The following is a 122,854-nucleotide window of genomic DNA, read 5'->3' as shown; positions in this document are numbered from 1 at the left end:
GAAATTCCTCTAGAGAAAAACTGACACCCTCTAAGCCAAAAACCACTGCTGGTTTCAGCTGCAACCCATCGATGCAACTGGCTCTGTTGAAGATTGCAGCATCACAGAATCACAAAAGGGCTGAGGTTGGGAGAGACCTTTGGAGGCCATTTGCTCTAACCTCTGCTTCAGCAGGGACACCGAGAGCAGATGAGATCCCCCTGAGGAGCCTCCTCTTCTCCAAGCTGAGCAGGCCCGGCTCTCTCCGCTTCTCCTCACAGCAGAAGTGTTCCAGTACCTGCAGCATCTCAGAGGCCCTACATTGGACTGTCTCCAGTATGTCCAGCTCTCTCTCTTACTGGGGGACCAAGACCTGGGCACAGTCAAAACTCTCTCACATTGTTCCTTTCTCTTTCCTGCCAAACCTTTGGCTGTTGAAATTCTCAACTTTTACACCACGGAAAGTGTAAAATAATATAAGGGAAGTCTGCACTTCTGTCTGTACCAGGTGTATTGCCCACACATGTTTAGAAAGACGGGTAAGTACAAAATGTTTCATCTGTGTGGGCACCCCAGCACATTTACACCTATAGTATTGCCAACAAAAACCCCAACAGATAATTTGGGTTTAACCTCCGAGAAACAAAAAGATGCAGTTTGATCCACCTTTCCCAGTAGCTTTGCTACACAAGTTACCTCTTCCATACCCATTCCACTCCAAAAACTCTGAGGAATAAGAGTTGAACTGTCCAGTTCAACACAAAGACCAGTCCAAATCATTGTGGGAGAGAAACAACGCACAGGATCAGGGCCACTCCATGGAAGAGGTGAAGCTCCATGCTGGATTAAATCCATGACTGCCATGAGCTCTCCCAGCTCCACTGGCTATTTAAGCAAAACAGTTTTCACAGACCCAGCATGCCACTCATCAGCACTCTGATTTGGGGGCTGCAAACAGAAATGGCAGCACAGACCACGGACCAGCTTGCAGACCAGGCTGCAGACAAGGCCACTCCACTGCACGCGGCGGTAGGGTGGGAAAGGTTCACGTGCCAAGCTCCTGTGGCAAAAGCAACAAAATAGGTTTTATGTGTGCATGTGTTGCATAATTCAGGATCCAAACTTAATCCAAAATATTTGGACGGCCTCCTGCCCCACGCTTGCTCAGTGGAGCTGGAGACGCGTGCCAAGTGCAGCACCAAGCAGCTGTGGAGCCCGCAACAGCCTGGCTCCCAGGCTTCAGGCCCTGCACCTGCACAGAGGCACAATCCAGGGCCTGTGCGAGTCAAAGGGACCCTGTTTTTTCCACCAGCTCTGGAGGCAGCTGAGGCTTGCCTTGGTGAAAGCAAAGCAGGGGACGGCTTTCAGCCCATGTGCCGGTTCCAGGGCTCCTTGCCCACTCCGCTCGCCTCTCCCAACACAGCTCTCCAGGTCATTCATTTCTCACAGCATTTCTTCCATTGGCCACTGGGAAGCGTTTGGCAAATAGCTGCTGTTTCAAGGATAAGAAGTCACCGTAACCACCCTAGCAGTGAAATGGGTACACATGCAGTCTTTGTACACAACTGTAAATGTTCATTTGCCTTTCAGTACTGTTTACAGCCCAAGACTTCATTTTACCTGCATCATTAACAATTACCAGTCATTGTTCCATTCGGATTAACTTCTCTCTGACAATCTGTATGGTCCATAAACCCAACTCCGAAAGGAGTACCTACCCACAGAGAACAAACTGGAATATGAATAATCAGTTTAATAACTGCAATTGACTTAGCTTCTCAACACCAGCACGTTCACTGAAAGGCTGCCAGGGTTCCTGGTGGGACAACCTGCTCTGCCCCAGGTTGCTCTCATGAGAGGCGTGGAGCCCTCCTGGCTCTTGTTTCCAAACCTGCAAATGCTGTACTGATCTTACACAACCTCTCTAGGCCTCCACTTCTCATGCTTGTGGTTAGCATGGGCATTCATCTCTTTCTTATTTGCTCCTTTCTCGTACTCTCCTTTCCCTCTCTCCTCTCTCATTATAAAGGCAGCAGTGACAGAGACAGCACTAGTTCCTAGGGAAGCCAAAGAAATTCAGAAAGATAAAAGACGACTCCTCAGCCAGTGGTCCTAAGCATCTTCCTTTGCACAGCTGAGTATTTGGGTAGCCAGCCAGGGCTGAAAGCCATTTCTTAGCAACTATCTGGGTCTTATCCTATGGCCTCAGCCACAGCCCCCCTCAACAAACAGCCTCACAGCCTCAGGCTGTAGTTGCCTCATGTCCAGCTCTGCTCCTACCTGTTTGCTTAGGCTTAAGCTGAGGACCTCCTGCAAATTCCCTTTTCCACCGCCCATGCAGAAGAACAAAACAAACTTTGGCATGGCAGCAGCCAGTGCCTTCCCATGTCCTCCTGCAAAGGGATCTCAGCTCTTCCCTGCAGCTCTACTCTGCAGCCGCATGTTACTGATGCATCTTTCCCGAAGGAGGGGTGGGAAGGGAGGGGTGAGGATATATGTTGGCACTAATACTTCCTCACTTCAACTGGGAATAGATGCAACATAAGGAACAAGCTGGCAACGCACAATTGTTTTGTGACCATTAAATGCTGATTTTTCTTTCTCCACAGTTATTTTCTCAACTGATTCACTCCCTGTTAATAGCAATAGCCGCCTTTGATACCAGTTCTCACCTGTGTGACTTTTTGTCTTTTACTTGAATGTCAGCCTCCTTTTATTGCGGCTGCTCTCAAGGTGCCCTGCTCATCCTGCCTGGCCTCCAGTCCACCCCTGTGCCCACCACACGTCACAGCCCTGTGCTGGCACAATTCATCAGCACGATGCTCACATGGGTCAGAAGCACACCACTAATGAAAATGCTAAAACAAAATTGGTCCCAGACCTCCTCTTTGGAGAACTCTGCCACGTACCTTCTAGCCTGGCATTTCCACTCTCAGCTCTATTGTCTCCTCTTACCAAGAACGTAATCCTCTGCTCATGTGTTTTGTCTCTGGCAACATCAATTGTTTCACAATTGACATCATAGCAAATACATTAAAGTAGCCTAGATAAAGGAAATCTGGCAGATATCACCTGTCTGGAAAAGTAATTGTTTTATCAAAGAGAACGATCGAGTGAGTCTGGTATGATGTACCTTACGTTGCATTTATCCCATTTTTTATGCGCCTTTGCATTTTTAATTAACCTGCCAGGCTTGTTCCAAAGCTTTGCATGCCAGTGAGGTCAGAGGTACAAGGACTACAGCTGGCTGGATTATTTTTTAACCCCGTGCAACCTAACACGTTGTTATGGATTTCCCACCACCACACAGTGCCTCCTTGGCTCAAAGGATTTAAAGAAATTGTTGCCATCAAATGGCAACAACACCTCTGATGCTGGTCTTCGCATAGCCTGCACCTTCCCAGCAGACTCAGAGCTGTGCTGGGAGCTCTGCTTCCCCCATGGTAGCAATTCCATTTCCATATTCTTGTTCACATCAACTAGTCTGCTTTTGCCCCTAGGATTTGTCTTCCTAAAATGAGAGCAGAGGTAAAATACTCCTTTGATTTTAGGCCATGCCTAGATTATCTTTAATCTCATTTACTGCACAGCAGTCTGACTCTGTTTTTCTCTTACAGTTATGTTTGAAGTTTTCCCAGTTTTCTTTGGAACACTTCAAAATTTCCAGCTCAGGTTTACTTTTGACTGTCTCCGCTCTACACTTGTATTTCATGACTTTCAGTTGATCAAATTCTTTGCTGCTTGGCATTCAGTGTTGTGCCTTGCAGAGGGCACATGTAGGATTCTTCCCTGCCTGCTCTAAGCTCAAACTTCTGCTTTCTCCACCTGAGCCAGCTTTGCCAGCCACCATCACCTCACTCCAACAGTTTGCCCACTGGAAAACTCTCTGATACATACTCACTTGTGTTTACTCCCCTGTTTGCTTCAGACAGTGAGATGCATTCAGTTCAAAGCTCTTGACTACGACTAGATCCACAGTAACTTCACTGCACCTCAGAACAGCACCATCTTCTACCGGCTCACTGATGAACACCATTCCAATGATGAAGCATCATCGAAACAGGCAGCCTGCCCAGATTGGAAAGGCATTGAATATTTTCCAAAAGCGTTTTTATTTCAGCCAAAACCATTGAACAGCACCCAAAGGAGCAGAGTCAAAGCTCATTTCTGACTACTCAGCTTTGTTTCTATTGAATTCACAAAGTGCAAATGTTTCTCAAAGAAATACTGCCAGAAGCTTTCAGGCTGGGCAGCCCATGGCTGCTGTGGTGGTGCACAAGGACAGGGTGTCAGGAGAATGGGCTGGAGACAAACATCTCTGTCCTCTCCAAGCAGGTCCCAGCATTCCGGCTTCCTGTCAGTTAGGGCTGCTGGCTTTTCTTCTTCTGAATCAATCCCTCTTCTGCAATTCTGATATCAAACCATGTGTCAGAGGACCATGTAGTAGTTTCAGCCCAAAAGAGCTGCAGGTGCACCTTGAAAACACCTGAGAGCTGAAGGAGCTCTGGAGTCAGACTGTGCATGGTACTGCGTGGCCTATCAGATGCTATAGGATAGCAACAAAAAAAAGTGTGAGAGGTTGCAGTGCCGAACCCTGGCCTCAGCAGATGAGCTTTAGTAGACCCAGATGCGTGTGTCTTGTTTTACATTTGGCGGCTGGATGTGAAACAACAACATTGTGAAATATCGTGGATCTACCAAGTATCGGTGTAGCCTTCTGGTCGGATCAAGTCATGCTGATTTTGCTTGACTGCATGTCTGGATGAAAGACAAAAACAAACAGACGGGACCAGGACTTGTCTGCCAACTACTTTATCTTCCTGCGTTTCCACTGTGCACATTGCAGCAATGTCTGGGCCATAGGTACGACTCTTTGCAAAACAGGAAGGCCATGGTTCATCAGCTCAACAGATGAGCTCTAAATTAAGTAGCATGGCCTTCCCAGGCAGCCTACCTGAGCTGTAGGCTAGGTCGGGGAAGCACTCATGGAGGTTGCTGGAGCAGTCAATGGTAGGGCAATGCCACAGATTGCACTGGGGGAGACTAGCTGGGACCTGAGACCTGGAGGGAGAAAGGCTGCTGGGGAATAGAACACCAAAGACATTGGTAGCAGCATACACACAAAGAAGGCCAGTGCATAAATAGCCTGATCTTTTTGTTCCAGTGAAACTTGTAAGAATTAAGAGTCAAGAAGAAACTTGAAATGCATGACTACACCTGGCAGAGCCAAGCAGATCTGTTGACATCTATGGGGCCTGAAGGAGTTTCTGCTTTGTGATCCTTCATGTCACCTGAGAGAGCAGCCTCTGCAGGGGTCCTGCTGCCAGCACTGTTCACGTGCAGAGGTCAGTCATTGCAGGTAAATGAGTGAAAGCATCCCATTGTTAGTGGGACTTTTCAAGCACACCCACAGCATAGTGAAGCACTCTTCCTTGGCTGAGAATCTTGCAGCTGAAGAGAGAAACCTCAGGAAAATCAGTAATCTGATTGTAGTTAGTTGAAAACAAAAAGCTGACATGTAAAGCCCAATAGTAGACAAGGTGTCAGAGCATAACTCTTGCAAATGTAGCCCAGAAATTTGTCAGTAAAAGAAAAGCAAAAGAAAACAGAATGAGAGAGATGAGCCAGCGGCAGGGCAGTTCACCTCCAGGTCAGCTTCCCTCTACACATGTATCAGCATTCACCTTGGCAGAAACCCTACCCAAAGTTGTGCTTGTTCAAAGGAAAAGGTTTGCCATCAGCCCCTGGGGGCTTTGCACCCTCCAGCCTTGGCAGCCTTGATAAAGCATCGCTTCCTGTGAAGAAGTGAAATGTTTGATGGTCGCCTGAGGCGTGGGGTAGCACCATTTATTAATTTTTTTCTAGCTCTTCATCTTGGAGACTTACAAAAATTATATCTGAATATTATTTGTAACATAAGTAGACCATAAACCCTCCCTAATGTTTACTTCTCATCTCTGTGGTAAAGATCTGGTTTTCTCATGCTGGAGATGTGGACTAAGCCTGGAGGAGGTCTGGGACTGCCCCAGCATTGCCCAACCTACAGCCAGCCTGTGCTCCCCTGTGTCTGGGATCCACAGCTGATACACACGTCCCAGGGCAGACATAAACAGGATGGGTTTTTAAGGACGATTTGTTGCTGTGGGGATTAGTAATGCAATTTGGTAGGCAACTTTGAGTTCAGTGGGTTGTGTAGTACAGGGTTGACAGCAGGCTACAGAGAGCTGGAAAAGCAGTGATCCAGCAGGCTTCTTCTCAGATGAGGAATGAATCAATAGCATGCAACTTTATCTGTAACTCCCTCTCCTTTGTCTTGGAAATCCCTGGAAAATGAGGAGCTCAAGGCACATGCCTGAATCTTTAGTCTCTGTTTTCAGGTGTCCAGGGACACCAAGGGTGAGTAAAGAGGCACATTCATCCCATACAACTACTTATCCCAATTCATAGCACTCTTCCACATCAGCATTCCTCCCCATGCCTTGCACGTATCTGTAGCCCCTAAAGCAAGTCTGGAAGCATAATCCAAGTTAGCATTATAACCCTTCCTATGCAGCTTAGTTATTAGCTACCACGGAGCAATTAAGAGCTAACAAGTCTATCAGAGACAACTGGCGTCATCTGGTTACTTTCTCCAGGCTCCCAGGGACATTTGGTTGGACTCCTGGATGGCTATTAGCCTCTCCCTGTCACAGAGTATTCTATGGTGGGAACTCTATGGACAACTGCTCTGCAGTCCCACGTTCAGTGCTTCCCATGCTTGTATTTCTTAAAGCTGGGAGCCATGATGTTATAAGCCGTGCCACTGCCCAAGCATATCTTTAGTGTCCTAAAGAGCTGTGAGCCTGCAGAAGAAGCCAAAAATATCCATCTTTTTATTCTGAGGTAGCACAGTGCCTGGCACAGCTATTTTTGGTCCGTGACTCAGGACACAACCGTGTTAGAGATAAATAAAATGAAGAAGTAGAACTTCTTTGGGCTCTTCGACACTTGTATTCCGACATCATTTAACATTACATAAAGCTTAAGCATTAGTATGGTTGTTGTTTTGACTCATCTGTTTGTCAATCGTTTCATTTTAATCAATATTTATTTAACTTACCACCTAGACAAAAGCTCTCTAATTTCTTCATCTGATTAAATTGATGTTTCCAGACTGAATGAGACTGGACTGAATAAGACAGTACAAATTGGACAGGCGTTCTTCATCTTCAGGTTGCATCTCTTCCAACAGGCTCTGTAAGTATCACACGGCCACGGCACATCTTGCGCATCACAGACGAGCCGAGGCTGCTCCTAGCTGCATGCCTCAGGACAAGGAGCCAACAAACACAGCAAAACAGTGTTGACACAACAATTAGCATATTGATTCTAAATGCAAATTACCTCTCGATACATTGTGAAACACTTCACAGCTTCAGAGGACTTCAGAGGAGCCTGAAGAGTCTTACAGACACCACGAGGATTAAATGCACATTTTCAGTTGTGATACTAAAATACAATTCTGAGTGAAGGATTGTAGGAAGAGACGGGCAGGTTGAGTAGACAAAAATGTGCATCTGATACTCTCCTCCTGCCCAAACACCATATTACATTCCTGAAGATTTCGAGCTATACATATTTCAGGCCTTCTTGGAAGAACTTTTTGCTTTTTCTTTGGAGGAAATGGTCTCTATGTTGTCAGGCACTAATGCTACCATAGTCTTTTGATGGAAAACAGCAGCTTGCAAGCATATTCAGGTACTTCAGATAAGTACTTTTGGGAAGACCAGAAAGAAAAGGCTATGTAAGAACTCAGCCACTTCTAAAGAGCTCCAGGGAAAAGGGACAAGGAAGAAATGTCATCTTCTGCAAAGGCACTCAGGTCAACTCAGGGCTTGTTTAAGCTTGGTTTTCTATGGAAGCAAACTATACAAGGTCAGATACAGCCCATACAGAAGCTCTTGAAACTGTGGGCTGGTTTCAGTCAAGCATGACAAGAAATGACAATCTCTGCCATAGCCCAATTCCTGTGAGTTTTTCATGAAAATGTTACCCTTGCATGCATAGGGAAGAGAGGTCTTCTATATGCACTCTTTCACTAGGCAGCAGGAGAATGAATGAGAGCAGAAAATGGCCTTACAAATGTCTCCAGCACCAAGCTTTGTCCAAAAGGTTCAGCCTGCACTGGAGCAGGAGGACATGGTTCCCTGATGCTTGTTCCCAATGGCAGAGAGACAGGCAGCTGCAGACTGAATGATGGGTACACCTGCTCAAAGGCCCAGAGCTTGGCCTTCCAGGACACACATCCCAGACCAAGGGTCCTTGCCCCAGCTTGTCCACACGTTGGCTTTGGGATCAGCCTCTTTATCCCCTGACTTGAGTGGCACCAGCTGAAATGGCATTTGTTCCCATCAAAGAGCAACTCAGCTCTGCACTCCGCACCCCAGTAACTCAGGATGTTCATGAGAGCAGCGAGCCTTGGAAGCTGCCCAGAATTGCAGGCTTCCTGCACACAAAAAAAAGAAAATTGAAAAAAAAATAGGGTCTTTGAAACTCAAGGTGTCTGAGTAGGTTCAATAGCTTTTCATAGACTTAATAAAAGGTTAATCAAATCGTCTGAAATGAAAGCACACTTGGCATTCCTGTTCCTGGGTTGGCAGGAATGTGGAATCCCGATGCACTTTCCTACAATTCATGTTATTATTTGGTAGAAACCTTGAGTAAAATCCTATGGGGGTCATAAAAAAAACACCTGAAGCCCAAAAGGCTGCATGGCAAGAACTGAGATAGAAAATTGCCCTTTTCCTACCTGTGAACATCATTCATGCAATTAGTCCTTTACCAAAAGTAATTTACCCACGTTTCTCATACAAACTAAAGGCAAGTTCAAGTAGGTTCCTTTAATATGAAGGCATCTTTTACCCCAGCTTTTGCTCCTGTGCTCATGCCCCGCTTCCAGCATGCATGTTTTGGGGAAAGATCTACCTGTATACATACGACACACTATGCTGCTAAATACACACTGCTCCAGGAAGTAATGGTGTAGCTTTGCCTTAATCCTATACTGCATTGTTGGGAGACATGATAGAATAAAATGCTGGTAAAGCATTCCTTGGCAGCTGCAGGACTTCTGTAGGAAAAAAAAAACCTGGAGAGACACTCCCATGGTGCCTGCTGCAAAAAGGAAAGCTTTGGGATTCAGTCTGCTGAGGAGCTGGGAGATGGACATCCATCTGACTTCTGAACAAAGGATACCTGTCTCCAGCAGATACATCCCCACCAGTTGTTGGTGCAGCTACACATGCCTTTTCAGTCTTCATTGCATGCATCAGCAATCCCTTCAATGGCTTTCATTGGGTTATTTTGAATTCACAGGTTGCTGTACTTGCTCTAGGATTCCCAAAAAGTTAAAAAACAATGTAAACAAGTGTTTTCAAAACTGTTTGCATCTTTCTTTGTCCCCACTCCTCTGAGGAGTAGACATGGGACCAGGCTGTCCTTCACCCGCTGCTCCTGGTCATGGCCAAAGGACGGAGAAATAGCGTCGGCAAAAACAGATGGATGAAGAATATTGCAGAACGCTGATGAAATCCTCCCCCTTGGGATTTTGGATTTAGGAACTAGGCAGATGGTAGGGCAGACATGTGGCATTGCTCTACATGAAGGCAGGCTTGCCCCAGGGAAGAAGTCTGTGTTGTACAAATGCCTCTCAGGCATACTTTACACTGGGTGAGCAAGGTTGCAAGCAGTTTTCATGGCACTTGTGGAAACTGTAGGCTCTTCTGCTTCTGTTCTGCTTAGCACAACCCTTGTGGGGTTTGTTCAGGTGTTGCTTTATCAAGGCCACTTCAGGAATGTGACAAGGAACGGACAATGAAGCTTGTCTGCAGAGAGGGAATCCATTCCCAGGGGCCTCCAGCCCATGCAAGTCCCACTGTCATTCTTCCATCTCCCCAGTCTCCATTCCACCTCAGCAGCCCCATTTCAATGCCCTTCACAGTGGCTGCTGGGATACAGGGCAGGCAAGGAGATTCCTGCAGGAGTCCCCAGGGGCTGGGCTTTGGTGGCACTGCATTGCAAGGCTGAGAGGTCAGGCAGGAAGATGAAATCTCTGCGTATAGCTTCTGTTGCAAGACAGAAACTGTGCAAGGCATGCTTGCTACCTATGAAAAATTATCCAGAGAGAAGGTTTCTCTCTTGTGAAAGGCACCTCTTGATCATCCCACAGGAACAGCCCTCACCCTCACAGTGCTGCCACTGCACAGATTCCCATTTCTGCCTTTGATATGCTTAGACATTTTTAGAAACCTCTCCAGGCTGCTCTCAAGCCATATTTCCTGGATGCTTTTCCTAAAATGCACAATTTCTATTAGAGGAAAAGGAGCCCCCAAAGCGAACCCCAGCTTCATGGCATTGATAGAAATTACTAAGGTTTGATTGGGGCTTATCATATATAGTTTTAGCTAATCTAGAGTCCATCTTTATGCTCAGAGTATGTATATATGCATTATTATTCTTTAATGTACTGCTCAGAGGCATTACTGACACATGCAATGCTGAAACTTACCTTTAAATCTTACCTTTAAATATTTAATCTCCATGTGCACAAAAGCAGAGCAGTTAATGCTTACCTGGCCACGTCGCTTCCCTATTTCCAACATCATTCACCAGTGCCTGCAGAATTACTACAGATAAGGATCATCCCTCAGTTAAATAAACATACATACGCTTCTTGTAGGAAAGGAGGGAAGATGTATTTTCCTACTGCCCTTAAGAACTTTGCCATGAGTGCAAGAGCAGGCTAGGTTTGGTCCAGTGTGCCGAACAACCTTTACTAGAGAACTGATTCCCCACGTTGTAGACTCTAGCTTGCATCCAGTTGAACATGAAAGCAATTTCTTGACATAAAGCCTTTTCACGCCCTTTACACAGCCATAATTTGAAAGGTGTAAATTGCTGAACAAGTCAGCGTGGAGACATTTACATAGATATGACTGCAGGTCACCACGTGCCCTCAGCACAGAACTGCCCTGTTCCTTGCTGCATTGGGGCGCTTAGCGGCCATAGACCCGATTGGTCAGCTTGGCATTCTCCCCTTTCAAAACCTCTGTCTTGGATTTATGCAAACCACCACAGCAGTCCACAAAAACCCACATTTCTTTCCGGCGAATGTCTTTTTACTGGGGAAAAGGAGCAGATCCCCGCAGCCAGCCAACCTATTGGACTCTTACTGTTCTTCCTGGGGAGTGACCTCAGCGTGACTGGAGAACCGGCTCGTCAGAAGCCGCACACATCACTGGTTACACAAGGCCTATGAAGCACGACAGTGTCATCACCACACCTCTATCCTTTAAAAAGACACTTCCTTCTGCTCTTAGGTTGGGTCCAGTTATTCACGGGGAGCCCTCTGCCCTGGATGAGGAAACAGCCGATCCTTCTCCTCCTTTAAAGCTGTAACAAAGTTTTCCTCAGCGATTTCCCACCGAACTGATATCTTCCCAGTAAAACACGACATCTCTTTTATACCTTCAGCTATGAACGGAAGGCAGTGTATGTGCATAATGGTGAAGTCACACTGCCTCCACTGAGACCAGAATCACAAAATCATCACAGGATGACTGAGGTTGGCACAGGCCCCTGGGACCTCTGCCCCAGCAGGAACACCCCCTGCAGGGTGCCCAGGGCCACGTCAGGTGGTTTTGAAGATCCCCAAGGAGGAGACACCGCAGCCTCTGGGCAGCCTGTGCCAGCGCTCTGCCATCTGCACAGCACAGCTCAGTGCTCTGAGAGAGCCTCCTGTGCTTCAGTTTGTGCCCGTGGCCTCTGATCCTGTTGTCTGCTCTGTTTTCCTCCTGAGATTTGGGATACAATCATTCAAAATACCAGTGGGAGCACAAGGGAGTAAGAAACCAATTTATCGCGGTTTGGAAGAAACTGCTCTAATTTAAGGGACACATCAGGAAAGTTGTAGACAAAACAGCAACAGCGACAGTGAGACTCCTTTTTCAGGTCCTTTTTCCAAGCACGTGCTCTGGGCAGAGCAGCCAGATAGGATCTGCAGCACCATAAATCAATTCGCTGCAAAGCGAGAAGAGAAACGGATTGTGAAACGAACTGTAAAATAAACATCTAATGTAAACATGGAAAATGCGGTGGTTTGTTTTTTCTGTCTGGGAGCCCAACTCCAGCCCCAGTTATTGGCTGGCTGTGCTGCGTCCTCCTACAGCCTTGGGTTTTCTGATAAGAAATTGCTCACCCAAAAGCTGCCCCATCACGATTTCTCATCCCAGCCCAACCCATGGAGCTTTCCACTCATGGCATCTCCTGATCCAGCCCATCCTCCTGCTGGGAGGGCTGACATGTCCTCAGCAGAAGAAGCTGGCCTGCGCCAGAACAGTCCTGACCTTTATCTTCTGTGTTTCTGCTTTTGACCACAAAGAAGAAAGCTGCAGGGCAGGGGCTCTCCTCAGAGTTTGCTCTCTACCCAGAAAAAGGAGAACGTGACTTCTGCTTGAGATTTGCCCGGGGAATGAGTGAGGTCAACACGCAGTTTCTCAGGGGCAAAGGGAAAGGCTGGAAGGCAGGAGGAAACTGAACTCCTCCAGCTGCTCAGCAGGCAGCTGGGTCCCATGGGTACCTCTCTGTGGTGTGGGGCACACCCTGGCTCCTGTGTCAGTGCACCGAGACAACGTTGCTCAATGCTTGCTGAACTCAGCCCAGGTGGAGAGATAATGATTTTGTACATAGAGACCTGTGCCTCAGGCAGGAAAGGGCAGAAGCCTCTTCACTTTTTTTTTCTTCTTCTTGTTGTTTTGTTTTGTTTCTAAAGAGGTTTTAGGTCTATGAGGGAAGTTATAGCAGCACAAGGTTGGGAGAGACTGTCGGATCCAGTGTGTCTCAGCTCTGAGGCAGGAGCAACAGAAATCCAGGCAGACATTTTTCTCCCCAAAACACCCTTAAAAAGAAGAGTCCACACCTCTAGGAAATGTTTCAATCACCCACCTAGCTAGGAGAAATAGCCAACTTTTAGTGCAAATGAAACACAGCGTTATGACCTCTCCTTAATGGGAAGGATGGTTTTAGCAGCCTGTGACACAAAGGGAAGTTTGTGTCTCCTCTCCATCTGTTCTGACATACAATCAGCCTTTTCCTGTAGGTTCCCATTCTGTCTTTGAATTTATCTCCTATTCCACCAGCCAAAGCCACCACTGAAAATTGCTGAATAGAAATGGGACCTGGACAGATGTCCCTTGATATGGCTATGATGCACAGAGGGGAACACCTGTGGCTCCTCAGAGAGGCAATCTTGTGCAATGACCGTATGCCCGCTTCTCTAACTGCAAGACAGATTCAGGTTAGATGTTAGGCAGAACTCTTTACTCAGAGGGTGGTGAGGTGCTGGCACAGCTGCCCAGAGAAGCTGTGGTGCCCCATCCCTGGAAGTGCTCAAGGCCAGGTTGGATGGGGCCCTGAGCAGCTGAGCTGAGGGGTGACAGCCCTGCCCACAGCAGAGATTGGAACTGGGTGGGCTTTGAGGCCCTCCAACCCAAACTCTTCTGTGACTCTCCAAATCTGTGGAAAAAAACCTTCTCTCTCTGTTTGAGGGCCCTGCGTGTCCCACGGCTGCTGGGCTCATGACGCAGCCACAGGCAGAAACTGCTGACAACTACTGGCCCCACAGCCATGGGCACGCAGCCAGTGCTGGGCTGGGCAGGCTGCATGGAGACCACGGGGTGAATGTGGCAGGAGATTAGGCTGAGGGCAGGAGGATGGGACAGGTGGGAGCAGAGATAGCGTGCGGGGCCCTGCTTTGGAAGCATGTGAGAGCTGATAGCTGCTCATGTGTCTTGGTTGACGGAGGACTGGTCCCCACCTCCAAGTTCACCTCCTGTGGTTCTATCAGGAGGAGGGCAAAGGCTGAGTGGTGACACGTCCCAAACCCCTGTGGCAGAAAGCAGGGAAATCCCCATGGGATAGGGACTTAGAGCTGATTCCAGAGGCATAACACAACACACTGCTGACTGGTGCAGCACAGCCCTGCCCTTGGACATGCCGAGTTTGGGAGTATAGTGCTTAAATGCAAACAAGGCACTTTGGCAGCTTATCATAATGGAGATTTCAGATAAGGGCAGTCGGAAGAATGAAATTCTACCCTACTCATTGCTGAATAAATCTTCATGCAGACTTCCATCCAAGTGCCATATTCAACCCACTTTTACTCCTTGAACAGCTGAGACCCCTGGCTTACAGGTGATGTCCAAGGCAAGGGCATCAAGACCAAAGAGAAGTTTGTGTTTGTACAGAGGTGTTAGAAAGTCACCTCTGCCTGGTCTTTCCTCAACCATGGGCTCACCCAACCTTCCTGCGTGATAAATCTGACCTCCAAGTTAGTCCTGGAATGCTGAACACGCATCTATAGTAGGCTGCCAATTATAGAGGAAAAGAAACAGATAAGAGTTTTGTTTGCCTCCAAAGGAGGTGATCAGGATGAAATGTTCAAATTCTCTTAACCTTCAAGAGAAGTTATCAGATTTTTGACTCGCTGAAATCAAGATAAACGGAGGTTGCCAATTTTATTTGATGTATTATGGAACAGGGTCGCAAATGCTAGTGTTGCCCACGAGCAGATGTAGATGGTTGCTGTGAATCGAGTCTGCACAGAGCTACATCTCAACATCCATTTCTCGCAGAGAGGCTCAGCAGAGCACCAACAGAGACACTTCCAGCAGGAGAGAGGCGCTCCTTTTTCCCATTCCTTTGGCTGCAAGGTTTGCTCTGAAGTGCTGCGCTCTGTCACTTTGTGCAGCCCTACCTGCTGAGTGCCGCAGCTCACGCTCAGCTCCACATCTCCCAACTTCAGCAGACCCTTAAGTACCGCCGAGTTTACACCGGACCTGCAGCATACTGTGTGAAATAATAACACTTAAGGTTTGCCCAAATGAAAGAAGTCGCTGATGTAGCCAGACCAGCAAACTCTGCCTTCACACGGAGACGTATTTTTTTAGCAGTGAAAAAAGGATTGCTTCGTGCCAGCAGTGCTGGAATGCAGGGATTGTGCTGGCAAGCAGCTCCTGCCAGACAACTGTGTCTGCACTGGGATTCTCGCTTCTATAAAAACACCATTAAAATTAATCATACCCACAACCGGTATCACTGTCCCCACAAACACTGTATTATTTGGCATTCGAGAAGCAGGGAATGTAATGAAAGCAGAGAGTTTTTTAAAAAAGTAAATCTTTTCAAAGAGAGTCTTCTGGAGATCAGAAATGAGGAAGCCCATTTTCATGTATTGCCATATTTGCCATTCCTGTATGCTCACGTGGAATCATAGAATCATGGGATCATTTGAGTTGGAGGAGACTCTTGAAGGCCGTATAGTCCAACTGCCCTGCAATGAACAAGGACACTTACAGCTACATCAGGGTGCCCCATCCTGCCTGACCTTGAATGACTCCAAGGAAGAGCATCCACCGCATCTATGGGCAGCCTGTTCCAGTGCCTCACCACCCTTATTGAAAAAATAATCTAAATCTCCCTTCAGTTTGTCTGAAGCCATTTCCCCTTGTCCTATCACAACAGACTCTGCTGAAAAGCCCGTCCCCTTTCTTCTTAAAGCTTTCCTTTACATACTGAAACATCTCTTTCAATTTCACTGCACGCACAGAAAAACCCCCTCTCAAGTGCACTCCACGAGGGAGCTCCCACTGCATGCATTGGTGAGGGTGGGCCAAACTGCACAGTGACAGCACTCTGTGCCCCACACCTGGTTCTCCCCAGCCACCCCACTCCTGCAGCTGGAGCCCCAGAAGCAGAGGCAGCAGAGCAGAGCAGGTAACTGTCTGCCCAGGAGGACAGCTGGGCTCCGAAAGCCACTGTTGTTCATAAACTCCTCAGGCATAGTGGAGTTTTGAAAAGATTTTTAAGGGATGAAATTCTTCTTTTACTGTTTTCCCCCAACTTTATTCGAGCACGAGATGCAGGTTTCTTTAAACTCACACATCATTTAGGCCAACTGCTATTGCCGAGTTGAGATGTTTTATCTCGGTTTCCAGATTCAATCTTTTCCTTGATATGTCATCAAAGCATCAACTATTACAAACAGGAGGCGCTTTTGTTCTGAAAAGCAAATGTTGTGGCACATGGAAAGCTACGAGTGTTGTCATTCTGAAAAGAAAATCCAAGCAGAAAATGAAAAGAAAAAAAACAACCCAGAATGAAGTTTCAGAATTTTATCAGAAAACTGTGAAGTTTTCTAAAGATTAAAAACTACAGCAAAAAAAACAACAATTTTTTGTTGTTGTTGTTCTAATGGAATTTTCTGTGCTTCACTTTTATATGATAATAAAAGCAGAAGCAAAATCTCCCTGGCTCTGCTGGGCACAGAAGCAATGAGGTAGCACTGGGATGACTCTGGTCTATCTGCTACATCTGCCCTGGGCTCCACTTCGCCCAAGACAGCCTCCCTTTGGAAAGCAAGGCATCAGGCACCACGACTCCAGCAGAAAAAGAGGCATCCAGCAGAAAAAGAGGCAGACTCCCAGATGTGCTTATCTCAAGCTTCTTGAAAGCACCCCTCGCTTCCTTGGCAGCAGTAGCCAAACACCAGCTGCAAAACGTTGTGTTCCCTGGTCTGGTTTAACCAGCAACTCAGCACATGCGGTGGGAGCTCCCAAAATAGCTCCGGGTTGCCTCATTAGTCTCGGCAGCAGCTCAAAAGACCTTTGGTTTTCTGGGACTTGGAGCAGTTCAAGACGTTGGAGCTTATTTTGAAAGTATTTTGTAAGATAAGGATGAAATATTCCACGGCCGGGTGAACCGCAGGTCAGCGTCAAGGCGTTGCACAACGCAACCAAGGAGGCTCAGCACAAAACTTGCACAGGATTTGATCTGCTTGCTGCTGCCCTGACCTAAATTCGGATCAAAGCGGAGGCCCTCCCATGTTGGCAGCTCTCTGGGCTGAAGGCTTTCATCGAGTGTCCTAAATGCCATGGGAGTCACGCCAAGGAGGAGGACAACACAGGTCCTTCACTGCCAGCAAAATAGGTCCATTTCCCAGGAGCTAGAGCACAGTTCATCCCAGTAAATGGCTATTTTCTGGCTGCATCTCCCTGCTGCACAAAAAACCTATTCTTTCTTGGAATCATCATTTGCTTTTGACAAACGACTTCCAAAACCATACACATCTGTGGCTTCCCATCAGGGCAGGGGAGCAGTGCTTGCTGATGTGTCTCATGTTTCTCATCACGCTCTCCTGCGCCTTGGCCAGCACTGTCAATACGGCTTTCTGCTGAGTCAGGCTGCTGGTTTTCTTATCCCAAATCGCAAACGGATGGTTTCAAGTATTCCAGACATATTTCAAACACAGTTTGAAACCCAGCCAAGCCCAGGGGGACACAACTCTTCTGGCTGTCTTGCAGCTGGGCTGGTTTTCTCCTGGGAAGAGTGAGCTGGGCTGCAAGAGAGAAATGCAATATCATCCCAGGGGACACCCACCAGTGACAGGCTGACCCAGGCAAGATGTCAGAAGGACTTTCTCTATCAGGCAGGGTTTGGTCTCACCTTCCTCACCTGGCACCTTTGCTGCTCTGCTGCTCCACACTCACCTCTTTGCCGAGGGATCCCACCCCCACTTGCTCCCCTATCTCCCTCATCTGCCCATTGCTCACACACCAGGTCCCATTGTGCAACGTTCTCCACCTCGGCAGCTGCTCTAGAATGGATGGTTTTGTTAACTCCATGTAGCACGCTGTCTGCAGTGGAAGGGATGCTAAGTCACTGGCAACCCTCTTGGAAATGCCTCTGCAGAGCCACAGGACCTCATGCGTGCCTTATGGATGCATGCCACCCAGGGGTCCCCTCCCAGCCCCTTTTCCAGGTCCTGCATTTAGATGTCCGTCACACAACAAAACAGCAAAGGCAAATCTGCAACGTAGAGATCCATTATGCTTTATTTACATGCGTCACCATCTCTTTTACAAACTAGATTACAATTTAAAATGGAATACACAAGGCAATATCTACTAACACCAAGTGGAGTAAGCACTGCGTCTCTACTTCATTTGGAAAGGGGCAGGTTTTGCTCCAAAACAAATTTCCTTCCAATCTCTGTGTAGTAAGGTAATATATCCATCCAGGGCAGCATCTTTTTTTTTTTTTTTTTTTTTAATTTTTTAAAATTATTTTATAAAATCCTCAGTAAGACTGCAACATGAGAGTGTCTGCTTTCAAATGAAAGTACAAGATAGCCCAAATGAAAAGTATAAACTGTTCAGCTCTTCGGTATGTAAAGACGGCCATGCGCGCTAAGGCTGTGGATTTAATATTCTTCCAATTTACATGGCTTGAAACAAAAACAGATAAAACAGTTTTACAGATACTGTATACATATTTTTTCCAATCATGCAACTTTTTTTAAAAAAAGTTAAACATGTGAAGCCAAATGTACAATCCATTTTTCCAACCCATAGGAACAAAATGTATCTGGTCCCCCTTCGCATCTGTTGGCAACTCCTAATGAATATTGTGTACGGAAAACAATTACAGGACACTGATTGCCAAGCAATGACGTCATTTGAGAGAAATACATGATCTAAAAGGTTGTATTTTTGAATCAGTGGCACAGAAATTTCTGGAGTTAGGTGGTGGCCAACCATCCAATTATTCTCATGAGAAAAAAATTACCCAGTTGTTAAATAAACCCAAAAAACTGTGACTAAGAACTGCATCAATGCCACCTTTTTAGACCTTTTGTAAAGCGTTTGTTTAAACGACACCGGTGTAATTGTTCTGGGCCTTCATCTGCTTTACGTGCTTTCAGAAGGAAAACTATGCAGAAGAACGTTCAAAAACTCAAAGGCCAAAGTTTTCAAAAGGTGGCTTCCCCCAGGTAACTATTATTTTAAGCCTTACTTTGACACCTACACAAGTGACCCTTGAGTTCAACAAGACGCAGTTATTTTTCAGCACCTCTGGACACGAGAGCAATTTTTAGGCACCTCAGCGTGCGGACGAGGTGGCCCTGGGGGGCAGCAGGCACCTCTGCTGATTTGAGAAGCGCCAGCCCCATGACACCACATCCACGTCCCAGACTTTCGATGCCTGACGTGAGGCACTTCAGTTTGAAAGTTTTGGCCGCAAAAACGAGCAACAGAAACCAAACCGAACTGAAGAGGTTGTCCAAGTCCATCCCTCTTCAGCTGGTGCTCAGATAGTCTCCAGCATAGGGGCCCAACGTGGCCTAGATACGCCAATGGAAATGCTCTCCTTGACATTGCTGGGAGGTAGATTAAGCCTTTCAGTTGCTAATGCTTTTAATTAAAAAAAAAAAGCAAACCTTCTCTGCCATTGACTGGCTGTCTCTGAATCAATTGTCTCCATTTTCTGAACAGAGCGCACTATGTTTTTCTCTCTATTTATGCCAGTGTGAGCTAGCTCTGAGTTCACTGTTACAAGGCTGCCCTGGCAGAGCACAAATTGCCGCAGGCTGTTTTGGACTAAGGGGCCTTCCCTTGCACTGGACAACAACTGCATCCACGCAAAGGAACAAAACTGAACAAGGGGTTTTTGTCATCTCAGCCATCCACCACCACATCAATACCGGTGCTGCCCACACGTACCAGACACCTGGCAGGTGGCATTTGGAAAGGCCCTGGGCCTCACTGCGGACATCACCTGTTCATGGAGCTCTGCTGGTGGCCAAATCCTCAGGGTACGGGGACAGCCACCACAGAGGTGCCTGGGGAAGGAGCATCAGAGGACAGGCCTTTGCTGTGCACTCACGTTTTGGGGTCCGCCAGGAGGCCTGCAGGGAAGCCCTTGACTGATTTTGTTAAGAAGCGTCTGCAGTTGGACTGATAAGCAAAGTGACACCTAGGCCTGGCGTCCTGTGGCATGCCAGTGTCTGCTAACAACCAGCCTCCTTGAATACGGAGATGGGCAGCGAGTGTCAGCTGCCTCCCGGGGATTTAATCGCCTAGTCCCTATGCTGGCAAACAGACCAAGTGAGTGTGAAAATAAAAGTCTCCTTCTTTTTAGAAACGAGAATGATAAACCCTTGGCTACTTGGAAAAGTTGATATGCTACAGGGCAACAACAACCACAGCTGCACAGAGTTTACACAGTCATAAGTGCGGGGTGAAACCAAGAGGTGCGTCTTTACGAGAACACTGTGAGCATGAGGGGGTTACGTTACGAAACAAAACTTCCATCACACGGGGAGCTGTTATTTCACCAATATCACCTTGGGGACCCAGAAAGTGAGGAGCGAGGGAGGACCCACGAGCGCTCGCATGGGTGTGCATGACTGTGCGTGTGCGGTGCCAGTGGCGAGAGGGAGTCACTCCACACTGCATGGTACACGGACCGGTGGCAACTCATGCACTGAAACTTTGGGTTAAAATGCTAGTTGGTTTTCCTAACATCCATGCATAATGATCCATTTCTGTACATAATAAAATATATTTATATATTTATATGCATAATGCCTTTATGCAAAGAAAAAAGCTTCATATATCACTTTGGAGAATTATGTATACACTGTCCTATTCAGAACGTCTTCATACCAAGTTCTTATGTACCACTGGTGTTTTCCCCTCTTTTTTTGTATCCCTCCCCCCAAGATACTAATAAAAAGTAATCAAACTTTCCAGATTATAGAGAGGATCTATACAGCACCATACCTTTTATTCATTATTATTATTATTCATTTTACAAAAGAAAATCTTAAGAAGCAAAATATATAAAACTGCCTTGTCTTTCAGTGTCATTAATCCTGTTACAATCTATGCTCATATGAAAAGCCATTTGCATGACATTGTCACCTTACCATTCCCTCTCTTGCTGCTTTTTCTGCAATGGATTATATACAATGAGAAGGAAAAAAATCATCAAGGATATGTCTAAAAAAAAAAAGAAAAGAAAAAGGAAAAAAAAAAAAGGATCACTGATGCAATTACACACACTGCAATAATCTGCGCCTGGACACCCAGTGCTGCCACTGCAATCGACTTGCTGATGCACACAGCCCGTTCACTCACCTTTCCTGCAAAGGACAGTGTTTCCCTTTATGTTTGCTTCTCAGACAGCTCTTTACAGGTGGTTATATGCTCAGCATGTCTGGCAGCAGAGGGGCAGCTCAGCCTAAAAGTTCTCACCATGCTGTTTGCAGCAGCCCTGCTAACATAAGGCAGGAGGTGAGCCCGCTCCAGTGGGCAGCAAGCAGGATCCAATGGCAGCGAAGGCAGCAGCACCTGTGGTCAGTCCATCCTCACCAGCACCAGCCGGGAGGTCTGCCTCGCTGGTTTCCCTGGCTTTGCAATCAACTCTGGCTTGATGCTTACAGAAAACGGGGCCGTACCATTAAGTTTAAGGAAAGAATGAGAAAGAAACAAACGAACCAACCCAACAAGCAAAAGGACCAAACGAATCACCTCTCTCTGGAATTTGGTAGGTTGGTTGGTATCATGAACGGTGTCTATCTGGAGAGCCCTGACATCTGAGCAACGTTGGGTTATGATCACTTCCTTGCATGTATGCAGTGTTTCAGATTCCCCACTGAGAGAAAGCAAAAATGGTCAAAAATCTACGGAAATCAAACTGGAGGTTGCAGGGAGGAGGCTGGGCAGACAGGGAGAACCTCCAAAACGAAAAGCCAACTTAAAACATCCCATAAACCATTAATATATTGAAACACCACATACTCATTGACAAGTAACTACTGTAAAGGCTACACAGTGTGTTCTCAACAGGATGGTGCTGAACATTGTCTCCACAGCAGGTGCTTGGCCATCCCAGAAAAGGAAGATTTTGCATACTTCAAAATGAGTTCAATTCCAAAGAAAAAGAAGAAAAAAAAAAAGGAGGATCTTCACTCAGATAAGGGGCCTTTTAACAGTCTGCTTTGATAGGAAAATAATGCAGGGTTCACAAACGTCATAAGCTGTAAACAGTATCACTGTCCACTTGCTGACAGCAGATTTGGCAAAGGGTTCTCTCTCTACATCTCGTGTCAGTTTGAGGGCCTGGAAAGAAAGGAGAAAAAGAAGAAAAGACAGTGAGATTGCTACATGAAGGGAAAAAAAACCTACAAAACAACAACAAAAAGCCAACTGAGCAAAGCTCCAAACCCAGTTTACACTGACAAGCAATTTTAATTTGTTTTCATCCGGAAGCTTCAAGTGCATAGCAAAGGATAAGTTTACACCAATATCCCTCACGAAAACGTTTATCTCTTGCCACAGTCTGTGTGTCTTTTCTTTTCTGGCTAATGGCAATGTCTAATTAAGGAAGCATCGTCTACTTGCCATGCATATTTCCAGGTGAAGCATGGAAGGATCCTTCACCTTCTGGAGATTTTTCATGATCACCCTCTCCATCACCTTGAGCTCTCACCATCACCAAGAGGCTGGACAAATCTGTCAGTATGTGACAAACGCCAGCCCTGAATGACAGCCAAAGAATGCTGCTCAAAAGCAGCAGCAAGGAGCCACCAATTTTGGATTGGACTGTTCTCCATGAAACGTGAACATTTCAACACGTCAAAGGTCAGGTTTTTAAAGGTGGGCAGAGGCTTAAGGATACAGGTAGGCACCTCAAAGTGTTTTTGAAAAATATGTGCATTTAAACATTCCCATGAAATCCTTTCATATCTTTAGGAATCTCATATGGTAGCCATCTGTACTGCTTAGCATGTGACTCCTCAAAGAGCCAGCTTCTGAACCCTGGGCTCAGCCCCCATCACCTGAAGCCTTTTGAGGACTTTCCCTGAGATGAACGACTCGTTTTTTTCTACTGTGCAAGAAGCAGAGGACCCTTGCTGAAACCACAGAGTAATCTGAGTCAATTACAGGAATGTTTTTTCTCTCTGGAAAGCCTGGTATCAGCCACCCTCAGGAAAAACCATGGATTTAGGGGGACTGCTGGATTAATCTGGGAGAGCAGCTCCTGCGAGGGAAATCTCCCAGCGTTACAAAGAGGCTCTTGTGAGATGACTCCATTACTGCACAGACTATTCTGAGGCTTCTCCTTTTTAAGGTTCCAGACACTGATCCTATGATAACATTTTATTAAAATGATCTATTCTGATAATGCTAAATGATTGATGGAAATTTAATCATTTTGTCTGATGGTTATTAGAGCAACAGTGTGACAGCTGCTCCCTGCGCCATTAGGGGAGAACTTCATTCAGAGTGGCTTAGGGAACAGACAGATTGCGTTTTTCACCCAAACAAAATTTGGCTTTAGCCTTAATTACGTGCAGGGTTTTGGGGTAGACTGTTTTATGAATAAAGGGATTTCCGACTGGATCAACATATTGATTTCTTCGTTTCCAAAGAGTAAATTAATGCTAGCCCTTTGCTAATGTGACTGCCTGGCAACAATTCCATTTGGTGTGTGTGTCTCCATGGCCACAACAAGGTCACCAGGAGATCCCCGGTTACCAGACAGGCCTGGTAACTCCCAGTGTAAGCCAGCAGTGGATTTTTTTGTGGAACAAATAAACAGCTGCCCTTCGCAGGGCCGTGCTCCCCTACTTCTCACTGCAGCCACGGCACTGAGGCTGGAAACTGGTGGCTTCCCAACGTGCCAGCTAACTGAGCTCATCGGAAGGATGGGTTCAGCACCGTGCACTGCAGCAGCAAGCTGGGCAGGTCCTACAGGGCAGCCAGCTAAGCTAAGCATGGGCTGAACTTGAGTCCTGCTGACTTCAGATGGAGCTTATAATTAAAAGGAAAGGAGTACAGGAACTCCGAAATACCAGAGTAGCGCTTACTATTTGAATTAAAAATGTACGTAGGATATTGTCCTATGAAATATGTGACAAAATATTCCTGTGTGATGAGAAATAAAAGTGAAGGACAGATGTTCACAAGCATAACCTGTGTAAGTGGCACTGCCTGATGTTACCTTCTGAGGACACCAGTCCCTCAGACTGCACAAACATCCAGGAGACTGAGGCTTAACCCAGGGAAATGCACAGCAGAGGTGGAACTCATAGCAGAACCGAAACACGTTCAGTTCTCACTGTTCTGTTTACACAGACTTTGCAAAGGGATTTAAAAATGGAAAGAAGCAGATCAAAGTCTTAACCACTGTACCTTTAAATTACCCCATTGCAGCCAGTAATAGACCCACACACTCTCACTTTCTGTTTCACCACAAAAAGCATCTGTCAACCTGGTGATATTCGCCCGCTATTACGCAGCAATGAAAGCCACATCAGGCAGGGAAGTGAAAATTCCAGCTACATTCCGTACGAGTGGTCCTCCACCACAACCACCCAGTTCTCTCCCACCCAGCTCCAGCATCTCCAGCCACCACTAGGATTTCTCCTGCTCCCAATGGCTGCTGGAGAAGCTCAGTGTCCACAACGTCACCCCCAGTCTGCAGAGAGCAGCGCTCAAAAGCAGAGTGATGGCAACAGCTGGAGGCTGTGCAGCTCTCATAACAGAGTTTGGGCTCTGTGGCTCACAGGCATGCACTGGAAGTAGGGGCAATTCCACTGCTTTGATCCCTTGGGTACTGAACACTGGACATCACAAGAAGCACATCTGCTGGACATCACAAGAAGCCAAAGGTCTTTATGAAACTACAGCTTATGGAACCACACATGCATGTGGTTGGTGAAAATGAACACTTTAAAAGAGAAACAGAAAAAGCATTAAATTAGGAGTAGCTCAAGATGAACTCTTGCTTTATCACTTCCCACAGACATTCTGAGCTTTAGATGCTAAATCTGCTTATCCTATTCTGTGGAAGAGCATAAAACAAAACCCAAAGATTTCTGTATTACTCAGTTCTTCAGTTTGTAAGCAGTTATGTGGGAGATAAGATGTTCACATTCTGTCCCTTCCTACACCCTCCTATCCTCTACTTTGCTACCGACCTGCTACAAATGCTACCCTTGCTTTACTCTGTTCTGTTAGTTGTGTCTTCCCTCTCCACCATCACATTTCCTAAGCTCTGTTTCACACCACATCTCCACCACCTAAGGGGAAAGTATTCTCCCAAGCCCTACAGCATTTAGTGGACCATTACAGAAGCTCTGAAGGATCATCTGCTCCATTTTGTTTTCTCCCTTTGATTTCTACCTGTGCCAATTACACAGCATTGGAAATTTCTTCAGGTTGCAAAGGCGATGGATGCAGTGATGCTCCTCAAGGGCAAGGTACAGATGATGTACACTGCTGGTATGTTTATCAGTAAGCCACATAACAAAGCTCTGCAAAAAGAAAAGTGATGTGCTCCTTCACATTATCATAGTTCTAGGAACTGCACCATCAACACAGCGCTCCTCCATAAAGAAGCCTACTGAGTACCTCCTCATTTGGCTGGGAGGCTTGATGAATGGACTGCATCTTGAAAAACACTACCAAAGCCTGTAAAACAAGCATTTTTTCTGGGTACCACTCAGCAGGGACAGGAAATCCCAATAATGCCTTTCACAAGTAGCAGGCAAGAGACTCAGGATGGAAACGTTGTGAAGGAAATACGTGTCCTTCAGTGACAAATGTGCATTTGATTTGGTGCCTCTGACCCCTGTTTCTGTCATCACCCCAGCAGTACAGCTTCTCCTCTAAAATGGAGTAGGCTCAAAAAGTACCACTGCAGGAATGATTTCAGCTTTTTCCTTAAGTGAATATTCAGCCATAGGTTTTCACAGCTCAACACTGAAGAAAATATTTGCTAGAATTGAACGAGGAAAATAACTGCTGTGGCTTTTTATAATGACAAAGTTGCAGAGCAACGTTTTTCATAAATCACAGAATGGTTTGGGTTGGAAGGGACCCTAAAGATCATCCAGTTCCACACGGGCAATGCTGCCACCCACTAGACCAGGCTGTACCATGCCCCATCCAGACTGACCTTGAATACTTCCCAAGACCTCCACAACTTCTCTGGACAAGAGAAGAACGAAAAATAGGAATGCTGACTCTGTGGTGGTACCTTTTAGGCTTAGCATGTGCTGCACAGGAGTGGCACTGTGCCAAAATGCAGAGCCGAAGTCAGGATGTGAAGTTGAAGGAAAAGAAAAGAGCTGGCATCCTCACGCAATTTCTTCCGAAGGTCTGAACTTCCAGTCATGTTGCAACTTCACTTTTTCTCTTTGAATTGTGCTCATAAAAAAAAAAAATCCTGGTTCAGACTGGTGGGCAGAGAGCAAGAGCAGAAAAATGGAAAGACTGAAAAAGCAGCACAGAACTAGGGCATATGGGAGCTAAAAATTTGCTGCACTGGTATTGTACAGGCATGTAAAGCACAAAAGTGTATCTTTTCCTTCTGTTGCTGCCTTCTCACTCCAGAACACATTGCAAACCATAGCAGACAACCAAATAATTTGGAAGTAAATGTAACTGAAGATGTCAGATCATTCTTTCTCCCTGTGTCAGCTCTGCAATAAAAGGCTTGCTAAGGACTGTAGTGAGGTGCCATAACTCAGATTGGGTATTAGGAAAAAATTCTTCTCAGAAAGCGCAGTGAGGCAGTGGCACAGGCTGCCCAAGGAGGTGGTGGAGTCAGCATCCCTGGAGGTATTCAAGATACATGGAAATGTGGCACTAACAGATGTGGTTAGTGGGCATGGTGGGGATGGGCTGCTGGTTGGATTAGGTGGTCCTAGTGGTCTTTCTCAACCTTAATGATCCTGTGAATCTACAACTAATGATGTGTTATCCTGATGGACCTTCCTCTACCTTGTCTTCCTTTGCAGAGGCCAATGCTGTTTGTCACGTCTGCAATGCCACTGCTGTTTGCTCCTGAACAATAAGCAACTTGCAGCACCACAAAAATTCACAACTTTGCCAGATGCCAAAGCCTGTCTTTTCATTTCATACAGAGTAAGCCTCTGTGAAGATTTAAACCAGACTGCACAGCATAAATGACCATCTCTATATAACTCACCACTCAAGTCATCTAAATCTACATTTACCTTGCCATGCACTTCATAATTTGTCTGTTTGACAATGCGGTAAAACAGAAGAAACAGAAGAAATCTTATTCTTTCCTTGTTCTGTTTTTTCTGTAGAACACAGATCAAATGTAATCAAATCATTACAAGATTATCATCTTTTTATGCATGTGAACAGGTTAAAAAAAAAGCTGAATTTTCACAAGCGTTGATAAAGCTTTAGAAAAACTTCTCACAGAAACACAGAAAAACCTAGCCTGTGAGGGGAACTTTTGAACATCATTTGGACCAATCTTCTGTTGAACCTTAGGTTCGGTTACTCAGGACCCTGTCAGGGCACACCTGGGCTATTTCCAGTAACAGAGTCCACCACTCCTCTGGTCAGTTCACTTCACCTTGTAGGTGGGCAAGGTCCCTTCTACCCATTTTACAAGACGGGTACAAAAAGAGACATCCAGAGAGAAACTGGTTCACCCACATTCACACACTTGAAAAGAAAAACAGATTGGGGTTTTCCTTACGTACTGGGACCTGATACTAAACAACCTAATTCACAGGAAATTCTGCACTTGCTTGCAAGAGGAGCAGGCTCATACAGACGACACTACATATGCCACTGTGTTGTTGCCCATACAAAAAGACCATATGCTGCGACACTTGTTTTTACACCTCCAGATATGTCACTGTGCAGTGATGCTGGCTTTCCTGCACAAGCACTGCTGATAGCCAATTGGCTTTGAGAACCATTGCATCAGGCTGGATTCAAACCTCTGCCCTAGCCAATGAAGAAGAGATTAGATACAAGGCATCATCTCCTAAGGTGTCCCCATGCTTCCTACCAGTATTTCATGGTAAATTTTATCCTGTCTTCCCTTCACGTTTCTGAGGAGGTCTCCTGAAGGACCTATGCTCAACACAGCACATTTAAGCAAGATGCTGCTGGACTAGTGAAAGTTAACTATATGGACAATGAAGGCAAAAAATGCTTGCTAAATTGCCTGAATAACAATGCTTTCTATGGGTACTTGAGAACACTGATAAAGATACCTCTACTGTTCAAAGAAAAAGATGGAGTGTACAGGAGTGTACAACACAAAAATGGAGGAGGTATTTGCTCATGCTTTTGCATCTGGAGAACAAGTGTCAGTCTCGGAACTGGAGAGTAAAGGATACCTACCTGCCAGGAAACATCCTGAATTGCAGGTTCACAGCACCCTGGGTTCCTGCTATCTACTCTTTTTCTGAGTGTCCTCATGGAGTGCTATTTTTCTCTGCCAACTACAGGCCAATAATGCTCATATGGATCATTCATAAGGATTGTCACCAAACTGTCATAAGAAAGAACCTCCTCTATCATAACTTAGGAGAGTCAGAATAAGGCAAGAGAGGGAAGGCATTTCCTCAAAACCAGATCTCTATGTTTGTACAAAACAGTTATCTATGGAAGCTAGAAGAAGCCGTTTGCAAAAGGAATCAGCGCAGGGAAAAACAAGAGGCAAGATCTCTAAAACAGCTGAACAAGTGCATGATCACATGCTGTTCTCCACAGCATCCTCCAGGAAACTGTCCTTTTTCCCCCTCAGCAATCGCAGACAACCATTGCCATAGCAGCCTCCTTTAGCTGAGCCACACCTCCGTCCTCTTACTGCTCAACAGATGTCTGCTCTGCCAGGCTCCAGCAACGGCTGCCCCGTGTGGTAATCTGAGCGGAAAAGCTGATTAAATGGCCCCACAAACCAGACTACGGCAGAGCGGTCTCAACACCCAACTGCTGGTACCTGATTTAATGGGGCCAGTGTCCCCATGTGCCTCACAGAGGCTCGATCGGGGGCAACTTTGATGCGACGCCCTGCTGGAGACGCGCTCTTCACCACCAGCACGGAGCCTCAGGGAGGCTGTGAGCATCCATCCTTCCCCTATGGACCAGGCAATAAAGGCTGGCTATTAACCCACTGCACCATGCAGCTACGTGCTTTCCCTGTGCCCACATCGTACCTGCGCTCTCTGCCTGTCAGGAACATAAGACTCAAGGCTCTCTGGTTGTCAGTTCATCACTGCAGCTGAGCACTGAGCACTATGAAAAAAAGATCCTGACCTTTCCTCAGCTGCATGACGCTATGCTTCTAAAAAGAACCCCTTAGGATGTGCTTATTCAAGAAAATATGCTTTTTAGGGGGCCATCCATCAAAAGACAGATGGGAAAAAACAAACCACCTGTAAGCATTCCAGCTATCAGGCAACAGCACAATATGGCACCAATGCTGATCCACAGCTCTGAACAATCACAACAGCTCATTCACATGAAAAAGACAATTTGCAGAGACTCGTTCTGTAATAAAACCCGAGTGCTGCTGATGCAGGGAGGAAAGCACTGGGGAGACCAGTTGATGCGGGCTGTTCTAAAAATATCAGTTTGTGCTGTCATCTGGTGAGAGTATGTCATCCTGTAATCTTGGCATCTGCAGGGACAGCAAGTTTCTGCCTAATTATTGCTGCTGAATCACATGACAAAGCATGAGGCACTGAAATATATATATATATCTGTCACAAAAACAGAAGAACACCCAAACCACACGACCAGACCAATATCTTGGCTTCAGCCATCCTTCGCTCACAACACAAGTCTGTGGACAGAATTCTGTCCGTTTATAGACCTTTTCCCTCAGCTAATAAAACCCTATGCCAAGAGTTTAGCAAAGCACTTCCAGAGAAGCAAAGGACTCACAGCATCCATACTTTGGCTCCCACTTCCTTCACTCCAGCTGAGCACAGGCTCAGTAGGCATCATCCTGACTCACCTGGCCAGGCCTGGGAATCCTGCTACACAGGGCTGCCACAGGTGACACAGAGCTTCTAAAGCCGAGCTGGGAGCTGCAGGGACTGAAGCCCAGCCGTGTGTGAGGTGGCAGCAGCAGAGGCAGCTTTCTGTGCAAGGGAAAGCTGAAGCATCCTCGCAAGCCTGCTTGGGGCAAGTCTTCCTTGGAGATAATGAGACCCCTGTTCTCAGTGCAACACAGAGTTTTCCACACAGATATTTTTGTTTAAAGGCTGAGCTTGGTGTGAGTGATGTTTGACCAGTCACAGAACCACCTTTCAAAACCTAGGCTGGCTGAAACAACACTGAAACGCTAAAACATGCCGCCTCCTTAACCACTAACCTGTTACAAATGGAGCAGAAGAATTTGCTCCTCTTGAATTTCCTTCCTTCAAGGTTAAAGCCCCATCTTGACTCCACACAGGAAACCTGCCAGCCCTGCCCAAGACCTTATTTACTGAAGCTAAGAGAGGAGGAAGCAGGGCCATGGCCCTGAAGCCATGGGAGCTCTCAGGCAGCAGCCTCACCAGCTGCAGTCTCCATTGATCAGCTCTAACAGGGGAAATGGTTTCTGGAAAAGAATAAAAACCATCTTCCTCATGGAATGTTGTCTTGTCAGGGTGCCCTGATTCCACTGGGACAGACTGCACCCAAAGAGAGATCTCTTCATGTGGAATAACCTTTTAAGATGTACTTTTACTCAGTGTTGCTATCCTCAGAACTACGGATTTGTCTTCAGTATGAATTTCATCCAGAAACAGGCTGAATGGAAATTAATAAAACAGCAAGCCGTCCAAACAGATATGGACTAGTGAAATACAAACAGGCACTTTACTATCTTTCTTGAGAATTTGCTTTATCAGAGATGTTACCCACCAAATTCTGTGAACAAATTCAGGACATTTCTATTAGTGGCTTGGGTGCTTTACTGCCACAGTAAGATGACTTGGGACTTTAGTGATTCTTGGGTTGAATGAGTGGCTCTAAATGCTCTGTGCTGTATTTTGCTTCTATTTCCAAACAAGTCAGCGTGGCTTCACACAACTCTGGTGCAGTGCCCAGAGGGATCCAGCTAAATGGCACATTAAAACCTCTCCCAGAAGATGCAGCTCGATGAGTTTTGCAGGCAGCAAAACCAGCTCAAGAAGTTCCTGCCTTATTTGCATGGAGCCACCCTACACCCCTTCCAAGCCTTGGCAGCACAGCTGGCTGTGGGGCTCTCCTGTAAGCTGGATCACTGAAGGAACAGAGGTAAATAGAGCTTCTTTGGGGAGTTCTGACACCACAGGAGACGCTGCTAAAGTGATCGCAGATCACCAGCTCATGACATTCCAGGCAGCTGTGAAATTTCCCCATTGCCCTCCCCATCAGTTTGCTTGAGGTTACTCTTAGCAAACACCAAATCCCTTCAGCTCCACTGGCTGAGATGGACAAAGAGCTAAGCACCACGTGATGGGAACACTAGCAGAACGGGATGTAAAAACACCAGGTATCCTGGAGAGAGATTAGGGAATAGCAACTAGGTGACCTCCAGTGGTCCCTTTCAAACCCTTATGATTCTGTGATTCGTGTATTGACAAGCAAGCAGAAAGAACAACCAATGATTATCTGTGTGGGTGGAGGGCAGATACAGTGCTCTTGGGAAGTAAGCGCAGGTAGGGGGATAGAGGCCTCAACTAGCTTAACGGGGGGAATTATGGCTGTGTGAATGTGGTAAGAACAAAAGTATATTGATTTCTCCTTTATTTTGTGCAAGAGGAAAAGCCAACAAACCAAATTTTGTTATGAGCACCAAGTAAGTCCTGCTGAAAGGCTGGAAATGGTGAGCCTCGCAGGCAAAGAGCCAACACAGTGAGAGCTGGTGAACATGCAAAGGTTTATGTGCAGCCAATGGCTACAGACAACCAACTCATCATGGTGGCATAGTCTGCATAGGCCTTTGCCTTCCCCAGTGAACAGAATGTAGTTGATTTTCTTTTAAAGAGGAAGACGCTGACATAGATGACTGGTCAATAATTCATCGAGGAGAGCCATCTCCTCAACAACTCCATCCCCCAAAATGAGGCTTCTCACCCACACATGTATGGGTTCCTCGACTCTAAGGCACACCCTGGGAAGGACTGGGGTGGCCATGCTCTCCCTGTGTGGCACAGGATAGAGTCAAGAGGCAGTGGGGAACTGCTGCAAGGAGGTGGCTGATACTGCACCTCCCTGCTGCTTCTGGGTCTCCCCACCACCTTCTATCTACAGCACATGACTGTACTGAAACAGGAGCTTGCCTTATTGTGTGTCATACAAAGCTGTCAATTACATCTCTTTTTTTAAGCATATTGTACTGCTGGATGCTTCACCTCGGACAAAAATGGGTTTCTAAATTCCAACAGCTCACACGCTTGGAGGAGGAGACAACAAAGGTGACCTGACGCGAGGTTCTGCTTTATGGTTCATGAATCACTTTTCTTTTTTTTTCCCTTTTCTTTCTTAAATGATCAAGCACTGGAACTGAAAAAACAGAAGAACTCAGCTGGCACCCTAGCCTTGCCACAATGCACGGACAGTGGAATGCAGCATCCTCTACAGCCCACCTCCCAACCTCATCCCACAGTGCTCTCCTTTCCAGAGTGATGTGAAAGAATGAGAAGAAATCATTTGCCTGGAAGAGAAAGTACTCCAGACACATAGGGAGATATTCAGGAGGCTCACCACTGCTGTTCACATACTGCAAAGCTTCCCCCTGAACATTTAACTATGAAACAAAGGATGAAAACTCAATTAAAGATTAAAGGGTCACCCACTAGCAACATCAAAAGACATGGATTCTTTCTTTCCATCCCTCTCTCAGAAAGTAAGAAAGTTGGAAGTAAGCTGCAAAATGAATGAATGCCTGAATGAACGATACTCTGCACACTGTTCTGAAGTTTGCAGAATACTTTCAATAATTTATAGCCAACCTTTTATCCTACTATATTTTGAAATCTACTCCCTTATACTAATAAATAAACAAAGGAGAAAGGGCACTTTGTATGGAAGTTATTCCTTGAGTCAGTGAATGTGTGTCTAAGCAGGCAGAGACGTATGGGTGGGAGCCTGCAGAATCACAAAGGATGGCAGAAGCAAAGTTTACAGGCTCAGATGCCTCCACTTGCAGATAAGTACTGACAAAAAAACACAGCAATCTGGAGAAAAATAATGTGAGGTAGGTAACATTTGAAAAGAACCTATGTCAGAACCCAAACCTAGAGATATTCTCTCGGTGAAGTCCAAAAGGAAATGATACCTACTCTGGTCCTGTGGGGGACCAACCATTTTTGCAAAGTTCCAGCACTTAAAACAGGATGCTCCTGCAACCAGGATCCCACTTTTGTTACTTCAAAATACAATTCCTCGATTTGCTACCTTCTTTTTTTTTTTTTAGCAAGAATTACATTAAAAAAAACAAACAAACAAGCAATTGCACTAGCATTACCATACACAGCAGCAAACTATTTTAGTCCAGCTCTGTGACATACACTTGGCTTAGTGTATTTCACAGTGGTGCAAGCACTGATCTTGCAAACTCTTACTTCTCCCAGCAGTATTATTTCTCCAGTGACCATAAAGCCCCTGCCTCATCCCTGTGTAACACAGCTTAGCTACGTGTGGCACTGGCTGCAGAGAGGAATCCATTTGTTGCGACTTCAAAGAAGACAAACCGGAGCTCTCTGATTCCTAAAACCCACAAATATTCCAACTTTGTTTTCCTGATTCGTCATTAACATTTCTTACGTCCAAATTAAGAGGGACACAGCATCAGATGCGTGCTGACCGTGCTACAGCTGAACATTTTATAGCTTAGCCTAATTTCCCTCCACACCTCCCAGTTTTTCTTGGAAGCGCCTGCTGCATACCAAAACATAGCAAGCCATTGCATGCCAAATTAGTATTATTAGTGTGCGCTAACAATTAAGTGGTTGGTCCAAACTCCAATAAAACCAAGCATTTTACCACATCTACAGGGCACTGACCTGTTTGCCCATTTTCCCTGTCCTCAAAGATCCTTCAGCCTGGTACCCAACTCTGTGATGAAGCCTGTTTAGCACCAGTGAAGTTCCCCACATTCAGACTGACAACGTTCTGTGCTGAGATGAGGGAATCAAAGTTAAAATCCAGCCCATCTGCATCCATGAGTTCACTGCGGATGATGGACTCCATGTCACACTCCAAGCTCCCATTGAAAATATCCAGGTCTAAGTCACTTGGGAATTTCTCGTGTCCCATGACCGGAAGGTTCATGCTAGAGGAATACAAAGAGGAGCCTGAGAGAGGGTCAGAAAGTGTTTGCATAGACTGATTGACAGGCGACTGCTGATGTTTGGATCCCAAGCTGTTGGAGTCATTCAAGCCTATGTTACTGATGGAATTGGACAAGGCACGGCTGCCGCTAAGAGGAGAGCTGTGAGACTGGTGCTGGTGATGGGGCAGGCTCTGATTGACCAGACCGCCCTGACTGGACTGCGCAGCAAACGACATCATGGGGTCATTGCGGAGCATTATGTTCCTGCGGGAGTTCTGGGCCGACACAGCTGTGCTGGCCTGGGACATGAGCGGGTCAGACTGTGTCATCATGACATCGCTGTGACTAAGTGCATCTGAGGCGAGCAGATCCTGCAGCGTCTGGTTGTTGTAATGAGAAATGGAAGAGAAGGTAGCCTGCTTGTTCTCCTGAATAGTCTGCATGGGCGACTGGCGGAGGGAATTCAGGGACGACGGCCCAAACACGGCGTTGTTGAAACTACTCGAGGGGGAGCCCAGCCCTGAACCTTTGGAACCATATGGAAAACTGGAGCTTCTCTGCATTATTCCTCCTGTGGGCGACTGCTGGGAGGAAGGGAGTGTTATATTGTCCAAGAGGTCGTCCATGAGGTTATCTGTCAGTCCATCGTTCAAATTCATTGTCCCAGCCATATCAGTCAACCTAGGCAACTCCACAGTGCATGGTTTGTTTACCGAGGGGGACAAGCTCGAAGGACTACTGTACAGCATGGGAGAAAGTGGAGCGTCATCATCTTGAACATCATCCAGCTCGGTGCTCGCCAAAATCGGCGACAAGCGGCCACTTATTGTACTGGCGTTTGAATTTGTCCGGGAGCGAAAATCTGTCCAGGCATCCAGCTCATCACTGCTGCGGGAAGTCGGGCTCCCCGGCCACTTGGAGAGCTGCGAAGGGCTGTCCTCACTCGCCTCCTGGGCAGTCTGCAGGGCTGCCTTTTTCTTCGCCGCCCGCCCTCTGCTCTTTGTGTACTTGTTGCTGTTGTCCATGGACACGGCGCGTCTCCGGGGCGCCTTACCAACTTTTCCACCATCCGGATTGATCATCCACCAGGAGCTCTTCCCAGTGCCTTCGTTCTGTACCCTGATGAATCGGCTGTGGAGTGACAAGTTGTGCCGGATTGAATTCTGCAGGAAAGGAAGAAAACAACATGTCAAGAGCAGCACTCCTTTTGCTACCCCAAATCTCAATCGCAACACCAGCATCACAGGAAAACGACATGAATCAAAGTGCTGGGCCCTCCTGGACATCACCGTGTTTTCTTGGGTAATGGAAATGGGAAGGCTGGAGAGTGAGAGCACCTTGCCAGCGTGCTGCTAGTCAGCAAGTGCCATGCCTGCACTAGCTGGGCATTCCTGCTACCTTACCCTTATACCCCAGAAGCTGCATCCTAAGGAACAGAGCTTGTAAAGGAGCTAGAAGCGACAGCTGGGAACATCAGAACAAGGGAACAGAATGTCTAGCTCCTCTTTGCCAAGAACCCCCCTTCCCTGGGATATGGATGAAACCAGAGGCTGTTGCTCATGCCCTTAAGTCAGTCAACAGTACCTGACTTGAGGGAGCTGCACTGCTCCCCTTTCAACTCAGGATAAACCTCTACATTATCAGTAATCTTACCATCAGCTCCATGAAACAAAACGTGCAAAGTCATTGCCAAAGTCTGACTCGAGCGGCAGTCATGCTCACTGCAGTCCTGGCAAATGTCTTTTTAATTCTTCATCGGCATGTGTGTTTGTGTATTTATTCTAATTCTTGAGCAAACTGCATGTGCTGCTGCTCCTCTCCCACAGGCACACTGTGCATAAGCTGTGCTTTCTCTCTGATGAGGCACATCAGAATTACGCCTGTACCACGGCAGCCAGCCAGCTGTCCCCACACTATGGTATCCTCACAGTTCTTCAAAACGTAACGTGACACAGCACACAGTGATACACTTGTCCCTGTAAGCTGCTGTATGAGGCCACACACAGTCGTACGCCCCACGCTGCACACAGGGAGGTGCATTCGCAGTCTTGCTGAAGTCAGCAACATCCCCAGTCTGAAAGCCACACCAGTGATCATCACCCCAAACCAAGTGGCAGAGAAAACCAGCCCACAGTAGCCCTAATGAAACCACACCAGATTTATACAGAATAACTGAAATGAAAATCCCACTCTGCTCAACCTACTGTTGCTGGGCTTAAAATACAGCTCAAAAAAGGACACGCAAGTAGTACTGGCTACTGAAATGCTTCCGGAGGATTGGACTTTTTTTCTCATGTGTAAGGCAAATATTCTTGGAGTGATGCCATATCCTTTTGACATAAGTGTTACGCTATTCCTGCACGTTAAAGATGATCAAGTTTAAAAAGTTGAACGAGGGTTTTTGTTTTGTTTTTCCCTTTTTAGTTTTGGCAAATATTAGCTATAGAGGATAAAATTACATTTGTTCTACCAGCATGCTTTAAAAGCATAAAGTCAACAGGATCATAGCACTGCCAATCCATCTGGCATAAGCATCCTTCATTTACAAAGCACTGAAGAAATTCCAGGTTTAAATGGACAAAGAACGTGTCAATCAACAAATCATTCGCAAGCATCTCAATGCTTGTAGCGCTGGGATAAATGGATGTTTGACATAAGTGAACTGGAGACACACTGAATGTATAAAGAAAAACAGCCCAGCTTTTTTTTTAAACAATTCTCGGTATAAGATGCCTTTTTCCCGCTAAGTGTTGTGGTTTTTGTCAGATTGTGAAATGGAAAACACGCCTGAAATTCTTCTCACACGCAGACAGCAGACGCATTTGCGATTATCACTTAATGAAAAGAGAAATCACATTGACTACAGTTCAAAATAGCAACTGCTTTGTTTTAAACAATTTGCACAGAACAGCAGACAAGGCTTCGCAGACATACTCGAGACAAGTTTGGGTTAGCGTTTCAGCTGTAAACTTGTCTACTTCCAAGAGACTATAATGTCATTATAGTATGTTGGACTGAGGTGCAGCATCATAGTTCTTCAGTCGAAGGAGAGGAAGAGCCTTTTATTGTTTAGCTGTTGACATTTTAAACGATATTTTGAGCCTGGTAGAAGTCTGCTTCTAATTTCAAACAATCAGGCACCACTGCTAACTTTCTCAGGTTCTTCCCAAGTGCCTGGAGACTGCTGACTGTTTTATTTTGTTGTTTTTAAATCTTTCCCGATATTCCAGTCTGTGCTGCTTCAATTCAGGCAGATTTTATATTCATCCACTGTGGCAACTGTATGTGAAAATATGGGGATCTCTCCCAGTGGCAGGATTACAACAACCAGAGCTAGAACACCACACCAAACACTGTGATGCACTCGACCTAAAAATCCTGGATATAAGAATAAACAGCACAATGACAGTTACAAATGAAAATACATATATATGTATCTCAAAAAACAGAGAAGAAACACCTCAGGTGGGACACAAGGCTGCCATATAGCTTCAAACATAAAAACAATCAGCCAAGCGCCATCAGCTAACTTTGCAGCTTTTGGTCCTCTCATGAATTTCTGCTGCACTGTTGTAACATCTGGTCTAAAACCAGACAAAATCCTACACGGTCAGTTGGTAAAACTGTAAAATTGAACAGCATTTCAGGATGAGGGCTCTTCTATGTGTGCATATGTATGCACATGTGTAATTTTCTTATTACAATATCTTTTCGCTCACTGTTGGTATTACAAAAATAATAGAAGAGTGTAATAATACTTTTGCACTGAAAATTGGTGGTTATGAAAAATCCAAGCAGTTTGTTTTCCTTTACATTATGCAATATGCCATTTATGCTCCAGCTTCTGTTTTTCTTTACTTTTCTCCTGTAGGAAGACTGTTATCCTAAGCATAATTATGGGCCAATTTATTTCTGTGTACCTCATCTCCACCCTCTGTTCAAACAGTGCCTTAAAACCCACTTCTTTCATACAGCCTCCCATGCTGACCTCTTCAGCAACAGTATCTCAGTTTTTGGTTTCTCCATGTGTTGGGTGTCCTGCCAAATCAAATTATGGCTGGATCCTGTTATCCTTCCACATATGAACTTTGTAGAGAAATCACTGAGACTCAGAATTCACAGGAGTGAAAGCTGTTGGGCTGGGCTACAGGGCTGCAATCTGGAAGGAAATAATTGGGCTTTCTACCTGTTTCTGAACCATCAGAGAATGTTCATGACCTGCTTAAAATATAGGATAATCCTGTGGGACAGCTTTTTCTCACAGGGATGTGCATTAGGAACTGCCCTGCGACACACCACAGAGGAACTGGGGAAGCAGAGAAAGTACAGTTTGTGATTTGGACCCCGCTGCTCAAATTAATGGGGATTTGTCTCCAGCTTACTTGGAAGAAAGATTAGGCCACAATGACTGAAACAAAACACATTTTTCCATGCCAAAATACAACAAGAAACTTTAAAAGATCTATAGAGGAATGCCCATGAATCTCTCCTGGAGATCATATGGGACAGATGCTAGCCAGGCCGCAGACACCTTGGAAAGAGCTCAGATACCAATGATGGCTACAACATGAGGACAGTACAAGAGCAGAGCAGAAAAGAAATATGATGAGCTCCTCCCTTTATTAGCGTTACTATTTATATTCGACTTGAAGTAAGCTGCATGCCCTACCAAGACTGTGATTCTTGCAGATAAGATCAAGAGCATACCATACGGTGCCCAGCTGGGTCCCAGCCCCTCTTGAAGGGGTCCTGCAGAAAGGAGTTATTGTTCCTGAAGACAAGGAACACCCAGAACAGAGGAACACATGACATGGGGCAGATGTGGCAGTAGAGGATGCTGGATGAAGGCAATGTGGCTATGCTCAGCTGCCAGCTGCTGAGAGGTTACTGCAAATTCTCATTTAAAAAAAAACATACATCTGTGCAGAGTATTAGATGCCACTAACAGATGTCAGGTGGTGTGCAAGGCTGAAAGGAAGATAGACAGGCAGGAGTGTCCCTGCTGGGGAGGAAGAAAGCTGAACATGAAGGGGGCAGAGCAGGCAGAAAGGGGAAAGGAGAAGACTAAGATGTCTGGAGAAGGGGACAGCAGTGAGGTGGAGAGGAGAACATCCAGGCACAGCAGAAGGGGAAGATGTCAGGGAAAGGCATGACGAGGCTGAGCGATGGTATCAGTAGGATGGGCAGTGGAGAAAGGGATGGCAGTGAAGGGGCAAGAGGGCAGGATGGCAGGGACCTGCCTTGGCCTCCCCCTGCCATGGGCGCTGAGAGATCACAGGGTAAGACTTCTCCCAGACAGCTTTTGGGGTGAGGAAACCAAGCCACCAAGCCCTGAGTGGAAGGCATTATGAGAAAGGGTGCTGGCATGCCCACCACCTCTCTTGGTATTCTGGTACACGTGTGAACATATAAGCTCCTGAGACGACATTCAAACACTTCCAAGGCGCCAGATACCCGGTTTGGTGCAAACTTATAAACGAGTCTCTTGGAAAAGCTTAGTCCATGCGTTATTTCAGTACACAACTGTGGCCAGGCCAAAACAGCAAATGTTCAAGCCTTCAAAACAGAGAAAATCCCCCTCGTTCCTCCTGCCCATGTCTGCTTCAGCCTCTTCCAAACTGTGTTTACCTTGTGGAGCCCGGCCATTAACTGAGACACCAGCTGCAAGTGCTTCCACTGCAACACAGAGTCTTTTTTGTCTGGGAGCAACATGTGGTATCAATTTATCATTCTCAACAACGCCACAAGGAATCTACTCACTTTAAAAATAAAAAGAGAGTTGTGTAACTTAACTCTTAAAAGCCCCTGCTTTAAGGAAAAAAAAAAAAAAAAAAGCTGAAGATTAGCAAGATGAGGTGCAGCTGCTGGCTGCTGGGTCCAAGTTACACACTGCTGTTTTCATTTTGGTATTCTGCAGTGAGTGGTTAATTTGTTATTTCAGATACAGGCTCCTAAACTGTAAGATCGCTTCTACAAATCAAGAGCAGTGGTTTATTTTAACAATGGGGATACTGCAAAATGATGAGAGAAAAACAAACTCTATCTGTAGACCCGTAACTGCTGCTAACGGTCACTTGGGAGAACTATACTTTATTTTACACTTTATAAACATATTTAACACTCTGACTTCACCATATGAAGTTGTCTGGTGACCACGCAGTAGGGCAAGGCTCAAATCTAATGCCACTGGAGAGAAGCCATGGAAATAACAACTCCAGCTTACGGCAAGCTTTCCAATGGCCCCACTTGCTTCTTTGACTTTGATTTCCAGCCTTCAGTACCATTCTAAAAACTCTGTAGCACAATTCTGTTATGGGGATGAATAACCGTCCAGAGGACCTTCACCAAAAATTAGTCATTTTCTTTAACAAAAGCAAAATGAACCAAACTACATTCTTTGTATTCAGTGGTCACTAAAACATAAGGTTGTGAATAATCAATACATTTTGCCCATCCATCCAGTCCAGCACTTATGCCTTCCCATGAAGTAACTCAACATTTGCTTCAGCTACCGTTTTTACACTTTGCTTGCTTTAAAATCCTCCATTAGGTTCAGTTGCAAGGAAAGAAGAGAACAGATACAGTGACTTCAAAATGATGAATAGTTAAAACTGACTGTTGTATGCATTCATATTGAAACTTTTGGCAAAAGGCATCCGTGAGTCTGGACAGGGAGACTTTTAGCCAGTACTCCTCTATTGGTTCTACATACTCTTTGCTACGTTGTCCTGTAAGGCTCAGCATGCTCTTCTCAAGGCACATAAACACCCCCAATCCAAAGCGGTCTCTGAACTTCTCACCATTGCCATATGTTTTTGCAAACCAGAAAAAAATATGTCACATAATGAAGTAGTGAAGGTGCTCCGTAAATGCAGAAAAATTGAGAATTAAAACATAAGGAAAGTCTGTTCATAGTATCTATCCAGCCATGCTGTACCAATGTACAACTTTTAATTGCCTCGTTTTCCACACACAGCCAAATATGAAACAAACCAAAATGTGTATTTTGGTTTGTTGTATTTTCCCTAAATTATGAAAGTTGTAGTGGAAAATAACATTAAGCAAATTACACCCAAAAAGTGGCTTCACTTCTGACACCCAAACATTGTTGATGCTCACTATCTGGTATCACCTATGAGTTTTCAGGGCAACCTGCACACATGGCAGATGTTGGGCAGAAGCAGAGTCACACAGGGGACATCCAGCAGCCCTCTGTGACTGGCTCACAGAGGTCATTGCATGGAGAGCATTGAGAGAGAAAGTGGGGATGACACCAACTCAGCCCTGACACTGCACAGCATCAGATGCTGCCAGGGACCTCTGGGCCCATTCACCCAACCCCTACTCCAGCAGGGACGCCCACAGCGGGGTGCCCAGGCCCACATCAAGGCAGCTTCTGAAGATTTTCATGAAGGAGTTTTTACAACCTCTGTGGGCACTTTTAGGAAGCTGTGTCACCAAGCATATCCTCCTACTAGAAAAGGGGAAAAAACCTGTTGGTTTAGGACCCCCAAAAAATCAGTTTGATATCTGAAGGGTGGCTTTGTGGTATTCCCTTCCTCATTCTCTCTTTGATGGAGTATTTCTGATCTTGATAGGAGTGGAACATCTATAGGAGACTCTTGCTGTAATGAGTCCTCTGTGCCCACTCCCACTTCCTAGAAGAGCTGGAAGCAGCGAGGGACATCAGAGCTTCTTGGGAGAGCACTAAGCCCAGTGAAGAGTTAGATTCTGAAAGGTATTATACTCAGATAGGCAAGCATGGCATGCATCTCCCCCTTATCCAAACTAAGAACTCTGCACTGTGCTAAATTATGACACAAGAATTCAAACAGAAGAGGGAAAAGAAACCCTGAGGATGTATGCCTCATACCTGGGGCTGTTCCCTTGCTTGAGAGCAAGCAGCATGCCCCCAAAGGAGGTGGGAGCCTTCCCTTCCAAACGAAAAGGCATCTCAACACGTGAAGCTGAGGGAACTTAGTCACAGCATTAAATGCTTTTGCTAAAAGAAAAAAAAGGAAGTCTAATTAAAACAACTGCTGCCTCACTCTTTGCAAACACTAATATTGCAAATCACTATGCTGACGTAAATACAGCTCAGCTGAAAATATCTTCTGCCTGGAAATTGTCTCAGAGCATCACACTTCCAGTTAGCAGAAAAATCTCCAGTTATTTTATAGTCAGACGTCTATAGACCACAGGAGGACTCTAATAAATAACATTTGTTTTGCTTTGAGCTGATCACACTGGTTGCAGTTTATTTTTTTCCACTGGGCACTGGGAGAAGGGAAACAAGAGAATGAGGAAAATGCTGGAAGCTGCCAAGAAAGAACAAGGTCCGAGGATGAAAAGTGTAACCAACTTCATAAAGAGCAATGGCAATAGCCATGCAGCATGTATTCGTATATTTTAATGTATTTTTATAAATTTGAAGCTGCCTGAGCAACCTCCTCCCCAGCTGTTTTTGCTCTGGGTGTGCTGGCAGAACATTCCCTTCCTACAGCCCAACCCATGTAAGCTGATATATAAGCATTTGACTCCATACACAAAGCTGATACATAAGCATTTGTCTCTGTACACAACGCGGATGCTTCTCCACATTAGAATGGGGTTTAGGGACCGAGAGCCACGCAGCAGCATCAGGAGTTGCTAAAGGCACCTTGTCAAGAGCCCTCTTTTTCATCCTCTTCCACCTGCTTTGTACCACGTCTGCACAAAATTCAGAAGCACAATTAATTTCAATCAAAGGACTGAACTTAATTAAGAGCAGGAATTTACTTTCAGGTATTATCTTGCAAGGTGCTGAATTTGTGAAAATCCCAGGGTGCATCAGTGCAGGCTTGACTGCGACACGAATACAGTCAGTGAAACTAAAAAAACCACTGCCACTGTTTTTTAAGTGACTTTAAGCTCAAGGAGTTGCATACAAAAAAGCCAGGATAAACACATACAGCCAAACCTTCGCAGAGCCAGATCGAAACAGTTAGGATCTCTGTTCATGAGCAGAGTCACCAGCAGATATCTTTCCTCCCTCTTTAATGGCAGACCGCAGAATTTCAAACATTCCCACTGTAGTGACTCCGGAAAGAGCACCACTCTGCATCTGTAGAGTACCTTCAATGGGGAATCACAGTGCTTTTCCTCTGTTCCTCCAGGAGCCCCAGGAGATGTGCAACAACACACACGCCATCAACCCAAACTGTCCAAGCAGAAACTCTCACAAAAATAGCTGCTGCTTTTACTGCACACCCAACCCAGCAGTCCTGAAGCTAGTGGCAGAGCTCTCACAGACCTGACTGGTCACTGTGTTAGATCTCAATGGAAACGATGCCATTTCGCTGTGAGGCTGGCACCCTGAAGTCTTTGGGTTTGTTTTTCTTGACTAGAAGAAGAAATTTCCCCTCCGCTTTGCATTTCTTAGATACAAAGATCCCACCAAAAGCTTCACATAGTGTTTTGGAAGCCAGAGTGTTGAAGCTTTATTTTTGCTCACTTGCAGCATATGGCCGTTACTATACATTGACTATTTAGAAACATGTACGGGTGTTCTTTCATGCCTTTATAAATACATGTGAGTGATGCTACTGATTATAATAATACACTAAAAATAGCAGCTTCCCATGGGAGATGACAAAAGCTTGTCAATGCTGATTCACCTATTCTAAGTCTGTATTTATACTAATGTAGTGGTGCTAAAAGCCACCTGGCCATGGGCCTGGACACCCTGCTTGGGCAGGGGTTGGACCCAGAGCTCCCTGCCAACTTCAATCCTTCTGTGAAGCTTTGAGAAGTTTTTGGTGGTTATGTGCTGACTTTTTTAACACTTGCTAGGCCTGGGAAATGCAACTGAATTCCCAGTAAATCCCACTGCACAGTGGCAGAGGAGCAAGGTCGAGGATTGTGCTGCAAAGCCTCTGAGGGCTCCTGCCTTACTCAAGTGCATCACCGCCCTGCACGCCGCTCCGCAAAGTGCCAGTTCTGAGGTGGCCCGACTCTGAACTGATGGATCGCTATGTGCATGGGCTGTGTTAATCATAAGTGCTGAGCTGCAGCTATTTTATTGCAAATCTGGTGACAGTTATGGCTAACATGCAACTGACAGAGGAACGTATCTGATACACTAACTGACCGAGTTTGATCAGGCCCGAGTAAGCCCTTCCAAAGCTGGCACAGGCACACAGGACCTTCTCGTAAAAACAAGCCTTCAAACTATCTCCAAAGCAGCCCTGGGCATCTCTGTTATGTGACTAATCTGAAACAGGACCTCTCTCCTCTGCTATTTTAAGCATGCAATTCGTTTATTATTGAACCAGAAGATACTATCAGATTAAAAACAAATAAGTGCATTTTAAAATACGATGCACTCCAACCAGCATGGCAAGGGACTGAGGCTCCTGCTCTACAGCCCCAGGCACTGAGCAGGTTGGGGATGCTCCTGCAGGCGATCACCCAAGGGTCTGACCCTGACCTGTAGGACACAAGTCCTTGTGAGTCATGGAGATGCCAGGCTCACAGAGCCACAGTCCCCAGATCTGGGGGCAGTTCCCTGCCACAATGCGGGGATGGGTGCAAATTAAGACCCGGGAACAGAGTGGGGGGCAAAAAAAAGTGTCTGCTCTTCCCAAGCATGGCAGTGGACAGCTATCTTGCTAGAAGTAAATATATGACCTGTGTGCTCCTCAGAGCATAATGGAAGCCATCAAACATTAATATCTTTGGAAAGTAGTAAGTAATCAGTATTCCTTTAGAGGCATTCTGACAACAGTTCTAATTTGATCCCAACTATAAGCTGGAGAACACATCGGTCCCTTCTTACCTTTTCATTTGCTGAGCTGGTGGGTGACAGCCCTGCCTGCGGTAGGGGGTTGGGTGGGCCCTCAGGTCCCTTCCAACCCAATCCATTGTATAATTCTATAATTCTATAATTCTGTATTTGAAAAATCCCACAGACTTGCCTTCTGCAAATACAAACTAAGCTCATGCCTAACATTAACTGAGTGGACAAAAACATCCATCTTCTCACTAGCTGTAGATCTGCAGAGCAACACGGGTTCCTTTCAGCACTTCCTCTTCAGCCTATTGTATCATCTCACTTCCATAGGGAAGGCATGGCATTAGGACAGCCTCAAAACAGCCCTCCCTCACAAACTCAAGCAGCGGTACAGGGTTCCAGCTTTCACACTGCAGTGTCCTGCCTGCATTCTTCCAGATGACAGCATTTTTATATTTTCCCTATGGAGAAAATCTTTTGACAACTTTAAAATTTAATTCACCTCACCCACCTTGGGCATGCTTTGGGCATGGCAGCATCTTGGGAGTTGTTCAGAGCCTGCCTTTGCTAACTCTCAGCTCTTCTTCCACCCCTCAGATGCATCTTAGCCTCACCTCGCTCCATTTATGAACAGCTTGAACCAAACCGCAGCTCGCTTGGATGACTTGCATGTTACTGGTTTTACTGGATTTCTTTAATTTATTTTCTGTTCACTGCAGGGGCAAAATACACCTCAGGAGCTGACAAAAGGAAAGATGACACCTACTATGCTGCCAATGAATCAGCCCTTTGCTACAGCAAGCAGGACATTCCTGTTTCACACGTAACTGGCAATAGCACCATCCCATCAACCTCAAAACTGAGGTAAATTCAAAGGCGTGAAAGACTTCTCTTTTTTTTTTTTTAAATACATTTACCTATTCTGAGAAAACCTCCACTGCTGCCATTGCTACAACCCCAGTCATCAGTGCTTAATATTGAGCCTAACAATAGACAGTGTCCACACTTTCCAGCACTTCCCCATGCTTTCTGAGCTCTCCACCCAATACCAGAGCCTTAACAGCAGAAGGATGAGTGCAGCTTTTCATGTTCCCAATTTGAATCTGCACTCATGAGTCATGCCTTCTGAAGTCAATGTCAGGGCCTCTGCACTGTACCATTCAGGAGGCACATGGTACCATTCTTCAGAGGCAGCTGTGGAGCCAGAAGGGCAATGGGTTTTGAGACCTCTTTTGCAAAGTTTGAGGTAACAGGACAAGAATTACCCACCCTGCAGTTTGCAGTCTGGTTGAGCTCCTGTAGTGGAAAGGGCTGGCACAAGAAGAAGATAACTGCATTGGAAACTTTGCAGGCAGACTGGGAAGTCTTAATTCAGTAAAAACACTATAGAACATAAAGTCAAATTGTTTGGGGTTATTTGCTAGAGTAAACCAGCCTTGCATCACCTATCCTTCAGGATGAGCACTGAGGTAATCTCTCAGTACCCTAAGACAGTGTCACTTCACAAACTTCCCTCGTGCTGGAAAATATTAAGTACTGACTTGTTGAATCAAATTCCATGCTTCTTGGGGTTGCAGTAGCTGCACACACTTTGAGATGTCCCCTTAATCCATGCAGACCTCTAACAGCACCAAACAGGAAGGCCAGTGTCTACTTTCCCAAAAAATTGGTCCCAGCCTTGGATGGGTGCATGTGCCACAACCAGCCTTTGGGGGAAAACAGTGAGTTAGGTTAGTGAGTTTGGTTAGGAGTTGTGTTCCTTGAAAATAAGTTCTTTTGTAACATCTACATGGCCAAGGCATGGGTGGATTTTAAAGGACAATGCTAAGAATGACAGTGCTGTTGTTCATTGGTGTTTGCTCTATGACACTATTCACACTATTCACAGCTCAAGAATGCCAGGCCTCCAAAGCATGCCAGGTACCATTTTCATAATAAGGGTACCGAAGAAAACTGTACCAGCTGAGCAGATGAGGACAGAAAGAAAAGGAGCATTAGCAAATGGTTATGAGGGATACTTGGAATCACACAACAACCTAAGATGGAAGGTACCCACAAGGACCACTGAGTCCAATTCTTGACTCCACACAGACTGCCCAAAATTCAAACCCTACGTCTGAGACCGTTGTCCAATTGCTTCTTGAACTCTGGCAGCTTTGGGCTGTGCCCACTGCCCTGGGCAGCCTGTGCAGGGCCCGACCACCCTCTGGTGAAGAACCTTTTCCTGATATCCAATCTTAACCTCTTTTTGGGAAAGGGAGATAATCTTCTACCAGGCATCTGAGCAAAGTGCATGTGTACATGTAACTACAGCTCTAGTAATACTTACTAACGTGAGCTGATATACAAAGAACAGAGCAAGCTAACACAAAATTCTGCCTTTTTCCCCCTTTTCATACACAGACTAGAACTTAGCAGAGACAGAGTATAGAGAAACATACAAATTGAGCCAGGCTGCTTTCTGGTTAGGACTAACAATGTTTACTCATTGGGGAATTACATCTTTATCAGAGCTGATGGAAACTCATTTTGCTTGTAGGATCTAACTCTGCACCCTGTTGCAAAGAGATTCTCACCTACAAAGCACATTTGCAGGTCTGTAAACATATACTCTGTAAGCTGCTTTACTGAACTGAATTGAAACACCCTCAACATGTAGTGTTAGATGTGTGTACATCTTCACTAGACTTTGCCTTACTGGAATGGGAAAACAAGAGGAGACAGACAGACAGACACACAAAGGCTTTCAATCTATTCAATAGGCAAGTTTCAAAGCTTGCAAAAGTTAATGAAAACCTTCCAGTAGTTTTGTATCAGGCTCCATTTTGAGGTGAAAATAGACCACATTAATTATTTTCAGCAGAAATGGGTTCCCAGTACCATCTAACCACAGTTGTAACCCCAGTGGTCCTTCGGAAGTGGAGTGACAGCTGAGTCACTAATGTTAAAACAGGAATGAGAAAAGGAAAATGAGAAAGAAACTAGGCTGCTTCCCCTGAGGAGCTAAATACAGTATTTAATGGCACCTTTTTATAAGGTTAACAAATCAGGTGCTTCAACTATGAATTGCCATCATCACAAGTACAATAGGATGACCCTGCACAACCCATCTCTGTCAAGGCTATTCCCTCCTGTGACACACAGTGATGGGGTGGCAGCCTCTCAGCCTGCTTGAGGACGCTCAGTGACAGCCACAGAAAGCTGCAGCAGGACAAACGGCCACGCTGCCAGCAGCAAGGGCAGGAAGCGGGAGGAACAGATGGGGGACTTGTGTTTCCCTGCACCTGCAGAAGCTTGCCCTCACCACCAGCTGCTGCCCTTGTGGCACTCTGCTGGCACGGGCTGCAGTGGTTGGGTTTCTCCTCTTTAACGAACAGTGAGCAACAACCCCCCCGCATCCCAACACCCTCACATAAGAATGTCAGAAGCAATTAAGGCAGGAGGCCACAAAACCTTTAAGCTGCGTGCAACAGGGCACACTCCCCCAACGCTGCAGAAGCGCAAGGCACCAAACACTTTTCATTTCTCAGCAGCCTGCTGCTCACAAGCTGTGTTTTAGCAGGGTGGTTTCACACAGGCACACGCTAAAAGACAGCAGGGAAGACCACCTTCTTCAGGGTTCTACAGAGGAAAATGTCTGTGGAAAGAGAACCTGAAGATAGGGCAATCCTCTTTGACCAGCCCTGCACCCAGCACTCTCTGTCCTCTTCACCGCTCTAACAGTCACTTGGGCTTCAGATCCCAAAGGGGGAATAGTAGAACTGCAAGTTCTGAGATTCAAGGGGATTGAAAAGAGGGAAAAAGGGGTAACTGTTTGTTATAGCCCCCCAGGAACAGGAATAGGTCTGTGTGCCAGGAGGCTGGAGTCCATCATTTGAATTTCAAAGGCTCTCAGGAAAGGCTACCTCAAGACGCTTTCCCAAGCTGCTTTGAATGAGCTGCAGTTTAGTACCCTTTTTTCCTTCTCCTCTTCTTTTGGCACTTTGTTGTTTTTCTTTTTCCCTCAGTGAAAGGCAAAGCCTATTTACTCCACTATTTACAAGCACTTACACATCACTTAGCTCTGGGTGGTCACTATGTATTGCACAGTGCACAAGTCCCTGCGACCTGTGGCACCCAGAGCAACTTGGTGCCACAGGTCGCAGCAGGGCTTTGGCATGCCAGGCAGCAAACAGAGCATGCTTTCTTCTGTCGTGCCCTTCTCCCTTCCCACTCCCCTTCCAGGATTACGGCCAGAACCTGATACAATGCTGTTTGCCACCAACACGCCTTTCAAAAACAAAAGGAAGCATTGTACAGAAACAGGATCGTATCTCAGGCTGCTGGCGATCCAACGCCCCAGTGCACCAAGTCGAAGCTGGCTCGTTCCGATGAGCATAACAAAGACAAAACCTGCGAGTAATCCGTCCTATGGGCACACAGCCCAGGGACAGCTGCCAAGGTGCTCCGGCATGACCCGGCGCACTGGGGACACTGAGTTTGTCCTGCTGTTGGGCCTCCAGCACAAGGCATGGGGTGGAGGTCAGCTCAGGACCAACAGCAAGAGGCAGCCCCACTCCTGCACCTCTGTCCCCACGGGGCAGGGCTGGCGGCTCCCAATGGGGCCAGGCCGTCTGCAAGTCCTCAAGAGAGACCAAGAGGGGTCTGCAGGAAAGGCCCTCGTGGAGCCTTCTGCAGGAGCAGAAGTGGTAACAGCTGTGAGGCCGACATCACACCGCTCCTTCAGAATGGTTCTGGGAGATGGCCTCAGGAACAGGGTAGCTCAGAGCCCTGTGGGACATAATCCACTGGTTCTCACAGCTGTCCCAACAAGTAAGGCAGCAAAGAAAGGCCTGGGACACACGTCAGCAGGTATCAGATGCATGACAGGCAGTGGTAAGAAGAGCTTCCCTGCCTCGGGAACGGTGGGGAGTATCGTCTTCCACTCGGTACATAGCAACAGTTGCTAGCATTGGCAGATGCATCGGCGGGATGCAGTGCAAGACATCGCTATGACATCATCTGATTATCACCTCACTTTCTTCATATTCAATTGAATTCCAATAAGGAATTATTTTTAGAATTGCTACAGACAAAAGCCATGAAAACATATATATTACAGATTGGGCTGGAGATGGCCAGGGGCTGCAATTCTAGCAGACAGAGGCTTAACAAGGCCCAATATTTGGAAGCAGAAACCCCAGCAGAAGTAACATGTATACATCATCAATGAGGGTAACCAACAGTCTGAAAAATGTGCTTAAAGGCACAGCAGATTCCTCACTGCCTAAAGTTTCTACCCTTAAGAACAGATATTTGTCTGAATGGTGGGGTGCAGCTGATGCTGAATTTGGGATTTGCTGTTGGAAGAGCTGCTGGGAGCTCCAAAGCTCTCACTCTGAAGTCCAGTCCTCAGGTCCTGCACAAGGCTGCTGCCCTGCATCGAGAGCTCTCAGCTAACTGCTCTGGCCTCCGATATCAGGCATGCTCTGGTGTTTTCTTCAATTTGCTGAGGGCTACGGGCTGGGCTGGAGACTATCAGGGAGGCCTGTTGTGGGACATCACCCATGCTTATTGCAGCCCTCCTGGTAAATAGCATTGTATCAGCAGTGCAGCAATGCCTCAGTGCTCATGCAGCCACAGGTACTGGTATTTACAAAAAACGGCTGCTTTTTACATCCCTTACTTTGAATATTTGATCTCCCCTATGAATTTTAATGGACTGTGTTACTGTCTCGTGGTTTTTTAGCTTGTCATTTAATATGCTTGTACAGTGACAGACTAATGAAGTACTGAGTGATGTAAAGAGCTGGGTGGTATGTCACAACAACACGTTTTGTAAAATAACAGAGCTAAGCTTTACCTACTTCCATAGCAAAGATGGATTCCCCACTCCGCCCACCCCAGATGACAGAAAAAAATACATATATCTGTTTTGAGCAAAAAAGAAGGGGGGGTAAAAAGCAAGACAGGAACAGAACTGCACCATCAGGTTTCCATTTTTACTGCAAACCTCACAATCAAAATGAAGACCTGAGATTAATACACCATTCCGAGTACGCAGCTCCATGCTGACACTGGCAAATGACTTTTCCTGCTGATTTGACTGCCACAACTCGCCACATCATGACATGACCGCTAAGAGCCGGCCCGCAGCTCCCACCAGTATGCTTTTGCAGAGCCTCAGCTCCACAGCAACATGCTATCAGCGGGACCACATGCGTCCACGAGAGATAGCAAAAGCCAGAGGAAGCCCCTATCCAGCCAACCAAACAGCTTGGCAGACAAGAAGTGACATGTGGTCACAGAGATCCAGGAAGAGATACAGTGAAGCGTCTGAATTTCAGAGGCTGCTGCCCCATGTACCGCAGATATGGGAGGTGAGCCAGCAGCCACAGGTTCCTCATGACACCATGCCCTGGTCTGCTGCAGAGAGGACAGTCACAAGGGAACAACCATACTCAGTGTGAAGATAGGCTTCCTTGATGCATCTGTACCAAGGGGGTTTATGCGTGAGAGGCCCGGAATAAGTACTTTGGTAAGATGAAAAGAAGGAGAAAATGGAAGGCAAAAGGCAGGCCAGCAAGTAACATGAGTATCTGAAAATATATTGGTGGGATAGGTGGGCAATAAATCACAAATCATCTGGAGATTTATTGGAGGCTGGCTGCCAGTGGGGCTCAGCAGCTCCTTTTTCTGGAGTAGGAAAGGCAAGCAAGCGCAAGGGGAAAGACTGAGCTCTTGTTTACTAGGAAAGCAGATTCCTGAAACCCTGGAATGCACAACAGACTGCACAGGAAAGTGCTCAGTATGCCCTGGCCTCACAGAACATTGGATCTTCAGCTGATGGCTGCACTGCCACCCACAGCCATAGACACTTCATACCAAAGATTCTGCATCCCTTGTCCCTCTCTGAAGATGCCTGCGAGGACACCATGGGCAACACTTAGGGTCCCTGAGGCCTGCCCGCAGCATCACAGAACATCTTCCTATAATTCATCACTAACAGAAGAGAAGCAGCAGTGTTTTCCAAACCTGATGCACAAAGGGACATACGACTCCGCTCGCCCCATTCCACACCACCACATGGTCTGGGAGCTGTTGGGAAGTGGAGATTCCTGCAGACTGGAAAGCAGGTGTCTGCTCCCAGTGAACAGCTCCCATACAACTGCCTCCTTTCTGCCTGGAGAGGTTTTCTTTAACTGTTTACAGTTCCTTTGATCTGTTCCTTCTCAGCACTAGCAAAACAAACTGGAGCTGAGGAGGTAGGATCTTCCCAGTTAATAGCTTCAGCATTGTATCTTAATCCCCCCTGAGGCACCTTCCCAGAGTCGTTTTACCAGCAGCCACTCTCTTGCCTGGTTGCTTTCAAAACGACTTTGCTATTAGACCTACTCCGCAAAGCCTCACAGCAAACAGCCCAGAAACGGGGTGGAATGCCTACCCATGCCCTATAGGAGAGGGGAACCATGCTGGGAGAGAGGATGAGTTAAAGAAGGACAGAGAACAAGAAGAGCCGTGATGTCCAATGTTGGGCACCCTGGATGCCAAAGCTGGTGGTCGAGGCTCTCCATGCCCCCCCTCAGTCGTCCTAAGTTGAGACTTGTAGCGGAGCACCCTCAAATACAATTCACCCTGCTGCTCTTGGGTAGCAGAAGTATCTGAAGTCAGATAGGGACAATTTCCTCCTCTTCTTTCCAATTATTTATTTTTCTTTGGCTTCTCCGTTTCTGTAGCTGAGACCACAAGCACTGTGGCAAGCTGTTCTCACCTCTGTACAGCCCCAGAGAAATAAACCAAATAATAACAGTGCAGAGAAAGGGGGGAACTTCACTGAATTCTATGATGTTTTTATTAAAGTGACTGGAGGCACAACACTTCTGCCTCAAATGAGGGGAAAGCAGGCAGGGGAAGAGGCACCGCATAATTCACCTGAACCCATAGAAGAGTTGCTACAGACTTTTTTTCTCACCGTTTTCAAGCAAAGGACTTGCTTCAAAGAATAAAGGTTTCTCCACCAATAAAATAGATGAAGAGTATAATAGCCACAATTTTTAGCCTTAGAGAATAAACAATTTAATCTTTTTTAATATTTTTTTTACTTCTGAAAAAAAACAATCACTAACTCCTCACTGTGGTACTTCTACAGTAATTAAACAGGCACCAGATGACAAGATAACAAGCTGATAAACCTCAATTCAATGAAGAAGCGTCTCTAGCCTAGTTTAAAGCAGAAACTTTCCTATTCTGCTCCAAGAAAAAGAAATTTTCTTTTTCTTTTCTACTTCAGCAGAAATAGATAGACCTTTCTTCCCTCTTCATTTAGGAAGAAAACCACCAGCATGTGATACAGCCTCAAGGCCACAGCTTTTAGAAGGAAAGGCCAATTGGGATAGTTGTTCCTAAGGAGTCTGCTTGACTGCAAGAAGGGGACACATCAAGTCACAGGCAGCCCACCGCCCTCCCTACAGCCACAGCTGCCTTCTGTTCCTCTGAGTGGCAGGGGGTTTCAGGGATGTGGCAAAGGGGGAAGTGGTGAAGAATTACAGAGACATTGCTGCAGTTTCTGTGCTGACTGTGTCCTGCACAGCAGTTCCTTCAGAAGGCAACACTCTCTGGCCATTGGGAAGGCCAGGCTACGGACTGAGCAAACAGAATCTCCCATTTCTCTTCTGAGAAGGTAGTAAAGCAGGCTGGAAGCAATGTACCAAGTAGAAGACTAACGGGAACAAAAAGCCAACATTTTACCACAAAATCAGAAAAACTTGAAAAAAAACCCCACAACTTTCTGTGAAAATGTTTTAATAGGTTACCTTCATGTGGACGACTCCCCAGTCTCGCCAACTGACTCACCCTGTGAACTGCCCCACAGTCCGCCTGCCTGCCAGCTCCTGGTTAAACTTGAACATCTTGTGACTGAAATGAATGCATCAAAGGGATAAACGCCGCGAGGTAATAAGGCTTTCTTTGTCTGACATCTCCAGATGCTCCACCTCTCACTCTAGCTCCTGCCTATCCTCCAAGTCTGCATCCCCATGCTCCTGACTTTCAGAACTGATACAAAATGGGTAGGCTTAGTCTTTGTTTTTGTGAAGCAGATAAAACCCACTCTCCGTTTGCAAAGCACTGCTTTTGCAGAAGCTCAATTTTGGCTGCTCCTGTGATGGTTTTCAGAGCCCTGGTCCCTGTCTTGGTGCCATCCCAGCAGAGGTGCTCCTGCCTCACAGGGTTCTGGGCTTCTAATGTCCCCCTTTCAGTCTACTTACAGCTGTAGTGAAAGGATTTTAAAAAATAGTGTATGTCTTACTTTTCCAGCTTTCCTCCCCAGAACAGGAACACCTTCTATCTAGGAGGTGACAATCTAGCTTAAATCATTTTTCCTGTGCTCACTAAAACCATTTTAAAACCAGCAGTAAGGACCAAAACAAACATCCCAGCAAATGTAATGTGTGTTACTCAGTGACGATAAACATTATACACCCACCCTGACTCTTTACTTGATGTGGCTGGAAACTGCTATGTAAGGTGGAAAAAGCAAGGCAGACTGCTTTCATTTTTGACATCTGTAGAAGAGTTAAGGCTCCCACAGCAGTGATTTAGTCTGGCTCCTCATGCTGCCACAGCTTCTGTGTGAAGGAGCCTTGAGGTCTAAATCTTGGGGGGAAGAGAGAGGCTTCATCCTCCAGCCCCTACCTGCTGCCGTGCTGCCTAAGCAGAGGGAGCTCCTTTTCCTCGCCTGCCACAGCAGAGCTCGGCAAGGCAAAGCTCTGTCTAGCCAACAAAGCTCTTTACCACCAATATCCTCATTAAACACAGCCTTATCAGAGTCCGGTTTCTGCAGTTTTAAGCAGTCAAGAATTAACTCAGTCAATATTTACAATTTCAAGCCAGGATTAGAGGCCAGAGCCAAGGGCAAGCTGCAACATGGGCACCCAGTGCCGCATTTCCAGACCGCGCGCTGTCTCCTGCCCTACCCATGGAATGGAGCAGTCCATCCCAACATGGCTGCAGGACCATGGCCTCTCTGAGCCCCCAGCAGTTGGGCACAGTGTGAGCTGCACCCCACCACCTGTCAGTCGAGGTCCTGGTGGAGACCTTGATCCTGCTGCAAACTCCTGGCGGGAGTGCTCCTTTCCACTAAAGACATACAGAAACAGTGAAAGGAAATCTCTATAAACAGGCAGAATGATATGAAATTACAGACTATGCCTTCTGTATGCTTCCACTGGTGTTCTTAGAGAGCCTAGTAAAGGGCTAGAGGAAAGGTTAGAAAGAGCCATAGGAATAAAGGAGAAGGAAGCCAATTTTGATCCTCCCTTCAGCTGTACTTTGTACAAGCTTCTTAGCCAAATTACAGCTCTGGCTCAAAAACCAAAACATGCATTATTTGTTGTACATTAATCTATGTATCAAAATCATCAATACTAATGACTGTATGAGGTTTCACTGCCAATTTCCCTGGACTTCTGTGTGCCACTCAGCAAAGCAGAAGTACACAGATTTTGGTACATGCCTAAGCTACAATGATTTTTCAACCCTCCCCTTTCTACTGAGTTTACTTTACAAAAGATATTGAGTGGGTAAACTCGTTACTGAGTCTTGTTATAAAAATGGAGGAATACTTCTATTGCTTTTGGCATAAAGTGCAAAAAGTTAGCTTTCTGCTTGAGCAAAAGCCTGAGAAATGAACAATGCACACAGCACACATTGTTCTAGAAGTGCGTGTGAGCAGGCCACATGCCAGCTGAGCGCTGTGGATGTCATGCCAAGGCAGAGGGGCACACCAGGAAGGGAGGTGGGGAGTGACCGCGCCGACTGGTGTCTCACTGATCCACATCTGGGGGGTCTGCACCTCGAGAAACAAATAACTACGGAAAAACAAATAAAAAGCACAACAGAGCCTGGGTTCTGTCCAGGATCCGTGTGTGATCGAGGCTGCCGGAAACCCAGCTACAGGGAGAGTGGAACAGAAACTCAGTTAGTTGCATGAACAATTCTAAATTATCAAATGTTTCAACTTGCCACAATTTAAACATTACAGCATCTAGGGAAAATTAGTATTTTATGGTGCTTATACTCTATTAAGAATTAGCTAGTGTAAAGACAGGAACTGGTCTCAGAGGGGACATGCAGCCAGCACTACATGAAATACTTTCAGTTTCACTGTGAAATCACACAGTGGTGTTGTAAGAGACAAACTGGAAAGGTCTGATGCTCGGAGACTGGTCAGAAGGAACAGCCATTGCGTGCAGAGCACAGGGACAGCCCAGCTCTAGGCATCCCCTCCTGCACAACCCTATGTGCACCCCATGTGTGAAGGGAGGAAGCACCAGGCAGCCAGCAGAAAGCCACAGCGTCTTGCTGCAATGTAGACACAGGACTGCAGAGCAGCCCTGGCAAACCCCCCAGCACTTCTGGCTTTATTTCATTGAGTGTGCATGCTAAGAGCTCAGACAAGACAAGGCCATCACCCCCAAAGAGCACACGCTGCTTATTCATCTTTTTCCAAATGAAAAGGAGAAGCTTTCAGCAAGCCAAAACCCGTGGGGAGATTTTCAGTCCCCAGAGGCAGTAGCAGGTGCCTTGATTCCTACTCAAGTCAGCAGAAATCAGGTGCCTAGCTCATTTGTGCCTCTGAAATCCCCTCGGTAATAGCTTAATGCAACAAAAGGGAGAAGCAAACGGGTTTTGTCTATGGGCTGCTTCTCAAACAAAGAATACAAATTGCATGTGACAGGCCGCTGCGTGAGCCGGGCTCTGTTTGTCTACGTGCAAGTGGAAGAGCGAACGGAGAAGTATGCAAACTTTAGAAGGGCATATTGCTGCCAGTCATTTTCAGTAACACAAATAAAAGCCATCTCAGGAATCCCACAGGCCCCATTATACAAGGCTCCTTGGTGGGAGCAGCCTGCAGGTTGGGAGAGCAGGAACTGCACCCCTGGGGAGTCAGTGGAACCTCTTCACTGGGAATCAATGCAACCAGGCACATCCAGTTTCACAGATTTTTAAAGATTTGGTTCATCTCTCTGAAGAGACAAAAGAATAAAATACGGAACTTGGATCCAAATCTGAATTCGCCTGTGTAGGCTGCTTGGGCAGGTCAGGCATCTGTCAACTAAAAAGCTCATCCTGACGTTGCTGGTTTCCAAATGGCTCTTTTGATCACTTCATGAGCACTGCAGTTGAATTTATTTTTTCCCCCTATTCAACTTCCCCAGATCTCAGTGGATGATAAATGCTAAAGTCAGTAAACATACTGGGATTTGATGTGGGTTTTGTTTTTTTTTGTTATTTTTTTCACTTCATAAAAATCTTTGAAGCAGCACCAGCATTGGGCAGTACTGGAGAAAGCTGTTCTCACACTAGGGAGAAACAAGCAGCGAGGTCCTGGTATGCTGCTACACCAGTCAGTAAGAGCCAGCCAGCACCTTGCTCCTATGTTAGCATTTAAAAGAGGTCGAGGCTTTCAGAGGGACCTCAGACAATTAGATGCTCCAGGCCCACTGAATTTCATTTAGCTTTGTGCACTTACTTTCTTCAGGTTCTAAAATCAGACCTATCAAGTACACCTATAATCATACTTAAGTTTGAAAATGCCTTTTTGCTTTTGTCTGTATGCAAGTCTTTATTCAGGAGCATCTTTTGTGGGTATGATTAACTTCAAACGTGCTTAAGTATTTCTTGAAGTAAACACAACTTAAGCATATTTAGATTTAAGCAGGTGCTTGCCTGCTGTTCTGAAGAAAGATGAACTTAATTACACATCTATGTGTTTTTCTAAACGGAGCCTTTTACACGGCTTGCGTCTTTTCTTCCTTGTGATTCTTTTCTTTTTCTAAATGCTAAATTCTCACTACAGAGTTTATAAACTCAGTTATTTTTAGCTCCCTGTAATACTCAGACTACGATGTGTGAGTACAGATTATACCAACTTATTTTTAACGTTTTAATTTTCATCTGAAGGAAACCATTTGCACATGCCCAGCTTCGACACAAATTTAAGCAGTCTATGATTAGCGCTAATTGCTGGATATGCCGTATCACCGTGTAATATGCTGATCTTCTGAAGCCTTTAGTGGCAATCTTTAATAATCTGTCTCTAAACCGAGGCATGAACTCGGCTTCTCTGCATGTTTTGTCTGACTGAATTTGACTTGTTAATCTTCCCGGGAGCTGCGCTCAAAGAGCAGTAACATTTAAAGATCAGCGTTAAGATAGACATACCTGGATTCATCTCAATGGAAGTCAGTAATGCCAACTCTCACATTCTAAGCAATGCTGAGATGAAAGATAGGCGTTCAGGTGCCTCCTGACAAAGAGTGGGAAGCATGAGGCCTGCTGCCAGCAGCACTGATGGTAACTGGTCCGAGGCCATCTCACTTTTTACCCCAGAGCATGTTCCAGTGGTATCACACATGCACTGACTAGCCAACACTGGGGACCGTGCCTGGCAGTGTCATAGAGGTAACAAAACCACGTTGCCCAGCAGTTATTTATGAGGCCTCCTTTGGTCCTCCCAATCTGTTCCAGAGTCTTACTGCATTTATACAGTGCATTACAGCACTCAATTCAGCCCATTCGCACCTATACAGGCCATCCTCCTCCATCACTATGAACCTGCCTTGCCTCCTGTACACGGTGCTGGCCACGCTCAACTTACTGGGTTTCTGTAAGCCAAGAGCAATTTAAGTACATGACTAGCAAACTCTATGGCCAACTGCAGGATCAGCTGAACTAGCCAAACTGTGCTCAAAATAGGTCACTTCTGTGTTATCAAATGTACTTACTCCAACTACAATCACAGAAAAACACTTTAAAGTGGAGAAAAAAAATATGGTAAGAAACAGAGAGGAGGGAAAAGACATAACGTGAATGTTATTGTCTTACTCCTTCAGAAGAGAAGGCTATACACAGGTCCTATCTTCTGGATAAGGAATAGGCTTTAAAGTGAACTTGGCTTTTATCGTGTATTAAGAGGCTGCAAGAGATTGCATTAAGTTTTCTAGTACTTTGATGAACATTTGTACTAAACATTAGGAGGAAATTCTTCACTGCCCAGAGAAGCTGTGGATGCCCCATCCCTAGAGGCTCCTTCAAGGCCAGGTTGGATAGGCAGTCCACAGCAGCAGGTTAGAACAGGATGGGCTTAAAGGTCCCTTCCAATCCATGCCATAGATTCTATGACTCTATGATCTGAAGAAAAACTACAGAGTAAAGCATTCAAACACTGCCACGGTAGCCTCTTCCAAAGCCAGCCAGGCTTGTATTAAAGATATCCCAACTTGTGTCTTGCATTAATGAAGCAGATTGGCAAAACATGAGAAAATGCCAAGAGCAGCAGAGGACATCTTTCCTTGTACAAAGCAGCCAACAGGTTGTGAATTCTTCCCAGAGTCCTACAGACAGAACTTCTTGCAGTCCACTGCAAGTTTGACTCTTTCTCTTATGTGAAAACACAAATGCAACTTAGTCCCTTTGGAAGTAATACAGGTTCACCTTGGAAGCTAAGATTCATACTACTTGGAATGAGACAACCAAGCAAAGTAGTGCCACAATGAGCAGTAGAACTCTGATGTGTAGCATGCAAACTGAAAGACAAGGCCAGGTTGGATTGGGCCCTGGGCAGCCTGGTCTAGTATTAAATGGGGAGGTTGGTGGTCCTGCATCTGGCAGGGGGGCTGGAGATTCATCATCCTTGAGGTCCCTTCCAACCCTGGCCATTCTGTTATTCTGTGATTTCATGTCAATCAAATGGCATTCACCCTTCACTCCTTTCTTAAGGCACTCTCTAAAGAAGTGATAAACGCTACTGAAGAAAACAAGACTCTCATTTTCTTCGCACCATGGTTCCTTCTGCAAGGTGTCTTCTTCGTGTAAACAGATTGGTTTTGTAAATGGAAAACACGCAAAAAAACCCTGTTCTGATTTCTTGTTTGTATTATTTCACTTGAGAAATACAAGATTCATAGACAATGGCTCTAATGCAGAAAGGGACCGTGACACCATACAAAGCCATAATGAGACTAATCCTTCCATCTCCTCCTAATCCCTTCTGAGAATGAAGGCAAGATACTTACTACTTTTACCAGCATTATCTGACCTCCCCCTCTGACTGCCAGTTACAGTAATACAGTACGTACTGTTCAGAGCTGCTGAGTCAAAGAAAAATAGCTCTGGTAATTAGAAAACAAACAAACAAAAATAGACTCTTTCTCTCCCTCCCCAAATCAAGCAACATCACACGCTGTGAATCACACCACGGCCATCATATGTCCATATCAGAAGCCCTGTACTTGCTATTTCTTCAGCTGTGCATGTGAAGAAGAGAAAAATCTTTCACCACATTAGTTATCATAAAATACCTGCTGAGTCAATCATTTATCTTAGTGAGGCAGGGTGTCTCAAGATGTTTATTTCTGATCATGAACTGCAGATTTTTGGAGGAGGAAGCATTAACCAGAGAGCAGTCACATTGTGTGTTTGATCCTAGTATTTGCTGACTTAGGAGCAGCTTGTTTTTTGTAACTTGTTCGGTTTTAAAATGTGAATGCTGATGCTGAATTTAGTTTTATTTTTACAGGACAACCGAGTAATACAACATACTGCGTAACATATACACTCTTTCTTTCTTTGTACCTTCATTTGGAATGTAAATGCTAACACAATAATAGGACTCCTAAAAGCCTCTCTTGGACAGAAACTGAAAACAAACCACATGCAAGCATGTGCACTACTGCATAGTGCTATGAGCACAGCTGCATGGTGCTACTAAAACAGACTGCACGCTCGTCAGTGACACACCTCCCCCTTGCAGCACTGCAAACAGTGGACGAAAAACTGTCACCATTTAAATAACACCAGAAAAGCTAGATTCCATTTACAGTAACTTTTCAAAACCAGCACTAAATGCAGTCAAAAAGCCTCCAAGCTACACAAGGATGCATACTTCCAGATACAGATATCCTATTGCTGTGCTGAAAAGCACTGGCAGAGTGGAAAACGCATTCACTTCCACCAAGTGCTGCCAGAGTATTTCTCTCTAAAGAAAGCAAATGGCTGAATAATCAACTGCAAATGACTTCTGGGTCACAGAAGCAGGCGGAGAGGTTGAAACCTTGAACTACTGCTGCTGATGTATAGTATCTTTATCTCCCTGCTCCCCATGGCACATAGTTGCTGGTTATCTCACAGGATGAATGACCCGCCTGCAATGAATTATGCCTGCTTATCTTCCAGACAGGGCATATACTAAGTCATTAAGTCATCTAAGAGCATAAACCCAAGGGAATTACTAAATGAATGGGAAATCCTGCCTCACTCTTAGCCATTGTGTCAGACTTCTGAGTGCTGCTGATGCAAGAGCGGTGGGCTAGGGGCTTGAAGACCTCTTACCCGCTGGCCTGCCTACCTGCTTACTGCTCTTCACTTTTTCTGTATGGTGCTGTCATCACAGGGCCCGCTTCCTTCAGAGCCAAGTCCCTCTGAGCACGGAGTCTTTAAAAACACAAAGTGACCTGCTGCTACAAACAGCCAACATGAGAGGAGCAAAGAGCTCACAGGCATTGCATTCTCTCCGGGATATAATGGGTTTTGTCTACATGAAAGAGTGCACTTCTTCTGAAGAGCAGTCCATTTTTTTTTTTAATTAAAATACATTGATTTAGTGACAGAATTTACGATAGAGTATCTGACAAGCCCACTGACCTTCACACATACACACAAACGACTGAGGCTTGATGCAGCCAGAGAAGCTGACTCTCATTCGAGACAATAAAACAGTTAAAACATTTAGCTCACCAACTCCAGCAAAAAGTGGAGAACCCTCCTAAGCAAAGCATAGCAAAAGCACAGTCAGATAAAACCCAGGGAGTCTAAGGGAATAAATAACACCTCTATATATAGCGGAAAGAGCACATCTGACAGAGGGTCACCCATGTTTTTGTTTTTTTTTTTACAGCATCACTAAGCTCCGGCTCATCATCTGCCTGAGATGCTCCATGTACTATTCCAGCTCCCACTGCTGTTTGCACTGAGCAACTCATGTAATAGTTAAATACCTCCTTCCAAATATTCTCAGCACCTACAAAGGAAAGAGGCTCAGCAGCATTTTTATCAAAAAGGAATTACACCAGCCCCTCCAGATGTTGCTATGCTGTTGGCACCCAGTCTCCAAAGCTGTTTTGCAAGGGCTGCAGCTCAGGTTTGATCACAGTTTCCACATCTGCAGCATGGCAAACATCCCAGCCAGCATTTCACCAAAGTCAGAAAGGCGAGGCATGGGGCAGCATCCTCCACACTTCACCACACCTGAACAGTGCTGAACCTGGACATCCACCTGCATGATCTCTATCAGGAAGGAAAATAAGCAGGCTCCTTCAGGAAATAAGAAGCCTGTCAGAACAGTGATTTGCTCCTTTGCAAAACTGCAAAGCAATCTCTGACCTTTGCCTGTCAGTATCCCCAGTATACCTGGGGAAACGATGCCTACTGTCATTTTAGCACTTCTCTGAAAACTAAAATAATAGCATGAAAAAAAAGAAGAAGGACAAATAAAAAAAAAGTTCAAGTCTTTTGCTTCACTTACAGGCTTTACTTAAAGAACACCCCTCTCAGCCTGGTCACCATGACAGGCTTCCCTGAATGCTACCAGATAAAAAATAAAACCTAATCCTTGCTTGAACGTTCTTGGGACGGTGCCAGGATATTTATATCTTTCCAGGGCAGAACTCAAACTAGGCCTCATGCTATCACTTGTGCCAAGAAAAGTCTTGCTAGGACATGGAAGGAGGAAATTGCTCTCGTTTCCATGTGGACATCAGAAAACTTTGTCCAAAAACAGAGGACACCACACAGAAGGTCAGGGAGAAATCAGATTTTTGTTTGGAAAGCATGGGCTTCTCACACCGCGCTGCTCACAACTTTCTGTAGGACAGTACATACTTACTGTCATTCTTCTGCTTTTTTTTTTTTTTAAGTTGAGACATTCTACATGAGTTTAAAAAAGAAAACAAAACCCTTAAGGATTCCACATTTTGTTTTCAAACAGTATTTTACACCCCAAAATGTGACAGGCATCTCCGGAAACGAGATTTTAATCTCATCTTCCTATGCACAGTGGTTTATATAAGGACTTAATTTTCCTTCTCTTATATAACACCTATTTTTTCACACTGTGCCTCCAGCCACTACTACAAACAAGGAGTTAAACTGCATGATGGTGAAAAGATTTCATTAACAGATGAGCTTCTTAGCTTGTGAGCAGCCTGCTAAAGGAAAAATAAAAGCAACAGATTTTCGGGTTTTGTAGACAAGGACAGAAAGGACTCCCTTGTTAGCTTCTATTTATGGTCCCACAGCAGATGACCTGAATCTCCTCCATACTCATCCCCTTCTACAGAGCCTATAGCTTAGATTATTCACTTCTTAATGAAAGCACCACCTGCCAGATGGACAAGAGAATAATTACATTACACTTACATTAATAAAATACATATGAGCCCCATTTGCTGCACACAGAGCAGTGCTTTATGTCTGGATCTATATACAGTAGCGAGACACACTGAAAGGGGATTTTCCTTACTGTATTTTATGATAATGAAGATCAAGATCTGATTCATGCAATTACCTGGAGCAAATACACTTGATGTGGGAAAGGCAACTCTCAGTAACACACTGCCTGCCACATCTCATAGGTGAGGCTTTAGCCATTCCACCCATAAGGCACTGCCATTCCCACCTGAAACCCTGAGCAGGAACAGAGATAACACCAGGACTTACGCAGAAGTAAGCTTCATTGGGTGTCACACAGAGGGAGGGACCTTATCTGAACTTGATAAAAACACTTTGGATTTAATTTTAGGGGTGAGCAAAAGTTCAAACCAATTAAGCCCCCATATCCCTACTATTACTGACAGCATTGACCAACCGCATGTCCTGTCCTGGTGGTGTGTCTCGGACAGCATTTCCACCTCTCTGCTAAAAGCCTCATCAGTCATGTTTCTGGGAAACAGAGATAGAGAATTAGAAAACAAAACTGAATGGGAGATGTAGCACATAATAGATTCATCATTAAAAAGATCACCACAGATTGAGCCGCTCTCTGCATGGCCAGTGCTGCTGCATTTGTGTTGAAGTACAGCAAATTGATTCCACCTCCCCTAGAACATTCTGAGCTATTCTGACTGCTTTTATCTGGGAGAGCAACAAGACCCACTTGCACCTTCTGCTGGTTGAGTCCATTTCCCACTTCTCCCAGGAGAGGTGACCTCTTCAACAAAAGAACACACTTCAGAACAACAACACTTCAGAAGTTTAACCTCCAGAAAGAAATTCTACTAAGATCAAAATGTCAGTGATGCTGTTCTTTCCGTCTGTCCTGCTACTTTAAAGGTTTCTCCAAGTTTCCCCGCAAAGGGCTACTAAGGTTTTTCCAACCTATTCCAGCTTTCTTGGTTCTTGTTCCCTAGATGAAATACAACTTTAAAAGTCCTTGTGATTCCGTCCTCACAGATGCTTGAGGAAACTGCTGTTTGGTACGATAGAAAACTGAAATTCTGCCATTCAGTTCAGCAGTATCTGCATCTCCTCAGTTACAGTCCTAGTTGCAGGCTGAAAGAACAGGAGCATGGCCTTTAGTGTCCCCCTAGTTCTCTCTCTTTTATTGGGAAAAAGTTTCCCCTTCAAGAGATCAAGAAGCACAGAATGACTTGGGTTACTAAAAGGTCATTTAATTTCAAGTGTCCTGCTATGGGCAGGGTTGCTATCCACTAGACCAAGCTGCTCAGGGCCCCATCCAACCCGGCTATCATGATCTAGGGAAGTAAAAACAGTGGAGGAAGCTCAGAGCCAACACAAACCAATGGTGTAGAAGCCCCGTCCTTCTGACTAACTACTGCACGTAGATTTCCCCTGAAGGAAGAAAACACCTCCACCAGTTTGCTGGAGACCTGAATTTCAGCCCCAGCCAGACAGCAGTCCTCGTCTCACCAGAAGACAGCCTCCAGCACTGGATGGCTTCCATCAGGATCCCATTAAGTCTGTGCATCTGCAGCACGCTCAGATTTTGCCAGAGCCACGTGTGTCTTTGGAGCAGACTTTGACATTGTGTTTGTTTCTGGCTTCGAAATGGCTTTCATGGCCCTTAAGTAAAGCCTGTTTTCTGGAAACCCAATAATTTAAACATGTTCACAAATGCATCCCTGTTACCTGGCAAACACTCTTGAAGCTACCAAATGCTCATAGCTTTTGTTTTTACTTTTGAGACAACAGGCTGTTTCTCTGAAGAAATCTGTTGTTTAGGACACGTACTTTGGTGCTCAGGATTCCTTCTTTTCTATCACAGCAATGTACATCAGCCTCAGCTCTTGATGCGTTTCTGAGTCTAAGCAGACGTGAAGTGTCACAGACATGGACTAATGCCTGTGTCATGAAACCAGAAATTATGTCAGAACCCAAGACCTGCAGAAAAGAAACCCCTTGCTCAGTGCACAGCTCAGGTAGCCTGTGTCATTGATCATCCACGATCCCAAGCAATTCCTCATGTTCTGGGCAAAAGTGGGGTATAGATCTAAATTCCCAAATGCAGCAATGTTTACTGCACTAGCTCAATGATTCACTGAGAACAGGATGTACCCAATTATTCTATGTATTTTTCTGATCATATTTCATACACTTCAGTTGCACAAGTAGAGAAACACATTCTTTCTTGCTTGTCCATTAAAATTCATTTTAAGAAAGGCCATCTGACTTCAACAATAAAATCACAAATTGGCTATATGCATGTTGGTTTGTTTTTTTTGTGCTTTTGTTATTGTTGTAACCATGGAATCAAAAAATTCAGCAGCTGAGTAGACGTATTCCAGGATACAATTGCTTTCCTTTTCATCTCAACCTGCTGAGAAAAGTTTTGCTTTTAACATAAGATACTGGTTTTGTTCCAAACCCAAAAATTAAAACCAGCAGTTCTGAGGACACCAATATCTAAGCCAACAATATTTGGCTCCCTAACATAAAAATTAGCAGAATTGTTATTACTGAAAACAAACCAATAAATCTTTCCAGGATAAATAAAAACTTAGAATTCTGACTATCAGTTCATAAACAATACTTCTAATTTAGCTTGTTTGAACATCACACCACAGATGAAACAGATGTACAAGGGCTGCTCTGAAAGTAATACCTCCTATTTTATTTTGTTGGCCTGCTCCATCAGAGGTGGATGGCGGTGGTATGGCAGTAGAGGTTGAACCCTCCTGACAACATTCCACTATATTTCATTGATGTGCAGCAGGGGAGCACTCTAACAAAATGGCATCTGACATGGATGTGCATATGAAGCAAAACGAGTGTCATGGAATTCCTCCACACAGAAACAGCTCATTCATTGAACATTTGTTGAATATTGATGGAGACCAACCACTAGATATGAGCACAGAGAGCAGTGGCAACAGCAGGTCATTTTCTCAGTTGCATGTATCCACAAGCATAGCACACAGGCTCTTATTCATTGCTAGTGAAAATACACAGCTAATAGTGGTAACTGTTGAAAAACAGTGTTCTGTAGCTGAGAAATTGTTATTGTGCTTTTTGAATCTGTTGCAGTTTCCATGGAAGTAAATAAGAGGCATTACTTTTGGAGCAACCCACGTCATTTTCACATCTTTAACACTAGTTCCACTACCTTCGCTGGCCAGAAACAACTTTTCCTTTCCATGATGGGTTGCTACAAGTACTCATAACTATTTGTATTGCAGCTGAAATATCAAGATAACATAGCCAACAACCAAGCTGACCTCTTGACAAGCATGTCCAATACTTGAGGGTAGCCACACAAAATTACTTTAAGAATGAAACTTGTTGTTTGTTGTGAAAGTAGCAAAGATAACAGTGTGAAATATGAATGCTCTGCGGGGTCCCCATCTCCCACTGTAACACGCAAGCAATGTTTGCAAGAATCACAGTAGTTAGGGGAACATGATGAAGGCGTTCAGCTGCAATAAATCAGTTTTCACCTAGAGAGCTCAAACCACTGCAGCAGGAGATGCAGCCAGACTTGCAGCTCCCATCACTGCCAGGGAAGCAGAGGCAACCCACACGCCTTAAGTCTATGGCTGTGATCACCCTGCCTAGTTTCAATACAGGAGCCTCCACAGCAATTGCTTTCACCTACTATCCTCTCCCAGCACACAGGTAGCAGGCAGCTCCACCCCTCCAGCACAGAGCTGTCTGGACAGTCCCTGTATCTCTGCTTGCACAGGAGAGCCTTCCACCCTATTTTTCTTGAACAGCCATTTATTATGTTACCAATTCACTTTATCCACTAAATTTCACAAAGAAGGCACAAATTTCAGCTCCCAAATGATGAACTGGCAAGGCAGGCCAGAATTCTGGTTTAGTAGCGTAGACAGTACAGGGTGGGTTTTATTCTCTGGCCCAGCTCTTATCTGCTCTTTTTTGACTGTAGTTGCATTTCCATCATAGAAAGTATGCTAGATGCAGTTCCTTCCTGCAGAGACTAAGCTGCACTGAGACATTAGGATCTGAAAAACACAGAATCTGAAGCACGCTGGCCAGTTTGAAGCTGCCCTGCACTTGAAGGCACCGAGTGTCACCTCGCCACTTGTGTGTGAAGTCACTCATTTACCTTTGCAAGCTCACTTACGAGAGACATAAGAGTAAGGAAGGCCAAATTAAAACTCTAAGCCCATTAATCACACTCGCATGACTTCAGATAATACAACGTGCACCATATGCTTATGTAGGTCTTGCCTTGGGCCATAATCTAGATTATGGAATCCTCTTCACAACAAGTAGGGCTGCAGGGAGAAAGAAATTACAGAAGCGAGGAGGGATAGACATGGGTCATGTGAATTCATTCCCTCTATAAGAGGCAGTTATGTAAGGACTTCATACCTGAGCTCAAATGGGCTGATTAACATTCCTGAAACGAAACTCATCAATTCTTCACATTAAATGAGGCCAAAACTGATGGCACATACCCACTCTTTGACACGTTAAATGCCCTGAAGTGGAGTTCAAATGGATCATTGCAGCTTCACAAAGTTCTCTCTGAAGAACTGCCAAAGGAGCAAAGTTATGTGAAATACCACTTCATCATTCCTATGGTAGCAGCAACGTGCAATCACACAAATGGCAGTGAAAGAATGCAGCTGAAGTAGTTCCTTTGACCTACTGCAACACATCAAGAAAGCTCTTCAGCCTGGCTGCTGGATTGCAGGCAGTTAAGCATCACAGTAATTTCATGTCTGTATCTGCAGATAATGTTGTATGGAATTCTAAGATTGGCAGCAATACAAATTCTTAAAAAAAAAAATAATAAAGAGAAAATTGGACCTACTTGAATTACATTCTTTCTATGCTAAATTAATCCAAATTCTGTTCAGTGTGTGCAGTATTTCACATGGAAAAAAAAAGTAACTTGGAGGGGGAAAATGAGCCACGTGAAGATATGCAAAGAGTTAAAATCCAATGCATCATGAAATGTGTAATTTTATCAGGTCTATAGTTTAAAGTCAGTTTCTTTCAAAGAAGAAAAAAAAGCCACCCTTCCAACAGACTACAGCCTGACACGAGTGGTTCTGGATAAATAGTTACAGTGCACAGCTACCCTAGACTGCCTGTCTGAAAGGCTGGACTAGGGAAGACCTGGTATTTTTTAACCTCCCTTTCAACAGCAGAAAGCTTTCTGATGGAGACTCAGGAACATGAAGATGCTGAAGGCGGTGTATTTTATTTACCTCAGCAATTTACACAATTAATCTGCTTCCAATACACATGTATGAAAGCATTAACCTGCTGACATCCCAATATATTTTTTAATAATACTTGCCATGTAAAAACGCGTAAGCCTTCTGTGTCAGCTTTCATTTGTGACAATTCAAATAGATGGACATTTCAACTGAGCCCAGGCACTGACGGTTTGGGGACTTCTGCTGCTTTTGCAGTCTGGGAAAGAGAACTTTCAAGCCTTTGCTGAGCTTGAAAACATTAGCAGCATCTGTTGCCAGTTCATACCAGTACTTTTGTGCATATGCAGCTTCATACAAATCAAAGCCTCATTGCCTCTGCCAAAGGAAAGGACAACCTTTTCCTTTCGCATGTTGCCAGTGAACTCCTTCAGACAGAGAACATTTATGTAAGTGTTCCTGTGCAACCGATGCTTTGGGCACAGCCTCCAGCAGAACATCCCCATGCTCTGCACCGTCTGGGCAATGCTACAAGCACAGCCCTTGGCCCCAGGTTCTGCAGAGGTGTCAGGAACACGGTCACCTCCTAACTTGGCTTGCACCACCACTGTGCCTTTCAATTCTATTACTCAGTGGGGGGGAAAATCAAAAGATAGATGCGCACTTGAAGAAATTACAAAATTTGTTCCACTTACGTGTGGAAACAAATCTGACACAGCCCCAGATGGCTCTAGAGTCTCTAGCAATGGACACAAAGCATGGGTGAGACAGAGAAGAGCAAGAGGTGATCCTGAACATGCACATTTTCAGGGTGCATGCCTTGTACCACCTCCTGTAGCTGACCCACGGAATTCTGCACCTCTGCAGGACTCAGGCAGCAGTGGTGAGAGGACAGATCCAGATGGGAGCTGTCCCTAGCATCCTTCAGTGTTCAGTGTGCTCTCAAACAGTTGTAGCTTTCACATACAGAGTGCACAGATCTTATTTTATTTCCCAGAATCCTTTTGCTTGACGACTGTGGAAAGTTTGTTTCTAGGTGACACAACAGTGTTAATTCAAGCAACTCCACCTCACAGAAATAGCAGGACACTTAAATGACTTGGTTTTCATGGAAGCCTCTTACCTGACAAGCAGCTTTAATGAACATAATAGAAAATGTCTTTATCTTCATTAAAGACCTGCTATCCGCTCAAAAAGCCATTAGCTTAATGAAATGAAAAAAGAAAAAAGAAAGGAAAGGTGAAAAAGAAAGAGAGGGGGCAGGACTGGGGTCAAGAATTGCCCAGATGCAATGTGTATTTGCAGTCCTAGGTTGTTTATACCCAGGTGGAAAGCCCAGATTGATGCTGGTTCTTGGAAAGTATCATTTTCTTACCTGAAAACACCACACCATGTATTGAAATGCAGAATGGGAACAACTGGTAGTGCAGTTTCCTCAAGAGCACAACTCAAGCCAGCAAAGATCTAAACCAAGACCTGGAGGACCCTCCAGATGGGATGGAGCCCTGAGCAACCTGGTCTAGTGGGTGACAACCCTGCCCCCAGCAGGGGGTTGAAACTGGAAGGTCTTAAGGGTCATTTCCAATCCAACCACAGATTCTATGATTCTCTTTCTCCACTTGCCTGGGAGGCATGCACCTGCCCTCCAGCTGGGTGCCTGCAGGACGCAGCAGCATCAAGAGCAGCTGTGGGGCTGGAGACTGTAAAGGGATCCACATATACTCACAGCCGAGCTGGGCTCAAGCCTGTGGAAAGGCACCATCCTGGACTGGGAGTACAGGCACAAGCCGTAGCTTTTATGAACAGGCTGGTGCTTTCTCTATAAATGCTAGCACGCGCTGTAGAAAGAACACAATGATTCTTTTAATAGTGGCTGCCCCTCCCAGCCAGTCTTGTTAACAAAATGCAAAGGCGCCCTCTTTAGCGACCTTCCTCGGGTATCTTCCCCTCCAGCCAACAGTGGGCAGCCACTAAAAATAGTTAAAGGTAAAAGCTGCTCCACGAAGGTCCTAAGGAAGACAGCAGCGTCGCATGCCTGGAAGGAATCATTTGTCCACAGCATCTCAAGGATTCAAGACAGAGATAGGCAGACATAACTGGCTTAATGCTCCTTCCCCTCTTCCCCTCCCCTTTCTCGGAAATGGCATGACACTGGGACACTGCCCCAAGTAGCATGACTTTAAATGCCTCTCTCCTCCAGGAATGCTTTCAATGTAGGCCACTCTATTTATGACAGTCTTCCATAACCAGAGGACGAAAGAACAGCACTTGCAAGACACGACTGCTTGGTTCTCACTCCATCTTCAGGCAATACCAACAATAGGCCTGCTTACAGCTAATCCATTTATTCAGCTTACCTGCTGCACTCCTAGCCCTTCCTAAGGGCAGCCTCATTGAGATTACCTGCTTCCAAGCAACCCATAGTGACCTCCTGGTACCGTGAGCTTGGAAAGCCATGCCTTTGGGATAAGGCAGAAGAGACCCAAAATGCTTGCAAAGCTGCCGCTGGCCTGCCATGAGAAAAGCCATGTATGCCTTCCCCTCTGGAGGGACATGACAGACAACGCTGTCACCACCAGTGGATGCAAGCACTTTCCTGTGCATGTTTAACCTCCAAGACCCAGCAGCCAGAAATGACCCAAAAGTAGTCCTCTGATGCTGAGGAAACAAATTCACAGTATGGGCCTACACTCCTCTGTGCTCCTCTTCCTTCAGAAGGGTCACAGTTCCAGTATCTGCCTACACAAACCACCACTAGATACTAACCTTCTGGCTGGGAAAACAGTGACCAAGGTGAGCATTTGAGGCAACTGTGGAAAGAATCAGTCCTTTACAAATGCAGTGATCAACCTGAAATGCAGAAGGCTGAATTCTCCAGTGAGCATACAGCAGAGCAGGAAACTGGATCAAGAATATAGAGAAAGGAATGGAGGCCCTATAGTGTATTCACTTAAAACACTCAGCGTAGCTAAGTGTAGGTAAAGAAATCTGTCTTTCCTAAAAGATGGATGGAGAGAGAAGTGGAGATTTTGTAACTCTGATTTAAGACTCGTGTTCTATTAAAACGTCACACAGAAATCCACAAATCTTCCCATTACAAAGACACTACCAACAGAGCTGTGGATCAAGACTCAAACACTACAAAGCATTTTTGCAAACACTTTTCAGGAGGCACTGAAATGGGACAACAAAACCTTTACAGAGGAAGGTGCAGAAAGGGAACACACAGCTTCACATCTGTGTGTAGACAGGTCCCCTCACACAGCCCTCTCTAGCCACCCGAAAGCTGGGTGCCCACACAGAGCTGGGGTTCACATCTGCCTCAGCTGGCAGCAAGCTGGGCACAAGGACAGAGAAATAAATGGGATTGCAGAGAATTCCATTATTTCAAAAAGCTTAGCGTCCATAATAGGCAAAAAAAAAAAAAAAACAACAAAATGTGAGCAATACTTCAGTGAGTGATATTAAGAACAATGAAGGGCAACTACAATACAACCCTGAACGACTCAGTGATCCTTACAGGTCCCTTCCAACTCAGGATATTCTGTAATTCCATGGTAAGACACATCTCTCAGGAAATACAGGAATGCAATTTATTAAGGTTATCTAAGAGAAGACAGAGGTGACCTAGCCATATCTACCTTCACTAAGTGGAGATCTCCGATAGCAGACATCAACTGAAGTTAGCATATGAAAAGAGAATGAAAGAGAAAAAAAAACACACACACACAAAAAAAAAGTCTTGATAAATTCATGGCAGAAAAGCAATACCCAACTCCCTACAAAAAAAAAAAAAAAAAAAAAAAAGGAATTAACCACTGCCAACTTCCAAGAGCTTTACAATCTGAAGTCTTTAAATCAGGACTGTATGCCTTTAAAGGACCCTCAAGCTCAGCCAGAATTTATCTGTTTCATGCAGGAATTATTAGATTAAATTTGATGTTGTATATGTTACAAAGACTTCAGACAGTGAGCATAATAGGTCCCTCCAGCTTTAAAACCTATTAATTCCAGCCTGTATGTGCTAGGAACTCTATTACATTCATAGCTAGCAAAACCTATAGAAATATTATCACATTATTACAAAACATAGGCCGAAGAAGAAAGAGTTTAAATGTCAGAGAGTGTCACAAAAGACTGCTTCTTGCATGGTAAGAAAAAGGCTCACTAATTTAAAAAAAGAAAAAAGTACTTTACAAAATTCACCTAGACCTACGGCCATTTCCCCTCACATTATTCCAAAGGTAACACAATTCCTTTAACAGCATTTCTTCATTAATGCTTAGTATCAATAACTATCATAAAATGTGTTTGTCTATTTTCTGCACATGAATAGAAGAAAAAAAAATAGAGGGTGGAAAATTCTCTTTTCAAAGCCAACACCTGGACCTTCGTTGATAAGAAGTCCTCTCTTAATGCATGCTTTGTTCCAGCATGGAGACAAAAAAATTCTTAGAGAATAAAACACTTGGAGTTAAAGCAGCAGTTTCCATTATTAGTATCCACAGACGTTAGCAGCTACTTTCTTTTGGTAAGGACTCATCCTGCACTCTGACTGGCCTGGACAAGGACTTTGCAGTGCTTGGTGCTGTAGTGGGCAATGCTTGCCCTCTCAGCCTATCTGGACCAAGCTGTCTCTTCTCCACATCTTGGAGAAAGGCGAGTAGGTGAGGGGAACTTTTCAGGAGCCACCACGGCACTTTGCACCCTTTGACATCCCTCCCCCTTCACGAAGGCAATCAGCTTCCACCCCTTCTTGCCAAGGCTGCACGGGAAGTGCCTACTTACACTCATGACTCGATCAATCAGAGCTGCTGCTACACAAAATGAAGTAGAGATGGCTCCATCATATTTCTACATTAATGTCACTTCACTTAATCCGACCTCTTTATTATACTCAATCACCAGGCAAGGTTTTCAAATTTGCAGCTAATTATTCGTAGAAAGATTTTCCTGGTGATTTTTTTTTTCCTAACAAAACTGAAAAAAAGGACTGTTCTGTCTTTTTTGAGAACAGGCTTTTTCTTAGTAATAAAAAGGATCATATGACAATAGTTTTGCAGCGTATCGTGCAAGCTCTGTTGGAGTCAATCCAATTTCTATACAAGTACTGCCATTTTGACAACAAAGCAGCCTTATTGAAACAGGCAGGCTTCATCTTAATTCTGGCACTACTGAACGGAGAGTACACACTACCCAGGGAACAATGAACCAAGAAAAGGGTTACAAATCTCTAGTGACAACTGCACGCAAAGAAAGAGAAGATGCATTATGATAGCATTGTTTGCTCGACTCCGTCAGAAGACCACTTTCAAACAAAGATCGCTTTTTGCAGTGAAAACCAAATGCTCCTTCCAGATTTTGCACGTGTGTCTTCCTGCCCTACCACCAGGCTAGTGGCACCCCCTTTACTCCAGTCAGGAACGCTGAAGCAGCTCCAAATCTTAGGCAAAGGTGAGAGGAAAGACTGTCTCACCTTCTCACTTTCTTCTCTTAACTCTCAGGACCACTTTCATGCTCAGGGCACAAACAGTGGGACTACAGTACTACTCTATATACAATATTTGTCCTTTAATTGATTTACATTACTTAGTTCTCAGTAAAATTTAACTTCCAAATTCCTGGAATTCAGTTTAGTGCAGGAATTACTGCCTTGCCTTTGCCACTCCCAAGGACCACAGGTCATTTCGCCCAGACCAGATCCCAGCTGACTGTGCCCATACCACGTGTCTTGGTATAGCATTACATGCAGCTGTAGAAATATATACTAAATGAGATGGGTAACAAATTGATTTTCAATAATGCTTGTGTTAAATCCCTTAAAAAAAATAAAATAAAATAAAAGCCACTCCTTTCCTAGCACTTCCTTCCAACACAAATTTGGAGCAGAAGCAAACAATTCAAATCCACACAGGGGGAAAAAAAGAAAAAGAAAAAAAAAGATTTCAAGGAAGTATAAGATAATTTGGGGCCACCTTTTTATGACAGCAATGCTAACACTGTGTGTGACATTATTTAGGTGAAGGTATGCTTCTGGGCATGAGAGGATAATCGCTCCAGGCTCGGCTCTCACTTGCAGGAAAGCTTGTTTACTTTGCTTTATTTTGCCTGGAAGAGAGACTCAGACCATCCATGGGTGAGCAAACTTGTGAATCAAGGCAATTTTAACAGTTTGCAACAGTTCTAGAAAATAAGGCAATGTGTATTTGTCCTGACCGAGGTGATTACAGTTCTTCCCATGACTCACTTATTGGTAAGTGCAAGGCCACAGACACCCATATAGACATGCATACACATACGAAGATAGGACAAAACCTTGTGAAACCTGAGAAACAGGCCAGCTCAGTCCATGAGCTTCAGTGTAACGAGTTTCTTAAAACCTTTCAGGTATTTACTCTGGCAAATACAACCTGATAATACAGGTATTTGTAATATAAATCAAATACAGGTGTGTGCATGTCTTTTTTTAATTAAAGCAATTACAATCTTTTGAATACTTGAATATAAAGCTTTGGTTGGCAATTCTGGGAAGAAGCTCAGGAAAATACTAGCTTCAAAGACACCTGGAGAAAGCAGCTCATTACAAAACGGGTGGCATCTACTTAGGGATTTTTCAAGGACAGCAGAAGCAGGCTTTTGCTCATAACCCCACCAAAAAACAACGGAGCTAAGAGACCAAGTCTTTCAGCACCCCTGACAGTCTCCTCATTGCTGCCCCAATGGAAACACCACAAAGCATGCATGACTATTTAAATTCAAGAAATTAAATTTCTATCACACCCGGTTTCAGAAACCTACTAATGTCACACTGAAGCATACTAAGCATTCCCAGGAAAAAAGGGACAGAGTCAAAAGCAGGATGGGCACCACTCACGTGCCCAGCGTACAAGATGGAAGATCTGCCACTTCCTTTTCCTTGTTAACACATACTTTTAAATTCTTACTCGGCAAAAGAGAATTTTTTTTTTTTTCTAGCAAAGGAAAAAAAAAAAAAAAAAACAAAAACCAGTGTTTTGGCAAGAAACATAGAACACAAGTTTAATCTTCCTGGACTAAATCTTCAAGCCTGGATGGTGCGAATGAAAATATGTGATGGGAGTTTTTCTCTCCGTGAATAATTGCATGGGAAGGAGATGAAGCAAGTTACAGACCTAATGAGCAGATTTGCTCAGGTCAGCCATTCTGCTGCCTGCTGAGGAGAGCACACACAGCCTTTGTTTTCTTTTGACAAAACAAGATTACTGCTCAAGTGTCATCTGGGACTGAGTCCATGGCCTACAACCACCACTTCTCACTCGTCTCTGAATGGAAGAATTATGAGCCCCGAAAGCTGGGAAATTTTACTTTGAGAACATGAGAAAGAGTTCAACACTAAGAAGTCCAGCAACCTGAGGTACTCAGAGAAGCCCTGGAACTAGAATGGATGGGGTTCTCCCACCAAAAATAAATTACAGTATGAAATGCAAAAGGCACCTTAAGGCAGTAATCACCAATCTGCTAGTAATGGCAAGGGTTGTTTAGGTTTAAGAAGTTGCTAATCCAGCTACATGGAGATGTCAGTCTTCCACTAAACACTTTGCGTGAAGACCACAGCTACAGCTGGCTGACTTAAATACAAGAGTGCATCTTCTTGGTCATCAAACCAACGGCTCAGAGTGCTTAGAATGTGAACAGAGTCCCCTGCCAGAGGGATGGGCATTAAAACGACAGATGAGGTCTCCAGCAGCCCTTAAGAATCCCTGCATGATTTCCACCTTTTTATATTGGAAAGTACATCAGTACCAAAATGATTTGGGTCCAGCGACTCTGAATACTCTTAGAAAAGCCTCCAAGCAGCTCTCATGTCCACTGTTAAATAAAACTGCAATTATCCCAAGAGTACATCACAAGCATTTTTCTCTTTAACTGAGAAAGCTGTTCAGGTCACTGAGTAGAGAAAATGCCCATCCCTTCAGCTTTAGAAATAAACGAACTAAAAAATATGGTTTTGGTAAGCCAAATCTACTGACTTGCTTCCAAATGCTCCTGACCAAAGCTCTGAGTGAAGCAACAGGACAGTGAATAGAAGCACCTCACTCGCTGCTGTTAAACATATTCAAACCCACAGGTGATCCCTTTGATAAAATACACCAGTTCTTAGTCTAAGTTCTACTTTGCTGCTTGTAAATTCTAAAACACAGAAAATTAAGAAAGAATGAAGTGATTTAAGAAGAACATTCAGAGTAGAGGGTTACAAACACCATCCTGCAAGAAGAGGAATATAGAAAGCTCTGGAGCGAGCCCTCTGCTCCTTCATTCATGTGCCAGATTTGCAATTGAGAAATGCAGTGCAATTCAAAATATTCAACAAAGAATTTGTACACTCTCTTTATGAGTTTCTTAAGATCATATTTAAATAATCAGATTAACAATGAAAAAAAGAAAGAAACACAGCTTTGGGTTATTTGGTGATCTTTTTACTTAAAGAATCATGGAAAGCACAGATAAATTTCCAGATCAGTAATACTGGAAATCTCCTTTGTCTGGTTCAGGAATTACAGAAAGGAGAAGAAGAACAGAGGGGAGGAAGGAGGAGAAAAAAAAATAAAAATAAAATAAAAAAGCATTAAGAAATGTCTGGACTACTAAAAGGAACTTCTAAAAGTGAAAGAAACAGCCCTTATAAATCTTCTGAATCAGACTTTTATTTACAGTGCTCTAAATTCACTCCAAGCTAGGGAAACTTAACATATTTATAAAAGAGATGCTAAGGAAATAAATAAGACGAGCTTCCTTACGTTTCCCAAGCGAGGGGAGGTCACTCTCTAAAACAATGTAAAATATGGTACTAATTTTTGTCGGCTTGTCGTAACACACTGTCTGAGCTACGTTCCAACAACACAGACTGGAAACAATAAGAGTCAGACTCCCAAATGACTTTCTTCATGAGCAGAGAGGCTACCAACACAGACAAGCAGACCGCTGAGCCTTTCAACACTAAGTGAGCTAGCTTTTGTGCTGCCTTAATGTGACTTTTGTCCTTACACAGAAGTATCCTGCATGGCTGCAGAACTGCTCTGAGTTAGAGTGATGTCCTTTGGCCCCCAAGACGAGTGTTCATCAGCGGCAGCAACAAGAGCTGCTACCATGCACTATGGCAATTCTTCCTAAGTTCCCATTTGGAGAAGTGGATGCTTCTGGAAAGAGCAACTTGATGGTATTGCTAAAGCACAGCCTAAAGCCTCTCCCCTTACCAAGCCGTACTGACTGATGAAACAACTGTCAGGCTAAGACAAGAGATTGGAAAACGATGCCTGAACAAGCGAAACATATCAGTAAATTCTTACACTGTTCTGAAAAGTTCACGTTGATCCTTAAGACCCCATGGAAAAACAAAGTCGTGTTCTAAACTTAATGTCATAATTATGTCTTTAACTCCATTTTCATTCTCTCTTTTCTGAGTCAAATGGTTCAGATGAATACCCTGCATGAAATTACAGCGTTAAGGAATACTAGGTATATGTATGAATTGTCTGGCATAATCCTGCCTCTGTGTTTGGATAAAATCAGAACAACAATTACTATGCAACTGCAAATTAATTTCCTCTTTTTCTTGATTAGAATCCAAGTGGCTTATGTCAACCAGCAAACTGACCACTGTGTGCACAGGGCTAATGAAACAACCACACACAAAAATAATCACTAGCAACAAAGAAACAGCAGAGGTTACTGGAGGGGTGCACAAACTTAACCACTGGGAACTATCTAAAATAAGAAAGGGGTTTAAAAACTTGTTCCCAAGTTGAATCAATTAAGCCTGAATTTTGAAATGATTTCTGGTTAGGAGGAACCATTTCACCAACAGTGTTACGTAGTGAAGTAATTACTAGTGCTTTTTTATTATGGTATGAAAGGGTAGCTCCTCACCAAAAGAGTGATCCAGTGAGAACAGCAACCCACTCATATGCTACAGAAAAACGATGCACAGAAGGCACCGCACATTTACAACAGAAAAAAAAAAAAATAATAATCTGTTGCAAAAGAAACTTTTGGATTTGAGTTATGTTTGGGACACTGTACCAAACAGAGCCTGTTGGTAAGGTAGCTCTGGCAGGAAAGTGTTCCTGTCTGTGGAACTTGCCAAGCAGGAGCATTCTCTTATGCTAAAATGCCCGAGACACAGCGGTTCTTTCCTGAGAATGAAAATGTGTCCAAGAGGTCAAACGACTGTACTGAGAAGAAAGGAAAAGGCTGCCTTGAGGAAGAGCTCTGCAGCAAACAGAACGGACACTAAGGCTAGTTTCTCCCCATCCCAAGCAGCAGAAATTAGGATCCACGTGCTGGGTAACAGGTTTCACAGAAGTCTGCATGTCTCCATGAACAGACACACCGAACAGTAGATTCAAAGTTGAAAATACCATAGCCCAATCTGCATCCAGCTCAGTCATCCTAGGTCTTGAGTTACTTGGTTGGCTGGTGACCAGAAAACACAGCTAATGAAGGCAGTAGAATTAGCCAAATGCCAGTAAGACAGCAGCACAGGAGGGAGTGGTAAGCCCCATCAAAGGCTAAAAGACAACCCTCAGGCTACACCTACAGCAGTTAATGTAAGACACCAGGGATTTCTCTGCCCCTGAAACCAGAGACCACAGCATAGTTCACACCTATACAGCTCACTGCTCTTACTCCTCCCCAGACAACCCTCTGGTCAAAGTGACCTTTGGGGACCGTTTCCAGCAGGGGCTGGAGCCTTAACCCTGTTAGGGGTCTGACAGGGAAAAGCCTGGCAGCAGAACCAGGACATCAACAGCATTTGGCCATATCCCTGCAGGTGAGGGCAGAGCTGCAGCCTCCACGGCCTCCTGTGCGGGAGTCCACTTCTATATACCTCCATTTAATAATAAATCTTAAAAAATACAAATAAATGAGGAGCTGTGTTTTTTTGGGGGAGTCACTGAGGCTGATGGAGACACCACGGTCAAGCACTGAGCCCTCAGTGAGCCCCATGCTCTATGCCATGAAAGACATCCATGCCCTGCCACCGGAGGGAGGAGATCCACAAACCACATGCCGTGAAGACATAAACATCCTCCATTTTCAAATGGCCTGGTCACATCACCCTATATGATGTAACGCTTGCAAGATCACGTACACAGTTGCCTCTAAACCTCTGGATTTAAATTTTGCTGGCCTGACATGCAGGAAGTCAGGAAAGCTCCAGAAGTAGGCAGTCTCCAAGAGAAATCACCAGCGTAACATAGAAGGGGTTGGGGGAAGAGTGGAACACCTTCAGTTTTCGCTTGTCTTGCAGAATAACAAACAATCTTAATTGCTTCATGTATTAGAGACAATAACAAAAGAAATATTTTCTTCTAAAAGGATGAGGTTTGCTTTCTCCACACAGCTGGTAGAAAAAAAAGAAAAAAAAAGAAAAAAAAAAGAAGAAAACAAAAAAGAGGAAGAGAATTCTTAAAATGCCCTTGACTCTGGTGTGCCATGTTGATGGGTCTCACACCAGGGCCTGGCGGTCCCCAGCTCTCAAGCTGAAACATGCCCCTGAGGACAAAACAGTAGTGGGACTGGGGTACAAACTACCTGCCAGCCCAGCTTCTCCTGGTCCTGGAAACAGGACAGACAGAAAAAGCTGTCCTGGCAGCCCACGAGAAGAAAAGAGATAGGAGCTAATTATTATTTTGCCATCATAAATCTTGTGGCACTGACTGAATTTCACATTTTACACACATTTTAAAACACATTTTAAACACAGGACTGAAGTTCACTAAGGTGAGTGGTAATGGCAGAGTGAAATATTTCCTTGGCTTCATCTGATAGCTTGTAGAGCCAATATCTGGAGAGGAAGCCTAGCCTCAAACAAAAGCTGCTTCAGGAGCACACCACTCCAGAGACTTCTGAGTGAATACAAGAAGACACCTGCATTCTCACTTCCTATAGCCTGGCCATCATCTCTCCTTTACAAATGTACCACTCCACCTGGTGACTGCCAGACCCTCACTCCTAGCAAGTGCTGCATAACCTTGCTGAAGCTAAGCCTACCCAACCCATGCTGCTCTGCCTGATGTCCCACCCCACAGCTGCCAGCAGCAACCAGCCATCACCCCACGGCACAATTGCTGCTCCAAAACAGGAGGAGAGTTTCTTATCTGAAGCATCATCAACTCTGCAGTGGGGCTCGAGAGAGACATGCAATAAAAAACAGGGTGGTAACTGTAAATAGCCAGGATCTTTTTGGCTGCATGGAACCCTTTTGGAGCCATAAGACAAGGCAAGGCTGCTGCCCAAGGAACCTGAAATCTATTTTGGACTGATAATGACAGAGCGTCACACAAACACTTGTGAAACAAATGGGCACAGAAGTAGAAAAGCCAGGAGCGAAGGGGGAAAAAGATCACATTAAAGGATTAAAAGACAAAACAAAAACTTTTCATCCTCACAAAATCATGAGGGGGTTTTGAGTCCATTCTGTCATGGCATTTTCACACCACCTTTGTTTAGGTAAATAAATTGCTTTAATAAACTCTGTTAGACCTCTCAAGCCATTTGTTAAATGCAAGCTAATTGCAGAACATGGAGGTGACAGTCTTACTGAGAACTTTTTTCCTTTAGAGAGCTTTGTCACTTGCTGCTAAAAAACAGCTTTGCACTTTGTACCAAGACTGCCTCAAAAGAACAGCTTCGCTCTTTCAGAAGAACATAAGCTCTAACCTGTGACCCTTTCAGAATCAATTTTCAAAAATCTAAATAGTAAAACTTGCTAGCTAACAGCCAAAGCAGTTTATATTTATCTATGAGACAAATGAAGATTTTCTGATCTTGTCTTTCAACAGAAGTGCCAAGTGAGTCCTCAAATATGCACCAACCACCCCTGCAACCTGCAGAAGGCACCAGACCCTCTGGAAAGCACACTCTGAGCTTGCTGCTTCTCTGCCACTGAAGGAACAAAAACAAAAACTTCAATACACTTGAAGAATAGAGGCAACACAGCCCCAGCAGTCAGGAAGAACAGCAGGAAAAAGGTGACAAGCTTTTCAATCTGTAAATGAGCCACTTCAGGAACTGAAGAAGGACCTCCGTGGTACTGTGGCTTGAGAAAAGCAAAAATCTGCACAGAAACAAATAAAAGATCACAATGACCAAACTAACAGATATTATACCTGCTGCATAGCTTGGCTTCATGCTACAGATCACATCTTCAGCCTTTTAAAAGATCTCAGACACTGAGGGAAATACTTGGGTTAGGTTTGCTTTTGTCAAAAACCACACAGAGTGTGGCAATAGGACTCTGGTGATAGGAAAGAGCCTTTCATTTTCTGTGCATCAGATCAAAATCCCACCCAGGTCAGCTGCTGCTTGCTGTCTGATAGCTGTAAAAAGGCCCCTGTGAAATGAGCTGGCTGTTTTAATCCAGTTTCAAGTGGATTGTGCTTAGATCCCAAGGTGGTAAAAGCTTTAGCAATCAAGTAGACAGGCACATGCCCTTAACGTAAAACTCAGTACATCCAGCACTAATCAGCAGCCGTACAGGAGAAAAGCCAGGAACCGAGAGGAGGCAGGAAATCCAGTTACCCACTCCATTCCTAGAAATGATTCAGCCAGACTGGACTTAAAGCAAGCAGGCAGAAGCACAGCAAGTAGTTTGTGTTTGTAGCTATGTGTTTGTAGCTATGTTTTATGAATAAGTATTTCTGCTCACGAACTCTTGATCTTTCTTCCCATAAAATGCTGTTGCAAAAGCCAACTCACATTTTCCACACGCATGGAAAAGTATCTGCTACCCATTCAATTCCTTAAACAAACACGCACACTTATTCACCAGTTTTCTCTCTGACCCTCTTTTCTTTCTTTTTTTTTCTTTTTCCTGTGTTTGCTTAGGGTTTGGTTTTTTTTTTTTTCTCCTCAGATCTTTCCTTTCAGTATTACAGAATCCTTTCTGCCTGTGCCATAGCCAGCTTTGGGAGGACAGCATACAACGTCAGGATGATGCATTAAGAAGTACTGGGAGTTCTGTTTGCAAATACCTTTAAGAATGTTTTTCTTTCCTGCACTTTTGCAGAACAGTTGACAAGTGAATGAAAAGTCAGAAAACACATTTTCTGAGCTGTAATTAAAAAAAAAAAAAAAAAAAAAAAAAAACAACAACAACAAACCTCTTAAATCTCTTAAAATGCAGCAAATAGGAGCTCTGGAGAGGCAAGGTGAAGGGAACATTTTAGAAATTAGACACATGCAGTACTATGTGTTAATTTCAAAAATGTTCCTGAAAATCAAGCACTTGTCAAAAGTGCTGAAGCCTTCAGCCCATGCAATGTGGCTCCGGCGGCATGGAGTACATACCATGCTGTCACAGAACGTGCTGCTCTGTCCTGTCCCGGTGTCAGCAGCATTGCATCACTGCCTCAGAAACCACACAGCTGCCTTGCTGTCTTGTTTTTCATTTGTGTGATAGCAAATTTCAGCGCAGCAAATATTTGAGCGTGTGCCAAGCACGGGGCAGTTGCAGTACATACCACTCATCGGCCACACAGAACCCATTTATCACCAACTTTACCACCGTATCCTAATTTTTAGGACACTTCTTGTTCCCCCTCGTGGATACGTTTGGAGAAATAACCCTGTCTCCACCTCAGAGGTGCCATGATTAAGCTTAAAGATTGGCAGCCATGTTATTGACTGTTGTTATTCCCTTAGGCCTCCAGGATTACTGCTTTCACTGGCCACTACCAGCACACTGGCAGGACCAGCAGCACCACTGCAAATGGGCTCTCGAGTGGCTCCTCTGATCCCCAACAAACACTGGATTCTGCTAAAAGGCAACTGGTAATTCTCAGCAGCAAAACATGGGCAACTTTTCTCAGTATTGCTACAGACACTGAATTAGGTGGGATCAATACACGCTCACCTGGCTACTGAGAAGCATCTGCATCTGCCACCACACTTGAGTTGCCTATGCTGCTTTCAAAGAACATCACCATGCAGAGATCAGATCCAGATTTTTCCTCTTCCAGTTTTGCCCATTACTTATCTGCAGCAAACCTGCCAGGTCACACTCTTGAGGAAGGCAAGGGAAAAAAAGCCAGAGCTACCCACATCCACTGCATACTGCTCCATAATCTAGCCAAGGGCAACAGGGAGCTTGAAAACATCCTACCAAAATTTAGAAAAAAAACATTGTAGCTACTTTCAAAAGATTTCAAAGATAAAAACCCCTTTCTTCTCTATTTTGGAAGCACAGGAAAAGCCCAGTTGGGGTGAGGTTTCAGGAACAACAAGGTTTCCCAAATGACAAGCACACACAGCCCCCTGCAGATCTCTCCAGAGCACCTTCCCTTAGTTTTGACAACTAAATGCTTTAACATAAGACCATCAGCATCGGCTGCACTTGCAAAGACTCCAGCTGAAACCTGCAAGGTACATACTTGTTCAGCCAGATTCGTTTTATTATCTTTTCCCTTTCTCTTCACCACAGCAAGAGTAACAATTTAATTAGATGGGGGGAAAAAAAAGCCCGTATTATTTGTAACTATGGCAAAATACATTATTTTCAGCTAAAGAACTCTTCCGAAGGAAACAGTGCCCAGACCAACGTTCACATACAACTTCCTGAATTTGTGATTCAGACCCAAATTTCAGGGAGCAGACTAATTTAGGTTTTGATCTTTCTGACCTCAGAGCATACACAAGTGCCTCGGGTTTGATGCCTGTGGCTTTGCTGCTTCCTAATCCCACAGATCTGCAACCCAACAGGTCCATCAGCCCAAAACCAGCAGCACCTCAGAAAACACAGCCTTTGAAGAAGACAGCAGAAAAACAGAGCTGTCAGCCTTGTGCACATCCCAGGGAAACCCAAGGCAGACCATCTTGTTTGCAAACCAATGCCACCACTGCAGCCTGCCCTGTGCCCTGCTGGGCAGACAGACAACACCCACAGGCTCCAGGCTGCCATTCCTCAGCAGCAGCATTTTTTTTTATTTTTTTTTTAAACTTAGACTGTATTTGACTTTGCTGTCAAGTATTTCAATGCAGCTGCTATTCTCAGGTTATCCCAGAATACACACAGTAGGTACTGTACTACTGCACATATAAACATCTACCTTCCTACCGCAGCTATTTATGATTAACATAACTTTCCTCCGTTTCTGATTTCATTTCCTCTCCTCTGGCCCCATTCTACACTGCAGAGGAGACACTTTCAAAAACGTACCCAGAACCAACTTTTAGCAAGAAATAAAGAAATTAAATTTTTGCCTAGTTAGAAATTTAAAATGTTAAGTCTAGTTTTGCTTGTGAGTTACAATTTCAAACAGGAAATCACCTTTGCCCTTTTATGGTTTAAGGAAAATAGGAGTGAAAATCAACAGTGGGGTAAGGTGGTGGAGGGGAGCATCTCTCACTCACTTATGTTGGTTCCAGTCTGCTGGATTTATTGTCTCGCTTACAGGGTTCTGTACTGATCTTGTCTGTTCTGGAGATCTGACCCATCCAGAGGAAGAGACACACCTCTGCCTCAGTCACACCAAACTTTCAAATCAGCTTCAAGAAGCAGCTCTCTGTTGCCCTCAGCCAAGCAGGATGTTCAGACAGACGTTCCCAGACTCTGGTCCTCATCCAAAACCTCCCTTAGAGGTACCTGTTCTACTCAAACAGATCTTGCTGTCAGCACATGCATCTTTCCATAACTGTATTCAAGCCCCAAACTTATTTTCTTCCTGTTGTTTTTGCATGATCCGTAACTTGATCACAACATTAGCTATGAAACTTTTGGAGGGCCAAGAACTACCCCTCCTAGCCCTCAGAATATTGTCTTCTGGACACAGCCCTGCAGCCTCATGCCTCTGCTAGGACCTCCCTTTTTAACTTTGCAGAAGAAGCAATGTAACTGAACAGTGGAAATGTTGGAGACAAAAGTGGAATTTATGACTGGATGCTCTATACACCTCTGTATGTCAGTAAATCATCAGGGTTGGGGGGTGATAGGAACAACCCTGTGCTACTGCTCCTCTCTCTGCAGCACACTGCTGGAGAGGTCAGGCTGTGTGATGCCCTTTGGCATCTGCCCATATGAAATAACCACTAGATCTGTAGCCAGAGCAAATCCCCCTCCTCTGCCCTGCAAGATCACACTAACACGAAAGGCTCATTCTTGTTACCTCTCCTGCCTTGTTCCTACCTTATTATACACTACACATTAGAAAACACGGAAAGCAAACAAAAATTGCAAAGAGTGCACAGAAAAGCCTTGATGCAGCGGAGATAGGACAGATTTCCCAGTTCACTTTTCCACCTCTTTGCTTGTTCCATCAGACGCTAAGTGGTAAATAAAGCTCCTTATAACCACACGGGCTGACAGTTTTTACCTGGAGTAAGCTTCAGTATGCGACGTGCAGCATGGGAAATTAAGTCATTTAAACTCCTCCACCCTCCACAAACGCACAGGGAAACCTCAGCTAGCAGCCAGCACTCTGTTACATGGTTTTCCAACCTACAAACCAACCCGCAGCATGTCCTGCTGCAGAGACACTGATCTGCACTTCAAATACGTGCATCTGAATTATTTAAGTGTGCAGAAAGCACACAATGTAAAAGAAAATGACTTCCACACTGCACAGAGTCGCACGGCAGAACTCCCCACTCCAAAAGCCAAAGCTGCAGCCAACAGCAGCTGAGGCACGGCAGGAACACTCCAGCACTATGGCTCTACAAAACTGTAAATGATTACAGAATAACGCCATGCAATCAAAGAACAAAATGTGTGCTGCAGATTAATCACTTTCCAAGACTGGAAAGGAAAGATAGGATTGAGAGATAAATCTGGCTGCAGTGTTTATGCAAGCGTATCATGCTCCTAAGGACTGAATGTCCCAGAACGTACGGAGGAAGTAAACAATGTGCCGGCGCTCGCAGCTCCAAATACGCCAGCTCAGGCAGGATGCCCAACTTTCAGTTATGAAACAGCACCTTCGCAGCTCTCCCAATTGCTGCCTGCATCGCTGCTACCCGGGAAAATCTAAAACAAAGACCCAGCAGAGAGAGCCTGCGCTCTTCCTCAGAGTTCCACGCTCTCCTTCAGGGCCCTGCTACCATTCCCAGAGGCCCCCAGATTCTCTCTCCTGCCATGCAGTGTCAGCAGCCCCAGCACACACTGGCAGGCAGAGGCTGCGAGCGCTTCTTGTCAGGATTTACTTCTGGACGCATACGCCGGCAACTCACATTCTCAGTGTCCCTCCAGCATATAATCACGCTGCTTTTGGCTGCTTAAGTGCTGCCAGCCTTCATGCATTCCTCGTTTTTGTGTAAACATGTTTACATTTGTAACTCCTGACTGGCTTAATACTGCATAGGCATTTTGAGGAAAACTCTAGGAGCACTTGAATTAAACGCAGCGCTTTGGCAGTCAATTACAAAGGAAGTAAATAGCAGAGAGCCTGGATTAGGGGGGCTGCATTTCTACAGAGAAAAGTTTTCTGGTGACTGCAGCCACCATGCAAGCAAGAGCAAACACAAACAGTGCAACAGTTTGATCATCCTGTGAAGAACACCACTCTGTGCTGTGACACGGGCTGAAAAGAAAATTAGAGAAGTGACCCCAAAGCTGAAAGATCACACCCAAAGCTGGCTCTACTCTTTCAGGCCAAAACACGTGGTTGATGGAGCAGTGTCATGGTGTATCTCTTGTCACCTGCAAAGCAGCACATTCAGAAGCCACGAGGTCACAAGTTAAAAGGATCTCAGAGTAATGACTGCCCCCAGCATCTGACCACAGCCTAGATCCAGCCCTGGGGCTGCCCAGGTCACCAGGAACCCCTGCCTGCAAATCCACCGCCCCCTCCCGAATGTTTGGGGTGGGCCTAGGCCACAGCAGCTCAGATTGCCGAAGTACCGAGTCCCCACACCACAATTCACCTCCACATTACAAAGTAAGAGCTACGACACCTCTGCATACATAGCTCCCATTGCCACTGGGTGCTCAGAAGCACCATGCAGTGCCACACAGCAGTCCCTCACGTGCACAGGGATTCCACGCAAACTGCTAACAATTTTCTGAAGATGGCAGTGACGTACAGCACCAGGGTACGTATCACAACAGCACTGCACACAGGGAACTCACACCACAGAAAGCATCTACGTAAGGTCCTTCCTCCCTGCAAGTATCTGGCTCTCTATTACAGCCAATTGACAATAATCTACTAATAACAAGACTGATGTAGCTGCAAGAATCCCCTAAAGTGAAATCCTGCCAGTGCTAGTAATGGATCCAGCAACGCGTACCAGGTCAATGGCACAGGCATCTCCAATTCTTGGAAACATTACATCCAGTCTAATTCCCTCCCAAGGTCACAACCATCAAAAAAAATCCCAGTACATCGTGACCCAGAGATCTGTGACTAAACAGCTGTTATCAATAGCCCAGGAAACCCAAGCACGGTGTCTGAAACCTATAGCTGCTGCCTGTGAACCCCTCAGCTTCCCTAGTCTCTGCAACAGCTTGTGGAAGAGTGGTAGAGAATAAATGGTACGCTTCTCTTGCAGGAGCTTTGCCAGATTTGCTTTTGCATTGTTTATTGCAATGCCTGTTTGTATGCGCTTTATTGCTGTGGAAAAAGGCCAGCCTGTTACCTGATTAAAGTTCCGTCGTAATAAAGTTCAAAACTAGGGGCTCATAAACTGTGTGCTCTGCGCCCGAGTTCTTTGAAAAGCCAGTACAGGGTTATTTCCACTATTACAGGAGCTGCTCTAACACCAGCTCCGCATTAAACTGTCTCCTGGCTATGAGAGAAGCCAGGTGATCCTTATCAGAAGCAAAGACAAAGCACAAAGTTCGCAGCAGAGGCAGAAGATGCAAGAAGCTACAAAAGAAAAGGCTGTATCTTTTTAAACCAAATATGCTGAGTCAGAGGGCACCCAACAGAGGATGCAGGATATGTACACAGTACTTGCATTGTATACTTTCACATCATACAATCTATGGCATGTCAGAGATTATTATCAGTGAGGAACTTGCAACATCATCAGAAGGGAAGGAAGAAGAATCAGCCCCTCATCACAGAAATCACAATTACTCCAAATTTCATTAAGTATAACAAAAGCTTTTCAGGAGCTGATGCTTCTCCCTCTTTGGAAGACCAAAGGCAATCAGCCAACAGCGCAGGTCACTGAGCTAGCAGGCATCAGCAGAACAATCAACCAGGTGGGGACCATTGGGTAGCTGATAAAATGGGTGATGAGCTTATTATGACCTTGTGGCTGCCTGTCCTAGTGCAGGAAGGTCAGAGAGGAGCCAGAGAGTGCTCTCAGCCCACAATCACAACCCAGTCATACAGATGGAGAACAACTTTCAAGTCTCTCCCAATAAAATCTCGCAGTTTTCTGCCCAAAACAGTAAGCATTTTAAGGACTGCTCAGCAGAGCCCTGAAGTGCACCGTCTCAGACACTGTTAGCTGTCTCAGTAAGGCACGCCACAGTGGAGATGCAAATCTCCCTAAGGCTGGATCATCACGTACACCAATGAGCAATCCCTATTTACACAGTATCAGCAGAGTGAATAACACTACCTGAATGACTAAGGATTTGCACACTGACAGCACCAGCACTGCTTACCCAAGGCTGGATTAGTTTAAGAAAATATACAAAACTGTAAATTATAGGTGGTGCTGTGAGCCCCACCTACACCTTGCATTGTCGAACACTTCCTATTATAAAACCCTGTTCCCAGTTGCTAATAGCCTTGCAAACCTGAACTGAAAGTACAACTGGAAATAGGGCAAGCAGCCTGGGATAGGGAAGACACTGAAAGTAGGAAGTCCTGGGACAGGGGAGAAGCATGGAACCAGGAGATGGACAAAAAACTTTGCCAGCTGGACAAAGAGAGCTGATCTGGAAGGCAGGGAGGCGAGAGATGACAGGAAAAGAGGGATATATAGAGCAGAGCAAGTAAGGAGGACTGAGACAGGAGTCTGCAGGGCTGGTGCTAGCTAGGAGCACAGGGGATGGTGGGGAGGTGATGGTACAGAACAGCACGCATGGAAAGGGCGTATCTCCTTACTAAGAGCTGAGCAACAAGCATGGAGCAGGGCCCATACAGAAAGCATTGGGAATGAACTGCAACCCTGACACCCCCTGAAGCATGCAGCCCACCATCTTGAAGCTGGGGGAGGACAGTGTGTTGCTAACGATGGTGTCACAGGGAACAAGAGAGTACATTTCAAGTGAGAGGAGCAACTCTGACATTTTCAACTTCTGAGCACTGGCTTTTATATTTAAACATTTTTCAGTACAGACTTTGGCATAAATGAAGTATACTGCCATTTAGCACTTGTGTGGAACACTTCATCGAGTGATCAGAACAACCTACACAGCTACTAGTGCAATCTTGGAGTATCCACAGAAATATCCCAGCTATTCAAGCTACAATAAATCTGACTTTCTTGTTCCCTCTCTGCTCCTGGAAAATGGGGAAGGCGTATGACTGCCGCTGCTGGCACCCACCTGCCGTATCATGTTGCTTCTAGGGAGAAAGCTGCAGGCTCAACCACGTCCGTCCCTACAAGGGGAATTGGTGCTTGGTGACTTGTGAGTGTTTCCCACAGAAAATAAGGAAGCCATCATCTCTCAGCCCATGCAGAGCTCTAAGAAAGCAACTGTCATCCAAACGAAAATGTCAAACCAGAAACCAGGCACTCAAGACTGGATAAATTTAGTAAGAGGTCATGATTCAACTACAATAGAAGGAAATCCACACTTAATTTCTCCAGCAATTGTTATCATAGTGCTCAAGTAAACCATTTTTCCTTCAGGCTGAGAGTGCACCAAATCCACATCATTTCTCAATTTGCTACTTTATTTTTTTTTTTTTTTCCCCTCTTTCCTTTAACTAGAGAACACTGTCATATTACAAGCTTAGTAAGAGCCTCAATAAAAATTAAAATAAATAAATAAAGACATGTGAATAGATATTGCCATGGTTAAATCCAGACGCAGATGTTGGGAAAACCCAAAGCGAACATTTCTCCTGGCCAAAACAGTGCTCTCTTCACTACATATACTCTTGGATCCAGCACCTGCAAGAGACGCTACAGCTCATGTTGTCCAAAATGGACAAAGAATCTGACGACACACACACGTTTTGGAGGCTTGTCTGCACTTATCTGAGTACTCTGCAGCACAGTTGTGCCAATTCCAAATTACTGCGAGTTTAAGAAGTGTGCCAAACTCCTGTCAGAACAAATCCTTCAGCTAAGATTTTCCTTTTTAAAGGAAGAAAAAAAAAAAAAAAAGAAAAAGAAGATGGAAAGAAAAGGAAAAAAGGGGAAAAAAATATCGACTAGTTTTTTTCCTGCTTTCATTTTTCAGCACCATAGGATCAACACTGGCTGTTCAGTTGATAATACCCCTCTTTATTTCAAGTTATTTTTCTTCTTTCACCACCCACATTCATCTGGGACTTATTCAGTATTATCCTGCCTGACACCGGTCCAAAACAGCAAACAATTTCAGTAACTACACAATAAGCAGAGCGTATCCTAACAGAGGCACTTCGTCATCCAGGAATCCCCTTATGTAACATCCAGCTCTGTATTGGAAATAACGTGGAAAAACTTGCAACGAGGTTAGGTAGAGCCCTGTCTTCAACACGACTTCTTCCTGCAATCAGGACTGAATTTTACAAGCAAGGAAACATTTCTGTACTTTGAGTTTCTGTCTCCAGAAAGAGGTGGAGATTTATGCCCTTTCTGCTTCTAAATTAGACCTCTTCAGTGCCCCATTTTATATTCTTCCTGACAGGTCCCTATTTTGTATTAAAAACCTGCTGTCATCGTGCTGCATAGCAAAAGACCTTTCCAGACGAAAGAGAAACAACTCCCGCCATGGAGTGAAGTGGCAAGAAGTAACTTCCTCAGTTCGGACTGTGTGGCTGAAATACCTCACCCAGCAACACAGTTATTTCCAGCAGGGTTTGATAAAATGGTAATTCACTGTCCAGAAAAGTCAACAATATTAACCATATTACACTGAGAAAGTCAAAATAGGTCATTCGAACAGCATTATTCCCCTTTCTTTTCAAACACAATGCAAAGCGGTTGAGTAGTCTCTCTTGCAATTAGCATCACCTTTGCCTCCTCAGTGCCCAAAACACACTGGCCTCACAGAGCTGCCCTCACCACGATCCCTCACCATCATTACTTCTCAGCAAACACACCTGGCTGAAATCCTGTCCTCATCGATCCCAGCCACCACTCTGACCCGTGGCTTCCCAGCCCTATCACCCCAGACCACAGCCACCTCTTTCTGCAGGCTGCTGCTGTCAGCCTCCAGACAGGACGGCTGCTGCCCAGAGGAGCCTCAGGAAGGTGGGCTGCAAGGATCTCCCCAGGGAATGGCGGGTGCGAGAGAGCTTTCCTGGATGTGAGAAGTCTGACATATGTTTCCAGTGCATTTTAATTTAGAAAAATGTTGGAAAGATTTTATTTATGTTTCTAATTAGGTAAACAGTATGCTTCCTCCACCTGCTCCAAGCTACCCCACCAGGCCCGGTACACATCAGATGCCGACAAACACACGTCAGGTTGATTTACTTCCCACTGCTAGTTCTCGGTGCCCTTCCTCCTCCAAGCCCCCTGTGCCACTACCTTATGGCCCAAATGCTTTCCTTCTCTTTTTCAATGTAAAACGGTCTTACTATTCATTTCCTAATATCTTTGTAAGCATGCAACTGTCTTTCTAGAAGTCTTCTGCAAAACAGCTCTTCGTAAGAAATTTTTTTCCCCTACCTCAAGTGTGCAAACCTCCTTGTACATTTTAGTCAGAAATATTTTCACCACGCAGGAACTAGGTTGTAGGAGCAGCGGGGCAAGAAATAAATCAGCTTGGGGAAGCTGAGAATCACAGTCACCATAATGATGGAAATAATAGCACTGGGTTTGCAGGTTTCAGCTGCTAGACAAACGAGGCTGGATACCTCTGGCCCAAGCCATTCAGAGCTCTGACACCATTTCCATTTTCAAATCTAAGATTTTAGATGTGGCCTACCTATCTGGGTCACATATATGGTTCAGGCTGTGCAAAAGTAGAAGCAGCTTGCACAAGATTCCCAAAGCGTTCAAGATCTTTTACAGGTTCTTAGTGGCAGCATCACCCTTGGTGGCAGCCTCACTCTTGGCATCAAGGCTATGCTTCTCCAAAGCACAAACAGCTGCCTCCTTCCACAGGACATGATGAATACTTAAAGAACCACCGCTCACTCTGAAACCTGACATAGCAGACAAACGGTTTTGAGTTCTCTCGTACAGTGAAGCTTTTAAACCTAACAGATCATGTTGCACAAAACAAGGACACCGGTTTCACAAGTCTCAGCTTACATTGCATCTCAGGACATGACTTGAACTGGTATCACCAACTCCTGCAAATTCCTGGAAAAAAAATTATCTGAACATTTGCTAAGACCCAGGGTTTTGAAGAGCAAATAATAAGTTATAGGCTTTCAGGAAACCACATCACTGTTCTCAGAGCAAAACCAATCAGCAAAAAAAAGGTGATAACATGAGAGTCTGTGAAAGCCTCACACAAAGACACTCTTTGTTTAGCAGTGTTCTCACTTATCAGAAGCCAATTTTATGTACTAAGCATATCTAGAACTTCATATACGAAACTGATAAATCCTCCATGAAGTACGAGCAAATATATTTGCCCAAGATAGGGTTCACTGCCTTACTTTACCAATACCCTCAAAGTCACACAGTTTTGATTTAGATTCAGTCCCACATTTTAAGGTATATTTACATTATAGATTTTATGTGAGAAGGTGGGGCTCCCTTTGGTTGTAACCCACCTTTGGAAAGTTGAAATATCTGTCTGAAGAGCCAGCATGGAGAGTAAATAACAAATACAGAAGGTTTTAAGAGTGCCGACATGTACCAAGATAATTTGGTCATAAAATAGCTTTGGTTAGAAGGGACTTCAAAGTACTTCCAATCCCCATATTCTAGACTTAGTCCACACTCCAGACTTGACAAAGTAAATATGACACTGCAGGTCATGTCTTAAAATTACTTATTTAAAATAATTTTTTTTATTCTTCTTCAGTCTATTTCAGAAAAAAATAATATCAGAAAGCACTAATTTACATCGACAAGTAGTCTTAACAATTCCATTGCTGGCTCTTTAGAACAGGAAAACGCTCTGTATTAGAATATTACCAGGTAATGGAAATGCTTATAAACAGAACTTTGTTTACTTAAGTGCAAGCAAAATTGCTACTAACACTGCCTGGCCTCGCACAGTGCTCAGGGGGAGCCCAGGTCCAACCGCAGCCAGGGCTCTAAGCACTGCTGGCTCCATTCTTACCGACACTGATGAAATATATGCAGGCACTGCAGGGGAGCCCTGCTTGGAAGACCTCATCATGCCGCTCTGAAGTGGACTTACGTAGGGACAAGAATTGGGCCCTGCTCTCATCTGCCCCTACTGTACTGTCACAAACCAGGCTACATCCATGCAAAATGACTCGTGCCCCCTCTATGAACTGCTCTGCAGCACACCAAGGTGAGACACGTGCGTGCCTGTGTTGCGGTGCACCTCTACCTGCTCTCCCACAGCAGGCTGAACCCTGTCCTCCCAGCCTCCTTGTTTATCTGCTGGCCTCCCACCCCTCTGGGGCCACGATAAGCAGATGCCACCTCCCTGTCGACACGCTGGCACCCAGCCCAGTTCTGCCCTTTGGCTTGTCATGTGGCTGGGGAACCAGCAAACCAACCAAAAACTTTTTTTCCTCGGACTGTGCTGCACACATCTGTTGGTCACAACCCCAGATGTCTCCATGGACCCACAAAGAGCTGGAAGCCTGAAAAAAAAAAACAAAACAGGGTGCAGGCCTGTCCAAAGTGCCAAGGTGTGAGCAAGCAAAACACAAAGCACGAAGGATGAAGGTAACCCCAGTGGTGCCAGCCAACAAAACTCACACCCTGGCCAACTCTCCTCCCTCCCCTCGTGATTCCAAAGTTCTCAGCAGGGTTTTGTCAGCAGACCTCAGCACAGACCCACCCTCCTGGGCAGGGGCTACAGGGACACACAGTGGCATGACTCAGTGATTTGCCCTGCTGAAACATGCCCACCAGCCCCAGGGCGCGTCACAGCCTGGGATGATGGCACTGATAAGAGCTTCACACCCTCACCAGCAGCTTCTTGACTGCAATTCAATGCTGTCCAGGATGACACGGGCTGCAGAGGCATCGACACAAGCCCTAGGTGCTGCCTGCCATCCAGGCATCCTCCAGTGCCTCCCTCACACTCCCATAACTCACACCAAGCTTCAGCCTCACCAGCAAGGGAGAAATTAAATGAAACAGAAGTGTGAAAAAAAGAAAAGAATACCTTGGCAAATGAATGTGTTCAAGTGAGAACACCACATTTCATAATTCAGCTCGCAAGTACATTATATGTTTTGATCAAGCAAGTAATTAATTCCATTCGTTACTGCAAGTCTGTTATAGAAACCCATCTCCACATCTATCAGTACAAGTCTCCAGAAAGGCCTTTTTTTTTTTTTTTTTTAAAACCAGTGAAACTGTACAAAGGTGTCTTATTTCAGTAGAAATCCTTAAATAGCCTTTATTTTTAAATCAGCTCTAGTGAACAGATTAAGAAAATTGCACCAATAAGCAAAGTCCAAGCAGCATTACCACTGAGACACCAGCACTGTTAACTCCTGACCCGCCTCCAACTCTGCAGAGCAACGCTACGATCAAGGCAAATGTGCCAAGGCATAGCCCAGAGAAAGAACTCTGGCTTTGCAAGGCAAGACCAGCTCATCCCAAACCTCGTCTCAAGGCCCAATATCAGGGGCACCATCACGGCTAGAAACAATGACAACGTGACAGTAGTTTTCTCTTCCAGGCAGCTCCTTCAAACATCACCAAACGGTTAGGGCAGAGCACTTACACGATCACTCATTTCTCTGCTTCTTCCCAACTCCTGACGGTGCCCCGAAATGGCCATCCTGCAGCCCCATCACCTCTGACCCCACCCTGTGACAACTCCTGCCCAAGGCATTACCCAGGAGACAAAGTAGCTGACTGAGAAGACTTCACCCACTGTTGCTCAAGGCCATGCTCCACTCCAGTGGCAGCCAGCTCTCAATGGCTGCAGGAGCATAGAGGTAGGCCCAACGTACAAACCTGGAGGAGCCCTCCCTGCAGGCCAGCCCCAACTCCTGCCAACAGCCTCGCAGAGCTGAGCTCTTCCCAAACATTGGGCTGGGACCGCATCACTGCAGTCCTCCAGGTTTCTGCATGGCCACAGAAAGGAAAACCCCAAGTTCTGTGAAACAAAATGAAATCTCTCTCATTCTGTTGTTTAACTTCCTACAGTTTGCACTCTTGGTCTGGCGTTCAAGTGCTTAGAAAGAGTCGTTCACCAGAACACAATGTTCTTTGCTTCAAGACAACACTCAAGGCGTCCCTGTTAAGGCACTTGTTGCAATTGTCACGTAAGGCCACCTCCAGGATTTCTGGATCTCTGTCAGCAGCCATTTAACCACTCCCTGCCTCAAGCCTTCTGCACACCCTCCCAAAGACTCAGACTTCTCCACACTGAGGGTGACGGAGCACTGGAACAGGCTGCCCAGAGACGTTGTGGAGTCTCCTTCTCTGGAGATGTTCAAGACCTGCCTGGATGCCTACCTGTGCGACCTGGCGTAGAGAACCTGCTTTGGCAGGGGGTTGGACTCGATGATCTCTGGAGGTCCCTTCCAACCCCCACGATTCTGTGATTCTGTCCACACCTGACAGAGCTTCTGAAGAGCCAACTGGTCCACCCTGGGGCTCACAGACACAGCACTGCAGCAAAGTTCCTCCTGCTTCTCCAGGTAAGCTCATGTGCTATTCCTCAGTGCTGAGGCTCTGACGGCCTATCAAGTCTATAGCAGCACACGCAGGTGGGTTTTGGCAAGTTGAGAAGCAGAGTTCTTTACTCATCTCCCTCAACTGGAGAAGCAAGGGCTGAACCTACTGCTAGCAAAAAACACTTTGAAACATGCTGACTTGCTCGAAAAGCTAAGCCAATGTCAAAGAAATGTCACATACACATGGCTAAGGAGCTGGGGGCTGTCAGCGTTGCAATGGTATCCCATCATGCGCAACTGAAGCACAAGAAAGCTGGCATGGCCATACAAAGAATCATGGGATAACCCATCTTGGCTTTGTCTGAAGCAAGTCAGAACAAAACGTCTCACTCTGAAGGAAAATCCCCCTTCTGTAGACAAGCCACTTTTTAATAATAAGTGCTAAATGGACTATTCAAGCAGGTAATTAATGTTAATTAACATATGTCAGGTCATAAATTGGTTAAATGCACCTCATTTTCCAAGCTTGGTGTGTGGCAATGCTCAGGAAATTGTAGTAAAGAACAGTCCAAGTTTGTAGAAGTAGAAAAAAAAAATTGAATAAAAGGTTAAGCTTAATCCTCACTGAACTCACAATGTGCTGAGTCAGCACTACTGAAAACCAAATGATGGTGCACGTTACTTCAACGTTTTATTTTCTGCTACTGAACCACTGCACTGTGCACATGTTGCCATCCCCAAGAAAAGCCACATCAAAAAAGCAGCAGCTCCTTCGGCGCCATGCTATCGGCAGCCTCCACACTCTCTGCAGGACATGACCCCAGTTAGTGCTGCTGGGGCTCCTTTCCCACATGAGCTTGGGAATGGCAGCATTTGGGTGCTCAGAGCTCACCCTCCTGCAGGCAGATCAAGCCTTGAAACCTTGAGGGCTGTACGCCTTTAAAGGTAATGTACAGCTGCTATTTTACAGCCTTGCCCTGGGGCACTTCTGTGACAGAGATAGCAGGAAAGCTTTTCCAAAAGTGGGAGAGAAAAGAGAACATGCAGGGTTTTAGTCTGGGCAGCAGCTTGCATTTGGGAGCACTTTTGGTTTCTCCCCTGGCAAGATGCCACCATACAACAACCCACTGCAATTGCACTGCAAGCACAAAACAAACCTCACAAAGACTTTCAGTGTCACCACAGAAGCAGCTGGCTGCTCAAACCTTGCAGGCCACCTTTAGGAGCCTGCCACCTACAGAAATCCCCTGGCTGCTTATCCTGAGACATCCCTTGTTCCCGGCAGCCCCTTCTTGCACGACCGTTTCAGATAGCCTGTTGTTTTTGAAGAGCTGAGGAACACCGATTCCAGCACTTCCCAAGCAAGCCTACCTGACCGTGATGCTACCTTGCAGATTCACTGGAGATTTCCCAGTCTAAGTTTATCAGAACTCGTGACTCTACCTACAGCTGATGACTCTCACCAAGGCATGTGCTCAGATCTGCATTTTTCAAGTCCTTAAGCAGAAGTGCTCCTCACTGAGGCACTGCAGGGAGGGGGGGGGAACATCAGTACCTCTCTGAGGCTGCCCAGTACCTCCTTCTCCTCTCACAGAAGTTTCTTACCTGCACAAGCAGGGGAAAAATGAGATGTTTGATATATGTTTCCCATATAAAATAATAACATGCACTAGTATCTACACACGACTTCTACGGGAGAGTTTAAAAATCCATTTATTACTGTGATGCTAAACTACACTCCTCTTCTATGCAAGCAGCTTGTTCTCTAGCATTTCAGATTTTGGAACTGAATTCTGCATCTGTTTCGCTCAGCATGAAATTCACTTACAAACGTTACCGAGCATTTTGTTGAAGTACAAGCATAAGGCTTTGATCAGGTAAGGTGCTTAAGCAATAAGTTTAAGTACATGAGTAATCCCAGCAAAGTCCCAAGGAACTCTCCACATGCTTAAACCCATGGCTAGATCAAAACTTGAAATAATCAGACTACAGTTTGCAACCTAAGCCCTTCTGCATGGACAAATAAGGCAGCTCAAAATTAGGGAAAAGAAAAAAAGTAGAAACATAATAGAAAGATGGAAAAAAAATACCCATGCTAGCAATCTACTGGGAAAAATGGTGTTTTTTTTTTTTTTTTTTTAAAAAAAAGCACCAGAAAAACAAAGCTGATGCAAATTCCAGTTTTACACTACTGTTCCTGATAACACAGCAATTTGCTATTCTGAGGAGGGAGAAGTAAGAAGAACAGAGAGCAGCGTTGCTTCCTTCCCACATCCTTTGCAAAAAAAAAAATGATAAAGAACGTCCCACACATCTTCATATCAGCATCTGGCTAACAGATTTAGGCATGTGCCTGCATCAGTGCTAAATTTCTCAATAACCTGTGCGTTTGCTGCACTGGAGGAATTGCAGTGCTTCAGCACACATCCGTCAATAAAACAAGGTAATGAAAGAGGCAGTGTTTGCATACAAAGTCTCCAAAAAATCTACCTGCCAAAGTAAATAAGCCAGCAGTTAGTATTTATCCTTCATGAGGAAGATGCAACAGCAACAGTAAAAACAAGTGAAACAGGTGTAAAACAAACAGGCTTCTGGTATAACACCAAACCTAAGTTGGCTGTACCAAGATTTGGGAGTTATTGGTACCTGCATACGAGGGACCCATTCACAGCCCTGCGATACAGCTCAGTAGAGAGGAGAGCGGTCCCCCTAGTGTACTCTTCCTGCAGAAAAGGCTGTGTTTCACAAGAGAGTGCTGTGAGAAACTGCAAAACAGTGTTATTGGAAACGATACGAGAACACTTCAACACGCTGCAGTGAAACCAGGCACCTCTGCTGCGCACACAGGGCTGCTTTGGTTTTCTGCTTCAGGATTATTGAGGAAAGCAAGCTGAAACGTTGTTTTTCCAAGCATTTAGCACGCAGCAAGTCAGCACAGAAGTTCTGCAATTGCAGGCTGTGGATAGGGTAACAGATGCCTGAATTCAGGAGCACAGACAGACAAGCCGTCGAGGAACTGCGTGCAGGCGCGCGCAATACTCATCCTACGCCGCACAGCCAGCTGACACCTTTCCCCCAGCTCCAGCGATAAGAAATTTAAACGCTGACTCCTCACAGCAATCCCAGGCAGTCAGCAGATACGGGAGCACGCACCTCACCCCTCCCTGGCCATGCTGACAGCAGTGTGGGGCAACGGTTGCAGGCTGGCATCCTGCTGGCACTGGGGCAGGCTGGAGCTGCGTGCACGGGGCGAGCCTTATCAGAGTTAGCGGAAGCATAATATATGCCTTCCTAACCACATCTGAAACATTCGCTTCTGCTTTAATGCCCCAGGCAAAAATAATAATAATAATAATGTCTAGTCGAACGATAGTCGCAACTTTAATTTATAGCTCTTAAAATAATTGTTTTGAGGAGTGTAATCCCAGCTATGCGTATGGATTATGGTCTTCACTACATCTCACTGGGAACAGCACTAGAATTTCATGTATAACAATACCTAGGATAACAAAGCAAGGTATCCTCTTCTCTTTGTTTAAAATGACTTTTCCCTCTCAAGGCTGGAGAAGAATATTGTTAAAGTGTGCTTGCAGCCTTCGCAGATAAACCTGGTTGTGTGAAATTAAGATAAAATCCTTTTGATGCAGAGTTATTTTCTGTTCACTTAAAATCACAGGTTAAAACCTGGAAAAAAAAAGTCTGGTGTGAGATGCTGACATTGGCTCCCAAAGAGTTGTGTTCATTACCTGAGAGGGAAACACAGATGATAATAACATATAATGTGTTTGAGCATTGGGAGGCTAAGATGGAGTCTCTATTTAAGAGCAGTGCCTCTGCACAAATTCATTTACTTTCCAGGCACCTGAAATATCCCTCTTCCCAATACACATGCAGGGACTCAAGTGGCTCCTGCCCTGCTCAGCTGCCCACGGTCAGCTGCTGGCCTCCCTTCACCCCAGATCTCACTGTCTAAGCACGGCCCAGCTCCACAGACGGCCCCTGAAGGGGGAGGGATGTCCTGCACCTACGTGCTTCTGCACTGCTAAAGGTCACCCTAAAGGCTGCAGAGGGACTTCTGAGCTAAATCATATGAGATAAATCCCAAGGGATCCCAGTTTTTAACACTGTAATTAGCTCCAAGTACCAGCTAATGCTGCTCAGGAAAGGAATCAATATCAAATTAACAGGATAAGTTGTCAGAAAAAATTGTGACTGTATTAAGCACGCTGATCAATGCAAACACTTGGTGCTATGGCCCGGGTCCTGCTGCTGAGGCAACGGGAGCTCTGCCACGCGTTCAGCCCAAGCAGTACAGCCCTGCTGCCCGTCCTCTGGAGCAGCAATACAGAGTTCACTGAAAATTCAACACAGCTGATAAAGGAGCAGCGTTCGCCACAGCAGCTGGCAGCAAGAGCCTCGGTTCAGTGTGCGATACCAACCGGGGAAGGCCATACTGGCACCTTGAGATTTAACCCTTCACCATACTCCACGTTCACCGTCACAAAACACCTAGTGCCTAGCTCAGCCCCAACACTGCAGAATCCGTGCGTTTCAGAGCCATGCATTAGCCCCTGATAAACTTTGCACTCCTGCCTTACTGAGCCCAAAGTATGGCATCTCAATGCTCTCTGCATAGCACCCCGCTTGGAGCTTAGCTGCAGGTCAGTCCTACTCCAGAACTACAAGGGGAGGCAGAGCCACCAACAATGCAGCCAGAGTTGCTTCAATCTGCAGTATTCCTGACTGGTTCGTGCAGAAGTTACCCTGATGCAAGGCAGAGAGATTCAAAGTAGAAACCAAACCTCTGTGCAGCACAAAGAGACTTCTGCACACTCACCCTCAACAGTCCCATCCCTTAGCAGCAGCTGCGATCCCCTGTACACCCCAGCAACGTTCTGGAGCACCCCCATATCTGTATGGCTGCACATCAGCCCCACGGGGCCGACAGACGGCCGTAAGAAAGAGGCCCAAAGCAGTGGGTCAGGGAGTACCCACCTCACACCCCACTCACAGCAGGTAGGTTTTGCTGGGCCTCACTCTGCCACACTGGGTTGGTCAGCAGCACGGCAGTGACCTCAGTGCAGCCTGCCATGATGCGGGCTGGTATCACCCCAATGGACACGATGGATGGAGATGTGTGGGGGGCATATGGGCTGGCAGCACCAAGTCATCACTCCCACAGCCCTGTCAGCTCCATATGAAGACTGAGCCTTGGGCTTCCCTCCACCACCTTCAGGAACAGGACAGCACCAGGGCTTTTTCAGAGGAAAACAGCAAGCCGATCTGCACGCGAGCTGCAGGCTGGCACTGCACGAGAGCAACTCTGCTTAATTCTATCGCGAGTCACAAGGTCCCTACAACTTGTAAAAAACAAAAATGAAAAGCCTTTAAGAACACCGCCTTCTGCCTTTTCCTTCCCTGCTTACCACACTGCACCAGACAGCAGCCGAACGACGAAAGTTCCCTCCTTTCCAACCCTTTTCCCCTACACTGCGGACAGACGACACCCCGTCCCCTCACCTTCCATCCGGCCGAGCTGTTGTTGTCGCCCTTGTCCTTGAAGTAGGGCACGCAGCGCACCATCCAGTCGTAGATCTGCGAGAGGGTGAGCCGCTTCTCGGGGGAGCTCTCGATGGCGCGGGTGATGAGGTCGGCGTACGAGAGGTTGCCCCACGCGTTGCGCCGCGACGAGCACTTCCTCGGCGCCGCCGCTGCGGGGCCGCCGCCGCTCAGCCCCCCGCCGCCCGCCACCGCCGCTCCTCCCGGCGCCGGCCCGGGCCCCTCCGGGCCGCCTCCGGGCAGCGGGGCCGGCGGCCGCGCCGCCTCCTCGGGGCCGCCGGCGGCCGCCGCTTCGCCGCCCGCGGGGGCCGCGCCGCCGACGGCCATGGCCGCGCCTCCCCCCTCCTCGTCGTCGTCCTCCTCCTCGGGGATCATGGAGGCGGCGTCGGCGGGCGGCTCGCCGGCGGGCTTGGCGGGGCTGGCCTGCAGCTCGGGCCTCTGCAGCGGCCAGGTGCAAGAGCGGGGGCGGCTCTGCGGCTCGAACTCGGGGTCCAGCTCCACGTCCAGGGGCGAGAGCGGCCCGGGGGGCGACGCCTCTGCCATCTTGGCCTCCCTCGGGGGCGGCTGCGGCGGCGGCGGCGGGGCGCTGCGACGGGGCGGGCGACTGCCGGCCCCGCTCCTCCTCCGCCGCCGCCTGCTCGGTGCCGCCGGGAGCCTAGCGGGCGGGCATGCCGCTCCCCGCGGGCACGGAGCGAAGGGGCAGAGCCGGCAAAAATAACAAACGGAGAGCGAAAAACGCGATTAAATCGGGCGGAGCGCCGGAGCGCGGTGCCGGGGCGCGCTCGGCGGTGCGAGTGTGCGTTTGTTTATGTTCCTTCACTCCATGCGGGCGCTCCGGCCGTGTCCGCGCCGTAGCCGGCCGTGGGGGCCGGAGAGTACCTTCCCTTCCTCGGGGGTCCTGCGCTCGTCCCTAGGCGGCACCGAGGAGTCCCTCCTTCTTCGGGACGCCCCGAGGGGAGCGCCGATTCCTGCGCGCCGCTCGCCGTCACTTCGCGGTGCCCCCGAGCCCCGCGGCACCTCCTCGCCAGAAGGAAAAAAAAAATAAAAATGTAATAATAATGATAAAAATCCTTTCTCTCGCAGGGAAAAAGAGAGCACGAGAGGGACGGAGCTCTCCAACAGGTCCGGGAGCTCTAAGCCCTCCCTCGGGCTGCCGAAGCGAACGGGTTTTGTTCCAGCAGCACCGCCGCGCTCATAACCTCCGTGCTCATAACCCCCGTGCTCCTGCCGCTGCCATCTTGACAGTTCCCTCCGCTCGAGTCACCGAAAAACCGCGGGCGGGGGGCGGTGGAGACAGAGCCGACGGCCGCCCCCACGCCAACAGAAAGCCAGAGCCCAGCGCCCGGCAGCGGCGGCGCTGGCGTTGGTGGCGGTGCTAGTGGTGCTACTGCTGTTGCTGCTGCGCGGCTCCGCTCCGCCCGCTCTGCGCCTGGGGCTCGGCGGAGCCTTCCCTTTAAAGGCGACGCGGGGGGAGGCGGCGAGCCGAGCGGCCCGGCTGCCGCAGCCCGCCCCAGCTGCCCGTGGCCCTGCCGGCCGCCAGCTCGCACATCACTCCTCCTCCCCTCCACAACACAAAGTTATAGCCGCGCGCAGAGAGCCGCAACCTAACCCGCCGCGCCGCGCAGCCCGCCCACGGGCGGAGCCGAGCGGGGCCTCCCACACAGGGCGGGGAGAGGGGAGCGGAGCGCGGCTGGGCCCCAGCGCCCCTCCGCTGCGCGTCTCGGCCGCCGGGGAGAGCGGGGACAGCGGGGACAGCGGCACGGAGCTGCTGCCTGTTCCCTCGTGCGTTTAAGCAACACGAGTGATTTCACTACTCCATACGTTGAGTTTTTGTCACGTTCGCCCGATTGCATCCCATCTGCAGATAGCTCCGGTTGTCGCAGTGGAGTAATAGTGCACCTCCTAACTGGGCTGTAAATGTGCATAGGAGTTTTCTTGCAGGTATTACCTCTGGAGTCCAGTTTACCTGGCCTGTTTTTGGCGCTGCGTTCAGCCAGCAGGGTGGAGAGCGCTCAGCCAGTGCCCACGTGAAGGCCATCACCCCACTGCGTTCTCCGCCCCTGACAGAAGGGCCTCTGAAGCTTAAGGATGTCGCTAATGACAGGTTGGGTAAAGGGGTGACCCACAAACCAGGAACACAGCACTCTCAACACAAATGTCATTACAAAGCACAGTGTGTGCCTATCAGCTCTTGCCCAGCTTTATGTCACGGACCAGATTCAGTACAAAACTTGTGGACTCAGGTTAAAGCATGTGTGCTTCTGAAGCGTTTCCACATAGAATTATTATCTAGATCAAAGTAACAACTGAAGACCACGCAAGGCTGTGAGTGATGAGGCTTCCTCAAACACCACGAGGAGCCCAAGCAGGCCAGGTGCTGGCTGTCACCACCACCAAGGCTTTCCCCAAACCTGTGCTCAGGGGCAGCATTTCCTCAGGTCCCAAGGTTCCACATCGCACAGTTCCATACCATGCTTTGACCTTGGGCTGGGTTACAAGCTAAAGATCTAGTCCTAAATGATATTATCATCTTCATTTATTTATTTAATTGGCATCGCATTGCTGCACAGGCACTGCCATTACGTCTCATTGTGCTAGGTGAAGGCCCCGCACGTGGCCAGAAATGCTCTACTCCCTGCCAGAATTGCAGCCTAAGTAAGACAGGCCAGGGCGGGAGAAAGGAAATAAGTAAGTAGTAACCCTATTAAGGAGATGATGGACTGAGGCACCAAGCAATTACATGACTCTGCTGAGGTCATACAGGAAGCCCGTGTCAGAACTGAGAAATAAAACCAGATCTTCTGGGTGCCAGCCCTGGCCCTTTGCTGCGAGATTCTCTTTCCTCTTCAAAATGCACTGGTGCCTCAGCCAGACAGCCTTTTACTGCATAAGTTACAGTATCTGTTCTCCATGCTTCCACACAGTGAAAAGGAACGAGGAACCCGTTATCATCACCGTTCTATGGCTGGGAACACTGCAAGAGGTATAAAAAGTGATTCAAATTGAATGTAAAGCCTGCACTATTTCCAGCCTCTTCCTTTAAGTACCTTAATGCCCCGAGGGTGGGATTTTCAAAAAGCTCGGTTTATGGGAGTTTTATCGCTGACTTCAACAGGAATAAAGCTAGGCCAGCCCTGAGGCCATCTGACAGTCTCACTCACTTACTGTGCCTACTTAGGCTGAGAGTACTGTGTCTTCCTCTGCAACATATTTCAAAACCTCGGGTAAGGACAGTAGATATACATGTATCTTGCACGGTGGATGAGGCAGCCACCTTCTCACTGAGAGGGCTGCATGCCATTTGCTTCCTTGGACGGAAGATGGAGTTTGGTGACTTCTGCACAGCCATCTCCCTTCCTTGAGCCACAGAAGGACTTGCTGACGAAATGGTATGGCTGGGTTAATTTTTCCTCCACAAAGTGCAGGACTGCTCCAGAGAGGCCGTTGTCACAGGTGAAACTGAAGTGAGGTGTTCTTCAGGGTTCATAAAAGGGTGGGGAAAAAATAGAGGAAATAAGGGGAACGGTGAAGATGAAAGAAAGAAAAACTCAAATATTTTATGAATATTAAGTGCTCGTACTCCAAGGGATGATCTGATTCAGAGGATCTACATAAAAATGTATGTGTGGGCAAACTACTTTACACATTTTTAAATTATGTATTCCTGAATTCCTCTAAAAGCTGTTCTTCTCCATGCCATAGGCAGTACCTGATATGGATCCAGTGGGGTCATGATTCCTTTGCAGCTGAGTCATTTCTGTGGGTTATCTCAGTCACACACATTCACCACCCATGAGACGCGGGGCCTATGGCGGACTGCCTAGGGGAAGGTAGCAGTCATACGACAGAGCTCTGGAGGGGAATCCTTACAAGTGATTATTTTGTTGAAATTAACTGTTTTAAGCTCTGACATTCTGCTACGTCAGCTCATTTTTTCTTTTGAGTCTTCCATGTTGTTGACACAGAAAGCCAGCTTCTCCTAAGGTGACAGTGTACCAGTTTCTAGCAGTAACCCAGATCTGATCGCTCCTTCCTTCTGCCATAACCTACATTCTCCCTCGGCTGGTAGCTGGAGAAGTGCAGGTCACTTTTCTGGCTTTACCTCTTTACAAAGGCTTTCTAATGCAGCAGCACAGGTGTACAGTTGGAGGTAGAGCTAAAGGTGCTTTGAGGAGGGGGTTGGTCCTTGAACCTATCGTTATCAACATCTACTGTAAAGCGTAAGACAATGTTGTTGCAGTTACCTTAAAACAATGGCCACATTGTCTACACTGACTTCACACAACCAAGTGTATAGCAAGTTCCTTTGTAAGCTACTGGGCTTTGAAGCCAGTTCTCCAATGGGTTTGTGCTCACTGCAATAACCTCTCCTGCCCCTCCCATCTGCCCTATTCTTTTTTCTTCCCTCAGTTCCCTAATGCCCTTTAAACACAGGCAAAGGGCAGCAGAGTTTTGTGCACAACTCTCACAAGTAGTGAGAGCAACTTGTGTGCTGATTAGAAAGAAATGTCACCTAGAAGCCAGCCAACATCCTACTTTGAGACTTCAGTCTTTCTGCCCAATTTGGCTAAAGCTGACCACTGGGTTCCAAAGTTATAAAGGGGAGATTGGCTGACTGGCAGAGAGGCAGAGCAAACATTCATATCATGCCGTGGAGACAAAGGGGGCTTGCCAAAGACAGTTACAGAGTTCCAATTACAAATGAACCACAATATAAGGATCTGCTGAGGTTGGACTTCAGCCTGTGAACTTGCTGATCAGTGAGAAAAGAGGGAAGGAAGAGAAATGCAGCAGAAGAAGGAAACAGTGACATTAGTGCTCTCTCCTCAAGTGATCTTGATGACTTGGGGACCAGACCTAAGACTGGTTTGGCACCAAAACTTGTGCACCCATTGCCAAGGAACTCTTGATCCATTTCTGTATGTGTGCAGTGCCTACAGATTTCCACATTCAAGAACAGGTTCACCTTTTGGAAAAAGCTAGGTTTATAACTTAAACTTCCAAAGAAAAAGTGGGAAAATTCAACCCAATCGTTTCACGTTGTTATTAAAGCAGCCTCACACCTCCTGCATTGCCAGGGCCCACCAAAGAGCAGTGCCTTGTATACCAGCAGGCTCCCAGCTTCTCATGGAGGGTTTCTAACTGGGTGCCATACTTTCAGTAACAACCGCACGTAAGCACGCATAGCTGCCTTGCCAGCTCCCGCAGCTTAATGTTCAGGTCCTGCAATACTGGTGCCTTCCTGAAGTCCTGAAAGCCCCATTACAGGAGCATCTCAGCTGCCATTTTAAACCCACAGCCAAGCTCCCAACGCTCTGTGGATGCAGCCCAAGTATGCTTTTCAGGGCCAAGAAGAAAGCAGGAAAAGAAGTCTTTTTAAAAACCTTTTAAACCTGATTTAAAGCCAATCCTACGCTACTCAAAAACTTGCATAGTAAATTTTGTACACTTCAGAGTAGAAGCAATTACTGAGTTTGTATTAGTGTGATGAGACGAATCAAAGCGCTCAGCTCCGGCTTCCTTTTTGTATTATTTCTTTTTTAAACATTCAGCTTTGAGGGAATGGAAGGATTTAGTCTCAGCAGCAGCAGTTCCAGCTCACGATAGATGATAGCACTCAATCGCTTCGCCCTCCCCGGCCGGGACACCCTCACCCACAAACACACGGTCAGGACATCTCCACACGGCCAATGGGACTGCCCCGCAGCCGACCCCTTGTGCAAGCCGCGCACACCGCCTCTTGCCCCATAAGGAGTTAATTACACCCGCTTATTACATAATTATCCCGTCCCTGTAATTTAACGCCGTCCTTTGCCCACACAGCGGAGCGCGGCCGCCGGCCCCGCCCGAGCAGCCCGCAGCAGGGTTACCTCAGCGGCCGCCACACTGCAGGCCCGCAGCCCGCCCCAGGACACGCCCCCTCGCATGGCCCCGCCCCCTCGCATGGCCCCGCCTCTCGCCGCGACCCGCCCGCACCAAGCTTGGCTGCGGCGTGCAAACAGATGATGTCATGCTCTAGAGCCGCGCGTGACCGCCGGGGCCCGCCCTCGTCGCCCATTGGTCGGCGCCGTTCGGCCGTCAGGACAGCGGCGCTCTCCATTGGCTGGCGCCTTCGCCCCGCCACCGCCTCCTGGAAAATAATAAACAATCGAGTAAGCAGCAGAGCGGGTGGGGGTTCGTGTGCGAGTGCGGCTGTTGCTGGGTTCGTGCCTCGGCTAGACGGCCGTTCAACGGGTGGCGGCTGGGGGCTGACAGGTGCCCCGGAGGCGGCTGTCTCCAAGCGCTGCCGCAGGGCGGGTGCCACCTGGGTCCCCACTCACTGAGCTGCGCTAAGTAACTGCCGTCTCCTCGACTCGTACCACGGTGGCGTCGGTCAGGGATGGCTGAGGGGACTGCGGGCTGCCCGAGGGCTCGCTGCCTGGCTGGGGGTCGCGGCCTGGCCTCCTCCGTGGAGAACAAAATCTATCTAAAGGCTGCTTCAGCTCTTCTGGAGAATTAATGATTTCCTCCTGTAGGACGCTGCTGGAGGAAGGAGTCCAAGCACCCACCTCCTTGCGTTGTGCCTCTCCAACAGTGTGTGTTGGTCCTTCTCCCAGATCATTGCTCCCTAACACGTGTTCAATGCAAGGCACATATAAGCAAAAAGGGGCCTAATGCCAGGGGGTCCCTCCCCTCCCCAAGGCAATGTTATTGCTGCTAGGTCACAGCCTCCACATTGGCTGGCAGAAGCCCCAGTCACCCACCCTGTCCCTCAGGCAGCAGTATGAGTTCAGCAGACTGGCTGGCAATGGTTGGGCAAGCCACCTCCTGCTCAGTGAGATGGTTCTCTGGCAGGCTGGGGAGATGCATCTGAACCCCCACTGAACCAGAGATCATAGAAGCATTGGGGATGGAAGAGACATCTAGTCTCATCAAGTCCATTCATCAGCCCATCACCACTGTGCCCGCTAAGCCACACGCCTTGGTGCTGCAATACCCTGTTCTTGAACACCTCCTGGGGCAGTGATTCCATCACATCCCTGAGATGACCCCACGCCTCTTGGTGCATGGTGTGGGGGGAGGAAGATCACCCGGGGGGAGGGGAAGGAAGGCTTCAAAGGAGCTGGTGAAGTGCTAAGCGAGAGCAGCCATCGTTCTGCATGTGGTGGAGGAAGTGGCTGATAAGCTCGCAGCTGGCCCTCTCTCTGCCTGCCAGAGGAACTCAGAGGCTGCTTACTCAGGAGTTGCTTCCAGCTGGTGTGGGGGGTGACATTTTCCAAGCATCCTGGCTGTGCTGAAGTGAGTGGTGGGTACTTTCTGCCCACTGCTCCACCTGGGAAGAGCAGTGGCAGTAGGAATGTGGCACTATAGCCTGCTGGCATGTGTTGGGTGCGCTCAAAGGAGCTCATCTGCACAGGAATGTGTTTGAGCACTCAGTTCTGAGCAGGGATGAGAGGGAGAAGATATGGGGCTGCCAAGCATGGGATGGCTCTGGGTATGCCCAAAGCAGAATGTCCCACATCTTCACATGCAGACAGACTGAAAATAGAGGACCCCAGGATTGGTCAGCAACAGTAGGAACTTTTGGGGTGATGGATCTGGGCTTGAATGCCTCAGCTGAGCCCAAGTTCTGAGTATAAAAAGCCTCATGTTCCTTGTGGTTCATGTGAGTGTCACTTAAGTGTGCTTGGGGCATGCAATTACAGCTAACTGCCCTGCAAACTCCTCCTGGCATGTGAAAAATTGTATTTTCTTGTCCACATGCACCCTCCCCTGCCCTGCAGGATCCTCTCCTTCAGTCTGGCAAACCTCTGCGTGAGAGACATGGCTAAAATCACTCACTGCCACTGTGCCTTGGAGAGCTGATGACATTGAGTGAAACTTGTTTTTTTTTTCTTTTTTTGGTGTACCATTTTTGTGAGCACGTGTAATTGAATACACACTGAGAAATGATCTGCTGAAGAGCCTGCTTTTTCTAAATGCAGTAGCTACTCTTCATAATAGGCATATTAAACATAAAATGTATCAAGGTAGAGCTATTATAAGCCTTGTTTTTACCAAAATGGATTTTATTTTTTTTTCCATGGAACTAACATGGAAAGCTGGGGAGAAACTGTAGCTGAAGTCTGACATGTCCAAATACAAGAAGCCTAAAGAGGAACACAGACTGTTCAGTTTGTTCACAGTGGCTTTGTGACCTGTGTCCTTGTAGGAATGATGACACAAGCTTTTTTTCTTTTTTTTTTTAAAGAAGAAATTAACTGCCTTGGCTAATTGCACCCTTGCCAGGACACCATTTGACTGCGAAAGTTGTTGGGCACCCAAATTTCTCAGCTGGGGAAAATTTCTGAAGTGAGAGTGTCCCCATAGCCGTGGGTTGGAAAAGCTATTTAAAATTCTTTCTAATTGGAAAATTAAATGCTGTAGCTTTAAAACAGTGGTGCAGCGCTTTGAAAAATTAAGACCATATGGAATCATTTACTACTTTTCAATATGTATTCAGTCTCTGGTGCAATTTTATGTACCCGCTAATGCATAAAATCTTTTGGAGCAAGAATAAAGTACCACAAAGCGTGATTTAATGCCATGGGGTCACCAAATCTGTTTTGCATTACTGGATGTTTCAATCTGCTGTAAAGAAGGGGATGTCCCTGACCCAGTGGAACAATGACAGGGCAGTTGGAGGGAAGCCCATAAATCTGAAACACTTTGGCAACATACTGCACTCATCAAACAAAACTTTTTAAAAACCACTGGGGATTTGGGCATGTAAGAGATACAGTTAGGAAGAAAATTAAGCTAAGTAACATAAAAAGTAAATCATACTAATAGCACAATACCTGGTTGCAGCTTACAGAGTCCTAATGAATCACCTTTTCACGCAGTACAGGCCCACATAGGCATGTGACTGCAGGAGAAAATAAGAGCAAGTAATCTGGGAGCACACAAAAGTACTTTTGTTTACAGTGCTGCAGTAACTGGAAGTGCCTATGCTTGAGCTTATTCACAAACACTTCTGGGTCTTTCTTGCAGAAATCCTATCCAAACACTTTTGTTGTGACCCCATTAGCAGAGGACTTTTGGCCTTGGTTCTTTTCATGCACCTACTGCGACTCTTCTCTCGAGGTTCAGTCTCACAGTCTCAGCTCTCACAGATCTTCTTTCAGGGGGCTGAGCGAGGGCTCAGCCACGTGCTTGTTGCCCAGTCGCTGAGCAGAAACCGCGGGGCAGCCTTTGCTCTCAGGGTCATTGTGAGCACTATCCTTTCTCCAGTTCTGTAAGGACTGACACCAAGGGGTTGAGCCCAATGAGTTGGCCCTGTGTGGTTCCTGCCAGCAGGTGCAGCGCTCTGCAGGCGTGGGGGGAGATCTCTGAGCCTCGGTCGTGGAGCTGGGAGCAGTGTAACTGGTTGCCAGTATATATTTGTAATTTATAACCAGCAAGTAATCTGCTTAATCTGCAGCGTTCCTGCAGCACCAAAGCTTGTTCATCATTCTTTGCACATTTGATAATTGATAGTAGCCATTTCAAATCACTCTTTTTTTTTTTCTCTTTTCTTTTTAAATAAATAGAGTATGCATACTTCTGGCTACTTCTGTGGCCTCCCCCTCCTGCTTAAATTTTAGCATCAAAATTCCTCAGGCAAAACGAATCCGGCAAAATGAATGCACAATTCAGTTAAGACAGATACCAGAAGAAGTAGTTACTGCCCATGATTAACTTTTATTCAGATCCTACATCCACTGCTGTTGTAAAATCTTAGGAAGTCTTCTCAAAAGTTCTTTCAAACTTTTCTGAGAGCAGTTCTCCATGCAGGTATGTAATCCTACTTCACTGTGTTCAGTATGGGTGATAGCTCTGCTCTTTGCCCATAGGTGGCACTGGTGTTACACTGCTGAAAAAGCCCCCAGCCTACGAATTGAGACTATGGTGACAATGAGAAGAAAAAGAAAACCCTGTCTTTTTCACTATGACAGTGGTGTTGGGGACTGCTCTACTTGCAGGAATGGAACTTGGAACTCACCGTGTGGGAAGAGATCCCGAGGCGATAAGGCAGCGTATTTCTATGCTCGATGTCAGGATTTGTTCTGTAAAACCGACCCTTATGATACCCTGAAAATGAGAAACGTTGTGCCAGAGAGCAGAGCAGGAAGCATGAAATGATGTAACATATGCTTCTTCTGCTTATGAAGTACCTTTATTTTTTATTTTTATTTTTTTTTAAACTCCAAGTTTGTGATTCAGCATTTTCTGCTGCTGCCAGAATACGAAGGGGAAAACTCTGCAGAAAAAGTTTCACAGAATCACAGAACTGTAGAGGCTGGAAGGGGTCTCTAGAGATTATCAAGTCCAACCCCCTTGCCATAGCAGGCTGCACAGGTACACGTCCAGATGGGGTTTTGAATGTCTCCAGAGAAGGAGACTTCACAACCTCTCTGGGCAGCCTGTTCCAGTGCTCCATCACCCTTACTGTGAAGAAGTGTTTGCCATCAAGTATTTTTGTTCCCATCTACAGAGGCATGGAGGGGATTATCTTTTCCCCAAATCATTCTTCCCTCATTTTTGTGATCTGAGAACCTTGGAAATAAATGCAGAAAAAGAAGCATTTAGGCACAGCCTGGGTACTGAACTGTTCAGCTACTGATAATGAAAGTGAAATGCCATGGACTTTGTTGGAGTTAGATGACCAGGTTGCTGCTGTTTTGGCTCTGGCAAAGGATCCTTTGAGTTTAATGACAGTATGACAGGCCAGCTCTCTTGAGATACTGGTGCTGAGCAAATATTTGATTCAGGATGTCTGCCCTGGGGATGCCCTGGGTTAGAGCACCAGCCTTGTGAGGTTCCTGGCATGCCAGGCTTCAGTCTCTACTGAATGATGATGATGTGCAGTCTCAGACACAAGCCCTTCCCTCTGAGCTTATGCAAAAATGCCTTTACAGTCAGTGGCAGTTTTGTAAGAGAAGCCCTGACTTCACAACCTTCTACTTCTGAGGCAGTGGTATGGTTGCAAAATACCTCCTCTCCCTGTAAGCTCTCCTTTAAATGTAAGGATTTTCCACCGACTTTCTCTCTTAGTCTGTTTTCTTGCTGAGATACATGAGGCTGCACCAAGAGGCCGGATACACCTGCTGGGGACTCCGCAGACATCTTGCCTCTATCTTGCCTCTCTGGAATAAGTGTGAGCCCTCAGACCATCCTTGTGTAAGGAGAAGGATGCAAAAGTATGGACGCAGCCACTCATGCTTTGAAGGGGAAGAAGGTTCAGTGGCTGCTCTGTGCCAGTCAGATGATTTGCTCCAGCAGATGCGGTCTTGGCGTGCCTCAGGTGATGTGTGCTCTGGGTGCTACCCTTGGTAGCGACAGCATCAGTTTCCCATATCAAATCACATCTCAGTGAACAAGCAGGGACACAGCCTTGTCATACTTCCTCTGTACCTGCTGAGATGGCAGCACCTGTGAGGGTAACTGATGGCTGCTTTTCAATTACTCCAAATGGCAGGCAGAAGTTAGATCACTTGCATCTGCATGAGATTTTGAATAGGTTTTAAGAGTCTGAAGGGAGAAGCAACTGGGTACAAGCACGCACTGTATTAGCAAGACCAGCACTGGGATGGCTCGTGTTTTTAAAATGATATTGAAAAATCGGCAGTGAAACATTAGAGCCACACAAAATGATTCAGAGCCTGAAGAAAATGCTTTGCAATTAGAGACTTGCAGCATTCACTCACTCTAGCTTATCAAAAAAAGACCGAGCAGGGAATTGATTACGACGGCTAAGGAACTTCATTGGGAGAAATATATCAGGTACTGAAAGGCTCTTTAATCTAGTAAATTATGAGAATATGTATCAGGAAGCTGAAACCAGATAAATTCATATGAAAAACTGAGAGCAAATTTATTAGAATGAAGGTGATTAATCACTGTAACAAGCTGTCAGGGCAGCTGGCACATTTTACAGATGTGCCCAAGCCAAGACAGGCACGTTCCTCATGGATGTGCTCTCACTGCATTTAAAAGCATGAATGACACTGTAGTCAAGGTAAGCAGGCGAGACTTGAAGGGCTGTGATATACAAGAGGTCTGACTAACAGTTCCCAGAGGATCCACAGAGATCTAATGGTTCCCATCTGCGCTCACCCTCTAAGAGACTGAGAAAATAGCACTTAACAGAGAGCGGGAGGGAAGGGAAGGATGGAAATGACAGCCCTGTCCCTGGCACACTAATGTACCCTCTGTATCTAGGAGGATTGTACCCTTCGCCTTTTCAGGTCTTTATTAATATATTTTCAACACCAATTTCGACACTAGCTTTTCTCCAGTCCACCTCCAGCACTCTGTGCTGATTGTGTCAGTGTTTCTCACCTTACTGGAGTGTGAACAAAAAACTGTGATGCCGAGCTGCTCATACGGTAGCTTGGAAAAGTAGTTTCCTATTTTGTTTGTTGTTACTTCATCCACTTGAGCTTCATGGTCACCTGTCCTCCACACCTCCTAATTCCCTTACCACCCATTTCCTTTTATTTCCTTTGCCACCGGGTTCTGTACAGCATCAATAGTCTCTGGTGCAGTACATCTTGGAAGCTTCTTTCAGCCAATTTGGGGATAAATGTAACAAAGTGAACCCTCTGTTGCACAGATTTCACATGGGAGGGCTATGTGCTGTTTAGATAAGAGAAACCCTTCATTCAGAAGTATAAGTTTGTAGCTACTGATGCTCTATGGTGTCCTTGCAAAATAACTCCTCCTGCAATCTGTGTCTAAAAAAGTGCTCTAATCTAATTTTAAAAACGAGACTTCTTTCCTGGAAAACCAGTTGGTTGTGAAAAGCAAGATTTTCTCATTCTGTGTTGCCTTTTCCAGGGTCCCAGTGCTCTCCCACTTTCTCCCCATCTGCTCAGAATGATGTAAGAATTTGCTGTTCTCTCGAGCCATAAGTAAAGTCTGCTGGCTTTTCCCTGTGCCAGAGGGTAATTTTGTACAAAGTCAGAGCTGAAACGAGGCAAGCAGAAGGACAGGGAGAGATCTCGTCATCATCAGTACCCGTGGGCCATTAACCTGATGCATGGAGTCTATGTTTGAAACGTGGAAAATAAGAGGTAGTGAAAGAATTTTAATTAAAATCTCCAAATATCAAGTGAGAGCCCTGAGTTTATTTTAGCATGGAAAAATCTTTTTAAGGATAAGAAACAAGAAACCTTTTTTTTTTTTTTTAAGGAAATACAAATAGTGTTTCTTGTGGCTGGCAAAATGTCAGAGGCCCACATGCCTCAGGAAAGTAACAGGAGCATCTGCATGAGCAAAGAGCTCCAACCTGGGAAAAGACAGAAGACGTGGGAAGAATCAGGCTGTGGCCTGATAACAGCTTAGTCAGGGCACTGTGTGGAGTCCTGCCATGGCTGGTCCTATCTGCAAAGGCTGCAGCTGAAAGCAGACCAAGGTAAAAACTGATTCAGAATATTCCCAAATTTAGGGGAATATTGGGGTCAAACAACCCATGCTTTAGGCTGAACTGAACCCATGAATATCAAACATTCTCAAAACTCAGGGGAGATGTTGCTTTTGATTTTACTCCATAGCTTGGCTCCATTTGCTTTACCCTAGCCATTTGAAGATTATTCACCTTTGCTCTCTAGCTCAGATTTAGTTTACTGCCCTCTCTCCATGTTTTTCCTGGTTCACCTGTATTTAAATGTACATCCTACTGTTACACGTGAGTGCAATAAGTAGGTAGCCCTTTCACTCTGTTTTATTTTGGCTTGTTGATCACAGGATTCAGTCACACGCATAGTAGTGCGCAATGGAAGGATGGCAGCTTTGCCCAGCCGGCTGAGATCTCACCTCCAAGCTCAAAAAGTCCTACCTATTCTGAGTGGTGTAGGAAGCTTTCCAGGGCACAGAAGGAGAGAAGAAATCAATTCTTGTAGAAATGTTTCTGCGATGCCATGGAATCCAGCCAAGAGACATGATGAAAGTGAAAACTGTTTCCTAGGGCATCCAGTTTCATCTCATTTTGTCATGCCCATAGAACTTTTCAGCAAATGTCTGTATCCCTTTGTGTGTTGTGTCCCGTATGCTTTTGTGATTTGGTTACCCTGGCAATACAGCTAATTTCCCAGAAAAATCTGTTCCATCAAAGTTAGTTGACTTGCTACAGTAAAAGTCTCTTCTTCTGTGTCGCCTTTCAAAGTGCTGTTGTTCATTCTTGGAATACAAGCAGTGGACAGGATTGTTGCAAGCTGAGCCATGTGGGAGGAGTTGAGAGTCTGATGACAAATTGGTGGCAGAACAGGACAGGGGACCTTCCAGAAGTTCTTATCAGAACAAGCATGATAGGACAAGGGGGAATGATTTTAAACTGAGACAGAGGAGTTTTAGGTAAGATATTTGGAGGAAGCTTTTCACACAGAGGGTGGTGACACACTGGAACAGGTTGCCCAAGGAGGCTGTGGATGCCCCATCCCTGGAGGCATTCAAGGCCAGGCTGGATGTGGCTCTGGGCAGCCTGGTCTGCTGGTTGGCGACCCTGCACATAGCAGGGGCTTGGAACCAGAAGATCATTGTGGTCCTTTTCAACCCAGACCATTCTATGATTCTATGATTCTTTTAGTAGAGGCATAATCATGGATTTTTCTTTAAGAGGATTCCATTGTAAGACGAATACTAAGACTGCTCTGGATCTCAGAGCAGCAGAGTTTCAGGCTTCTCCAGGCTAGAAAGGCACTGGCTCGTGCTATTAAGGAAGAAATTAGGTTGTGTCAACTCTAAATCTGTTCCAGGTTTTATGATTTTTTGAGAACAGCGTCAGGATCCCAGCAGAGGAAGAATATATTGCTCTAAGGAGATTTCCTCACTGAGATACGGAATATCTTGTCATCACAGCTGCACTTGAGGTTGGGTAATTCACAGTTACACCTGAAATTGGGTAATTCTCCCTCTGTTCCAAGGCTACTTGTGTACACACCGAGCATCCTTGAATTAAATAAAATCCTAGCCATGGATGATGCTAGTCACCTCCCGCTTGCCAAAAAATCCCCACATGCAGGGGCAGCAATGACCTTCTCCAAAGAGCTTCCATGTGGGGGGAGGAGAAGGCCTCCCCACACCAATGAGCTCAGTCACCAGAGAGAGCAGCTTGGAGGTACAGAGCAGTCAGGGATGTGCCAGTCCTTCAGGGAAGCAAGAGGGCTGTGGGGCACGAAGTGCTTCATGAGCTTGTCTCCCCAGGCAGAGGAAGGGTCACCATGATCACCACTCTTGGTCCAATTCTTCGCTTGCCACCTTCTCCACTTCTCTCCACTTTAAATCAAAGCCTGGCTTCCCTCCCAGGCTGTTTCTCTCAGCAAAGGTTGATTATAACACAGGGACCTGCAAGCCTATTGATGTCATTATGCAAAGGTAACACCTGGCAGTTTTTCACGGTCATCTTCCTTATATCAGTATGCACACTGTGTGCTCTGCTTTCTCTGATAATGCTTTTTTCCCACACTTCTTAGACCTGGTCTGCACCTGCTTCATTGCTTGAAGATCTCTGTTCATTCATCTCCTTGTTCTTTCTGTTGCCTTTGCTGACTGGACTCCAAAGTGGAACCACCAAGATGAGCCTGAACATTTAAATTGGCCTCTTGTGTGTAATCAGGAGCACATCACTTACTTTGCACAGGTAACCAAACCCATCACTAATGCTTCCTTCTTACTCCCCTTACAGATTCTAGATTCTCTATTCCACAGGCCCAACAGCACAGGTGGACAAAGTCCTACCCTTGTGCCTTGGGTACGTTGGAGCAGCCCCAAGTGCTCACAAGACTGAATGGCATTTGACTGGGTACGGACTGAAATGAACTCTTCTGTGTCGTGTCATCTTTATCCTATGCAAGGCTCTGCTGCCCAACTGCCCCATGCTGCCCCATACAACAGCCTCCCTGTCGCCCTAGACATGTGTGACTCCTCTGCCTCCTCTTTTTTGTTTTTAAGCTTGTATCTTATCCAACAGTGTATCCAGGATGCCGTTAAGCCCCTGGTGTGATTGCACTCACTGTTTCTGCCTGCAGCCAGCTGTGAGTTTCAGTGCTGCAGAACCCCCTACAGAGCATTCCGTCGATGGTTGGGCTGGTTGGTCTTAGAGATATAATGATTCAGTAATTCTATGATTCTGTGCACACCTCTAGGTAGACACAGGTCTCTCTCTTATAGCTGCTTACTCACCTCTTCCCTCCAGCCTTTATGCAGCCTTGCCATGCTGTTTGAGGCTGGGATTCTACCTGCAGCTCAGGGCAAATTGCCAAGCTGAGTCTTGGAGGCTGCAACAGAAGCGGGATCTGCTGCCACAGGGCGCTGCAGAGGAGCCTGCCGTTTTGTTCTGTGCCAGGAGCAGAGGGCTTTAGAGCTTAACACTTTTTTTCAGCGTTTTGCAAAAACAATCTCTTTCCAAAGTAGGATCGTTTGTTTATTTCGCTTTGTTCTCTGCACGACAGCAACGTGAAAGCCATCAGCAACCTTTATCCACTTCTTAACTTTATGCAAACTGTGGAAATAAATAAATAAATAAATAAATAAATAAGTGAAGTTCTTTACAAGGAACAGCCCTGACCACCCAGAGGCTGCCGGCTCACCTCACCCAGCAGCCCGGCAGCAGCTGCGGGAGCCCCCCCCCGCTCTCCGGGCGGTTCCCAGTCCGCAGCCGATGGATGCCCCATGCCGTAGTGCAACGCTGCCATCTCGTGGTCTTCTACTTCCTTGCAGGCAGACGCCCGCCGAGCTCTCCCGGTTCCCAGCCGTCGTTCCGCGTGCTCGTGCGGCTTTTTATTACTTAGGGAACGCGTTTCAGTTGGAAAAGGTACCGAACCTCAGGAAAAAACGTGTGATTCATGTGAACCTGCCTGCTTGGTGTCGTTGAAACACAGCATTTAAGAGAGAGCATTTACATTGCTTACAAGTTAGCATGGGGAGAGGATCCCGACGCATGGTGGAGCTAGATGACGGCGTATGAAGTGTCCGGCCTCCATAGGCGGACTCCGTAACACAAAGGTTCTCCTACAGAGTTAGGGACTCGCTTTCTGTTCTCATTTACTGCTTATCCTGTTGTAGCCTGCATTCGACATTTTTGCCTAAGCTATGGAGCATTTTTGCCTAAGTTAAGTTGCCTAACATCGTCTTAAATACAATAGTGACCTTATCTATTGCTACTGACTGTAACTGCACCAAAGCTAATAGAGTGGTAGCCTCAAACACCTGACTTGTTGTCCAGCTGCTCCCTTTGGTGAATCAGGAGTGTCTCAGCTCTCGTGAAACAGCGAAACCTTCCAAAGAGCCACAGCTCAAGAGATCTTTGTGCATCCCCTCTGTATGAGCCTGAGAAGTGCTAAGAAGCAAAGGTGATGGGAAGAGGGGAGCTCCTGTCTGTTTCACAGAGCTGGGAAGCTCTGCTTTTAAGCATCTGCTTGAACTGCTATATGCAAGGCATATGAGCTCAGTCATTGTGTTTACAACACAGGAGGTGCTGCATCCAGCTCTTATGCAGGAACCTACAATTTACTCTAGTGAGGTATCCTAATACATCGGAATATTTAGACCCAAGGGCTGAAGCCTTTGCATCTCATTTCTCACTTGGGACATAGGCAGGAGCATGGCATTAGCAGCTGTAGTAGTTTCAGCTCAGCAATACCACAAAACTGTGCGTGGGCATGGGCATGCCAAGGGGTGTCTGGGTGCAGGCAGGTTCTGTCTGGCACACTGAGACTTGGTCTGAGAGGCAGAAGGGCAGTTGAGCAAGGAGAAGGCAAAGCTTTGTAATGATCTGCTGTGGATGGAGGGTAAAATGAGAGCAATCAATGAGCAAGCTGCTGTGGCTTCAGGAAGGCGATTACAGACATACTGGTGTAATGAGCACATCTGATGCACAAGAGCTATTTAACCTTCAGCCTTGTGCCTCATAGAGCACCTCTGGGGCACTGGGTAAGGCAGTTAATTATTGGGGTCAACCTTAGCAGATGGAGGTGTCCTCAAGTATGGGTTGCTGTGATACACTCAGATAATTTCTCCATTATGTCAATAACTAATTTCCTAAATTGTTTAAGAATTCACAGATTAGAGTCCATTAACCAAGCTTTAACTCATGGCTGCGGGAGCAGTTACAGTCCACAAGGACTGCAAAGCCCATTAATATGTCCTCGAGTACATATATATGTGTGTGTGTGTGCATATGTACATGCTATGTCACAGCCATTAGTAAAGCAAATAATCAATGCCCATAAAAAGCCTGAGTAGGTGACGACAGGTACTGAAGCAGAGCAAGCACAGCTTTCAGATGCTCAGATAACAGAGGGGGATGTCTGTCTGTTATTCAAAGTACTGTGTATTTAGAAATTGTAATTGAATAGAATCAGACCAAAGTGCTGGTTATGCTCAGAAACATGAAAGTGTAGAATCGTTAAGGTTGGAAAAGACCTCTAAGCTCACCTAGTCTGACTATCAGCCCATCCCCACTATGCCTACTAACCAAGGAGATCAGTGACACATCCACACACTTCTTGTACACCTGCAGGGACAGTGACTACCATCTTCCTGGCAGTCCGTTCCAGTGCCTCACCACTCTTTCAGAGCTTTTCGTAATATCCAACCTGAACCTCCTCTGGTGCAACTCGAGGCCATTCCCTCTCATCCTATTGATGTTACCTGGGAGATGCCAACCTCCACCTCATCACAACCTCCTTTCAGGGAGTTGTAGAGAGTGATAAGGTCTCCCTTGAGCCTCCTCATTGCCAGGCTGAAATCCCAGTTCCCCCAGCCTCTCCTCATAAGGCTTGTGCTCCAGACCCTTCATCAGTTTCGTTGCCCTTCTCTGGACATGCTTTAGGGCCTCAATGTCTTTCTTGTATGAGAAGCCCCAAACTGAACACAGTACTCAAGGTGCAGCGCTTAATACTAGCAGTGCACTATTTGTTTCTGCAGAAATTATCTACAATAAGCAGTTTATGGATTTGATAAGCTATGACTTGCTGCATTTCTCACCCTTACTCTGCAGGACAAACCCCATTGCTCCTGTTAATACATACCAGATAGCTGTTTGTACTTCAATGCATTCAGTCCACAAAGAACCAATGTATTTGGAAACTGCAAGATAGAAAGATAGGAGTTCCCGTTGTTTTATGTGGAAGCCAAGCATGACTGGAAAAGCAGCTGTCATGAGGGCTCTAGGGCCGACGTCTGTGCTGCCTGAGCTGGCACGTGCAACCCATGAGGCAGAAGAGCACTGCGTGTGTCTCACTGTACCTGCCTGGTACTCTCCTGGCTGACTGCTGGGAGTTAAACTGAGAGAAGCTGAAGAAAGATGGGAGAAAGGAGGAAATCAGTGATGGCGGTGATGAGGCCTAGTGACACCATCAGGCCTTCAGAAGATCAGTGGGGAGCAAGTTCCTGGAAAAGAGCCCACCAGCCCCTGCCAGAATGGTGCCAGGCTGGTTTTCCAAGGCTGGTGGTGGACATGAAAGCATATTGAACCCTTCTCCAGCACAGATGAGAGGCCCAGTGTGCAGAAAGGAGGTGGGAGCAGCCTCAAAAGGAGAGGCATTGCTGGAGCTGCAAATGCAGCTGGGTGTATACAGACTGATGGGCTATGAGGGAAATCTCAAGGAAATCTCAAAAGCCTGAACTTTTGGAGAGGTGACAGGTGGGGAGCCCTGAGCCCGCATGCAGGCTTGGCTGTGTCCCTCGGTTCAGTCCTGTCCACAGGTTCAGCCAGTTGTTCTGCCCAGAGGGAACAGCTTTAGGGGTCTGATGCAGGGCTTTCTGGAGAGGAAAGGGCTGGCAGGCAACGTGCCCATCTTTATGTCAGCGCAGGAATCAGGGACAGCTGGGACAGAAAGGGGATGCCATCTCCCAGTGGTGCTGCACCAAGCAGAGGGAGACGAATGTGACAACTTTGTGTCTTGGGAGAGGTGGCAAAGCTGGGCCAGGGCACAGTCCAGCATCCCAATTGGGCACCTGGGTACACAGCTGGCTGTTCTTCCCCACAGACACCCCTCACCTGTGCCCCCAGGGCCACGCAGCACTGTGTGCCACGAGCACAGGTGCACTGTGTGCTGGAACCATCTCCCACCCACAGCGGCCAGGCGGCTCTGACTGAAATTTAATTTGCCTGCTGTGTTCAGAGGACATTCTAATCAGCATTTCCTACAATTTACTTGGCAAAGAAGCTCAACTGGCAGCTGCCTCACTGAATGGGCTTTGCACCCAGTCTAACCTTCTCCATTCGCTATTTGCAGTGCTGGAAAACCTCTCCGTCTCACTCTCAGAAGTTTCTATAGCAATCACTGCCGTCGTAGTGAAGTACCGAAAATGGTGAACCATTCAGATTGTAATTTTGCTGGACAGCAGTTGCTCCTCTCCCCACCGGCCTCTGAAACTTCACTTTTCGTGAGATATCACAACTGAAGGAGACCGGTCTTCAGCCCGTGTACGCACCGAGCTTTGTCCCCCCGCACCCAGAATGACTGCGTTAGCTGTGTGCAGTGCCTGAACATCGGCCAGCAGGACCTGGGGCGGCTGCTTGCTCCCTGAGCTCCGGGACAGGCCTTACGTGAGCGATGTTCTTAACAAGGCGGCAGGAAAGAAACAACCCGCCGACACGTCATCGGGTGACCCGAACGTCATCCATCACTGGAGGTAGAACAAACAAGTTACACAAGTGCGTTTGGCTTTACTAATTGTAAAAGAACAGAGGATACAAAGGGAGCTTTCTCTTCGTGTCAGCGAGCTTACTTTCCCTGGTTCATTTAACTTTAGCTTAAACAATCGCTTGATCTTTTGTTGCGCGCTTCATCTTCCAGCGGCTGTGATCTCTCTTAATTACTGTGACGTTCACGAACCGTGCACTAAAAATATATTAAGCAACAGAACTGAAGCGCTTGCTTTCTGCCCCGAGAGGATGTGCCAGAATTGCACCACGGCTTCTGAAGGAACCGACTGACCATTTCCTAAGCTCTTCTAATAATCTTTTCCTACACTTTCACGGCTATTGTTGCCCACTGGAAAAATTAGCGTAAAGCTGAGTAAGGGGAATTGCAGATAAGTGTGTGTAATTT

The 122,854-nt window shown here is 46.0% G+C and overlaps 1 protein-coding gene across 2 annotated transcripts; it reads right to left on the bottom strand.

Annotated features, from left to right (window-relative positions):
- Positions 1–17,881: 17,881 nt before the first annotated feature.
- Positions 17,882–102,353, bottom strand: FOXO3 (forkhead box O3). 2 transcript variants are annotated; one of them, XM_052689503.1, is made up of 4 exons: positions 101,757–102,353; positions 94,152–94,238; positions 33,683–35,114; positions 17,882–21,977 (listed from the first exon to the last, which is right to left on the bottom strand). In XM_052689503.1, exons 1-3 carry the CDS (start codon positions 102,336–102,338, stop codon positions 33,717–33,719), a joined length of 2,067 nt encoding a protein of 688 aa, XP_052545463.1. In that variant the 5' UTR covers positions 102,339–102,353; the 3' UTR covers positions 17,882–21,977; positions 33,683–33,716. The 2 variants fall into 2 exon arrangements, with proteins under 2 accessions (XP_052545463.1, XP_052545456.1); XM_052689496.1 differs by lacking the exon at positions 94,152–94,238.
- Positions 102,354–122,854: the final 20,501 nt, after the last annotated feature.

This window comes from Tympanuchus pallidicinctus, unplaced genomic scaffold (assembly GCF_026119805.1).
Source record: "Tympanuchus pallidicinctus isolate F22 unplaced genomic scaffold, pur_lepc_1.0 scaffold1, whole genome shotgun sequence".
Classification (NCBI taxonomy): domain Eukaryota; kingdom Metazoa; phylum Chordata; class Aves; order Galliformes; family Phasianidae; genus Tympanuchus; species Tympanuchus pallidicinctus.
Note: the sequence above shows the minus strand (reverse complement) of the source record. Positions and strands in the feature narration are given on the sequence as shown.

Excerpts from the sequence above, each read along its gene's own strand:
- FOXO3 (XM_052689503.1), bottom strand. The coding sequence starts at position 102,338 with ATGGCAGAGGCGTCGCCCCCCGGGCCGCTCTCGCCCCTGGACGTGGAG. Across the intron at positions 94,239-101,756 it reads ACAGCTCGGCCGGATGGAAG|GCTTCCAGCTCTTTGTGGGT; the intron begins GTGAGGGGACGG and ends TTTTTTTTTCAG. Across the intron at positions 35,115-94,151 it reads CCGAGGAAAAAAAGTTTTTG|AATTCAATCCGGCACAACTT; the intron begins GTTGGTTTGCTG and ends CCTTTCCTGCAG.